The 138,405-nt window shown below is 35.8% G+C and overlaps 2 protein-coding genes and 1 long non-coding RNA gene across 12 annotated transcripts; 2 read left to right on the top strand and 1 right to left on the bottom strand.

Moving 5' to 3' along the window:
- The first annotated feature begins 21,961 nt into the window (after positions 1–21,961).
- Positions 21,962–77,097, top strand: LOC121416794. Of its 2 annotated transcripts, XM_041610279.1 has the most exons (12): positions 21,962–22,300; positions 41,839–41,894; positions 42,964–43,250; positions 44,411–44,486; positions 47,368–47,645; positions 50,477–52,227; positions 55,886–56,056; positions 66,318–66,485; positions 67,435–67,599; positions 69,349–69,513; positions 73,029–73,126; positions 76,032–77,097. In XM_041610279.1, exons 2-12 carry the CDS (start codon positions 41,863–41,865, stop codon positions 76,039–76,041), a joined length of 3,201 nt encoding a protein of 1,066 aa, XP_041466213.1. In that variant the 5' UTR covers positions 21,962–22,300; positions 41,839–41,862; the 3' UTR covers positions 76,042–77,097. The 2 variants fall into 2 exon arrangements, with proteins under 2 accessions (XP_041466213.1, XP_041466214.1); XM_041610280.1 differs by lacking the exon at positions 69,349–69,513 and having other exon boundaries at positions 21,963–22,300.
- Positions 77,098–81,207: 4,110 nt separating this feature from the next.
- LOC121416793 lies at positions 81,208–83,481 on the bottom strand. 4 transcript variants are annotated; one of them, XR_005970255.1, is made up of 3 exons: positions 82,269–83,281; positions 81,945–82,044; positions 81,208–81,717 (listed from the first exon to the last, which is right to left on the bottom strand). It is a non-coding gene; the product is annotated as an uncharacterized LOC121416793 (long non-coding RNA). The 4 variants fall into 4 exon arrangements; XR_005970253.1 differs by lacking the exon at positions 81,208–81,717 and having other exon boundaries at positions 81,786–82,044; positions 82,269–83,481; XR_005970254.1 differs by lacking the exon at positions 81,208–81,717 and having other exon boundaries at positions 81,786–82,044; positions 82,369–83,481.
- Positions 83,482–95,471: 11,990 nt separating this feature from the next.
- LOC121416792 lies at positions 95,472–133,370 on the top strand. 6 transcript variants are annotated; one of them, XM_041610273.1, is made up of 14 exons: positions 95,472–95,589; positions 107,777–107,832; positions 108,735–109,021; positions 110,295–110,370; positions 111,220–111,509; positions 112,088–113,781; positions 117,230–117,391; positions 121,741–121,908; positions 123,508–123,687; positions 124,655–124,819; positions 125,760–125,927; positions 126,869–127,036; positions 132,009–132,106; positions 132,865–133,370. In XM_041610273.1, the coding sequence occupies exons 2-14, from the start codon at positions 107,801–107,803 to the stop codon at positions 132,908–132,910; spliced, it is 3,534 nt and encodes a 1,177-aa protein (XP_041466207.1). In that variant the 5' UTR covers positions 95,472–95,589; positions 107,777–107,800; the 3' UTR covers positions 132,911–133,370. The 6 variants fall into 6 exon arrangements, with proteins under 6 accessions (XP_041466207.1, XP_041466206.1, XP_041466208.1 ...); XM_041610272.1 differs by lacking the exon at positions 95,472–95,589 and having other exon boundaries at positions 107,671–107,832; XM_041610274.1 differs by lacking the exons at positions 95,472–95,589; positions 123,508–123,687 and having other exon boundaries at positions 107,671–107,832.
- Positions 133,371–138,405: the final 5,035 nt, after the last annotated feature.

Raw genomic sequence — 138,405 nt, 5'->3', positions numbered from 1 at the left:
AGGGAGAGGTATGAGGGTGGGGTATGTAATAAGATAGAGATGAAGATGTGGAATGGAGGAGAGGTATGAGGGTGGGGTATGTAATAAGATAGAGATGAAGATGTGGAATGAAGGGAGAGGTATGAGGGTGGGGTATGTAATAAGATAGAGATGAAGATGTAGAATGAAGGAGAGGTATGAGGGTGGGGTATGTAATAAGATAGAGATGAAGATGTGGAATGGAGGGAGAGGTATGAGGGTGGGGTATGTAATAAGATAGAGATGAAGATGTGGAATGGAGGGAGAGGTATGAGGGTGGGGTATGTAATAAGATAGAGATGAAGATGTGGAATGGAGGAGAGGTACGAGGGTGGGATATGTAATAAGATAGAGATGAAGATGTGGAATGAAGGGAGAGGTATGAGGGTGGGGTATGTAATAAGATAGAGATGTTGTGTGGAATGGAGGGAGAGGAATGAGGGTGGGGTATGTAATAAGATAGAGATGAAGATGTGGAATGGAGGGAGAGGTATGAGGGTGGGGTATGTAATAAGATAGAGATGAAGATGTGGAATGGAGGAGAGGTATGAGGGTGGGGTATGTAATAAGATAGAGATGAAGATGTGGAATGGAGGGAGAGGTATGAGGGTGGGTATGTAATAAGATAGAGATGAAGATGTGGAATGGAGGAGAGGTATGAGGGTGGGGTATGTAATAAGATAGAGATGAAGATGTGGAATGGAGGGAGAGGTATGAGGGTGGGGTATGTCAAAAGATTGAGATGAAGATGTAGAATGAAGGAGAGGTATGAGGGTGGGGTATGTAATAAGATAGAGATGAAGATGTGGAATGGAGGGAGAGGTATGAGGGTGGGTATGTAATAAGATAGAGATGAAGATGTGGAATGGAGGAGAGGTATGAGGGTGGGGTATGTAATAAGATAGAGATGAAGATGTGGAATGGAGGGAGAGGTATGAGGGTGGGGTATGTCAAAAGATTGAGATGAAGATGTAGAATGAAGGAGAGGTATGAGGGTGGGGTATGTAATAAGATAGAGATGAAGATGTGGAATGGAGGAGAGGTACGAGGGTGGGGTATGTAATAAGATAGAGATGAAGATGTGGAATGGAGGGAGAGGTATGAGGGTGGGGTATGTAATAAGATAGAGATGAAGATGTGGAATGGAGGGAGAGGTATGAGGGTGGGTATGTAATAAGATAGAGATGAAGATGTGGAATGGAGGAGAGGTATGAGGGTGGGGTATGTAATAAGATAGAGATGAAGATGTGGAATGGAGGGAGAGGTATGAGGGTGGGGTATGTCAAAAGATAGAGATGAAGATGTGGAATGGAGGAGAGGTATGAGGGTGGGGTATGTAATAAGATAGAGATGAAGATGTGGAATGGAGGGAGAGGTATGAGGGTGGGGTATGTCAAAAGATTGAGATGAAGATGTAGAATGAAGGAGAGGTATGAGGGTGGGGTATGTCAAAAGATAGAGATGAAGATGTGGAATGGAGGGAGAGGTATGAGGGTGGGGTATGTCAAAAGATAGAGATGAAGATGTGGAATGGAGGGAGAGGTATGAGGGTGGGGTATGTAATAAGATAGAGATGAAGATGTAGAATGAAGGAGAGGTATGAGGGTGGGGTATGTAATAAGATAGAGATGAAGATGTGGAATGGAGGAGAGGTATGAGGGTGGGGTATGTAATAAGATAGAGATGAAGATGTGGAATGGAGGGAGAGGTATGAGGGTGGGGTATGTAATAAGATAGAGATGAAGATGTGGAATGGAGGGAGAGGTATGAGGGTGGGGTATGTAATAAGATAGAGATGAAGATGTGGAATGGAGGAGAGGTATGAGGGTGGGGTATGTAATAAGATAGAGATGAAGATGTGGAATGGAGGAGAGGTACGAGGGTGGGGTATGTAATAAGATAGAGATGAAGATGTGGAATGAAGGGAGAGGTATGAGGGTGGGGTATGTAATAAGATAGAGATGAAGATGTGGAATGAAGGGAGAGGTATGAGGGTGGGGTATGTAATAAGATAGAGATGAAGATGTGGAATGGAGGGAGAGGTATGAGGGTGGGGTATGTAATAAGATAGAGATGAAGATGTGGAATGAAGGGAGAGGTACGAGGGTGGGGTATGTAATAAGATAGAGATGAAGATGTGGAATGGAGGAGAGGTACGAGGGTGGGGTATGTAATAAGATAGAGATGAAGATGTGGAATGGAGGAGAGGTATGAGGGTGGGGTATGTAATAAGATAGAGATGAAGATGTGGAATGGAGGGAGAGGTATGAGGGTGGGGTATGTCAAAAGATTGAGATGAAGATGTAGAATGAAGGAGAGGTATGAGGGTGGGGTATGTAATAAGATAGAGATGAAGATGTGGAATGGAGGGAGAGGTATGAGGGTGGGGTATGTCAAAAGATAGAGATGAAGATGTGGAATGGAGGGAGAGGTATGAGGGTGGGGTATGTAATAAGATAGAGATGAAGATGTGGAATGGAGGGAGAGGTATGAGGGTGGGGTATGTAATAAGATAGAGATGAAGATGTGGAATGGAGGGAGAGGTATGAGGGTGGGGTATGTCAAAAGATAGAGATGAAGATGTGGAATGGAGGGAGAGGTATGAGGGTGGGGTATGTAATAAGATAGAGATGAAGATGTAGAATGAAGGAGAGGTATGAGGGTGGGGTATGTAATAAGATAGAGATGAAGATGTGGAATTTAGGAGAGGTATGAGGGTGGGGTATGTAATAAGATAGAGATGAAGATGTGGAATGAAGGGAGAGGTATGAGGGTGGGGTATGTAATAAGATAGAGATGAAGATGTAGAATGAAGGAGAGGTATGAGGGTGGGGTATGTAATAAGATAGAGATGAAGATGTGGAATGGAGGAGAGGTATGAGGGTGGGGTATGTAATAAGATAGAGATGAAGATGTGGAATGGAGGAGAGGTATGAGGGTGGGGTATGTAATAAGATAGAGATGAAGATGTGGAATGGAGGGAGAGGTATGAGGGTGGGGTATGTAACAAGATAGAGATGAAGATGTGGAATGCAGGAGAGGTATGAGGGTGGGGTATGTAATAAGATAGAGATGAAGATGTGGAATAAAGGGAGGTATGAGGGTGGGGTATGTAATAAGATAGAGATGAAGATGTGGAATGGAGGAGAGGTATGAGGGTGGGGTATGAAATAAGATAGAGATGAAGATGTGGAATAGAGGGAGAGGTATGAGGGTGGGGTATGTAATAAGATAGAGATGAAGATGTGGAATGAAGGGAGAGGTATGAGGGTGGGGTATGTAATAAGATAGAGATGAAGATGTGGAATGAATGAGAGGTATGAGGGTGGGGTATGTAATAAGATAGAGAAGATGTGGAATGGAGGAGAGGTATGAGGGTGGGGTATGTAATAAGATAGAGATGAAGATGTGGAATAAAGGAGAGGTATGAGGGTGGGGTATGTAATAAGATAGAGATGAAGATGTGGAATGGAGGGAGAGGTGTGAGGGTGGGGTATGTCAAAAGATAGAGATGAAGATGTGGAATGGAGGAGAGGTATGAGGGTGGGGTATGTAATAAGATAGAGATGAAGATGTGGAATAGAGGGAGAGGTATGAGGGTGGGGTATGTAATAAGATAGAGATGAAGATGTGGAATGAAGGGAGAGGTATGAGGGTGGGGTATGTAATAAGATAGAGATGAAGATGTGGAATGAATGAGAGGTATGAGGGTGGGGTATGTAATAAGATAGAGATGAAGATGTGGAATGGAGGAGAGGTATGAGGGTGGGGTATGTAATAAGATAGAGATGAAAATGTGGAATGGAGGGAGAGGTATGAGGGTGGGGTATGTCAAAAGATAGAGATGAAGATGTGGAATGGAGGGAGAGGTATGAGGGTGGGGTATGTAATAAGATAGAGATGAAGATGTAGAATGAAGGAAGAGGTATGAGGGTGGGGTATGTAATAAGATAGAGATGAAGATGTGGAATGGAGGAGAGGTATGAGGGTGGGGTATGTAATAAGATAGAGATGAAGATGTGGAATGGAGGGAGAGGTATGAGGGTGGGGTATGTAATAAGATAGAGATGAAGATGTGGAATGGAGGGAGAGGTATGAGGGTGGGGTATGTAATAAGATAGAGATGAAGATGTGGAATGGAGGAGAGGTATGAGGGTGGGGTATGTAATAAGATAGAGATGAAGATGTGGAATGGAGGAGAGGTACGAGGGTGGGGTATGTAATAAGATAGAGATGAAGATGTGGAATGAAGGGAGAGGTATGAGGGTGGGGTATGTAATAAGATAGAGATGAAGATGTGGAATGAAGGGAGAGGTATGAGGGTGGGGTATGTAATAAGATAGAGATGAAGATGTGGAATGGAGGGAGAGGTATGAGGGTGGGGTATGTAATAAGATAGAGATGAAGATGTGGAATGAAGGGAGAGGTACGAGGGTGGGGTATGTAATAAGATAGAGATGAAGATGTGGAATGGAGGAGAGGTACGAGGGTGGGGTATGTAATAAGATAGAGATGAAGATGTGGAATGGAGGAGAGGTATGAGGGTGGGGTATGTAATAAGATAGAGATGAAGATGTGGAATGGAGGGAGAGGTATGAGGGTGGGGTATGTCAAAAGATTGAGATGAAGATGTAGAATGAAGGAGAGGTATGAGGGTGGGGTATGTAATAAGATAGAGATGAAGATGTGGAATGGAGGGAGAGGTATGAGGGTGGGGTATGTCAAAAGATAGAGATGAAGATGTGGAATGGAGGGAGAGGTATGAGGGTGGGGTATGTAATAAGATAGAGATGAAGATGTGGAATGGAGGGAGAGGTATGAGGGTGGGGTATGTAATAAGATAGAGATGAAGATGTGGAATGGAGGGAGAGGTATGAGGGTGGGGTATGTCAAAAGATAGAGATGAAGATGTGGAATGGAGGGAGAGGTATGAGGGTGGGGTATGTAATAAGATAGAGATGAAGATGTAGAATGAAGGAGAGGTATGAGGGTGGGGTATGTAATAAGATAGAGATGAAGATGTGGAATTTAGGAGAGGTATGAGGGTGGGGTATGTAATAAGATAGAGATGAAGATGTGGAATGAAGGGAGAGGTATGAGGGTGGGGTATGTAATAAGATAGAGATGAAGATGTAGAATGAAGGAGAGGTATGAGGGTGGGGTATGTAATAAGATAGAGATGAAGATGTGGAATGGAGGAGAGGTATGAGGGTGGGGTATGTAATAAGATAGAGATGAAGATGTGGAATGGAGGAGAGGTATGAGGGTGGGGTATGTAATAAGATAGAGATGAAGATGTGGAATGGAGGGAGAGGTATGAGGGTGGGGTATGTAACAAGATAGAGATGAAGATGTGGAATGCAGGAGAGGTATGAGGGTGGGGTATGTAATAAGATAGAGATGAAGATGTGGAATAAAGGGAGGTATGAGGGTGGGGTATGTAATAAGATAGAGATGAAGATGTGGAATGGAGGAGAGGTATGAGGGTGGGGTATGAAATAAGATAGAGATGAAGATGTGGAATAGAGGGAGAGGTATGAGGGTGGGGTATGTAATAAGATAGAGATGAAGATGTGGAATGAAGGGAGAGGTATGAGGGTGGGGTATGTAATAAGATAGAGATGAAGATGTGGAATGAATGAGAGGTATGAGGGTGGGGTATGTAATAAGATAGAGAAGATGTGGAATGGAGGAGAGGTATGAGGGTGGGGTATGTAATAAGATAGAGATGAAGATGTGGAATGGAGGGAGAGGTATGAGGGTGGGGTATGTAATAAGATAGAGATGAAGATGTGGAATGGAGGGAGAGGTGTGAGGGTGGGGTATGTAATAAGATAGAGATGAAGATGTAGAATGGAGGAGAGGTATGAGGGTGGGTATGTAATAAGATAGAGATGAAGATGTGGAATGGAGGAGAGGTATGAGGGTGGGGTATGTAATAAGATAGAGATGAAGATGTGGAATGGAGGGAGGTATGAGGGTGGGGTATGTAATAAGATAGAGATGAAGATGTGGAATAAAGGAGAGGTATGAGGGTGGGGTATGTAATAAGATAGAGATGAAGATGTGGAATGGAGGGAGAGGTATGAGGGTGGGGTATGTAATAAGATAGAGATGAAGATGTGGAATGAAGGAGAGGTATGAGGGTGGGGTATGTAATAAGATAGAGATGTTGATGTGGAATGGAGGGAGAGGTATGAGGGTGGGGTATGTAATAAGATAGAGATGAAGATGTGGAATGGAGGGAGAGGTATGAGGGTGGGGTATGTAATAAGATAGAGATGAAGATGTGGAATGGAGGAGAGGTATGAGGGTGGGGTATGTAATAAGATAGAGATGAAGATGTGGAATGGAGGGAGAGGTATGAGGGTGGGGTATGTAATAAGATAGAGATGAAGATGTGGAATGGAGGGAGAGGTATGAGGGTGGGGTATGTAATAAGATAGAGATGAAGATGTGGAATGAAGGGAGAGGTATGAGGGTGGGGTATGTAATAAGATAGAGATGAAGATGTGGAATGGAGGAGAGGTATGAGGGTGGGGTATGTAATAAGATAGAGATGAAGATTTGGAATGGAGGGAGAGGTATGAGGGTGGGGTATGTAATAAGATAGAGATGAAGATGTGGAATGGAGGGAGAGGTATGAGGGTGGGGTATGTAATAAGATAGAGATGAAGATGTGGAATGGAGGAGAGGTATGAGGGTGGGGTATGTAATAAGATAGAGATGAAGATGTGGAATGGAGGGAGAGGTATGAGGGTGGGGTATGTAATAAGATAGAGATGAAGATGTGGAATGGAGGGAGAGGTATGAGGGTGGGGTATGTAATAAGATAGAGATGAAGATGTGGAATGGAGGAGAGTTATGAGGGTGGGGTATGTAATAAGATAGAGATGAAGATGTGGAATGGAGGAGAGGTATGAGGGTGGGGTATGTAATAAGATAGAGATGAAGATGTGGAATGAAGGAGAGGTATGAGGGTGGGGTATGTAATAAGATAGAGATGAAGATGTGGAATGGAGGAGAGTTATGAGGGTGGGGTATGTAATAAGATAGAGATGAAGATGTGGAATGAAGGAGAGGTATGAGGGTGGGGTATGTAATAAGATAGAGATGAAGATGTGGAATGGAGGAGAGGTATGAGGGTGGGGTATGTAATAAGATAGAGATGAAGATGTGGAATGGAGGAGAGGTATGAGGGTGGGGTATGTAATAAGATAGAGATGAAGATGTGGAATGAAGGGAGAGGTATGAGGGTGGGGTATGTAATAAGATAGAGATGAAGATGTGGAATGGAGGAGAGTTATGAGGGTGGGGTATGTAATAAGATAGAGATGAAGATGTGGAATGGAGGAGAGGTATGAGGGTGGGGTATGTAATAAGATAGAGATGAAGATGTGGAATGGAGGGAGAGGTATGAGGGTGGGGTATGTAATAAGATAGAGATGAAGATGTGGAATGGAGGGAGAGGTATGAGGGTGGGGTATGTAATAAGATAGAGATGAAGATGTGGAATGGAGGGAGAGGTATGAGGGTGGGGTATGTAATAAGATAGAGATGAAGATGTGGAATGGAGGAGAGTTATGAGGGTGGGGTATGTAATAAGATAGAGATGAAGATGTGGAATGAAGGAGAGGTATGAGGGTGGGGTATGTAATAAGATAGAGATGAAGATGTGGAATGGAGGGAGAGGTATGAGGGTGGGGTATGTAATAAGATAGAGATGAAGATGTGGAATGGAGGAGAGGTATGAGGGTGGGGTATGTAATAAGATAGAGATTAAGATGTGGAATGGAGGGAGAGGTATGAGGGTGGGGTATGTAATAAGATAGAGATGAAGATGTGGAATGAAGGAGAGGTATGAGGGTGGGGTATGTAATAAGATAGAGATGAAGATGTGGAATGGAGGAGAGGTATGAGGGTGGGGTATGTAATAAGATAGAGATGAAGATGTGGAATGGAGGGAGAGGTATGAGGGTGGGGTATGTAATAAGATAGAGATGAAGATGTGGAATGGAGGGAGAGGTATGAGGGTGGGGTATGTAATAAGATAGAGATGAAGATGTGGAATGAAGGGAGAGGTATGAGGGTGGGGTATGTAATAAGATAGAGATGAAGATGTGGAATGGAGGGAGAGGTATGAGGGTGGGGTATGTAATAAGATAGAGATGAAGATGTGGAATGGAGGGAGAGGTATGAGGGTGGGGTATGTAATAAGATAGAGATGAAGATGTGGAATGGAGGAGAGGTATGAGGGTGGGGTATGTAATAAGATAGAGATGAAGATGTGGAATGGAGGGAGAGGTATGAGGGTGGGGTATGTAATAAGATAGAGATGAAGATGTGGAATGGAGGAGAGGTATGAGGGTGGGGTATGTAATAAGATAGAGATGAAGATGTGGAATGGAGGAGAGGTATGAGGGTGGGGTATGTAATAAGATAGAGATGAAGATGTGGAATGAAGGAGAGGTATGAGGGTGGGGTATGTAATAAGATAGAGATGAAGATGTGGAATGAAGGAGAGGTATGAGGGTGGGGTATATAATAAGATAGAGATGAAGATGTGGAATGGAGGAGAGGTATGAGGGTGGGGTATGTAATAAGATAGAGATGAAGATGTGGAATGAAGGGAGAGGTATGAGGGTGGGGTATGTAATAAGATAGAGATGAAGATGTGGAATGGAGGGAGAGGTATGAGGGTGGGGTATGTAATAAGATAGAGATGAAGATGTGGAATGGAGGGAGGTATGAGGGTGGGGTATGTAATAAGATAGAGATGAAGATGTGGAATGAAGGAGAGGTATGAGGGTGGGGTATGTAATAAGATAGAGATGAAGATGTGGAATGAAGGGAGAGGTATGAGGGTAGGGTATGTAATAAGATAGAGATGAAGATGTGGAATGAAGGGAGGTGTGAGGGTGGGGGATCAAGACAACTACCCCCGGACAATTACCCCTCCCCCCACGGAGGACATCTACCCTCCCGGACAACTACCCCGGACAATTACCCCCTGAGTACAATTACCCCCGAGGACAATTACCCCACGGACAATTACCCCCCCCCGGACAATTACCCCTCCTGGACAATTACCCCCCCCCCGGACAATTACCCCACACACAAACAAACATACACATGCTCCCACACCTGTATACAGAAAGTAATATACTTCAAGGTATATTACACATGCCCAATATAAAACACATTGATGTTGAATTGCTGATCCTATAATCATGAGTTTAGAAGTTGGAAAACCTGTAATAATGCTGATATTATATTTTGAAATAGATATAGTAACTTGTTTTATATACTCTTTATAATTAGATCTAATAATCAATTAAACGTATGAATTATGCAGTGTACATGTAGTTTATCAATCAGATTTAAGTATCAGTACATTGTTAACATCCTTGTAGCAAAAGAGAGAGAGAATCTGCTGGTCAGACAGCAGATTCTCTCTCTCTCTCTATTTTCTCTGTGTCCTCAGATCTTCCTCCTGTTCTCTTTCTCATCACTATTTAACAATTCACGTCGGTTGAATTTTCTCCTAGAGACGCAAGAGACATCTTCTGTTAATTTGAATTTGAGGAGAGATCAAAAAATGTGTGCTCCGCACACGAGGGGGGAAACTCCCCCTCCTTGCATCCTCCCCCCTAGGGAGCACGCTTCACACTCTCTGAAAGTGTTGGCAACCTTCGCGTGCATTAATCAGCCCCCTGTAAAAGTCCAACTCTGGATCCACGCCTGATATGACTATGAATAAAATAAGAAAGGTATATTATATGCATGATACAATTTTGAGCATTATGAAAATGAGAATAAAGAAACGATTTGGTAAATTACTATTTCCAATGATGCTTCTATTTCAGGGTTCTTTCCCTCAGATCAAAGGAAATTTCATATTCAATTTCATGCCTCAGAAAGATCTTCAATCATTCTTACAAGCAGTCAGTGACGAGATACGGTAGGTGAACTAATAAACTTATTAAGGTAAAGGTGACCTCTTCACTCAGACTGATACAACCTAGATATGATCAATGTATAGACAGTTCTTATACTGCTCATTAATATGATCATTACAATGGGCCAACTCATTTATAAATGTATGACAAATGTAATAATTGTACCTAAATGGTCATGAAATGGCTTTTGTAGAAATATGCTCCAGGCAAACGATAATTTTACCTACACTGGTCATGTAAATGAAATAACTATTTACAGTACTAATTTATAATTATGAGGAACATAATGATTGTACTTAAACTCATCGCGTTGTGGTCTAGTGGTTCTGACTCTCGCCTTTCAAACAGGGTCGTGGGTTCAAATTCTAGCCATGGCGTGTTTTCCTTCAGCAAGAAATTTATCCATACTGTGCTGCACTCGACCCAGGTGAGGTAAATGGGTACTGGCAGGAAGAAATTCATCAAAATGCTGTGTGCACCATAATCGGTAGACTAGCTTAGCCGGGGTAATATAGGAGTGCCATAAGCACCTAGCAAGGTGGATACGTGCGCTATACAAATCCTATATTATTTTTATTTTATCATGAAACTTCTTCTTCCAATAGTAACTAATTCATATAAGGTATACAATAAATGTACTTGAAAAGGTCTTGAACAGCTTGTTTATAATACTTAATTCATATGAGGAATGCAATAGTTGTACCTAAATTGTTCATAAATAGCTTTTTAAGATACTAGTTTAAATGTACAAGGAATACAATAGATGTGTTTAAATTGCTCATGAAACAGCTTTTTGTCCAATTTTAACTTATATGTAAGTAGAATACAGTAATTGTACCTAAATTGGTTGTGAAACTGCTTTGTACAATACTATACAAATTATACAATGATGGTCAAAGATTTGGCTTAAACTATTCACATCGAAGGAACATCATTAGTACCCTTCCCCCGATGGCCATCGGCCTAAAGACCCCCTCACACTGAATATGCCTTGCCATGGCTGGCGAAAGGCATTTTTTAAGAAATCTCTTTCAATGGTAACTGGTAGTAAATCATATTTACCCTTCGTGTTTGGGTTCGTACAGCTTCTGAACTAACAGCTGCAATTATTCAAATTCGCATGGAATCTTGAACATATTTAAGATTTCCCGTCGAATTGTTGGTCATCTGCTTGAATTCGCATCTCTTATTTATTCTGCGGTAATCGTTTGTTTATCATGTTTATCGTTCGTTTGTTATTGTCGCGCACAGTCCCTCATCCCGCTTTTGCCAAAGTGGACCGATCTTGAAAGAAGCCTTAACAAAGCAACACGATGACACAAACGTACAAGATTGCCCGATCTATTCCCTCGTCTTCGTTTTCAATCGCACGCCATATCAAAACATTGCTCACTGTTCGTTCGTCTTATTGGGTTATATAAACCCTTCGCTTGCCATCGGCTGCCATTTACTCAAAGAGGTGAACCGAAAAGTCGATATCCTTCACATGTCATATTTATCCTTCGCTTTTAAACCATTCGATAAAATTTGACAATAGTTACTGATCACATGATTTTATGTAAATTTTATTTGAATTTGTTAAATTTGCGAGCATTTTGTGCATTTTTCCCATTCGTCCACCTAGATTCGGTCAGGTGTGAGGGGGCTTTAAGGGAAAGTGGTACTATTGATGTTTCTGAATGTGAATAGATTTAGCCTGTTCAGAGAATGAGTCTTTGTATCTATGTTGTATATCTGTTCCAGCTATATCATTCCTCATCATATGTAAAAAAAAAATAAAGAAAAAAGTTGATAACTTTCCTTGGGGGAAAAATGGACTATGCGTGACATTGACAAGGAAAATGAACTTTTCGCTGCAAACGTTTTTCTTAGTAAAATTATACGTCTTCTCCTTTTGTAAACTCTCAATTTAATGATCTCAAGCAAGGGATTTGATAATTTATATGTATGAGAAATAAAATTGGTAATGACACAGCTTTTTCCAAGGCTAATTGTATTCAAACTGGCCATGAAACGGTAATATCTGTAAAGCTCATAGACACGTTGTTCTGATGAGCGCTATTTAAAAGTTGATTATTATTATTTACATTACTAATTTTATATGTTTGAGGAATACAATAATTACACCTATTGGTCATTCACAGGTTTGTACAACAATTATTTTATGTACGAGGAATACAATAAATTGTTTATGAATCGGCTCTTACAATCGTAATATGTTAAACGTATAGTCCGCGCTGAAAATATTTATATCTAAATAAACAAAATAAAATTAACGAAGCAAAATTTGATCAAAATCGGATAACAAATAATGTTATAACAAAGTTATTGAATTCTAAAGTTCATCAATATTTTGTGAAAGCAGTTACATGAACATCGCAATGAATATACATTAGGTGGGCTTATGATGTCACAATCCCACTTTCCATTTTTTATGTTATCACATGAAATCATGATAGTTTAATTCTTTTCATACATGTGTAAATGATGTCTCCATTATGATGAAGTACATGTAAGATGCGGCAATGAATAACTAATACACTTAATCAGTTATCAGTTCTTGGTAGAAAATTTTGATTTTCGTATAATACAATACAAAAGAACAAGTTGGTATATGACATCACCCCACCTAATATTCATAAAGACATGCCTTAAACTGTTTCACGGGAATAATGCAAATCTTTAAAATTCAATAACTTTTTATAAGTTCTTTGTTATCCGATTTTGATCAATTTTACTATATTCATTCCCTTTGAAGTATTCAGGGCTAATAACCTATCAAATAAACCTATATTTTGTCACCTTTTCTAAATATTTTATAGCGAAATGGAAACTTCTTCTAAGTCTTCCTCAGACGAAATTGAAACTTCTTCTGAGTCTTCCTCAGACGAATATTTTGATGCATGATGTGACTCTGCAACAATTACAGTCAGGATCTGTTCAATGGCAATCCACAACCATCTAATTGATCTCCATGACGCGGTCATATCCTACAATGGTTTGTTTTAGAGCTGTGATTTGTATGAACCTATTTCATTTTTAATTCTTTGAATATTATTATGATGTGAAACCAATTGTCACCAGAGGCAAATATGAATCATGATTTTAATCCTAAAATGACTGATGAGCTCTTTCCATCTGACTTGCAAAGTGATATTTAAGCATCAGATATAGGCCTGGGACGAATGTCATTGTTACCATTTGGTTATATCCTGAAAAAAAAAACCAATTGAATCATTCAATCAATCGATGTTTACTCCCAGGCCTATTCATAAGTATAACTAATGATTTCATACAATACGGGTCAAGAGAATTCAATATACGCCTATACATGTAGATTGTGCCATTGTCACCGGGTGGTGCTAACCTGAATTTACCCTTTTTATGATTTCATAAATATCAATTTAAAGTATTTTGTCCATGGTATTCCATATTTTCACATTATTTTGAACCAAAATCAATGTTTAATCTGTCAATGCATTATCACGGTAAACTCTTCTAACAATGCTTTATACAACCTGGAATTCTGTTATTACCTTCAATTCTTTTATCTTTATCATACAGAAGAAAGTCACTCCTTTAATTCTATTTTTTGTAACCACAGTGAAAATCGTAGGAATTACAATTCATAATGATTTAAAGTGAAATGCTTGTGTAACCGAAATAATGAAAAAAGCAATAAAAAGTTATTCGTGTTAAGAAGACTGAAAGCTTACAATGAACCTGAATGTGATTTGTTAACAGTGTAATTAGGGTATGTAAGACCAGTCCTAGAGTATTGTGTACCTATATTCGCTGCTTCTCTTACTTTGAAACAGATAAAAGTTACTGAAACTGTCCAGAAAAGATCATGCAAGATAATATTGGGAACCAAGTATCTATCATATTGTTTCAAATACCTCACATTTGACATCACTTGAAAGTCAAAGAGTAAAACTTACCACAGATTTCGCTTTAAAGTTAGAAATGAATCAATTGTACAAAAACTGGTTACCTCCACTGAAAACAAACACTTTCAATTTATGACATATGAATAAATATAAGGAGATTCCATGTAAAACAAAAAGATTTCAGAACATTGCTCTTCCAAGCCTGACAAGATTATCAAATAAGTACTACATGTGGTAAATAAGTTTGCTATTTGTGTAATGAATGTGCAATATTGTATTATCTATAATTGTATTTTTATCCATTTTAACTCCATTTTTAAGTGCACATACATATTGTTAATCTTAGTAATTGTGGTTATTTTTATATATTTGCATTGTGTAAATATTTACAATTCAGAATGTGACTGCCAATCATGTATTTTGCAATAAACCTGAACTGAAATAAATTCATCATGAAGGAGAAAGTCACTCCTTCAATTCTATTATGTTTATCAAAAAGGAGAAAGTCACTGCTTCAATTCTAGTATGTTTATCATAAAGGAGAAAGTCACTCCTTCAATTCTATTATGTTTATCATAAAGGAGAAAGTCACTCCTTCAATTCTATTATGTTTATCATAAAGGAGAAAGTCACTCCTTCAATTCTATTATGTTTATCATAAAGGAGAAAGTCACTCCTTCAATTCCATTATGTTTATCATAAAGGAGAAAGTCACTCCTTCAATTCTATTATGTTTATCATAAAGGAGAAAGTCACTCTTTCAATTCTATTATGTTTATCATAAAGGAGAAAGTCACTCCTTCAATTCTATTATGTTTATCATAAAGGAGAAAGTCTCTTTCAATTCTATTATGTTTATCATAAAGAAGAAAATCACTCCTTCAATTCTAGTATGTTTATCATAGAGGAGAAAGTCACTCCTTCAATTCTATTATGTTTATCATAAAGAAGAAAGTCACTCCTTCAATTCTATTATGTTTATCATAAAGGAGAAAGTCACTCTTTCAATTCTATTATGTTTATCATAAAGGAGAAAGTCTCTTTCAATTCTATTATGTTTATCATAAAGGAGAAAGTCACTCCTTCAATTCTATTATGTTTATCATAAAGGAGAAAGTCACTCCTTCAATTCTATTATGTTTATCATAAAGGAGAAAGTCACTCTTTCAATTCTATTATGTTTATCATAAAGGAGAAAGTCACTCCTTCAATTCTATTATGTTTATCATAAAGGAGAAAGTCTCTTTCAATTCTATTATGTTTATCATAAAGGAGAAAGTCACTCCTTCAATTCTAGTATGTTTATCATAAAGGAGAAAGTCACTCCTTCAATTCTAGTATGTTTATCATAAAGGAGAAAGTCACTCCTTCAATTCTATTATGTTTATCATAAAGGAGAAAGTCACTCCTTCAATTCTATTATGTTTATCATAAAGGAGAAAGTCACTCCTTCAATTCTAGTATGTTTATCATAAAGGAGAAAGTCACTCCTTCAATTCTAGTATGTTTATCATAAAGGAGAAAGTCACTCCTTCAATTCTATTATGTTTATCATAAAGGAGAAAGTCACTCCTTCAATTCTATTATGTTTATCATAAAGAAGAAAGTCACTCCTTCAATTCTAGTATGTTTATCATAAAGGAGAAAGTCACTCCTTCAATTCTATTATGTTAATCATAAAGGAGTCTTTCTTTGAAATGGAGGGAATGATTTGCTTACATAAATGTTGTATTCTTATCATCTGGTTTAACAAATCTTGCCTATTCTTTCAAAATTTAAGCCGTCGTTTATGTTATTTTTTAAACGAAATTGTATAAATATATATTCATGATATTTATGTTGTGATGATCATACATGTACATTTTCATGTTGAAACTGAATGAGCAATATCTGGGTTATGATTATTCACGGCTTTCAAACCACTTTTTTTGTTTAATGATTTTAGAGAAATGAAATCAATTTAATATGAACTTTGAAACCAAGTTGCGATCTTTCAGAATGAAAGGCAGTTCTTTTCACACAAATATATGACCTCCCAATATAATATTTGATTCTCTTCATAATAATATGCACATTCAATGATAACATACAATAGATTACTTGTTTTCTGATGCGTACATACACTGAGTTACTCATCCATTCTCAATGCAATGTTTATATGTAACTTGTAATAATGATAAAGCAAAATGAAAAGATACCAATTGATTATGATAAAGGTAATAATTCTTTACCTTTTAGAAGTGATCCAAATCAAACTACAAGAAGAGAGGGGCGGGGCAATTTCAGATTCATACAAAATTGATTATACAATATAGATACACAAGCTCACAATAGATTACATTGAGTATGATTACTCCTTGGATGAAAATAATCTTCATGTCATTTTTCATCTGTAGCCATGGTATCAGAATGATTTATCTTTCAAACAGAGACCAATAATCAGCTTCAAGTGTTTTGTCATATTTCATCTTATTCTTTGCATTGTTATAAAAAGCAGTATGGATACCCACAGTGTATGTGAAGATCAAATGTATTAATGTGTAGAGTAATAAATGATATACATGTATATATATAATGTTTATTAGTAGTGTAAAGTTTTAAAAGAAAGTATTGTCTAAAGTAAACCGATGTCAGCTGATTTTTGATAACTTCAAGAATTTTGTCAGATACATTGTCTTTTGTTATCTGTTTATATCTCACTATTATCCATTTGTACAGTGTGTATCTAAAAAAGGTTTACACTTTGAAAAGCCCTGGGAATTAAAAAATATCCAACATGTGGGTTAGTTTTTCACATACAATCTTGGGTTTGGGTCTCATCTATCCAAAGAAAGTAAAAGTTTTGACAGAATGTTATCCTTGAGTGAGCACTCTCCATTTTTGTAAAGCTCGCAGAAATCTGTTTGCACAGAAATGCAAGGGGAAAGGGCGAAATCAAACTTTCCCTGCGAAACATTTCTCATACCTTTCCCTTGCACTTTATAGTCAATTGAAATAAAATGGATACATTCAAGCATTTTGTAACAATTTTGGCACCCAAATTGAAATTTAAATCCTTAGTAAGCACAACCTTTACCCTTTTTGTGCCAGCTGGATCTGAGGACAACTGAATAGTCTCAAAATATCAGACATCTCCAGCATTTTTTCACAAATTTGTTATCATTTAAAGTGGATTTGCTTTTCATATAATACTTATTTATCTACGTGGGGGAGTGGGTGGGGCGCAATGCACTCTTCAAAGTGTTTTGGGCAAGGAAACAAGTTTTAAAAAAGGTAAAAGATATCTTCAAATCCATTCTACTAGGTAAATTCCACGTGTTCTTCGTAATTAAGGTGTACTTAACTTTTATTTCGCATAAATATTTCAAAGTTTTGCGCAAATAATTTTTCAAAAGTAAGTGGTGGTCACTCTAGCCGAAATATATTTCGACAGTTATATCGTACCAATGTTAAAATGTGGAAAAATCTTTAAGAAATTAGAAATTGTATAGGATTTTTTCTGAGTGTAAACTTTTTTTTGTTACACACTGCATATATATTTTATTATTTCATTCTTTTTGTTTCTTCCATAGATATTGTGTGTCTTTAATCATCTTTGTGATCGCCTTATTATTTACATATTGACTTTATTTAGGTCAATTTAATCCGGGAATTAGAGGGGGACAAATTCTCCTATTGGCCGACATTAATAATTGTGATTAAGGTTAGGGTTGGAGTTGGGTTAGGGTTAGTGGTAGGACTAGGGTTAGAGCAGGGCCGTCGCTAAAGTGGGGGATGCGACACCACCCCACCTCCTGATTTGAACATTGTCGGTAAATCATCGCTGCCGTCGGGAATTTTTTTTTTTTAAGAAAACGGAGTGAGAAGGAAAAAAAAGGGAAAGAAGAGAAGGAAAGGACGGAAGGAAGAAAGAAATAAAAAGAAAGAAAGAGAGGAAGACAGAAAGAAAGGAAGAGAGAAAGGAAGGAAGAGAGAGAGAAAGAAAGTAGCAAAGAGGAATAGGAAAACAAAAGGAAGGAGAACAATCAAAGAGAGAGAGAATGAGTTAGACAAGGTTTTGATATAAGGTAAATATGTGTGTCGAGATTATGGCCCGTATTCTGAAGTCATGTTTATTTCAAACCCTGGTTTAAAGTTGTGGTTTAAGTATGGTAAGCCAAAAGTATCAAATCTTGTTATTAAGTTGAACGTTTCTTATGTTTACTGTGCTCTCTCCTGATTCATCGATGGTGAAGACAATCTATTTATACTTCCAAGACAATTATGAATGATTTGAGAGCCAAATGAGCTCGCTGAAATATGATTTCTCTACAGTGATTTATGTAACAATTGGCTATCCATACTTAAACCACAACGTTGAACGCGAGTTTAAATCAAACCTGCTATCAGAATACGGGCCGTGGAGTCAGATGTTGAAAAAAAAATTATAAATTGTCTGTTAGGCAAACTCAGGGCTGCTCCATGTACCTTGTTCTTACTTGGTCTTTGAGTTCCATTATAATTGTCAGTAAAATAATGGTAAATGGCATACTATTATCATAAAAAGACGACCTTTTTTATCCAACTTCTCCATGTAAAAAAAATAAGATCGCGCTCGCATCATATATTTAATAAACATTTTGCTTAAAAAAGTGCTTACAATGTCCAGTTTTCCGATCGGACATCAATTTCAGCTCACGTCAATTGGTTGATATATCCACCATATTCATCATATTCATGGTTACAATCGAGTTTTCAGGTCGAAATATAAAGTTTTTTAGATAGCGCTTCGCGCTGGCATCTTGTGATTGGAGAGAAATGTACTATATCATGGATCCCTATACGAACAGTCTTTAACAGGTCTTTTTGCTGGCCAGTATATTAAAATTTTTAGCTCGCGCTTTGCGCTCGCATTGATCGTTTAGATACCCCCATGATGATTACAAAAGCTGCTCACAATGTTCAGTTTTCAGGCCTAAATATCTAAAATATACCAAAATTTGTGCTCGCGTGGTAATTTATATTCAAGCCACATGAATGACCTTATTCGCTCGCATCAATTATTTGGTCATTTACCAACACCATTAATGATTACAATAAGTGCTGAGAATGTAATTTGATTAGGTCGGATTAATGTCAAAAATTTTCAGCTCGCATTATTTGATAGTTAAAATGTGCATCGTCGTAATGGCTAACTGTAAAACGTCCTTAACAGGTCCCTTTTCAAGGCAGAACCCATATTAACAATTTCTGATCGCGCTCACATGCAGTTATCATCTAGTTACATACGCATCTTGTTTAGTTTTGTCAACATTGCCCAGAATGTTCAATTTTCAGGACAAAATACATAAAACTCCAAAAATTTTTAGCTCGCGCTCACCGTATGGCTATTGAGATTATTACACTTTTATGTTGTTTTAGAAGAATAAAGCTTAGAAATGACTGTTAGGGCGTAGGCGTCCCCCCAAAAAAAACACGACCAAGAAAAAAGGAAGGGAATAAGAAAGAAATATATCGCTATTTTTCCAAACTTTAATTTTGGTATGGGACAACCCCTTCAAGAAACTAACAAAATCAACTTTGAGTGGTTGATCGAGGAAAATATGGGTGAAAAAATTCGCCACCCCCCCCCATAGGCGGAAGCTGGATCCGCCCCTGCTTCCATATGTGCTTCTCGTTGTTACTCTGCAGTAACATTATACGATTAATATTGTGAAATTGACAGTAATTCACGATATTGAATGCAACTTATTTTCGTTTCATTATTTTTGGTTTTCCTTCCTTAATCTTTTCTTTGTTTTCTCTCTTTCATTCTTCTCTGATCTATCAACTCTACTGTATCGTTTCTTTGTGAAGCATCCATTTTTATCTCATCTTCTTACACTTTGTGTATTTCTTCCTGTTTCTTCATCCTATTAATTCATTCAAACCATCTCACTTTCCCACCTCTCCAACACACGGTTCATAACATTCTCTCAGTCTCGCAATCTCCCAGCCTCTGTCATTTCTCTTTTTCTTTCTTTCTTGCTCTCTTTCTTAATGTTACTCTCCCAAACCTTAATTTTTTAAGTTCTACTTGTTTTAACTCTTATTAAAGTGTTACACCTCGTAATGAGCAAGATGGTGATAAGAATCATCAATAAAAAGCCCAGAGGGGGGGGGGCACTTAAAAAGGACGAGTCGATACCATGCGCTACCAAAAACACGTAAAAAGGGAGTTTTTTCAAGATTGGGCACGTTACGTACATAACGTAATAAGGGTGTAAAAACACTAAAATACTGGAAAAATGGTATACATTTTTACAAGCAAAGCTACGTGTTTACGGTCCAATTTCCGAGGATACACTCACTGAAATGGTATACAGGATGTTTTTTAAGTAAAACTGTATAAGTACATGGGGTCCGATTTGAGCGAGGTATGTTTAAAGGGCGGTACTGATATGTAATTAAAAGGTAAAGCCAATTGCCGACGTCCATGACAGAACAATTAAAATATTGTACTTGTTAAGGGTGTCAAATTAAAGGGATGGTCTTGGCTGGAAATATTTATATCTCAATAAATAGAGTAAAATTCACAAAGCAAAGTGATGAAAACTTGATCAAAATCGGATGACAAATAACAAAGTTATTGAATTTTAAAGATTTCCATTAGTCCGGTGAAACAGTTTTGGGCATGTCTCATGAATATTCATTAGGTGGGCTGATGATGTCATATTCCCACTTGTTCTTTTGTACTTTATTATATGAAATTAGGTTTATTTATTTGTTTATGGCAAGAACTAGAACAATTGAATTGACAACTGATTAAGTGCATTAGTTATTAATATCCACAACTTATTTGATCATAATTGAGACACATCATTTACACATGTGAAGAGCTCACTTGCAAAAGAAGTTAGGTCTAGTTTTCATCAAATTGGATTATGTCTGAATTATATAGATTTTTAGTATCTCTATAGGATGATACCAAAGAAAAGTTGAAATTCCCATTAAAAAGTGAACTAAAATGGCAAAGAAAGATCACTTTTTTCAAAAGGGGTTAGGTCGACACAGATTTCTTTTTAAAGAATACTTAAAAAATATTAAGACAGGTAGATTTCTTTTATACTCAATTTTATGTTCTCATGGTAGGGTATCATGAAAATTCAGTTTTCGCATATGAATATTGCAATATGGGAGAACTAAAAAAAATGCTTTTCATAGAATGGACCTAATCCCTTTTGCAACCAAACTCTTAACTCATTTTTCAAAATGGGGTTAGGTCCATTTTCCATAAATTTTATTGCTTTCTGTCTCTAAACCTCTAAATTTTTAGTCGCTCTGATGATACCAAAAAAAAGTTTGAAATTCAAACAAAAACGAGAATGAAAGTGGCAAAGAAAAATCACTTTTTTAATTAAAAGAGATTGGATTCATTTCAGTTTGCTTGCAAAAGGGGCTAGGTCCACAATGATAATTTGAAAAAAAAATATAGGAAAAAATTGAAGACAGGTATATTTCTTTATACCTAGTTCCATGTTCAAATGATAGGGTAGTGCATCATTGTACATCAATATTGCATTCTCGGAATGGTCCGAAGTGGACCTAACCCCTTTTGCAACTAAAACTCTTCATGTATGAAAAAATAAATTAGATTCCATGTAATAAAATAAGACAGTGGGGATATGACATCATCATCCATCTTCATGAATATTCATGGCGGTGTGCATATAAATGTTTTCACAAAAATATTGATAAAATCTAAAATTCAATAATTTTGTTGTTATCTGATTTTGGTGAAATTTTCAGCCCTGACCATACCCGTAAAGGAATGCTTGTCAAGGGTACCGTTTATTTTCATTATTTTTTTAATACTTGTTATAAGGGTAGGGTTTCACACACCAATACTTGTTAAGGGGTGCATTTTCAGAACATGGAAAATATATGTTTAGGGGTGCTTTTTGAAACCAAATGTGCATGCATGGTATCCACTGGTGAATGGAAGTCAAGTGCCCCCCTCCCCCGGATAAAAAAAGTTAACTAACTTATAACATGCCCGAAAAAATGGGATTTGATCTTCCATAGATTTTAAATAGCGCCATCTGTATGGCGATTAGGAAACAGTTTTTTTTTCGGGGATTCCCCGTGACGCAGCGCTGATCGCTCTTCGCCATTTTGGTAATTGGCCGCGTACTCTACAAACTCTTCTTTCTAATCTATTCCAAACTCTGACAGTTCACTGGTGGTCATTGTTATCATCATCATGGAGACATCCAAATGCTGAGATGTTGATCAAGTGTTCAGAATCAGTCGTTAACTTAAACAACAAGATCTACTGGCATGACTGGTAATCTAATCGAGTTCTGAATTGGACATCTTTCGCCAAGTTCATCACGAATCACGTCAGGTTGATGTTGGCCTACGACTGGGCCTGGGAAGAATGATCAGATAATACTGCAGCTGCAGGTCATGCAGGTGAGATGATCGACATTTTCTTTTTTCCATTAATTGCTATGTAGTAATTGCCAACCTTTATTTTGTAGCCTTAGTTAGGGGGTCTTACGTCTTCCCACGAGGCTGATCGCTGAGGCCTTGGTCAATTGTCAACGGCCACAATCCCACATGACCAATTTTTCTCAAAATCGTATTTCTCAGGAGTAACGTTACTAAGTAACACTGATAGAAGTGCTGCTCCAAAAATTTGGATTGTTCCAGAAACAAAGGATATCCTCATAAACCAGGACAAATCATGTCTTGAGAAACTGAGATTGTCAGTGTATAGAGGGACAGTTTTTGTCTCACCTGCGAAGCAGAGTGAGACTATAGGCGCCGCTTTTCTGACGGCGGCGGCGTCAACATCAAATCTTAACCTGAGGTTAAGTTTTTGAAATGACGTCATAACTTAGAAAGTGTATGGACCTAGTTAATAAAACTTGGCCATAAGGTGTGTGTGTGTGTGTGTGAGTTTTGTCAGACGTGTATCAATCAGATATGATTATTTACGTCTGGGACCGACCTTTAACGTCACCATCCGAAAGACGTGACCAGGGCTCGAACCTCGACCCTCTGCATCAATTTGTAACTTCCCCTTGGCCATAAGGTTAATCAGGTATTACTGAAGATCCTATTAGAGTTTCATGTCACATGACCAAGGTCAAAGGTCATTTAGGGTCAATGAACTGAAGTAAAACTGATAGAATGAGTGAGGGATGGGTTACTGCGATGGCACGAGACAGACAGTACAATTACGTATGTACGGAACGAACGAGTGGTTAATGACTGGTACAACACTGACGAGGATTATTACTCACGAATCACGAATGGGTTACTTCGACGGTACAAGACAGTGACAACAATCAATACTCACCTGACACTTGCACTGACGATGCCACACGGTAGATAACAGACAACAGGAACAGATATTCTAGACTTCTAATATTCTATCAACAACAGACCACGGCGCCGAGTGGGGAGCTTCTTCTGGGATGCAGGTCCTCACTCGATGGCGTCTCGGGCTCTTCACCCTGACACTTGCACTGACGATGCCACACGGTAGATAACAGACAACAGGTTCAATTCTCAGACTTCTAATATTAACAGACCACGGCGCCGAGTGGGGAGCTTCTGGGATGTCCTCACTCATTGACGTCTCGGGGTCTTCTCTCTACTATGTCTCCACGGTGTCTACTATCTTTTGTGTCTTTGGTGTCTAGGCTGGATCTCTTCTCAGCACCAGCTTGTGTACGTGCTGTGCAACGCACACACGTACGTAGCAGGCGTAGGAGCATATAAAGGCTCCTCCAATCAGGAGTGCTCCTCGCCTACACACAGCACACACACGGACTTAATACATACATTGTACATAGCAGGCGTAGGAGCATATAAAGGCTTCTCCAATCAGGAGTGCTCCTCGCCTACACACTGCACACACGGACTTAATACATACATGAGCATAGATCAATACATAGACTTATAGTTATACACATATTAATACATATAGGGTACTGCATGTACATGGCCCAATTACTACATTCCTCCCGGTTCCATCAGATTGCGACATATATTGTGCAATCTCAATAGATATAAACAGATATGAAGGAACCTGACAGAAGAATGTAATATATGCCTATATGATTAAAACTGATTAAATACATGACACCAATAGAATACCTCATATACCGTACATAAAAAGTGTGATCTGAGCTCAACATAGTAGTATTCAATAAGAATAACAATTGATCATTTTGGAAAAAGATTACTGGTCCAGCAAAAATAAATCTCATTACTGGAGACCAGCAAATATATACTTGCATGGAGGAAAATCTGGTCTATGTATTGATATAAAGAATATCTTCTTATTTCGTGTAAGTCTGAAAGACTGAAAGAATATATATATATATGTTCAGCCTTGCCAGCAATTTACATTGAGATTCTTTAAGCCAAGCTATTAGTCTGTTCTTTATATTAAGGCGTACATTGTACAAGTGAATAGACTAACAATGAAATAAAGCCAATTGGCTGGAGCTCTGTCACCAATTAATATAGGCCTGTACAATGTGACCTTTACAAATATGATATATGATTGGTATTATGTTTGAGCTCTTAAAGACATATGTAATGTAATGATATTTCAACCAAATCTGGTGCAAATAAATATAACAACCTGGATTTGACATACATATATAGTATTTTCCGTTGATAAAAAACTACTACTATTTCAACATCCTGTATGACAATATTTCCAGGGTTGTTTATAAAGACTTTGCAAACAAGGTAAAGGATCTATGGTTGAAATATCTACCGGTATATCTTTATGTAGTATAAAATATATACAAATGTGATAAAATAACTATTGCATTTATAACCAGTGTTTACACATATTACTTCATATGTCACCTGAAGAGGTAAAAACTATTGAAAAATAAGTGTGCCTTTACCTTCAGTGACCATTTAAAGGAAATACAAAACAATGCATAACAGAAATTTCAATTGCAGGACTTTCAGCAACTGATCAAGGAGATGCTACTCCATTCCAGGGGTGGTGGCCAGGGAGGAAGGAGCCAAGGACAAGATATGTGGAATTGGCCATCACTTACACTACAGACATATCTCTGGTTCCACCAGATGAGAGAACTGAGGAATTCAAGGATGGACAGCTTAGGAGGGGTACTTCCCCAAAGCAATTGCACTAGATAACTCTGCCCATGCTTGGTATCCTCAGTAGAGGCCCGACTGTCCTCTGACATAGTTACAAAGCTTACATTATCTACACCTACATGTACGGTATTTACAGTATCATCACTTACACATGTAGTATGTACAGTTACATCATCTACACATGTGGTATTTACAGTTACTTCTTCTACACTAAAGGTATCTACATGTTTTACTGCTAAACGTTCAGGACAGTTTCTCTTAAAGTGTCCAGACTTGTTACATGCAAAACAAACATCACGACAAGACAACTGGGATTCAGTGTCTTCTGTCGAAGGAGAATGTGTATGCCTATTCAGCTCTGGGACAGCAGTTACCGATCCCTGGACTGAGGACTGGAAGGACTTCATCTGTGCCCCTAGAGCAGATTGAATATTATCAACCTTCTTCTCCAGATTGGGCACTCGGTCCTCCAGACTGTCCTGACAGGACTGCTGAGCAATAAAGGCATGCCCGGAAATGCCCATACAGCTATTTCTGAGATCCTCCTCGACAGTATCGTAAGACCTTTGTCTTGCATATTTTAGCCGATGCTGAAACCACCGAACTAAATCAATGGCATGATCAAGATTTCGAGGACGTGATTGGATAGCGCATTTCCCCGCTTCTTGATCTAATGAACCCTGACAAAACTTGTGCACTATTTGCCTCTCAACAATCTCCTCAGGCAATCCGTCAAAGACGCGTGAAGCGTAGGATAGGACACGATCGGCCCATTCCCCCTTTGTTTCGGTTGTTGCCTGCTGCGCAAAATCGAATTGCAATTGTGCGACAGGAAATTCTTTAGAAGCAAATCTTTGCTCAAGCTTCTTGACAATGTCTGTATGAGAAATGTTTACTTTGGAATAAACAATAATTGATGCAAAATATTTGATTGCATCTTCGTCAAGACAAAAGCAAAGTTCATTGAGCTGTTGGGCTTGATCCCAACCGCGATCTTCTGAATATAGCTGGAAATTACGTATAAAAGTGTGCCAACACCCTCTTCCATCGAAGGTCACGGACTTGGGCAACGAGGACACTCGCGCACCAGGAGTATACCCATGAGAATAAGATCTCAGAGCATCGCAACCTCGATCAAAGGGCGGAAGCCTTGAATCCAAAGCAGATGAATGCCGAGATGATTTCAGTTCTTCTGACAATGATTTCGTTTCAACAGCCATACAGTGCATCATCATTGCCATATAACTATCATCAGCTTTGGAATGATCATTAGAAGTATGAGAAGATTGTGGATAAGAATCATGTTTATTTGTATTCTGAACCCTGCTGTTTGATCTGGGTTCACATTGAGTATAAGGTGAATGCAGATGCCAATTATCAGCCTGAGGCTGTCTACCAGTATTGGGTTCAGCATATCTATATTGGCATTTATCAGCACATTCATATACAAGATCTGTTAAATCAAGATCAGATAAATAATGTATCCTTGAACAATCAAACTTCTCATAAACAAATTCCTCTACAAAATTTCTTGGATAACCAAGCTTGTACAGATTATCTGCCAGTGAATACTCGTATAAGTATCCCCTGCTAGTATTCCGACTGTCTATAATGTCTTCAACTAATCTTTGTTTTACTCTGGCAATGTCACTTTGCATCATTATGAATTCCAAATAAATTCAGGAAAAGTATTATTGATGATCACCCTGGTGATTCAAAGGCATATTCTTAAACATATTTTAAATAATACTTTCATAAATTCAAGTTCAATGATCTACAGTGTAAGTTATCCGAATATGGCTTGCAGATCAGTGAAAGAACTTAACTAAGTTTATAATCAATCTTGTGTCACTAAATACACTTAATGCCAAGGAAAGAGTGAAGTATGGTAATACTTGTACTGCAAGAACAATAATAATATAAGTATGTACACACTCCTGCAGCAATGGATGTATTCAGTGAAAGTAGATTCACAAGTTACAGTGCAGCTTCGAATTCAAGTTTCAGAAACTACACTTGTAGAATAGAATATGTCAGAACCTGTACTACCCTGAGTAATCGCAGAAGTGTCAATAAATTTTACTTAATCTACGACTATTAACAGAACCTAACAAGAATTCAACTTATTGAAACCTCAACAATCACAGGAGTAGCATTCAATGACAATTGTCTATTTCTGATGAATGCAATATATAAATGTCAAACACACATTTATCCTACATCCGATTTTCTTTATTTTTCTTTTGTCTTTTTTTTTTTTTAGAATGTGGATAAGTTACCAAATCCAAAAAAAATGAAAGTGAATGGCAACAAGCCTAAAAATGGCTCTACTATTTAGAGATCAACTTGCGTAAAATAACAGCAGTGAATTTTGTATTTCACTGATGAATTCTTGAGCCCGAATAGAAATTTGGAAATCTTCAGCGCAAGAATGATGCTCCAAAAGTACAACAGAGCAAACCGTATGAACAAAAGTTTTTTTTTTTTTCAAAGAAAATTGATATCAAACATTGATTCTGATATCAAAGATCGATAGTATCTGTACCTTTCACTTAAAATCAGAGTAAAGAGTTGGTTTAATTAAATTAAGTATCTTAAAGAGCTTATTAAAATTTAATTCAGTACTTCTTGTACCTTCAGTTGAGATCTAATTAAATTTACAAGAATTATTCCAAAGAAAAATTCCTGATCCAACAATGCTTGTTAAAATTAATCAACTAAGAAAACCTGAATTTCAAACACAGAAAGACAATCCAGGATAACCTCCAAGAAAAATTTCCTACAATTTAAGAACTAAGGGCCCGAAATTAAATTCCAAGTCCTCGTTCAAACAAGTGTACACCAAGTCAAAAGGCAAAGCAAAACAATTGCACTTGTTGGCTCCAGGTATACACTGTCAGGAAATTACAAACACCTGAGAGATTAACAAGATTATCTAAGGAAAAATCCCTAAACTATTTATATGAAGATACTAGATTTATTTGGGATCAATTAAATTCTCACGATGGATTTTACTGATATATGAGCTTAAAAAATCAGAAAAGACAGAAGTGTCAAAAAATCTGAAATATATTTTAGGCAAGAAAACCAATTCACAGCTCTAACGCAGCTGATAAGCTAAACTTCAAGAAGTTAAATGAATTTAAATAAATTCTTTTAATTTCCAGTAAGAGTCAAATTGATCTCAAAGACAAAAATGCAAAGTGCTACTGCACAGACACTCAACGCAGGTACGGTACCGGTATACGGCTACGTAAAGGTCGTTGGTTGGTGACTACTCGACACCAGACAAAGTTGGGGTGATAAATTTAATTAATTAAATCTAAGATCTATGAACAAGAAACATCAATATGGGAACAAGGAATTTAGCTCCGTTCGCGTAAATATTGTGTCAAGAGACAATTGGCGGCTAAATCCAGCAAATTGTCAGTAAAAACTGACGAAAAGTAAACTCGTTCAAAATTTGCCTTCACGAAGACGATAGCCGGCTCGTGAACGTTATCCCTGCCTGGAGTTACGGGCCAGACAGAGAGGTGCGTTGCGCTGGGGTTGGTTGAAAACCGCGCGACGTTAAACCTAAGAAAAGATTAACTAATAAAGAATGTTCTAAATCAACCTCTACGAGTTCCTACTTAGGCCTAATCGGCATTATCGTGATATTGGGAACCACCGTTCACTTCATACAGCAGCGCTTTATTCAGTCACACGCACGGTTCCCTATTTCCACCTCCATTCACTTTGTACACAAGTGCGCGTACACAAATCTACGAGTGGTTCCCAAAACCACGATTTGGCCAACTAATCTTCAAAATAAATCAACAGTCAATCACTACAATAGTATGAAATCAGAGTTCAGCAAATTCTAACTCTGATCGACTGTGACTGTGTTCACGACTCTATCTCGATCAAGTGAACAATGTAGCAGTCACGTGATTTGCTCGGCAGTGATGACGACTCGAGCCAAGCGCAAGCGAGGCGATCGAGGGTAGATTTTTTGGTCAAAAACAATCTCGAAAGATATTTCAATGATATTTGTTAATTAAGACAAATCTTTATTATAATCTAACTTTTGACCTGCTGATTTCTTGATCTCCAAGCAATATGGAAATCAAAATCAGCACATAGATCTATAAATAGTGTTGATTCGATTTTAGTTCGAATCAAAACGACACATAAACATGTAACATGAATAACATAGAGAACAATATATCTAAGTTATCAAGAAATTAATAGCCTACCGGTTTCTCTGCAAAACTACACAATTTCAAAAATTATGGAGCCTACACACAACCAGCCCAAACTACTAATTATTCGATATGGAAGATAAAATTATTCAGACTTCTCTTTCCCAGTCCCAACGGGTCTGACACTGGTATTGACAGAAGTCTATTCACATAGAAATATTTCAGACTTCTCTTTTTCCAGTCCCAACGGGTCTGACACTGGAATTATTTATAGAAGTCTATTCAAACAAATAATTCAGACGTCTATTATTTCCAGTCCCAACGGGTCTGACACTGGAATTATTTATAGAAGTCTATATATTCACACACAATTCTACCGAGTGGGTGAACAATTAGCAACAATGAATGACAATTGTAATTAGTACAAGAAACAATCACAATATCGGATGTGATGAATGAAATGCTTTAAAGAAAATTCACAAGATGTGTATTAATTAAAACAATAATCAAGAGTATATATTTCAAGTTACAGGTAAGATCCGAAGCTCAGAGAACCCACCTATTTTTCTAGTAACAGGTAAGCTCTGAAGTTCAGAAAAACCCACCTATAACCACCGACACAAATGTAATTTCGAGTTGGGTAAAAGTTTGAAGTAAATTCAGATTATTACTAAACTCAGCAACCAGGAGTATTAAAACTTCTAACACTCTTTCCGCCACTCAATGTGCACAGAACTGGTTGTAAAAAACACTTGCTGAATGTCGATAGAAAATATATACTGGAAAATGTATAAAAATATATGAACAGCAACTCTACGCCCTCAAAATATTGGTATACACTGCCCGATATGCAAGACTATGAAATTCTAGGAAACGTACATCTGGATTAATTACCGCGGATCGAGGGAAAATTTTATGTTCAAATTAACTTCCAATCCAGTAAATCCACCAAATACTCACACCCGACTTTTTTCTTTTTGAAAGTGGTGTAGTGTGAAAGTTCCGAATTCGGAAGAAACGTTAAAGACAATGGCGGACTAAAGATATTCAACCCAGAGGCAGACTTCAAAGAATTCACAAACAAAAGCAACGAGATAGTAAGCTACGCAAAAATATGCAAGGAACGAAATTCTTGACCGCGAGCCAAACAATAGAAGAGACTCGCGAAGAATGCGATCAGAAATGCAAGTATAACCAAACAATGAATTGAAGGGCGTGTGCACCTTCGGTGTACTGTGCACAGAGCATACCACGTGCGTTGCAATAAAAATGCAACGTAGTGGATATGAAATAACTTCCTAAATATGGCAAATATATATCAAAATCCACTTGTAACAAACAAGAAATGATAAAACTAAAACTAAATGTGTGCGAGATGCATGAATATCCACGCAACCTCGGCACGAAAATTAAGACTCGTTAGAGAGTGGAAAACTTCTCACTCACTCCCCGGTTCGTTATGAACTTCAAAATCCCTCACAAATCAATGTCGTGAGCAGATATGAAATACGAACGTGCATGAACTGATAAAAATAAAATTGACAGGCGCACAGACGACCCGAAATCTCGCAATCGCCAATGAAGTAAAACTGATAGAATGAGTTACTGCGATGGCACGAGACAGACAGTACAATTACGTATGTACGGAACGAACGAGTGGTTAATGACTGGTACAACACTGACGAGGATTGTTACTCACTAATCACGAATGGGTTACTTCGACGGTACAAGACAGTGACAACAATCAATACTCACCTGACACTTGCACTGACGATGCCACACGGTAGATAACAGACAACAGATATTGCAGACTTCTATACACTAACTAACAGACCACGGCGCCGAGTGGGGAGCTTCTTCTGGGATGCAGGTCCTCACTCGATGGCGTCTCGGGGTCTTCACCCTGACACTTGCACTGACGATGCCACACGGTAGATAACAGACAACAGGTTCAATTCTCAGACTTCTAATATTAACAGATTGACCACGGCGCCGAGTGGGGAGCTTCTGGGATGTCCTCACTCATTGGCGTCTCGGGGTCTTCTCTCTACTATGTCTCCACGGTGTCTACTATCTTTTGTGTCTTTGGTGTGTAGGCTGGATCTCTTCTCAGCACCAGCTTGTGTACGTGCTGTGCAACGCACACACGTACGTAGCAGGCGTAGGAGCATATAACGGCTCCTCCAATGAGGAGTGCTCCTCGCCTACACACAGCACACACATGGACTTAATACATACATTGTACCAAAGACCTTATAATATATTACTAGACCGAAAGCTGCGCGCGCGTTCAGCACAAAACAAATGAGATTAGACTCCGCCTACCGCGATCATTTGAAGACAAAAATAAGCCCCCATTGACATTCATGAGCGTAAATATATTCATATTCCGGCCTTGTCATTGGCTAAGAGCGTCATTAATACGCGATTTCCCCGATTCTTTGTCATCGATACTAGTGGTATCGTGTTACAGAAGTAATTATTCATTTGACCTCATTACGTCATCTAATTTATTCATTCTGAAACTTTTCTTTCCACACAAAAATGGACCTACGAACACTCCGGTGAGTACGTATAAATTGATATAACCACATGAATTCAGTGGACTATTTACAAATTTCACACTGTATTTTGTGATCTTAGGTTATTTCTCTACCAAATTAGAGAGTTTACTATCATTCTTCTGTTAAAGGAAAGCAGAATTTGGTCTTTGAAATTGAAGTTAGATTGTCATCGTCGCCCAGTGCAGCCTGTATGTTGCTTGCAGTGTTGCGGTTATGCCGCTGTGTTAACCACATGTATTTTGTACGGGCTCCTAGCCGATTGGGCATCGAGAGAATTTCGGGCCGGTTTGGTTCACCTCCAATTAACAAGGACCAACCCACGATTGATTAAAGCAAGAAGAATGAAGCTTCTTTTTGTACACTGTAACGTTAGATCTAGAGGGAGATCTGCATCTATCTTCAGTAGATCGAAACCCAGTCAGGAATAAACTGTGAAGTGGAGTGTGGATGAAGATATATTGCCTGTCATTGTGTCAATCCTCACTTTCAGTTTCAGATATCAAATTTATTTTGCATAACTTCAGGCTTCTTCATTTAGCCCCCACCCATTTTAACTTATTGTTATTTATAAATAGGGTCTATAGTTAGACTCCTAGACCAAAAGCTTCAGTCTCTCTGTTTTGGTTGTTCCGCTGAACTGTGTTGGCTCACTCACGAATAGTAAAAAAAAATGTCAGAAATTGTTGAATAAATCCCCAGAAACGACGGTTATTCCTGTAGGACCTATACGAAATAATATGCTGCTCTGCATGCATGTTTGTCTTATTATCAATAGGCTAGATCTAGGACCTAGATCTAGATAGGCCTAACGTTAGAACTAATTTCTAACTTGGTTAACAGAGGATCTAGGCCTAGTGTTACTGTTGCTTCTTATTAGGCCTAGGCCTAATATTATTTTAGACTTGGATCTAGGCCTACAGTACTTCACTTTTATTCATCGATGCTTTCTAATTCTAGGCCAACCTAATTTAAATCGAGTCATCTAAATTATACTTTCCCAACCCGCGACACTTAGCCCAGGCCCAGGGCTTATGATCTAGGTCTGTAATTTAGGCCTAGATCTAGGTCTGGGCCTAAACGACTCCATTTACATGTACGAGTATGCCTGTCAGTGTCAGTGGACCAAAGACTAGATCTAATCTTGGTCAATAATGGCAATGAAGTTTAAACTTTTAGCCAGGAATAAAAGACATCAAATCCATATAGGCCTAGATCTCAGTTTAGAACCAAAGCTTTACTTTCTAGGTCTAGATAGATCGAGAGTCCATCGTTACTATCTAGATCTAGACCTACGAGTAATTTAGATACGCGAATGCTGTTGCACAGCTCTGAGACTTGGACTAGATCTATACGTTCTTACAAATGGATCTAGACCTAGTGCATGAGATGAAATTATGTTAAAGTCAAATGAAATAAGATTCGGAAATAAAAAGATGCAGATGTTTCTTTTTGGGGGGAGGGCAGACATTTGAAAAAATTTTGAGAAACCTAAAATTCAGAAAGCGAGGGCCAGAAGTAACCAATATTACCTATGGCCGTTTTGTGCATTTTCTAAAATAAAATTGAAGGATGTCATGCAATTCTTTTTTTGATGAAGGTTTTCACATTTCATCTCTTACCCAAATCCCTCCCCTATACATACGGCCATGAAAAATATCACTTCTTATTATTGTACTCTCTTTTCTTTCACAAACAGGTTGAGTTTGAAGAAAAAGAAAAACAGGTCGAGTTTGAAGAAAAAGAAAAACAGGTTGAGTTTGAAGGACAAGAAAAACAGTATAGAGGTCTACCTATATGGTTCAAGATGATGATCATAAGTGCATGCATCATTTTGCAGATTCTCATCCAGGTATAAAAGTTAAACTAACCCATTCAAAATTACAGATACATTACATGCATTGAATGTTAACCATGTTTACATTAAATAAAAATAACCTGAGCCACAAAGAGGTAGGATCTGTACGGAACATACACTTCTTAAATATACAGGCTCTCGAGTCTAAAATAGAACCAATGTCAAAAGTTATGTACTTTGGGCAAATTTATAAAATTAGGACATGTCCTTGATCTACTAGTAATTAAATTGCCTTTTTATTTCCTATTTGTTTATAAACAAAGCAATATTTATTTTTCATGAGTTATATTTTATAAAATTCATTTTATTCATTCTTTAGTGTGATATTCATATTTCATATTTGTAGATTTACGATTTTTTTTGGTTTTACATTTTGTCTAATAGGATGATGCAATTTGACAATTTCCATGGAGGTGATTGATGATGATAAATAATTGGTGAAGTAGGCCTAATAGAACAGTGCCTGGACCACAGAGAGAAATACAAACTACAGCAGTTATATGAGTGAGTGAGTTAGTTAGTGATTATTTTTGATAATGGAGGTTGTTCACATTTTTTTGGCAACAAATAGACCTGCCTTTGAAAAACCCATTTCAATTTTGTTTCTAGATTATAGTTAGTGTCGTTTTTAATTACAGATCAAAATATTCTGTGCAACAAAACACATCAACTTTAATTCTGACTATTCATATAATTTACATATGTTAATTTATATATTCATATTTACAAGAAATCTCTGTCATTTTTTTCGAAGAGTACATGTAGTTAGAATGGAGAGTGGTATGTAAACTGCAGAGAACATGTTTAAGTGATATGCTTTATAGAAGTACAACTTTATAATTAGAAGAAAGATTTCCTATGGTATGTGTTGAAACATATATACCTATGCATAGTCTCACTTTTCTTAAAACATTTGTTTTATAAATCATGACAATTTAATTGATTTTCTTTCTCTATTTTTTTCAATCTGCAGGACTGGTGTAACAGATGTTTTCATTCAAGAAATCCAACTATTCAACATTGAAGACTTAGGAACCACGTGATGAAGATGGAAAAGGTTTTTTTTTTCAAAGTCCAATTAAAAAAAAAAAAATTATTATCACAACCCAAATTAATGACGTATGAAATTTCTTATTGATTTTCATTAAAATTGGTTGCAAAAAGAGAAGCTATAAACATACAAATAGGAGCAGCGGATTGAAGTTGCTTGAAAGTGGGGGGGGGCACAGGGAAAATGCTGTTTTATGTGAAATTTTTAAAAAGTTGCGAGCAAGCAAAATTTTGACATTTTAAAAACAAATATCCAATTTTGTGATAGATTTCGACAAAAAATTCAAAATGATATATTTCACCCTTTGCTTTCCTTTTTCTTTTTTTCCCCTTGGTCGTGATTTTTTTTTTGGGGGGGGGGCAAGAGCATTGGCGGCGGAAGGCAAAAAATTTAGGGGGGTCCACCTGAATTTATCCACCTAAATCTTAGAAGGGACCACAAAAATTTCCAGCAAAAAAAAGGTTGTCAACCACAATTTTAGGGGGGGCACAACAATTTTAAGGGGGGGGGGTCTACCTGAATTTAGGGGGGATGCAGGAAACGAGCAAAAAAAAAAGATTCTCAACAAAAAATTTAGGAGGGGGGACTGTCCCCCACCTCAAATTTAGGGGGGACAGGTCCCCCTATCCCACCGCCTATGGGCAAGAGTCCTTCAAGCCCCCCCCCCCTCCATCTGTACGAACCTGCTTATATACCCCACTCACATGAATTATTAAACTTAATGCACACAGGATTTCCTTCAGAAGTATATTATAGAAATGAAAATATTGTTTTCTTGTTTCAAAGGGCACTCGTCATGGTGACCATAAAACAGATCCTTCTCAAGTGAAAGGGGCACAGAACAAATTCTTTAGAAGCGCTCTTCTTGGGTAAAAAGGGGCAGTGATTCAAGAAAGGGCACTTTCAAGAAGGCGAGGGGGTACTTTGTATTACATGAAACGGGCTCTCAGATGGAAGGGCACAGAACACGTGGGGGGCATTTTTGGGTGAAAAATTGCATATAAGGAAGAGCACCAATTGGTATTACCTAAAACAGGTTCTCACCAGGTGAAAGGGACACAGTACACGTTCGTGAGGGGGCATTTTCTTGCATAAAAAGGCACTTTTCAGTGCTTCAAAAAGTAGGGGGAATTGTGCCCCCCCCCCAGAATACAAAAACATATTTATTTTGGTTCAAACTATTAACATACGCTTAAGAAAAAGGTAAAGCTTAATCCTCTGATAATGTGATTTTTTTTTCTGGATAATTAATAAAATTCACCACTAACCAGAAAATTCCTTCATGTCTTTCATTTGTGTTCATATAGTATTTGTACCGAGCTAAAATGAAAGGGATTTGGAATTGGCAAAATTCAAAGTGAGACGGAGATCGAGAGAGGGAAAGAGTGATGAGAAGTGGGTTGAAAAGAGATGAGAAAGAAATGGAGGGGCACATAATTATGAAGAGATAATTTAGAGGGGGTGGTGAGAGAGCTGGTGTTGGAAGTAGGAACAAAAGGGGTGGAAGAGAAATAAGACGAGATTTTTGGAAACCAGGAGACAGATAACAAGTGGGAAAATAAGGAAATATATGAAAAGTTAAGTTGCAAAAGGGGCTAGGGCCACTCCAAGAAAATCATTTTTTTTTATTCTCCCATATTGCAATATTCTTATGCGAAAATGAATTTTCATGATACCCTACCATTAGAAATTCAAAATTGGGTATAAAAGAAATCTACTTATCTTCATATTTTTTTAAGATATTATTTTCCAGAAAAATTATGAATGGACCTAACCCCTTTTGAAAAAAAGTGAATTTTCTTTTTTTAGTTCACTTTTTTAATGGGAATTTCAACTTTTCTATGGTATCATCTTATAGAGCTACTAAAAATCAATTAAGACATAAAAATCAAATTTGATTAAAAATGGACCTAACCCCTTTTAAAAGTGAGCTCTTCATATGTAGGAGAAGGGCGGCACAAAAGAACATGAGTGGGAAAATGATTAAATGGAAAAAAAAAACAGAGTAAGAAATGCTGGAGAATAAAGGGGACAGGAAACATATTGAGCATGATAAACTGGGGCCCGTTTCATCATGAGTTACAAGTATGGTAACTACGAATACCAATCATAATCAAGGTTCCCACGGTTATCACAATAATAGCGATGTTTAAATAGCTCAGTGTAATTCATTATGAAACGGACGCCAGAAGAAAGCAGGCACGGGGATCATGAAGATTTTTTTTTTTACTTCTCCAAATTAAATTTGTAACAAGAAATGACTCTTTTAGTGGTGAAAGTTATTTTTTTCAGTATTCATACTCAACCAGTGAAAATGAATACCATCATTGTGATTTGCCCCACCCCACCTCCACCTTTTTACCTAATCGCGACTTGATCTACTCTTTTCATCTTCCCTTTTAGAATTAGCATAGGCCTATAAGACGCAATACAAACATTGTTTTGTTTTTAAGTGATATCGCTTGTGATATCGATACTTTATAAAGCGCAACGTATCGTCTCAGATTTGCGCTTGCTTGATTCGCTGAATCCTTCGCGTCACGAGCGCGTAACAAAATGAATACATTAATAAATTTGCCAAGTTGACCTTTGTCATTGCGCTGGTGTGCGTATTGTCTAATACACGTACAAAACCACAGTTGACGAGGGAGCATCGTACGAAATTAATATTAATGGGGGCTTATTTTAGCTTCTAATGGATTAAACAAAATGGCGGTAGCTTCGGGGGCCTGCATTGTACATAGCAGGCGTAGGAGCATATAAAGGCTTCTCCAATCAGGAGTGCTCCTCGCCTACACACTGCACACACAGACTTAATACATACATGAGCATAGATCAATACATAGACTTATACATATTAATACATATAGGGTACTGCATGTACATGGCCCAATTACTACAGAGCTTAGAACATGTTGGAGGGATCAACATCGAAATCTTAACCTGAGGTTAAGTTTTTGAAATGTCATCATAACTTAGAAAATATATGGACCTAGCTCATGAAACTTGGACATAAGGTTAATCAAGTATCACTGAACATCCTGCATGAGTTTCACGTCACATGACCAAGGTCAAAGGTCATTTAGGGTCAATGAACTTTGGCCGAATTGGGGATATCTGTTGAATTCCCATCATAACTTTGAAAGTTTATGGATCTGATTAATGAAACTTGGACATAATAGTAATCAAGCATCACTGAACATTTTGTGCAAGTTTCAGGTCTCATGATTAAGGTCAAAGGTCATTTAGGGTCAATGAACTTTGGCCGAATCGGGGGTATCTGTTGAATTACCATCATAACTTTGAAAGTTTATTGGTCTAGTATGTAGTATTTTCCAAATTTCATCCCACTTCATTTCTCAACTTTGCCTTCTATTACTCATCACCTTTGAGAGGACATTACCCTTCGATACCAGTTACTTCCACTCCCTGTTTAATAAACATGTCAACAAGCGGTCAAGAATGACCCTCAGCAGAGCACATTCATCTGTGACTCACCATAAATTCTCCGAATTGGTACCTCTCTCTCCCCTCTCTCTTTGTTCATTGTTTTTGCATCCTGCATCTCATTTGGAATGCAAATGGCTCGGTGTAAAAATGGCAGAGGTAAAAATGGCAGAGGTAAAAATGGCAGAGGTAAAAATGGCAAAGGTAAAAATGGCAGAGGTAAAAATGGCAAAGGTAAAAATGGCAGAGGTAAAAATGGCAGAGGTAAAAATGGCAGAGGAATAAATAGCAGCTGTAATAATGGCAGAGGTAAAATTGGCTGAGGTTAAAAATGATAACACTTGAGGTTATATTTCTTTTTTTTTCCTGGACTTACATGCACGACATTCACATGTCATATCGCTCTTCTAATATTCAAATTTGAAGAACACTAGTTCCCAAATATCGTACTGAATTCATTACTGGGGAAATTCACTCTGACATAAAGTTTATTAAAATGATATTGGTGAGGGTTTAGGGAATCCATCAAAAAGCTACTGAAATTTTACATGTTGATGGGGACGTCATTTGCGAGCAGTTTTCCCTATATATGGTGTGATAAGAAAATATAATGAAATTTCATTAAAAAAATGAAAATGGTTTTAACTGTACCTCAAGTATATTAACTTAGCAACCATGAACCACTGAAAAGTAGACATTTTGGTGCATAAAATACTGGGTAGTTACTAATACGACGTCACAGATCAAAAACTCAAACTTCTGATAACTTTCTTAATCATTGATGAATTTTTCCCAAAACCACCAATATATTTTTTCAGCTATTTATACAGTAAACCTTTCGTCAGGTTGAAATAATGGTACCTGTAATAAGAAACAATCCCTGATTTGCTACACATTTCAAAATTCATGCGGTATCCGTCACCATATATAGAAACTAGTTAGAGAACATGATATCCACTTGGACTAGGTGCAATGAGATATTATTACTTCTGCCATTTTTACTTCTGCCATTTTGACCTCTGCCATTTTTACCTCTGCAATTTTTACCTCTGCCATTTTTACCTTTGCCATTTTTACCTCTGCCATTTTTACCTCTGCCATTTTTACCTCTGCCATTTTTACCTCTGCCATTATTACCTTTGCCATTTTTACCTTTTCCATTATTACCTCTGCCATTTTTACCCGGAACCATGCAAACTACCACTTCCTTTTCAGACTTCTCAAAGTTTTCTCATCCAGTAAACACGCGTTTTTGAGAAAGTAATCAAATCACTATATACTTGTGTGGATCTCCTTCATTTCACTTGGAGAAAATTCAAGCATTTCATCTTCCATCGCACCATTTTCAAATTTGTGTACTACCCTTATTTCTCCGTCATTTACACAAAGAGAAATCCAAATACGCTTGTGCTAGCCAAGTTATTTTTGTGATATAATCTTGTGGTGATTTTGTGTCATTGGGACCGTGCAATATTTGGAGCAATTCGTTATATTGGATTGTCTGTCGGACCTCAACACGCCTAAAGTCGGTAAGTGGAGAATTTATTATACACATTGCATCCTATAAACCAGCCCCCGCTTCAAGTACATTAGACTTGGACATTAGAGTAATCAAGTATCTCTGATCATCCTGTGCGCGTTTCAGGTCACATGACCAAGGTCAAAGGTCAATTAAATTTGGCCGAATTGGGTGTATCTGTTGAATTACCATCATAACTTTGAAAGTTTATGGATCTGATTCATGAAACTTGTACATAAGAGTAATCAAGTATCACTGAACATTCTGTGCGAGTTTCAGGTCACATGATCAAGGTCAAAGGTCATGTAAGGTCAATGAACTTTGGCCATGTTGGGTTTCTTTGTTGAATAACCATCATATCTCTGTAAGTTTATTGGTCTAGTTCATAAAAAGTGGACATAAGAACATCTTGTGCGAGTTAGAGTAGAATTCAAAGTCAGCACTGCTGCTATATTGAACCACGTGATGCAGGTGAGACGGCCAGAGGCACTCCACTTGTTTCACTTTAGAATACCCCCTTTGGCCCTGAGGGGGACATAGATCTACATACATGATCTAGATCATATAGATGGCAATTACGGTGTTCAGAATCTTGTTATGAATCCTGACATTTTTTTTGACTAGTGCATTCAATTGATGTCGGCACTTGACAGATGAATGTACTTTCATAGATTTCTTGTGTTGAGAACTCTTTAAAAACTGAGACAGCCCCTGTAGACTGGGACGATCCCAATTTTCTGATCAGATCCTACTGGTCTCAGCTAATAGTACTTCTCACTACTGAACTTTCTGAAGTTACCAGTAGGCAAGGGCTGTAGACTGTGAATCACCAGCGTGCTGCTTTCATGTGGGTCAGAGTGCTGCTCTGAAACTTTCTACAGATAGTTTGTTCTTTAGAGTAGGATCCAATAAATTCCAAGCTCTGGTTGTTTTTACAATTTTTTTCTTCTAATTTTCTAATAACATACATGTAGGCAATAGTGTGTTGAATAAGTTGCTGGTTTACTACATGATGTATGAAGAAATTTTTAGTTAAAAGTTCATTAGTGAAAGAAAGCCAAACTCAGACTGGTTTGCAGTAGTTCAGGTATTTTATTCTACGAAAAACAACCTCGCGCCCACTACTCTCAATATCTCTGGTACCTCTGGTAATTAGGCCTACAGTGTAGAAGCAAAAATCCTCTATAGCGATGTTGAGTTGTACTTTGACTCAAACTGACACGGGGGAAGACAACCTTCTTCTTCAAAAGCTCAATCTCTTCTGCCCTCTTCCCGCCAAATTTGTGCTCTAGCTGGCTTGAAAAGAAAGCCTCCTATACCTATTGGGGGGACATTATTGTACCCCCAACTGACTCTTGATTGGTCAAGAGATCAACCCAGCCAAGTATATCCATGGATGCTTCAATGCATACCTGAATACACTTTGAACAATAGCCATTGTTCACCAAACTACAGCAAATTTAAATAGCCTGATGCAACCCAATAGGGGTAGCCAATTTCACATTAAAACATTAGTTTTAATGACGAATCCAGATCAAAACACTTGAATTGTTTTTAAATCTTTTTCATATCAACAATGTTTGTAAAACTGTTGCAAGAAATATCGGTGTCATCAAGAAACTTAAAAAGGTTCTTCCAGCACAGGCGCTATCCATGTTGTATTGTGCATTAATTTTACCGTATCTTAATTATCAGGTTCTTGCATGGGGAAATGCCTCTCAAACAAGACTCAACAAAGTATTTCTACTTCAGAAAAAAGTACTAAGGATAATATGTAATGTGCCCTTTAGATATCTGGATTGTTTCGTCAGAAACGTATCCTCAATTATTGATTGACCGTTTACAGTTATTCCAATTCATTTATCAGCTAGATAGAAATAGTGTACCTAATGTACTACAAAATAAATTTATGAGAAATAATACCTTGCATTCATATTTACCAGACGGTCAAATGACTTAGTAATTTTGAGCAAAACTATATTTTTCACAAGACCCAAATTCTGGAATTCTCTTAACAAAATAATAAAAGAGGCATCTACCTTGAATTACTCATCAAAAAATTCTTCTGAATTCTTAATGATTTAAGGAAATATCTACAGTAGTGTTGATTATCTTTAAGTTAGTATGTAATTTGTGTTAGCAAAAATGTGTCTGTAGGTGTACTGCTCAGTCTTGTGTAATACACATATATTGACAGCACTATTATTTCAATACACTCTCCTCTTATTTCTTCCAGAATTTGTGTGGGTAGACCTATTGAATGAGAATGGAAATGGAAAAGAAAGATAGAAGGTAAGGATGAGTTGAGGTAAAAAGAACGCAGAGAGCTAGAGCGTAAGAAGAAGGCACATCACCATATTCTTACACTATAATGTAATATTATAATAATACCCATTAATTCCAAACTGCATGGATCCAGATTTAACTTACCAGATCGACCGTGGCGTGGTCAGGGACCAACCAAACTCTGGACCTACTTTCAAATCAAAACCCAAAAAAAGATTCGAAGAGAAAGAAAAAAAAACTCCTAATGAATCCCAAACTTGGAACAATTTTACCAGAGACAACGTCATGGAACCATATGAACATCAAGGTCTACATGTGGGACTAGCATTGTAAATGCTATATTCTGGGAAAGGAAAGTACAGTTTTATTGTCATAGTCTTAGAGAATACATATTTCTCTTATGTGAAGCATCATGGCCCAGTGGATTAGTCTCCAGACTTTGAAACAGAGGGTCGTGGGTTCAAATCCCAGCCATGGCGTAATTTCCTGCACTCGACCCAGGTGAGGTAAATGGATACATGTAGGAATTAATTCCTCAGAAAGCTGTGTGCACCTGAATAGGTAGCCTAGCTTAGCCGGGTAATAATAATAGCAGTGCCCACTGGGAGAACAGTTTTCGGAACTGAAGTGACTATCATCAGAGCTACCAAGTCTCACGCATTATGCGTGAGACTCATGCATTTTGGACTCTTGTTCATCTCCTCAAATCTCTGTCTCACGCAACTATCACAGCCTATCTCCATATACATTGTACACAATGTCTGTGATCTCACTCAGATTCACAGAAAATCTCACGCATAGCTGGTCTTTGAACTTGGCATCTCTGTATCATGGGTAAATATACCGTTATTATCATCATCATATTATTTTTATGTTGTAGTGAATGCCAGTATTTGTTTTCATTGTTGACTATATTTACATGACCATTCTGATGACAAACTTGGGGCATGGATTTAATGGGCTGTTTTTTTTTGTCTCATCGACTAGAGGTGAAGGCGAGACTATAAAGGGATACGAATTGCGTCTGCATGTTGTCTGTCTGTCATTCGTCTCTTGCAACATATTTTTTTTTCAGTTCTGTCACCGAAGAAGAATTTTTGAGATTGGCCCAGCTCATCCCACCGAGGTACTATTCAGATTTAGGGATACATTTGGGAATCTCATCTGCTGAACTTGATCATATCATTGTCCAACATTCATCGAATTACAAGGATGCATTGATGACAATGTTCACACGGTGGAGAGATGAACAACATCCAGATGAAGATATCAGAGCTCTTCTTGCAGAAGGATTAGAAAAGAGTGACTTAGGGGGATTGTCCAAAGAACTTCTAGCTGGGAATCTAATCCAGAAAACAACAGGTAAGATAATGATAATATCTAATAGACAACATGAATATACATTGGTTAATTACATTTGTTCATGTCTTTAGTTTTAAAAATGAAAACTATTTTAATTATCAGGGATCAGTATGATAATTGGTTTGCTTGCAAAATGTGCATAAAATGCCTTTATGAATGAAGGACATTCAAAAGGATTTCCAATACTAGTCATTTTCAAACGTGAGTGACCCAACAATCATACAGGGCTAAGGTTCATATCTTTAAACTTAAAGGTTATGAATCAATTATGAATACTATATTATATACAATGTAGGACTGGCATGGGCCACTCCAAGTTTACTTTGAATTTTACAATTCGTTGAGTAGATATGATGAAAAAAGTGGTGCGTAAGTGACATGACAAATTTTGGACATGGGTTTCTGACCATTATCACTTATGATTGGATTCATGCCCAAGTAGTTGTCCAGGAGTACTGTGAGTACCCATACATGTATGTAAATAGTGTACCTATGTAACACATATATAGTCAAAATCAATCAAACCTCTATGGAAAATGGTACCCTCCTATATACCATGAGTGACACAACATCCAAAACGTGAGTGACATGACAAGTGCAAAAATACAACATTTTTCTCAACAACGAAAGTATTTTTGGCATGATGTTCAAGAGTAAAATACCATCAACCAAAAAACAAGATTAATTTCATAACAACTGTCCTCTTCAAAGTTGATAAATGTCATCCTGAATTCTTGATTTATGGTCATATTTGCCTCTCAACTCATATTCCCTATACCATACTGCATCATTGTCACACTCGGGCTTCCACCACTCTCCTCTTTGAAGGAGGAGGAGGCACTTGAAGGAGGTGTTATGTGATCTTGGTATTGATTGACATCAACTTTCACATTCTTTTTGTGGCTTGATGTAATTCATAACTCTCCCTTTCTGTGTATGACAGTTTAAAGGTTTGTAACTCAACATCCACAATTGATGAAATAATTTTTTCTTGTAAGAAAGGGGTATTCTTCATAGTCACATCATCTGGCATGGTCTGTTTTGGGGGCTTTTTGCTTGTCCAATATTCATCTGGAAAGTGTATTGTAAAATACTGGCCCAGTCCCTTTTTGATATATTGCCATCTTTATGTCTTGTATTTCTTTCTTTGAATGTTAAAGATGTCAGACAAACAACTGCAACAACTTCAAGAGCATCAACTTCAACAGGAGCAGTAGACATGTCAGCATTACCACAGTATGTAAACAAATCAATACTTAGTTTGTTTACAAATTGGGGATGTGACCAGATTGTTTATATCTTTAAAGATCTCTCTGTCTTTAGTCTGCCAGAAAATAATGGATTAAGAAAATATAAACCTATATTGATCATCGGACATCATACTCTTGAATATTAAAATAAAGAAATTAGGGTTTTGTGTATTTTTGATAGAAAAAATCAGTGGTTTTCTCTGGAAAAGGTCATTTACTAAAACAATCAAAGACACACTCTATAAAGTATTGTAGAATATAAGTTTTCAGATGTGCTGTTACTTTGGTTAACAGTTTATGCAGCACCGTAACAAAAATTCTCTTCCACATGTTCTAGTCCAGCCATTCTCAATTACTTTTTTTGAAGCGCCACATTTCTTGTTGAGAATCTGTAATGCTCCACTATCCATTACGCAAACCAGCAATGTACCAGCGGAGGGTTCCAGAGGCTCTTGGTGGGGGTCGAGGGGGCAGAGCCCCCAGAAGTTTTGCAATATGAGGCCTTTTAAATTGCCCAGAGGGGCTCTACTATAATATCAACAGAAGATACAAATGCCAACAAACTACACAATATTAATATTAAAAGAAAAATTACCAGTTAATTTTTCACAACATACCAATGATAGTTCAGATGATTTGCACCAGATCTATTGGCTGAAGCAAGTGGCGTAATGAGTAAAAAATAAATAAAACGAGGGGGCTAGATATGGCAGCTAAAGCAAACTTTTCAATACAAAAATCTATAGCTATGTATCAGTGGAGGGTTCCAGAGGCCCTTGGTGGGGGTCGAGGGGGCAGAGCCCCCAGAAGTTTTGGAATATGAGGCCTTCTAAATTGCCCAGAGGAGCTCTACTTAATATCAACAGAAGAAATACAAATGCCAACAAACTACACAATATTAATATTAAAAAAAAATTACCAGTGACTTTTTCACAACATTTCAATGATACCACTAGTTCAGATGGTTTTGCACCAGATCTATTGGCTGAAGCAAGTTGCGTAATGAGTAAAAAAAAAAAAAAACGAGGGGGCTAGATATGGCAGCTAAAGCAAACTTTTCAATTCAAAAATCTATATTTTGACATTATATTAAGAAAATAGTGTTCCACTCTTTCCCTTTCCTTTTCTCCTTTTTTTCTTGGCCATGAAACACTTGGGGGCCCCCAATCCCCACCCCACCTGTACGCCAGTGACTGAAGTTACGTTCCCCGATTTTGCAAGGGCTGATAATTAGGCGTTACACTGTACTAACGCCCGAAACTGCCCCCTCTCTCTCTACAACTCAAGTGCGGTACCATACACTCAGTTCGTGTTTAGCAAGAGTGCATGCAGGCAATACATCTGAGCATACATGTATTTCACTTTTACAACTTCGGATTTTAATCGGCTCCGGAAACAAAGTAACCAAAACGTATATTCTGGAAATGCAAAATTTCTCGCCGTTGAAAGAGAAATCCTACAAACAGAGTTTTCAAATCACTTGTGTGGCACATAAAATTGATAAAGCATATAACAAATAAAAAGGAGAACACCATCGATCATCCCGGGGGGGCCACTTACATTGACGAGTGCATACCATGCGCGACCAAAAAAACACGTAAAAAGGATGTCTTTTTCACGATAGGGCACGTTACGTACGTAACGTGATAAAGGTGTCAAAAACACAAAAATAATGAAAAAAGGGTATCTATTTCGCTAGGAAAATTACGTGTTTAGGGTCGAATTCACGGGGATAATAAAACAAAATTAAAATGTTTTATAAAGGATGTCCTTTTTGCCCCAACAATTCGTGTTTAGAGTCCGATTTGCGTGAGGTGTAGAAGGTGGGGTCGCACTTAACCAAATAAAAAATAAAGCTGACGACCGAAGGACCCCTAACAATAAAACATTCCTGTACTTGTTTAGGGGTTCATTTCAGGGAATATTTGCCAAGAGTATCGTTTTGTTTCCAATACTTGTTAAGGATAGGGTTTCACACGCCAATACTTGTTAAGGGGTGCATTTTCAGAATATGGAAATTACGTGTTTAGGGTGCTTTTCGAGACCCCATGGTCGCGCATGGTATCCACTCGAGAATGGAAGTGGCCCCCCGGGTCGATCATCCATAATAGGGCTTATCAAATGCTAAATTTGACAAAATTTGAGGAAATCAATTAGCAATTAAGTGTCAAGTAAAGAGTTTTTGTTTTCTTTTTGTATTAAAATGATCACAAAATCTTTCCAGGTTACTGGTAGATCAATTTTCTCTCACCAATTTTTCCTCATTTTTACTTTGTTTTAATACCTGCTCCCAAGCGCCACTCCGCAAGGCTCGGTGCGCCACAAGTGGCGCGCGCGCCACCATTTGAGAATCCCTGTTCTAGTCTTTTAATCCTGCCATGTAGGCCCTCTTCGTTCCCCATTTGTTTTGATAAACGGTGAAGATAGTGATGAACGATGAATGTCATGAATGAAAAATGTTTTTCTGACCTTTGGTCAGGTGCTGTATGCAAACATGTATTGTCAGTAGTTAAACTAATGTGATTATTATAAACATTTTTAGAAGGGATTTTGTTAGACGTTGTATCACTTTAGAGGGGATGAAACGTTTTCTTCCATAAAGTTGATAAATAATAATGAGAAAATTGAGGGATGGGGACTCGTCCCCCTGCCCAAGGTATCAACACCCAGAAGAAGAAAAAACTACATTTCAACTGTTTTTGTATGATTGACTAAAGAGTCTTTGCAAATTCTGCCTGACAGTTTACCTCCAAGTGAAGTAAACTGGACAGTATTTGGAATACCTGTAGGCGATCATTTTCATACTTGGTGCTGAATAATGCTGTACAATAATATAAGCCTCTTGCTAATTTTCGTTCATTTTACAGTACCGTCAGTGAGAAAGAACTTTTGATGTTGTCAATGGAAATTGGACCTACTTACTACAAGAGGATTGGCGTTAACCTGAATATCTCGTTTGTGACTCTTGATAAAATAAAGAAAGACACACAAGATACTACTGATGCATTGATGACAGTATTCACAAGATGGAGGGATAAACAGCTTCCAGACACAAACATCAGGGCTCATCTTGCAGAGGCTTTACAAGAGAGTGGTCTAGTGTCGCTGTCTCAGAAACTGATTCCTATAGATCTATTAGGGACAGGTGAGAATGAAAAACCAAACTTATTTTAAATTCCTGCAAGGAATCACTCCTTCATGTCATTATTTTTCTTGGGAATAATTATAGAAAAGTCTTGTTCAGATAGTTTGTTGTTTGTAGAGCTACTAATATAAAAAGAAGGGTCTTCTTAAATGTGAGCTGTTGTTGATATGACTTTGTATGTAATGGCATCTATGGTGATCATCTTGGTAAAAACCTATTAGATTATAGTGTTCAGCATTTCAAACAGGTTTTTTTGTCTCACCTGCATAGCAGAGTGAGGCTACAGTGCGTATGCCATATCAAAATAAAATTACACATATAAAATAATTTTGAGAGTCAAAAGGGGCCTAAGCTTTCGATCCAAGCAGAATCTTCGTCAGAGGCAAAATGACCTTTAATTGCTAAAGACCTTTAATTTCATTAAATTTATATTTGTTATGTCCTGAAGCTTTTTCCACATTTAAACATTGGTTCAGATATCTTTAAGCAAGTGATGATATAGCTGTAAAAAATTGTTCTGGTTGAGTGAACACCACTTGCTTGGTGAAAAGTTGGTGAAAAATGATCTGCGCAGGACTTGGAAATAGTTACATGTACATGAATAAAAGTAGACAATAATCATGAAGAACACAGGAACTTTAGCAAGGAACAAGGATTTGGAGATATCTTTTGCCTTGTAACTTGTTTTCTTGCCCAAAACATTTCACAGTGCACCATTTCGCCCCCCCCCCCCACACATCGAGGCCATCGTGATGATATCTGCTTTACACGGAGCTCATGAAATGGCGAAAGCATGCTTTTCTTTCTCATAATCATTGTCAAGCTTGGGGAAAATGTGGAGAAACAAGAATTAAATGAAATATGAAATTAAATTTAAATCCACTGAAAATTATAAAAACTTAGTGAAAACATGTTGGAGACGGTCTGAAATAAACTTTTGTTTACATTCAGTTATGTCCTCAGATCCTGCTGGCACAAAAAAAAGGCTTACCTAGGGTGGAATTTCATATTTGGGTGGCAAATGTGTTACAAAATATTTATATGTATCTGCTTTATTTAAATTGGCTAAAAATGAAAAAAAAATGTACAAGAAATGCATGGTCAGTTGGTTTTTGCCTTTTTTCCTTGACCCAGCATGAAAATGAGCTTTTCTGCGCAAACCAATTTCTGCGATGTTCTATATTTTTCAATTCCAAGTGTAAGTAACATATTTTATTGTATTTTTTGTATTTCTTGTAAAATATTGTTGTGTGATATGTGAATTTTGTTAATGTAAAAACCTGTATCTTTTGATATTTTATGAATAATAAAGTACCTCAATTGAGGATAAATAGAAAAAAAAAATATTTTTCAATTCCCAGGACTTTTTCGAAGAGTAAACTTTTTTTGATAAAGACTGTATAGGCTCTGCTTTTCCAACGGCGGTGACAACATCAAATCTTAACTAAAGATTAAGTTTTTTAAATAACAGCATAACTTAGAAAGTATATAGACCTTGTTCATGAACCTTGGACATAAGAGTAATCAGTATTACTGAACATCCTCTGTGAGTTTCAGGTCACATGACCAAGATCAAAGGTCATTTAAGGTCAATGAACTTTGGCCATATTATGGTTACATGTAATTGTTGATTTGCCATGATAACTCTGAAAGTGTGTGGATCTAGTTTGTAATACTTTTACATAAGAATAATCAAGTATCACTGGGGACAAGACTAATTTACCGTTCAGCCAATTAGCGATCGCTATTTCACGCCAGTCTGCCTACGTGCCCTTATATTCTTTTGTTGTGTTCGCTTCCATTTATTTAGGCGTCATACTCTGAAGAGTGCAAAATGAAAATCTTAAGTATAATGGCTCATTTTGGCGCTCTATTTAACTTTATACCAGATTCTGACTGAAGCATAATGATTTGAAAATTCAATATATAAAAATAAATGACTGTTGTCAATAAAAACAAAAATAGTCACTCATTAACAAGAATACATTTTCGCTCGAAGCATGATAATATTTTGTACAGACTATGAAATTATGTTTAAGAGCAACTTCGGGTGTTACATCCACTGACGCAATATTGGGCAATATCATCACCGTGTACCCACACGTCATAAATTCCTCTCAAAAGTAGTTCATATTTGAAAGAAAATAGTCATGAAATGACTCCCCATCACCCTCAAATGTTACATATTTATCAAAAAAAATATGGAGGCCCCCCCATGGACTATTTTGGAATTATCATGGTGCAGAGTTTCTGACACTGTCATTGTGGTTTATTATCCTGTGACCCCTTCGTTCAACATCAGCAACAATCTTTTGGCAATCTCGCCGAAGAGGAATGTCAGTCAAATTTACCTAATTTCTTAGACTAATATTTTGTTTGCTTGATTATTTTTTTGCAATTTGTTCTACCTGAAAACCAGAGTATTCCCCTTATTTGAACTCCAATATATTAAAAACTAGAATAAATATTTCTTTAATAAACAGGATGTACCTAATTAGTGTCACAAATTTGGATCTAATTTGATGATTCCTTGTAGAATGATTTTATTGAGTTTTTATCCTCTTTTTGTCACCTTTCATAATTGTGTGAGAGGAAGTGTGTTTCAATACAATTGTCAACTTTAATCCTCATTTTCTCAAAAGTAATGTTTTGTGATATTGAATGCTCTTCTCTTTGTAATGAGGGATTGGTTCACCCAATTAAAGCTGAGTCTCCTCTCTCAGTAGGAATAAGTACCTGACAATTAATCGACCAGGAATGATCAACAGTAGTAAAGTTACTGTGTTCATGTAAATATACGCTTCTTATAACCCTCCTTAATTCATCCATAGGTGCATCAATGCCAGCATCACAGACCCAACCACTCACTCCTGACCTGGTTGAAAGATGTAGAAAGGAGCTTCAATCCCATTACAGAAGATATTTCTGTAAGATTAGAGCTGATAGTCTTAATCCACGTTCCCTTTTGCCATGTGAAGACATATATACACACCTTGTTTTGGAAGAAAAAGATTATCGCAATAAGAAGCGATCACTCGAATATAAGGACCTCTTCAAACTTGAAATTAATGGAGAGTTTCCAAATCGGATCATCATTCAGGGAGATGCAGGGGCTGGAAAGACGACACTCTGCGCAAAGATTGCATGGGACTGGATAAACGATAGTCCTGATGTTCCTAAGTTTGTATGGGTACTTGTAATCCCTCTTCGTGAAGTCAAGCGATACACAATTGGTCAGATAGTCAAGTCTTATCTCTCAAAGGATAACCCAGCAACAGCCTGTCAGATCACCGAGTACATCCGTTCAAATCCAGAAAAGGTATTCATTGCCTGTGATGGTTTAGATGAGTTTAGTGGCAAGGTTGTACAGCACTCTGAAACCAAACAAGAATTAGCAGGTGCTCAGCCAGAATCTAATGATCAACCAGATTCAAGACCAAAATCAAAGCGACGAAAGTTAATGGGGCATATGTCCTCAGGTACACCAATTGCCCCATTGATGCCAAGAGGCAGCATCTCAGATGCAAGTGAAAGCACTACTGAAGAAGATGATATCTCTCTAGTACATATCCTTCGTTCAGATGAACTTAGCAATTGCCCAGTGATGGTGACCAGTCGTCCATGGAAGGCCAATGAGATAAAGTGGGATCTCAATCTAATGAAACTGTATGCTTTCATTCATGTGGAAGGCTTTAGTAAGAAGAATGTGGAGGTTTACATTCACAAGTACTTTAAAGACAATACAGTCACAGCAGATCAGCTTATTCAAATGATCAAAGAGAATGATATCATATCAGAGTATATGGCACCCTATCCTATCTATATATCTATGCTCTGTCTTATGTGGAGAGGACTTGATGACAAAAAGAAAGAATTGTTTAAAACCATTCGAACATTCTCTCAATTATTTCATGAGATGTTTGAATTCTTAAACGTGCATTATGTCCAAAAAGAGATCCAAGATCTAAGGAGTCCATCATTTAATGACCATCGCTCTAAAATTGAAAAACTCATGGAACCCGTTGCCAAATTGGCATTTGCTGGACTGCAATCGAACAACCTTATTTTCAATGAAGAAGATCTTGAACAGTACTCAGACTCTGTGGAAACAGCATGCAAAGTAGGGGTGTTGTCACAGGAGAATAAGCTCTCATCCATTCATGATAAGAGCAGACCGTTCCTGCAGTCAACATTCTTCTTTCCTCATAAACTATTCCAGGAGTACATGGCTGCAGTCTATCTTGCTTCTCTCTATGATTCAGATCGCAATGAATTTAAGAGGCTGATTGAGGAAGTAGTGATCCCTAGGAAGGAAGAGTTTAGGTATCTCCTGTACTTCACTGTGTCTCAGAACAAAAACATTGCCAAGTATACCACAAAATGTCTGTTACAAGAGTACACCCAAAGCCAAGAAGATGATGAGAAGGAGAAGAAGATGAATTTCTTGGTTGATGTAGCTTTTGAGAGTCAGGATGAAGATACCAACGCCATGCTTCGGAATTCAGTATCATCTCTGTCTATTAGTGTTGAAGACACACACACTATAGCTGGTTATGCATTCACTGAGATATATTCAAAGGCGGTAAGTTGGATACAAAGGAAAAGTACCCTGATATCATGCATGTTTCTATTTTTTCAATACAGTAGCACTCCTTCAGGAGTGTAGCTGAAACTCATCAGAAAAATCTTATTAGTCTTGAAATGGACTTACATAAAAACAAAATTCCTAAACCATTCCAACATCCATCTTTCAGTTTGTTTTACATTTATTGATATCAGTAATACATGAAGATATTGGAATCTTGAATGGGACTGAAATATTGTCCATCTTAGCATGTTATATTATTATTATACTGGGTGAGTTCAATAAAAACTTAACATCTCGAATCCCCAATTTACGGAAAAATACATCACGAACACGTAATTATTAAAAATGGCATTAAAGAGTATGTTCTTCCAAATAATTTGATACCATATCAATGGGGTATGTGTTAATGCTTGGATGATCAGTAGGTATTCTTTGCAGTGATGTAAATTTTTATTTGTGCCAAAGTAAAGCATGACTGCAATGAATGAATCCAGATGTCAATGATGTCATAATCCTACAAGGGTTGCATTAAATTCAAATTCAAATAATTTACATTATAATTGTTCATCTTTTAAACACTGTTTATTATTAGTTCTCAATTTAACTGTATTGACAAGGGATGTACAAATATGTTTACTAACTCATGTAGGATTATGGCATCATAAAAATCTGGATTCATTCATTGCAGTCATGCCTTTTGGTGCAAATCAAAATTTACATCACTGCAAAGAATTATCTTCATGTGAAGACATACCACATAAATGTGCTATCAAATTATTTGTAGGAAGATACTCTTTCCAGCCGTATATAATGATTATGCCTCCATGCACGGCTGTACGCAGGAGGGTGGCAGTTACCCCCCCCCCCCCCACAAATTTTTAAAACTTACATTTTTTACTGAAAATGTTCACAAAATTTACCAAAAGTATGCACAAAATCCTTCAATTTCACTTGACAAAATGTAAAACGCCCCAATGCAAGCTCGGTCGTTTTACTCCCTAGCTTTTGATTGTTTTTGTTTAAAGTTTACACATGCTGGCCCCCCCTAGTGAAAAATCTCTGCATTCGGCCATGTGTTCATGACATATTTTTACCTTAAATTGGAGTTGTCAAGTTTTTTTTCTATTCACATGGTATATTCGTTGAAATATTCTTTGACTAAATAGGTTCATTATTGCGGATTGAAATAATCGCTAGAGGGTATTCATTTGTCTTGCAATCTACTATGGTCAACAAGGAAATTCGTGATCACTCTCGCAAAAAGTGTTCACTGGCTTTCTAGGAAATTCGTGATCACTCTCGCAAAAAGTGTTCACTAGCTTACAAGTTCACGAGCTTTCGAGTGCCGCTGCAATTTTGGTCTCATTTGCATATTGCCAACCCACGGCGTATTTGCATATAATTTGCATAACTCCTGACCAATCACACAACGGATCAGTGCCCACCTATTGTTCTCGCGCTTGTGCTTGGAGATTAGTATAAATAGAATACGATATCGGACAATCCTTGTCACTTGATAAAGAGTTGCAGCGGCACTCGAAAGCTCGTGAACTTGTAAGCTAGTGAACACTTTTTGCGAGAGTGATCACGAATTTCCTAGAAAGCCAGCGAACACTTTTTGCGAGAGTGATCACGAATTTCCTTGTTGACCATAGTAGATTGCGAGACAAATGAATACCCTCTAGCAATTATTCTTTGACTGTTTGAAAACAAGCTTTTCAATACTTAAAGCATTGATACTTTGTAAGCATTATTATGTAAGGGTGGTCCTTTTCAGCCCATTCCAAGTTTGCATACAGGCAGCACTACTACCACTTCTTATATTCTTCACTGCCTAGCATATCAACCCATTTGATCATTCTCCAAGATATAACCAAGTTCATCAAATCATAACATCGCGCATGTTCGGAAGGGCAAAAACAGTATTTGAGAATAACAATTCATTTCAATTTTGATAAAGGAATATACACAATGATAGAGACAAGTTATGTTTAATTGATGCTCAATTTTAACTATATTGCATTCTTGATGTCATTCCTTTTTATTAACTTAATGGGCTAAAGTTAATTCACCGGACCTATTTGAATGAAAAAATAAAAATATTTCTACAAGTAATGTTTGCTTTTGCAAAGTATGATACACTCGTGGTTTGCCCTTCTATCAAGTTGATGCACTGATCATGAAAATAAAAACAAAAAACTTCATTTTTGATGGTTTTTACCCTTCTGATCATGACCAGGTTAAATAATGAGTCTTGATAGATCACGTAAATTTCCCTGCTCAGATCCTGGATGGTAAAATGAGGGTTATCATGCTAATGCAGAAATACAGCAGTCTTGCAAACTTGGAATGGGCTGAAATGCACCACTTTTATGTAACAGGATGTGTATTCAAAACCGCTGAAGTGAGACCAGTGAAATTTTCATAGAAGTTAGATTATGAAATAAGCTTTCTACTCCTCTACAATTGATTGAGAATACTACCACATTTTAAAATTCAATTCAGCCCTTTGTCAGAGAGACATTTTTGGGGAGATGCGCTCTATATTTATATTTTTCCCATTTTTGTCTCACCTTCATAGCAGAGGGAGACTATAGCCATAAACATTGTACATACACATGTAGGCACGGCGGCAGCGTCGTCAACATTGAAATCTTAACCAAGGTTAAGTATTTGAAATATCATCATAACTTAGAAAGTGTTTGGACCTAGTTCATGAAACTTATAGACATAAGGGTAATAGTATAAACCTGAAGAACCTGTCTGAGTTTCAGGTCACATGATTTAGGTCAAAGGTCACATAGGGTCAACATACTGTGGCCATGTTGGGTTTTTGTGAGGAATTGTCATCATAACTTTAAAAGTTTATGGATCTAGTTCATGAAACTTGGACATAAGAGCAACAATGTATCCTTGAATACCCTGTGGGCATTTCAGGAACATGGCCAAGATTAAAGGTCATTTAAAGGTGAATGACTTCTGGCCGTGTTGGAAGTATAATTGCATGGCATCATAACTTAGAATGTTTTTGGATCTAGCTCATGAAACATCCGGTAATCAAGTATGAATGATTGTTTTTGCACATGTCTTCGGTCACATGATAATGGTCAAAGGTCATTTTGAGTCAATGGACATAATATTTTATCATATTTTCACTGCTGCTATATCGATTTTGCGTAATGCAGGCGAGACTGCCAGAGGCGTTCCACATGTTTAAAAATTAACATTGAAATTGAAAATGAAAGATAATTTTTCATTTCGAATGAAAGCAATAATTCTGACACTAATGGCAGTCAATTTATTAAAACAAAAGAGAGACATGAGAGCATTGTCTGCTGAGTTTACCATCTCTAATAGGCCTACTATCAACTTGACTCTAATAATGTTTTAATTTGTCATTAATCGTGCTTATATTTGAGTACAAGTCTTTGAAATTATTTTTTTCATTTGAGATGAATACAGGATAGACATATTGAAATAGGCTTCTTTAATAAACTACACAAAAAAAATTGTAGATACCACTATACTATTTACATTTATACTCTTGCAGAATACACAATTTTAAATTATTCAATGGGGCAATCTCAATATCAAATAATGCAATCCAATAGGAAATATAATTGTGATGTATGGCTTTACAATGTACTTTCAGATCAATATGAGTGTTGGTGTTATTGGACCTCCATGTAGCTACGGACCAGGTATATCAAATGAGGTTGCAGTGATGATATGCTCAGCACCATCACTAAGGGATGTTAAACTGAAGGCAAGCTTTCACCCTACCTTCTATGAAACTCTTGCCAGAGAAGGAAGGACAGCCAGAGTAAGTAGAATTCATCTTAAAGAATAAGATGGTCATGTTGATGTTAGAATTTATTAGGAGGAAGAAGATGAAAAGTCTTCTACAAAAGAAATTAATGTAGGTGTCCCTCAGGGCTCAATTCTTGCCCCGGTTCTGTTCTCACTATTTATCAATGACTTGCCGAATCATGTTACTAGTGCCTCAGTGTATATGTACGCAGATGACACTACTATTTCAGTATCTGGTAAGACTAAAACAGAGGTCGAAACCAATCTAACCCAGGCACTATACGAGACCTATTCATGGATAAGAAATAACAAACTGATCTTAAACTATAATAAAACAAAAGTAATGCTTTTAGGCTCAAAACAAAAACTAAGTACTACTCATAATCAGCAAATATCAATAAATATACATGGCTGTACTCTAGAATGTAAAAATGAAGTGAAGTGTTTGGGCATAACAATCGATAATTGCCTTGACTTTAAGCAACATACCTATTCAATTTCAAATCTTATCAAACGTAAGCTTGGAATTATTCGCAGGAATAAACATTATTTTAATCAATCTCAACTTTCCAAACTTTATTGGGTATATGTCATTCCCCATATCCTTTATTGTTCTAATGTTTGGTTTGGAAGATCAGAAGGAAATTATGACACGCTTAACAGGTTACATAAAAGGGCAGCGTATCTGATATCAAATCGCACATGGATGACACGTTCTGAAATCGTGTTTAAAGAACTAAATTTGCCCTCTCTATACAAAGTTCTCCATAGAGCCGCATGTGTTCTTATGTATAAGTGTGTCAATAAATTATCGCCCGCCATTTTATACGATAGACTTTCATTTGTCGATGATGTCTCTTCTAGAACCACACGTAGTTCTGACAAATTGCTCTTGAGATTGTCAAAATGTCGTACGACCTTCTACCAAAATTCTTTCCTATTTTCAGGCTCTCTCACTTGGAATAAACTGCCTGAACATATAAGATTTTCAAGATCTGTTCATTCCTTTAAATTCCAACTTAAACACATATAGACAAATCATATCGTTCATTTTAATCATTATACAATACACTTATCATACACTATTCTATTGTCCGTGCCGTTCCTATAGTACATTTGGTATCGATTGCTGCTCATTTCTTGTCTTTCTGTTATTACCACTTATTATCTAGACATTGAAACGTGTTGTGTTTTATTTGTTTTGTTTTTTTATCTTTTTATCTTGATGTATATAAGTGATAAAATTATCAAATGATGCAATATGTCTTCTGCTTGGTTTTTTTTGTTTTTTAATTCCAAAAGTAAATTTATTAGTACTGTATAATACATTGCCTTGTGTTTTAACGATCTTTCATCTTTTAAATGCTTATATATAATCACAGAGCCCTGAGGTAGACCAGCTTTTAATGTTAATATTTTGCATATTTTTATCATGTATCTTGCCATCTGTAACTCGTAACACATTTTCGTATTTTTACCTTGTATTTATTCCCTTTTTTTGTATCTCATAATGTCTTGTTACTATGTTTTTCGTGCATTGTATGTATTTTAATGCTGATCAGGCCACTCTGTATAAATATTCGAGAATAAATAAATAAAAATAAATGAGTGATGATAGTAATAATGAGAATGACAGTGCTAAAACAATACTAATAGTAATTTATAATTCTAGAATATGTAACACTGTAATCGTAATCATGATATAATGCTAACACCCAATTTGGAAAAAAACATTATTTTCTTTAAATATAAATCACCTTTTATTGATAGAAAGGGAAACAATTAAAATAAGCCCAGGTTATCTGTTTTAGACAAACAGTGGAATAATATTCCATCTACAGTAAGAAGGGCGGAAACCTTGCAATCATTTGTTTCATCTTATTGGAGAAACCGAAGATCTTATTCCAGGTTTTAAGACACAATTCGCTAAACTTTATTCTGTTTGTATCATTCTAATTTGTTGTCCTTCGTTTTTTCCTTTTGTATGTGTTTAAATGTAGCAGGGCCCTCTGGGAGAACAGTGTACGTCACTGATGAGGCTACCCTGGATAAATAAGACTATAATAATAATAATAATAATAGTATACAGGGCAACGTAGAATGAATATACATGTACATAAACAAACATAAAGCAAACGATAATATGCACATGGATTATAACAAGTCATTTCAATTCATAACAAATTTCATAGTGAAGTAATGAAAAGGGTGAGGAGGAGATGCTATTTGGTTTAACTTATTTTGTTCTGATTTTTTTTTACATGAATTCATAATTGTACGAACATATTGATATGCCAAAAATATATAAATAATGCAAATACAAGTATATGAAAAAAGCAAGAATGGTTAGAATTGAGTATTCATATCTTAAAGAAGAAACTTGGGGGCAAATGGGAGCTTGAAAAGAGATCAAGAGAATAAGGAACAATGACTGATGGGAAGAAAGGGTATCGAACATAGTATGATAGAAAAAAGGTTGAGGGGAATAAAGATAAATAAGAGAGAGAGAAACAAAGGGAGAAAGAGAGGGGAGAGAGCAAAGAGAAGGGAAAAGAAATCAGTCCTTAAGCCATAATAACAGCGTAATAATGCTAGGAATATTAAAGGACAAGTCCACTCCAACAAATACTTAATCTGAATAAAAAGAGAAAAATTCAACAAGCATAACACTGAAAATTTCATCAAAATCGGATGTAAAATAAGAAAGTTATGACATTTTAAAGTTTTGCTTCATTTCACAAAACAGTTATCTGCACATCTCGGTCGGTATGCAAATGAGGGAACTGATGACATCACTCAGTCACTATTTCTTTTGTATTTTATTATATGAAATATGAAATATTTTTATTTTCTCGTCATTGTCATGTGAAATGAAGTTTCATTCCTCCCTGAACACGTGGAATTCCATTATTTTAACATTTTGTGCTTCAGGCAAGGAGGTCCTAATCATCAAATTCGTAAAAATTGAAATATTGTATAATTCAAACAATAAAAAACAAAAGAAATAGTGAGTGAGTGACATCATAGACTCTCTCATTTGGATGTAACTGGCTCGTTCATATAACTATTTTGTTAAAAATAAGCGAAACTTTGAATTGTTATAAATTTATAACTTATTTTACATCCGATTTTGATGAAATTTTCAGCATTGTGCTTGTCTGATTTTTCTCTATTGATTCAAATCAACATTTTTCTGAGGTGGACTTGACCTTTAACAATCTACTAAATAGGAAGCTTAAACCAAACAAATGTAGCATATAATCACATTGATGGTTTGTGATGGGGCTTTGCTCAGACCAGACATATCAAATGAGGTACAGTGTAGTAGTACTAATTAGCACCAATCTCTAAGTAATGTTTATTAAAAAATGGGGCCTATCTTTCAACCCAGCTGCTTTTATGAGGCTCTTGGTATTAAAAAGAGACAGAAAGAAACGTTTAAATAGATTACAATGGATAGTTGATGGACGAAGACATTGTACATGTACATTTAAAGGGGAAGTTCACCCTGATAAAAACTTTGTTTGAAAAATAGCAGAAAAAATAGTAAAAATTATTGGTGAAGGTTTGAGGAAAATCCGTTAAAGAAGAAGAAAGTTATTAGAGTTCAAAGTTTTGGATTTGTGACGTCATAAACGAGCAGCTGCCCCATGTGTTATGTAATATAAAATGCATTAATTTTAAATTTTTTATGGTTCCTGATGACTTAATTATGTTTTCTATTCATGATCGGGTGTGAAATGATTTGTCTATTGATATACAAAAGGTACAGTGAAAACAATTTTGAATTTTCTGAGAAAATGACATTTCATTGATTTTTTACCATTCGCTATGTAGGAATGCTGCTCGCATATGACGTCACAAATCAAATAATTGAAATTCTTATAACTTTTTAATTATTTGATGAATTTTTCTCAAACCTTCGTCAATATTTTTTATTATTTTTTCTGCTATTTTTACAATAAACTTTTTGTCAGGGTGAACTTCCCCTTTAAGCGCAGTAGTGTAGCGGTTCTGACCTTCGCCTTGTAATCAGAGCGCCTTGTGTTCGAATACCACTATGGCCTCGCGTCCTTTGGCAAGGCGTCAATCCACAATTTCCCACTCTCCACCCAGGCATTAAATGGGTACCCGGTGTCACGTTGAAAATGCAATATCTTTGAATCAAAGTCAGAGAGAGAGAGAGAGAATCTATTGAGTGTGCCATTGATGGTGAGGAGTTATTCAGCTGTGCAAGACATACCTGTCTTGGTTTAGCATTTTGTCTTTTGAATAGGAGACATAGCAATGCACTTAATTGGGTTTTATACATTGTATGTGGCTTGCTAGTGTACAGAGAGTGGACACACCTCAACTTGAACGCCATGAGGAAGGGAGAGTCGAATTTGGCTGCTCTGAAAAACACAGTTGAAGATAATTTGTTTTACTTTTCTTCCTGAACTTGCTAAGATTATGCAAGAGCTACCTATTTTTATAATCCAAAGGCAGAAGAGTTAGCCTGTTACATCAGTGTAACTTAACACTTTTTTCAAGCCTGTGAAACTCAAGCCATCGGTAAGCGAATGAAACTTTTGTAATTCAGCTACTATAATTAAGTTATTTTCAAATGCTTTAAAGACATGGCTGAACTTGTGCTAGACCATGGTAGAATATTGTATTTGATTTGTAACAATTCGAACTTGAAATGTACTAAAATCAGCAAATAATGCTTCATATAATGTTAAAGACAAGGCATGTCAGTAATTGCTAAATTTTATTCTGCACGTTTATAAAATAAATGAATGCATACTAGAGAATATGTTATGTGCATTCTCAAAATGTAGATGGCACGTGATCTTGGGACTTAGGACGAAATACACAATCTGGATGACTGAGTTGGCGGTTTGAACTATATCGAAGTACATGTAAAGTCACCCGCACAGCAGTTCCAAACCTTCGATTTGCAGGCCGACTGTCATCAATCGTTGAACTGGTGAGCTGTATCAAAGCGAGATAATGCTTGAAATGAAACTGTTATACAGAGAAAGGATGTCAATCTTATGAAGAAAACCTAAACTGATTTTCAGATAAGACATGTGTTTTTGTCGATGTTTTCATTGTTGAAGGGCGAGTAGCCCAGTAGGCCTATGTATTGAGTTCGTGCACTGAACAAATTGTAGAAGTTGATTGTAGAAGCTGATTGTAGAAGTTGTTTGTAGGAGTTCAAACTCGACACAGTTCTGGGGGGCGTTTCATCAATATTTTCGTCCAACAAGTTGTCAGATCTGACAACTTTCCTAGTTTCTGATTGGTTGAGAAGCACTGTTACTATAGTAACTGTCGGATAAAACAGGACTTGTCGGATAAAACGTCTGACAAGTCCTTTCATGAAACGCTCCCCAGGTGTCCGTCACAATTCACTATGATTAGTAACTGGTGTAGAGAGCTTATGATATTCGAATTGAAAGTTGACTAACAGTGCAGGATGGTATGAGAAATATTATGTACTCAAGTGATATCTAAACATTACTACAGGTACTAGAGTTATATTCCAAATGGTGAAGGATAGATAGGCTAATTCAGGGCCTAATCCCATCATTGAGGTATATAATGTATGGATAGTGAGACAATATATTCACTTAATGGTAATTGTGCTAAATAAACCCTGATGACTGTTCATTATGGTAAAAGGCATGTGTTGAATCTTGATTATTTGAGTCTCTCTAGGTGGTTTCAGACCGCCTCGAAGTTCGCCAGTTCCAGGTATTCTCTGATCGGGAAATTTACCCCGATCAGAAAATACCAGGTATTTTGGTAATGTGAAAGCAAACTACGCGTAATTTCCCCGAAAGAAAATACCCGCTAAATAGTAGGTACTTGGCGAAAATACGAGAACTTTCGTGGGATTTTTCCAAGGTAGCAGGTATTTTGGCGATGTGAAAGCAAATTACGGGAACTTTTTTATCCCAGCGTGTCGTTGGGTGCGGTGGCGTGGGTGGCTGCTGGGCAAGCGATTTTGAATCTCCCGCCTTGCCTGCTTATCAGACCACACTGCGCATGCTCGTAACTTCGGGAACTTATCCTGAAGGATGTGTTTCGGGGCGGTGTGAATGCAGGAATAATTAACAGGTATTTTTTAGCCTTAAAAAGTTCTCGTAATTTAACGGGGATTCTTGTGATCGAGGCGGTTTGAAACCGCCTCATGTGACACCAGGTAGGATGCAAAAGCCTATAAATAGTATGCCTAGCAATTGAGTCTTAGAACTCTTGTTGGAGTGCTTTTCAGGGAGTGGAAATGTGTATACATTGTATGCGGGCCTGCAAGGATCCTTTGACCGGGGTAATAATATTTCTGTAAAGCTCTTAGTGACATTGTTCCGTTGTGTTAAGCGCTGTATAAATGCAAAATATTATTATTATCAAATATGTATTATAACATACCCTCTAGATTGTTTTAAATAAACAAAAGGTGAATTAATATCCTGGATATTTTTTTGCTCTACATGTACTGCACAGGTTTAGTGTCCAGCTAATTCTGTTATGAAGTTCTGGTTATAATCGCTACACAGGCTTACATAATTATGGTAGGCCTATATATTAAGTAACTGACCAATGCCGATTCATGATTCTTTTCATACATCTTCGATGATGTATGTACAAGGAAGAACAAAACAAATATGTATTTAAAGGGGAAGTTCACCCTGACAAAAAAAATGATTAGAATAAGAGAAAATATTAAAAAAATATTGAAGGTTCAAGAAAATCCATCATAACGAATAAAAAAAGTTATTATTAAATATTTGATTGATGTTATATGCGAGCAAATTCCTTTCATAATGTTTGGTGAAAATAAATCATCACAAACCATTAAGATACTATTTATGCATTTTATATTATGTATTATTTTGGGCAGCTGCCCTTTTTATCGAAAAATGTAATCGTGGATAAATACATTTAAGAACAAATTTTTGTACTACATGTATGTAGACAATATTATCTGAGAGTGCTTATAAATAAAGGAGACTAAATGAGAGATTTTTAAAAATCTGGTTAATGCACAGGTATGCTGTCATTTAAAATGTGTTATACTTTCAAGTGTTTTGACGCAAAAACATCTAATTGATGCAAAAACATGGAATCGTTTTCAACTTTATAAAATCCATATCTTCCTAGACATCTTTTAATTAATAATACTTCATAATCATGGAAGTTAAAAAGGGAAATATTAGCTTTAAAAGTTACATGTAGGAGAGAAAGTAGATCATTGAATTTGTGCATGTGGTATTTGTATGAGAGTGATATTGAATGACAATGTCCATGATACAGTATAGGGAATATACATAGAGTGAAGGTAATGAAAAATGACCAGGTGGGTTGGATTGAGATGGTTTGCAGGGTGAAGGCTTCTGAAAATGGAATACATCTATGTAGACATGCAGTAGCAGCACATGTTGTACTTGAAAGAATGTTTGAAATTATTAAGTTCTTTGCATTGAAAAGTAATTATAGGTCACATCAATTACAGGCTTTTGTAAACTTGTAAATCATCCAATTTTGTTTTGAGAATAATAATAATTGGCATATAGCGCTTTATCAGTCTACGACTTCTCAAAGCGCTTCACAATTATTGTTACCCATTCACTTAATTAAGCTTTAAGCAGCCTGTTTTTATAGGTGCACACCTGCTAAACCAACCACAATGATGGTTGTTTCCTACCGGTACTCAATTAGTACCTGGGTAAGAGTGGCAAAGTGTTGATTTATGCCTTGCCAAAGGATGCTAGGCCATGGTGGGATTCGAAAACATGACCCTCTGATTACAAGGTGAGAGTCAGAACCGCTACACCACTGCGCTTCCACAAGAATAAGGCAGTTTATATTATATAATGCCAACAGTACACAACCGAGATAATTGATTTTGAAAAATTTAATTCTTTCAATATTCAGAGCTTTTAGTATTAACTGGATCCTATTTAATTGGATCCTATACAGGTCTGCTAAGTTACTAAAGGATTGTTCATCCACGTTCGCTCCTATTCTTTCTTACCTTGTTAACTTAACTTTAGAGCAGTCGCATGTCCCGTCCTCTCTGAAATGCGCTCATGTTTAATACACCACTGTTAAAGAAACCCTCTCTTGATCCCGATTCTCTCCAAAATTACCGACCGGTTTCTAACTTACCCTTCCTCTTCAAAGTCCTTGAAAGGGTTGCTTTCTCTCGTCTTGCTGAATACTTTCACGACAATAATCTGTTCGACCCATTTCAATCTGCCTACAGACCCCACCACAGAGTGGAAAACCTTCTTGTAAGCACCTCAAATCATATCCTCCAAGAGATGGACCGAGGGCGTGTGACTGCTTTACTCTTACTCGATCTATCCTCCGCATTCGACACAGTAAACCATACTATTATGCTGAATACTTTAAGTTCGTTTGGTGTTAGAGGTGAAGCATTCAAGTGGTTTGAATCCTATCTTTCTTCCCATTCACAGATTGTATGTATAAATGGCTGTCAATCAGCTGCTTCACCTCTGACCCATGGCGTACCGCAGGGCTCTGTGGGCGGACCGACCCTTTTCTCAATTTACATGATTAGATTGCGGCAAGTGATGCTCCGTCACGGAATTGACTACCATATTTACGCTGACGACATTCAACTTATCATTTCTTTTGACTCAACTCAGCAAGCAGCTGATGTTATTCGTCGTCCTTTATGTATGATTGATGTTCATGACTGGATGCAAACCCATTCCTTGAAACTAAACTTAGATAAGTGTGAATTTCTTTTGTTTGGCTCTAAAGTGCAGCTCAACAAAATTGATGTCAATTCCTTTTCATTTTCTGGCCACACAATTCATTTGTCTCAAACTTGCCGCAATCTTGGAGTAAATTTTGATTCACACATGACGATGTCTTCCCAAATTTCAAATATCTGCAAATCAGTTCGGTATCATCTTCGCAATCTAGGATTTATCCGGAAATATTTATCTAAGTCTGCGACCGAAAAGATAGTACATGCCTTGATTTCCTCCCGCCTTGATTTTTGTAATGCCCTTTTGTTTAATTTACCGCAGGCTCAGTTACATAAGCTTCAGAAGCTCCAGAATGCAGCCGCTCGCATTGTCACTTTGTCAAGTAAACGCTCACATATCACCCCTATCTTATATTCGCTGCACTGGCTCCTTATAAAAAACCGGATTATCTTTAAGATTTTGTTACTTGCCTTTCATAGTATTCGTGGATCAGCACCACAATACAGTCTTTCATTTACCAATCACTACAGACCAGGCAGATCTTTGCGCTCATCCACCTCTTGTTTACTTGTCATTCCGAAAGTTTCAAAAACTTGGGGGAAAGATCATTTGCTTTTGCATGCCCCACTTTGTGGATGGCCTTCCTGAAGACATAAAAGTCTTATAAAAACTTTGCTATTTAACTCTTAGCTCTTTATGCACCTTGAGCACTCTACAGAGTGGATTTGGCGCTTTACAAGTCTCATTATTTATATTATTATTATTAACATAATACATGCACTTAAACAGAAAAGCTATATAATGAAAATAAAGTGTTTGGATATGGTTGATGTAGAAACATGGAATCTTTTTAACTTTATCCATATGTGATTCTTCCTAGTCATCTCTAATATGATAATACACATAGAAGATATAAAGAGAAATATCAGTTTTCGAAAAGGTGGGAGAGAAAGTAGATCATTGAATATCAGAGGTGCATGTGGTATGTGTATGAGAGTGATATTGACCATGATACATACAATGTATACAGTACAGTGAGAGCTACATTGAGTGTATACATGGAACATAATAATAGGATGAAATGAACAATGACCAGGTGGTTTAGATTGAGATGGTATGCAGGGTAAAAGGTTACTGAAAATAGAATACAAATTGGAGTAACAAACATATCACAGAGTATCTGAGATTATTATGGTCTTCACATGTAAGATTTTAAATTGATAATTTTTGTGATATCTCCGAAATTGTTGAAAGTGATGCTATAATGTTGAATACGGGTACAGACATAACCTGTAATAATTTCTTCTTTCAAAATTAATAGGTATTGAAATGTCTTTTATAAACAAAATGCACATCAACAGAAAAGCTATAAAGCCTAATCAGGTATGGATGCTAAAATGTTATGATGTGAAATACATCGCTCTATGCAAACATTAGCCTTATCAACACATTTTGAACCAGTTTAACTTGAAGCATTACAGCATGATCATACCATCTGATATGTACATGTATGTTTAATGATCAATGTTTGTACACATGTAGGTCCATACTCTTGAGATTGGGAATTATAAGCCTCTATCATCAGCCTCTTCACATCACCTTGTAGAAGGTTTATGCTCCCTACCTAACCTGACTAACCTGAAACTAAATAGAGTTTGTGACCAGGAGGAGTTCTGTTCTCATCTGAATGAGAAGGCTTCAAACTTGAAGGTATGTCTGCCTCTACTTTATTCTCACACCATGTTTGAAAAACATGAAATAATGAAAACATGTCTATCTAATTTTATTGTGTTAAATACATTAAAGAACATATTTTTTCATGCTATTTAGGGGTGTTCATTAATAAAGGAGGCTAGATGAGTAAATGTTTTGGAAATTTGCTCTAATGCACAGGTATGCTGTAATTGAAAAATTGTCATATCATCAAGTGTTTGGTTATGATTGATGTAGAAATAAGGAATTGTTTACAACTTTGTCCGTCTGTGAGTTTTACAAGACATCTGATAAAATTGGTATACATGGAAGATTAAAAGAGAAATATCAGCTTTTAAAAGTTAGGAGAGAAATTAGATCATTGAATATCAGAGGTGCATGTGGTATGTGTATGAGAGTGATATTGACCATGATACATACAATGTATACAGTACAGTGAGAGCTACATTGAGTGTATACATGGAACATAATAATAGGATGAAATGAACAATGACCAGGTGGTTTAGATTGAGATGGTATGCAGGGTAAAAGGTTACTGAAAATAGAATACAAATATGAAGTAACAAACATATCACAGAGTATCTGAGATTATTATGGTCTTCATATTATGTATGATCTTAAATTAATCCTTTTCGTGATATATCTAAGAAATTGTTGAAAGTGATGCTGTAATGTAGAATAAGGGTACAGAGATTACCTGTAATAATTCCTTCTTTAAAAATTCATAGGTATTAAAATGTCTTTTGTAAACAAAATACACATCAACAGAAAAGCTGTAAAGCCTAATCAGGTATGGATGCTAAAATGTTATGTTGTGAAATACATCTATGCAAACATTAGCCTTATCAACACATTTTTGAACCAGTTTAACTTGAAGCATTACAGCATGATCATACCATCTGATATGTACATGTATGTTTAATGATCAATGTTTGTACACATGTAGGTCCATACTCTTCAGATTGTGAATAATAAGCCTCTATCATCAGCCTCTTCACATCACCTAGCACAAGCGTTATGCTCCCTACCTAACCTGACTAACCTGGAACTATATGGAGTTTTTGACCAGGAGTTCTATTCTCATCTGAATGAGAAGGCTTCAACCTTGAAGGTATGTCTGCCTCTACTTTATTCTCACATCATGTTTGGAAAACTTGGAATAGTGAAAAAGTGTTTATCTACTTTTATTGTGTTAAATACATTAAAGAATATATTTCATGCTACTTGGAAATATTGTTTGAGAGTGTTTATAGTGTTCATAATTATTTTCAGTATACATCAATAGATTTATCATACTTGTTTTTGGTCATACATGTATATTAGGGGGGGGGGGGGCGGGGAGTAATCTCTTGTCTCAATCATAGTGTTTGCTTCTCTGCCTCCATGTTTAGGGTTTAAGAAAACTTAATTTATGTTAATCATTATGCACACATGCTAAATTATTTTATTGCACAGCGCCCTCTTCATTCACACTGTGTCAATCTGGGCACGTGCTCAAATTTAAGTATTATTTTTTTTTTATTGTTATGAGCTTTACTCTACCTAGGTTGACACTTTTTCTTGATTTTGTATTGATTTTAATTTAATTTGTTATTATCTTCAACAGCTGTGGGGGGACCGGGGTTGGTTGGGGCTTGGGGTGGAATGGAGCATTGTGGTTTTCTTTGGCGCCTTTGAAATAGATTTTTGCGGTGCTGCCCTCAGTTTGTTGCAATGATAATTCAACACTTGTATTGTTAATAGGGATAGATTGGGGGCGGTGTTGAATGAATTAGTTTTGGAAGGGGTTGCAGTGTTTCGGCTTGCCCCGTGTTCCGGCTGGCCCCGGTCTCCCCTACAGTTGTATTTTACAATTCTTGTGTTACATGCATGTTTATCTTTGTAAAGTCACATGGATTGGAAAGGAAGACCTTCGGGTTATAGTTATTTAGTTAATCTTTTTCCTTTCCCGGCATCCATGTGACTCTCCTTATCCTATTGTTTGTATATGTTGTATTATGTTTCATTATGCCGAATAAATAATAATAATAATAATAATAAGAATAAATAAAGGAGACTAGATGAGATTTCTTTTGAAATTTGGTTCTAATGCACAAGTATGTTGTAATTGACAAATTTGTCATATCTTCAGGTGTTTGGTTATGATTGATGTCGAAACATGGAAACCTTTTTAAGTTTATCCATATGTGATTCTTCCTAGTCATCTCTTATGATAATACACATGTAAGATATAAAGAGAAATATCAGATTCAAATAGGTGAGAGAGAAAGTAGATCATTGAATATCAGAGGTGCATGTGGTATGTGTATGAGAGTGATATTGACCATGATACATACAATGTATACAGTACAGTGAGAGCTACATTGAGTGTATACATGGAACATAATAATAGGATGAAATGAACAATGACCAGGTGGTTTAGATTGAGATGGTATGCAGGGTAAAAGCTGGAATGGAAAATGGATATGAATATGACGTAACAAATATATCATAGAGTATCTGGGATTATTATGGTCTTCACATATGCCTTTTAAATTAATCATTTTCATGATATCTCCGAAATTGTTGAAAGTGATGTTATAATGTTGAATAAGGGTACAGAGATAACCTGTAATAATTCCTTCTTTCATGACTTAGAGGTATTAAAAAATGTTTAGTCCTTTAACAAAATACACCTCAACAGACAAGCTGTAAAACCTAAATGGGTATGGATGCTAAAATGTTATGTTGTGAAATGCATCTATGAATATTTTAGCATTATCAACACATTTTGAACCAGTTTAACTTGAAGCATGACAGCATGATCATACCATCTGATATGTACATGTATGTTTAATGATCAATGTTTGTACACATGTAGGTCCATACTCTTGAGATTGAGAATAATAAGCCTCTATCATCAGCCTCTTCACATCACCTAGTAGGAGCTTTATGCTCCCTACCTAACCTGACTAACCTGATACTACGAGGAGTTTGTGACCAGGAGTTCTATTCTCATCTGAATGAGAAGGCTTCAACCTTGAAGGTATGCTTGCTTCTACTTTATACTCATAACATGTTTTGAAAATATGGAACAATACAGTGTTTTTTTATCGTGTTAAACACATTTAGAGAACATATCTTTTTATACTATTTAGTTGTATTGTTTGAGAGTTTATAAATATAGGAGACTAGATGATTTTTTTTTAATTGGGTTCTGATGCACAGGTATGCTGTAATTGAGAAATTGTCATATCTTCAAGTGTTTGGTTATGATTGATGTCGAAACATGGAATCCTTTTTAACTTTATCCATATGTGATTCTTCCTAGTCATCTCTAATATGATAATACACATGTAAGATATAAAGAGAAATATCAGCTTCAAAAAGGTGGGAGAGAAAGTAGATCATTGAATATCAGAGGTGCATGTGGTATGTGTATGAGAGTGATATTGACCATGATACATACAATGTATACAGTACAGTGAGAGCTACATTGAGTGTATACATGGAACATAATAATAGGATGAAATGAACAATGACCAGGTGGTTTAGATTGAGATGGTATGCAGGGTAAAAGGTTACTGAAAATAGAATACAAATATGAAGTAACAAACATATCATAGAGTATCTGAGATTATTATGGTCTTATGTATGATCTTAAATTGATCATTTTTGTGATATCTCAGAAATTGTTGAAAGTGATGCTGTAATGTAGAATAAGGGTACAGAGATTAGCTGTAATAATTCCTTTCACGATTTATAGGTATTAAAAATGTTTAGTCCTTTAACAAAATACACCTCTGCAGAAAAGCTGTAAAACCTACACAGGTATGGATGCTAAAATGTTATGTTGTGAAATACATCTATGCAAACATTAGCCTTATCAACACATTTTGAACCAGTTAAACTTGAAGCATTACAGCATGATCATACCATCTGATATGTACATGTATGTTTAATGATCAATGTTTGTACACATGTAGGTACATACTCTTAAGATTGAGAATTATGAGCCTCTATCATCAGCCTCTTCACATCACCTAGCAGAAGCTTTATGCTCCCTACCTAACCTGACTAACCTGAAACTACATAGAGTTTGTGACCAGGAGGAGTTCTATTCTCATCTGAATGAGAAGGCTTCAAACTTGAAGGTATGTCTGCCTCTACTTTATTCTCACACCATGTTTGGAAAACATGAAATAATGAAAACATGTCTATCTAATTTTATTGTGTTAAATACATTAAAGAACATATTTTTTAATACTATTTAGGGGTGTACAATAAAGGAGACTAGATGAGTAAATGTTTTGGAAATTTTGCTCTAATGCACAGGTATACTGTAATTGAAAAATTGTCATATCATCAAGTGTTTGGTTATGATTGATGTAGAAATAAAGAATTGTTTACAACTTTGTCCGTCAGTCAGTTTTACAAGATATTTCTTCATAAAATAGGTATACATGGAAGATAAAAAGAGAAATATCAGCTTTAACAAGTTAAGAGAGAAATTAGATCATTGAATATCAGAGGTGCATGTGGTATATGTGTATGCATTACGAAAATTTCCTGTTTGATTCTCGACCTCACTTCGGACTGCAAACTGCGGTCGCATACCCCGTTTTGTGTTTGGGAAATCTCAAACAACTTTTCCAACCCCGATAAACCCATCTTGGCCAGGTAATCCCCTTGTCTCGATTTCACCACCACGAGCGTAGAGCCAAGGACGAAATGATAAACAACAGCTGTGCTATTACGTAAGACTTGTCTGCCTGTAGAAGGATCTTCGGAATGAAATTATTGTATTCGATATTAATCATGTTTTCAAAGGCATATTACATTCAGACATCCAATACTAGTCCATTTTCAATTTCGAACGAAGAAAATCGACCTCGAAATAAGGAAAGTATGCGGAATAAAAATTACGGTATGCTTAGCATGCAAGGACCGCGATGCATCCCATCTAGTTTCTGTCCGTACAGCAAGAAAATATGGGATGCATGCCGTTCACTCGCGCAACGATACAGTCTTAACGAAAGGAAGGAAGAGAGAGGGAAAGAAAGAAAGAATAAGAAAGAAAGAAAGGAAGAAAAAAATTTCTATCAACGCGTGTATACCTGGAACTCCATCCACTCACCAGAACACACATTGCAATCCATCGTGTGTGGCCCCCTGCTGTTTAATACCGTTGATGCTGGGATGTATTATCTTTGGACCGAGGTCAAGAAACAGGTGTTTCTATACTTAAATTTCATGCTTGAGGGCAATAGGGTTTTGAGAAGAGATTTGATGATAAGGGAAACTTGTGGTATACTGCTCTTAAACACAAGATTTTCGTCATGGAGAGTGATATTGACCATAATACATACAATGTATTCAGTACAATGAGAGCTACATTGAGTGTATACATGGAACATAATAATAGGATGAAATGAACAATGACCAGGTGGTTTAGATTGAGATGGTATGCAGGGTAAAAGCTGGAATGGAAAATGGATATGAATATGAACATACTGTTTTCTTGCTGACTCACATATTGTAGAAGATAAATACCTGCCTTACAACTTGACATCAGTTTCAAATTAATGTTTTTCAATCAAAATTGCTGGTACATATATCTGTTGGCAAGACAATAAATATGTCTTTGTCCTACTCAACCTATGTTTAGTTAGTTGATGTCTGATGACATATCTGTAGAATATACATCTCAATGGCCTTATAGTGTTAAAAATGAATAGTTGTAATGTTGTTTTGATTTTAAATCTTATGTGTGTGTGTGTTATGAAAGACATATTTTTGTGTGTTCATTGCCATAGGTCAGAAAGCTTACTATGGATGCATTGCACTTGTCAACAATGTCATTCAGTGACCTAGCAGAAGCACTGTGTATTGTGCCAAATCTTACTGACTTACCATTGAGTTCTTTGGAAAGAGAGTTATGCATGTACCCTACATTGAAAACAAAAGCGTCAGCTATACAAATATGTTACAAAGAGGTTTTTTGTGGGTCATCATTATATCAGATTTTCATTTTAAAAAATTTGATTTATATTTGTAATTATTTTTTTCAGTTAATTTATCATCGTAACATTGATTTTACGATTATGAACTCAATGTGAAGCCTTGATATTGAGTAATTTTATTTTGATAATTACTATATTTATGTGGCAGTGTCTCTCTCTCTCTGTCTCTATTTTCTCTGTGTCCTCAGATCTTCCTCCTGTTCTCTTTCTCATCACTATTTAAAAATTTGTGTCGTTCGAATTTTCTCCTAGAGACGCAAGAGACATCTTCTGTTACTTTGAATTTGAGGAGATATCAAAACTTTGTGCTCCGCACATTGGGAAAACTAACCCTCCTTGCATCCTCCCCTCTCGTGTGCAGTAATCAGCCCCCAGTAAAAGTCCAACTCTGGATCCACGCCTGATATGACTTGTATAAAATATGAATAAAATAAGAAAGGTATATTCTATACATAATACAATTTTGAGCATTATGATAATGAGAATAAAGAAACGATTTGGTGAATTACTATTTCCAATGATGCTTCTATTCTTTTAGGGTTCATTCCCTCAGATCAGCAAAGGAAATTTCATGTTCAATGAAAAGCCTCAGAAGGATCTTCAATCATTCTTACAAGCAGTCAGTGACTTGATAAGGTAGGTGAACTAATAAACTTATTAAGCTAAAGGTGACCTCTTCACTCAGGCTGATACAACCTACATATGATCAATGTATAAACAGTTCTTATACTGCTCATTAATTAGATCATTACAGTGGGCCAGCTCAATTATAAATGTATGACAAATAATATAATTGTACCTGAATGGTCATGAAATGGCTTTTGTAGAAATATGCTCCAGGCATACGATAATTTTACCTACACTGGTCATGTAAATGAAATAACTATTTAGAGTACTAATTTATAATTATGAGGAACATAATGATTGCAATTAAACTGATCGCGTTGTGGTCTAGTGGTTCTGACTCTCGCCTTTCAAACAGGGTCGTGGGTTCGTATCCTAGACATGGCGTGTTTTCCTTCAGCAAGAAATTTATCCACACTGTGCTGCACTCGACCCAGGTGAGGTAAATGGGTAATGGTAGGAAGAAATTCATCAAAAAGCTCTGCGCACCATAATTGGTAGACTTGCTTAGCAGGGCTAATATAGGAGTGCCATAAGCACCTAGCAAGGTGGATACGTGCGCTATACAAATCCTATATTATTTTTATTTTATGATGAAACTTGCATCATCCAATAGTAATTGATTCATATAAAGTATACAATAAATGTACTTGAAAAGGTCTTGAACAGCTTTTTTACAATACTAAATTCATATGAGGAATGCAATAGTTGTACCTAAATTGTTCATAAAACAGCTTTTTAAGATACTAGTTTAAATGTACAAGGAATACAATAGTTGTGTTTAAATTGGTCATGAAACAAGCTTTTTGTCCAATTTTAACTTATATGTAAGTAGAATACAGTAATTGTACCTAAATTGGTTGTGAAACTGCTTTGTACAATACTATACAAATTATACAATGATGTTCAAAGATTTGGCTTAAACTATTCACATCGAAGGAACATCAATAGTACCCTTCCCCTGATGGCCATCGGCCTAAAGACCCCCTCACACTGAATATGCCTTGCAATGGCTGGCGAAAGGCATTTTTTAAGAAATCTCTTTCAATGGTAACTGGTAGTAAATCATATTTACCCTTCGTGTTTGGGTTCGTACAGCTTCTGAACTAACAGCTGCAATTATTCAAATTCGCACGGAATCTTGAACATATTTAAGATTTCCCGTCGAATTGTTGGTCATCTGTTTGAATTCGCATCTCTTATTAAGTCTGCGGTAATCGTTTGTTATTGTCGCGCATAGTCCCTCATCGCGCTTTTGCCAAAGTGAACCGATCTCGAAAGAAGCCTTAACGAAGCAACATGATGACACAAACGTACAAGATTGCCCGATCTTTTCCCTCGTCTTCGTTTCCAATCGCACGCCATATCAAAACATTGCTCACTGTTCGTTCGTCTTATTGGGTTATATAAACCCTTCGCTACCCTTCGCTTGCCTTTGGCTGCCATTTACTCAAAGAGGTGAACCGAAAAATCGATATCCTTCACATGTCATATTTATCCTTCTCTTCGATAAAATTTGACAATAGTTACTGATCACATGATTTGATGTAAATTTTATTTGAATTTGTTAAATTTGCGAGCATTTCGTGCATTTTTCCCATTCGTCACCTTTCGTCCGCCTACATCCGGTCAGGTGTGAGGGGGCTTTAAGGGAAAGTGGTACTATTGATGTTTCTGAATGTGAATAGATTTAGCCTGTTCAGAGAATGAGTCTTTGTATATATGTTGTATATCCCTTCCAGCTATATCATTCCTCATCATATGTAAAATAAATAAAGAAAAAAGTTGATAACTTTCCTTGGGGGAAAAATGGACTATGCGTGACATTGACAAGGAAAATGAACTATTTCACGGCAAACGTTTTTCCTAGTAAAATTATACGTCTTCTCCTTTTGTAAACTCTCAATTTAACGATCTCAAGCAAGGGATTTGATAATTTATATGTATGAGGAATAAAATTGGTAATGACACAGCTTTTTCCAAGGCTAATTTATATACCTGTACGAGGAATACAATAAATGTATTCAAACTGGCCATGAAACGGTAATATCTGTAGAGCGCTTAGACACGTTGTTCTGATGAGCGCTATTTAAAAGCGGATTATTATTATTTACTTTACTAATTTTATATGTTTGAGGAATACAATAATTACACCTATTGGTCATTAACAGATTTGTACAACAATAATTTTATGTACAAGGAATGCAATAAATTGTTCATGAATCAGCTCTTACAATGGTAATGTATATGTTAAAGGGATAGTCCGCGCTGAAAATATTTATATCTAAATAAACAAAATAAAATTAACGAAGCAAAATTCTGAAAATTTCATCAAAATCGGATAACAAATAATGTTATAACAAGGTTATTGAATTCTAAAGTTCATCAATATTTTGTGAAAACAGTTACATGCACATCGCCATGAATGTACATTAGGTGGGCTGATGATGTCACAATCCCACTTTCATTTTTTTATGTTATCACATGAAATCATGATAGTTTGATTTTTTTCATACATGTGTAAATGATGTCTCCATTATGATGAAGTACATGTAAGATGTGGCAATGAATAACTAATACACTTAATCAGTTATCAGTTCTTGGTAGAAAAATTTTGATTTTCATATAATAAAATACACAAAAAAAAAACAAGTTGGTATATGACATCAGCCCACCTAATATTCATGAAGACATGTCTTAAACTGTTTTACAGGAATAATGCAAATCTTTAAAATTCAATAACTTTTTGTAAGTTTTTTGTTATTCGATTTTGATCGAATTTACTCTATTAATTGAGATATCAATATCTCCAGCCTGGACCATCCCTTTGAAGTATTCAGGGCTAATAACCTATCAAATAAACCTATATTTTGTCACCTTTTCTTATTATTTTATAGTGAAATGGAAACTTCCTCAGACGAAATTGAAACTTCTTCTGAGTCTTCCTCAGACGAATATTTTGATGCATGATGTGACTCTGCAACAATTACAGTCAGGATCTATACAATGGCAATCCACAACCATCTAATTGATCTCCATGACGCGGTCATATCCTACAATGGTTTGTTTCAGAGCTGTGATATGTATGAACCTATTTCATTTTTAATTCTTTGAATATTATTATGATGTGAAACCAATTTTCACCAGAGGCAAATATGAATCATAATTTTAATCCAAAAATGACTGATGAGCTCTTTTCATCTGACTTTTAAAGTGATATTTAAGCATCAGAAATAGGCCTGGGACGAATGTCAATTTTACCATTTGATTAGTTCCTAAAAAAACAATTGAATCATTCAATCAATCGATGTTTACTCCCAGGCCTATTTAGAAGTATCACAACTAATGATTTCGTGCAATTCAGGTTAAGAGAATTAAATATACATGTAGGCCTAAAGATTATGCCAGCGTCACTTGGGTGATTTTAACATGAATTTACCCTTTTTATGATTTCATAAATATCAATTTAAAGTATTTTGACCATGGTATTCCATATTTTCACATTATTCTGAACCAAAATCAATGTTTAATCTGTCAATGCATTATCACGGTAAACTCTTCTAACAATGCTTTATACAACCTGGAATTCTGTTATTACCTTCAATTCTTTTATCTTTATCATACAGAAGAAAGTCACTCCTTTAATTCTATTTTTTAACCACAGTGAAAATCGTAGGAATTACAATTCATAATGATTTAAAGTGAAATGCTCGTTTAACCGAACTAATGAAAAAAAGCAATAAAAAGTTATTCATGTTAAGAAGATTGAAAGCTTACAATGAACCTGAATGTGATTTGTTAACAGTATATATAGGGTATGTAAGACCAGTCCTAGAGTATTGTGTACCTATATTCGCTGCTTCTCTTACTTTGAAACAGATAAAAGTTACTGAAACTGTCCAGAAAAGATCATGCAAGATAATATTGGGAACCAAGTATCTATCATATATATGACATTGTTTCAAATACCTCACATTTGACATCACTTGAAAGTCAAAGAGTAAAACTTACCACAGATTTCGCTTTAAAGTTAGAAATGAATCAATTGTACAAAAACTGGTTACCTCCACTGAAAACAAACACTTTCAATTTATGACATATGAATAAATATAAGGAGATTCCATGTAAAACAAAAAGATTTCAGAACATTGCTCTTCCAAGTCTGACAAGATTATCAAATAAGTACTACATGTGGTAAATAAGTTTGCTATTTGTGTAATGAATGTGCAATATTGTATTATTCATAATTTTATTTTTATCCATTTTAACTCCATTTTTATATGCACATACATGTACATGTATATAATTTTGATTTGTATTGATAATCTTAGTAATTTTGATTATTTTGATATATTGGTATTGTGTAAATATTAACAGTTCAGACTGTGACTGCCAATCATGTATTTTGCAATTAACCTGAATTGAAATAAATTCATCATGAAGGAGAAATTCACTGCTTCATTTCTATTATGTTTATCATAAAGGGGAAAGTCACTCCTTCAATTCTATTATGTTTATCATAAAGGAGAAAGTCACTCCTTCAATTCTATTATGTTTATCATAAAGGAGAAAGTCACTCCTTCAATTCTATTATGTTTATCATAAAGGAGAAAGTCACTCCTTCAATTCTATTATGTTTATCATAAAGAAGAAAGTCGCTCCTTCAATTCTATTATGTTTATCATAAAGGAGAAAGTCACTCCTTCAATTCTATTATGTTTATCATAAAGGAGAAAGTCACTCCTTTAATTCTATTATGTTTATCATAAAGGAGAAAGTCACTCCTTCAATTATATTATGTTTATCATAAAGGAGAAAGTCACACTTTCCATTCTATTATGTTTATCATAAAGAAGAATGTCGGTCCTTCAATTCTATTATGTTTAACATAAAGGAGAAAGCCACTCCTTCAATTCTATTATGTTTATCATAAAGGAGAAAGCCACTCCTTCAATTCTATTATGTTTAACATAAAGGAGAAAGTCACTCCTTCAATTCTATTATGTTTATCATAAAGGAGAAAGTCACTCCTTCAATTCTATTATGTTTATCATAAAGGAGAAAGTCACTCCTTCAATTCTATTATGTTTATCATAAAGGAGAAAGTCACTCCTTCAATTCTATTATGTTTATCATAAATGAGAAAGCCACTCCTTCAATTCTATTATGTTTAACATAAAGGAGAAAGTCACTCCTTCAATTCTATGTTTATCATAAAGAAGAAAGTCACTCCTTCAATTCTATTATGTTTATCATAAAGAAGAAAGTCGCTCCTTCAATTCTATTATGTTTATCATAAAGGAGAAAGTCACACTTTCCATTCTATTATGTTTATCATAAAGAAGAAAGTCACTCCTTTAATTCTATTATGTTTATCATAAAGAAGAAAGTCGCTCCTTCAATTCTATTATTATTAACATAAAGGAGAAAGTCGCTCTTTGAAATTAAGGGAATTATTTGCTCTTATAAATGTTATGTTCTTATCTAGTTTTAACAAATCTTACCCATTCTTTCAAAATTAGAAGTGAAACCTTCGTTTGTTATTTTCACGAAATTGTGTAAATATATATTTATGTTTTAATGATCAAACATGTACATTTTCATGTTGAAACTGAATGAGGAATATTTGGGTTATGATTAATCACAGTTTTCAATTCACTTTGTGTGATGTTATCATTTTAGAGACATGAAGTCAATTCAATAGGAACTTCGAAACCAAGTTGCAATTATTCAGAATGAAAGGCAGTTCTTTTCACACAAATATATGACCTACCAATATAATATTTGATTCTTTTCATAATAATATGCACATTGAATGATAACATACAATAGATTACTTGTTTTCTGATGCGTACATACACTGAGTTACTCATCCATTCTCAATGCAATGTTTATATGTAACTTGTAATAATGATAAAGCAAAATGAAAAGATACCAATTGATTATGATAAAGGTAATAATTCTTTACCTTTTAGAAGTGATCCAAATGAAACTACAAGAAGAGAGGGGCGGGGCAATTTCAGAATCATACAAAATTCATAATACAAAATAGATACACAAGCTCACAATGGATTGCATTGAGTATGATTACTCCTTGGATGCAAATAATCTTCATGTCATTTTTCATCTGTAGCCATGGTATCAGAATGATTTATCTTTTAAACAGAGACCAATAATCAGCTTCAAGTGTTTCATTATATTTCATCTTATTCTTTCCATTGTAAGAAAAAGCAATGTGGAATTATTTTTAGCTACAAGTTCATGTCCACAGTGTATGTGAAGTCCTCCAATTTTAATAATGTATAGAGTCATAAATGATACATGTTTATATACAATGTAAATTAGTAGTGTAAAGTTTAGAAGACAGTATTGTCTATAGTAAACCAATGGCAGCTGAATTTTTGATTAACTTCAGGAATTTTCTTGGGTACATTGTTAACTGTTTATATCTAATATTTTTCCATTCCTGTATGTCATTTGCTTTAAAAGTTAAATGCCTTTTAATGTTCATTTATTATCACATCTCTCATGAATTACTCATTCTTCAGATGTAAGATAATTTATTGTATCCATCCTTGGTTAAGGAGGATTTTAATGGTAATTTGATGTTGTGTATCAAATGACTAGTTATTGACTTTTGTCAAATTTGTGATTCAGAAAATCCCCAATATGTTACGTCTTGAATATGAATCAAAATTAAAACTGTTTTGTCTTAGGGTAATTGAGTAAAAGGATGGCTCCTTTCAGATTATTGTGATGTGGTACGCCTGTATTTTGGACACAGTGGTATTACTAATTATGTGTTAATACATGTAGTAGAATTTGTATATCAAATTAGTAGTTATTGACTTTTGTCAAATTGGTGTATCAAAAATGCCCAAATCCCATTTAATTGAGAAGTTGATTAATGAGTAGAAAGGATTACTTCTGTCAGATTATTGTGAAGTGGTACGCCTGTATTTTGGACACAGTGGTATTACTAATTATGTGTTAATACATGTAGTAGAATTTGTAGTTATTGACTTTTGTCAAATTGGTGTATCAAAAATGCCAAAATCCCATTTTACTTGAGTAGTTGATTAATGAGTAGAAAGGATTACTTCTGTCAGATTATTGTGAAGTGGTACGTAATGGCGCTCTATGAAGGTATTTGGGCAAGGAAACAAGCTAAAAATGTAAGAGATATCTCCAAATCGATCTTCCTAGCTAAAGTATGTGTGTTTTTCATGATTGAAGTCGACGTTTTATTCTATATCCAAATCTGCGCAAATAATTTTTCACCAATTTTTCAAAAGTGAGTGGTGCTCACTCAAGTGGAACAATTGTTTGACAGTTATATCGTCATTTGCTCTTTACCAATGTTTAAATGTGGAAAAAGCCTCAGAATATTACAAATTTTACAGCATTATTTTTAAGTGTAAACTTGTTTTGATTTTCACTGTAGAAGTTGATTAATGAGTAGAAAGGACTACTTCTATCAGATTATTGTGAAGTAGTACACCTGTACTTTTCACATGATGGAGTTACTTATAATGCATTCTAAATGCAAATAGAAGAGTTAATGGTTTTAATTGCATGAATCATTAAAACCTTAAAACATGTAATATGTCATTCATATTGCTAATGATATAAATTAATATTATACACAGTATCATGGTACAGTAAAACCTGTATATAGATATCAAACAATAGAGAGAAGTAGTCTTTATAATGGGATAGTCTTTATATGAACAGGGTCTTGTAATACATGTTTCAATGATATACAGTATCATGGTACAGTAAAACCTGTAATAGATATCAAACAATAGAGAGAAGTAGTCTTTATAATAGGATAGTCTTTATATGATCAGGGTCTTGTAATACATGTTTCAATGACATACAGTATCATGGTACAGTAAAACCTGTATATAGATATCAAACAATAGAGAGAAGTAGTCTTTATAATAGGATAGTCTTTATATGAACAGGGTCTTGTAATACATGTTTCAATGATATACAGTATCATGGTACAGTAAAACCTGTATATAGATATCAAACAATAGAGAGAAGTAGTCTTTGTAATGGGATAGTCTTTATATGAACAGGGTCTTGTAATACATGTTTCAATGATATACAGTATCATGGTACAGTAAAACCTGTATATAGATATCAAACAATAGAGAGAAGTAGTCTTTATAATAGGATAGTCTTTATATGAACAGGGTCTTGTAATACATGTTTCAATGATACACAGTATCATGGTACAGTAAAACCTGTATATAGATATCAAACAATAGAGAGAAGTAGTCTTTATAATAGGATAGTCTTTATATGAACAGGGTCTTGTAATACATGTTTCAATGATATACAGTATCATGGTACAGTAAAACCTGTATATAGATATCAAACAATAGAGAGAAGTAGTCTTTGTAATAGGATAGTCTTTATATGAACAGGGTCTTGTAATACATGTTTCAATGATATACAGTATCATGGTACAGTAAAACCTGTATATAGATATCAAACAATAGAGAGAAGTAGTCTTTGTAATAGGATAGTCTTTATATGAACAGGGTCTTGTAATACATGTTTCAATGATATACAGTATCATGGTACAGTAAAACCTGATATCAAACAATAGAGAGAAGTAGTCTTTGTAATGGGATAGTCTTTATATGAACAGGGTCTTGTAATACATGTTTCAATGATATACAGTATCATGGTACAGTAAAACCTGTATATAGATATCAAACAATAGAGAGAAGTAGTCTTTATAATAGGATAGTCTTTATATGAACAGGGTCTTGTAATACATGTTTCAATGATATACAGTATCATGGTACAGTAAAACCTGTATATAGATATCAAACAATAGAGAGAAGTAGTCTTTATATGAACAGGGTCTTGTAATACATGTTTCAATGATATACAGTATCATGGTACAGTAAAACCTGATATCAAACAATAGAGAGTAGTCTTTGTAATAGGATAGTCTTTATATGAACAGGGTCTTGTAATACATGTTTCAATGATATACAGTATCATGGTACAGTAAAACCTGTATATAGATATCAAACAATAGAGAGAAGTAGTCTTTATAATAGGATAGTCTTTATATGAACAGGGTCTTGTAATACATGTTTCAATGATATACAGTATCATGGTACAGTAAAACCTGTATATAGATATCAAACAATAGAGAGAAGTAGTCTTTATATGAACAGGGTCTTGTAATACATGTTTCAATGATATACAGTATCATGGTATAGTAAAACCTGTATATAGATATCAAACAATAGAGAGAAGTAGTCTTTGTAATAGGATAGTCTTTATATGAACAGGGTCTTGTAATACATGTTTCAATGATATACAGTATCATGGTACAGTAAAACCTGTATATAGATATCAAACAATATAGAGAAGTAGTCTTTGTAATGGGATAGTCTTTATATGAACAGGGTCTTGTAATACATGTTTCAATGATATACAGTATCATGGTACAGTAAAACCTGTATATAGATATCAAACAATAGAGAGAAGTAGTCTTTGTAATAGGATAGTCTTTATATGAACAGGGTCTTGTAATACATGTTTCAATGATATACAAGGATACACACTTATTATCAAGGACGGTGCTTCAAAGGGTAGCTCCCCTGTATTTTTTCAAGCACTAGTAAACCAAAATGGAGAAAGGGATATAGTAAAAAAGAATAAAAGAAATAAGTGTATCACCAGCAGGGGTTTCAGCTGTGTAGCTCAATAATAAACCATAAAATACAAATGATAAAAATATGTCGTCTTTCAGTTTGTATGTTCATATTGTTACCTTTGGTGTAAATTTTTTTACACGTATTGATTTGATATTTATTATGGATTCAATTTATAGAAGCAGTTATGCTGAATTTGACCCCTCCACAAGTATAATTCCTATTTTTGTAAATTATTTTGTATATTTGTATATTTTTAAATTGTAGTAATGAAGTTGAATTTGAATTTCAATCTTATAGAGTCAATAAGATATTGTAGACAGATGATCTCTAAAGCAGCTTTGATTGTAAATACAAATGTTCCAATAATAATGACTTGTGAATACTGAATGTAATTATTGTGGAACTTTTATACACATGGGAATGAATTTTAGAATAAATATTACTTTATTTTTTCATGTATATTGTGTCTGCTCTGAGTTTGTCATGGGATAAGTTTGTGTGAGTTTGTGTGTGCACGTCATGGTCTAGTGGTTCTGACTCGCCTTTCAAACAGAGGGTCGTGGGTTCGAATCCTAGCCATGGCATGTTTTCCTTCAGCAAGAAATTTATCAACACTGCTGCACTCAACCGAGATGAGGAAAATGCCCCGGGGGCACTTACATTGACGAGTGGATACCATGCGCGACCAAAAAAACACGTAAAAAGGATGTCTTTTTCACGATAGGGCACGTTACGTAAAAAAAAATGTGTCCAAACTTAGGCGGATTTATCTGAATATCCCATTAAAATCGTGTCCTAAAGCAGTAAATCTGCAGCGTGCTACTCTTGGCATCATTGTTTAACTACAACCAGTCAAAATGAATAATACATCAACAAAATACACACAAAATAATTAAAAATCTTGGTCCATAGAAGTCTTGATGACCACACCATTTATTCGAGGACGAGTATATTGTTGAATCATATTGCCTATCAAGATAAGAGACATGTAGGCCTGGATTTAAATTCAATTTAATTCCATGTTATTGTCCACATGAAAAATCGTTTTGCTCACATAATGAACATTAATTTGGAATAAAACATACCTATTACATATATCACACAAATATATAAACATACAAACTTACATGAGAAAATATCATGTACAAGGGATATTCTCAATGATAATGTAAAAATAAAGATGATAGGTAAAAATATTCCACCAATAGAAGAGATCAGAAAACAAAACGTCATGTTTTTCGCTTTACAGTCATTCGTATAAATAATGAATAGAGGTGCCGATAATAAGCACCCCTCTGGCGATCCGGTATTTATTGTGATTTTCTATCATTGCATGATATCCAAAGAACTAAAGAGGGCCTGGCATTCAGTAGTCTTAGCTTATCACGCAAAATATGACAATGAATCATACAGAAAATGGCAAAGAAATCTTTGAACAGGGGCGTAGATAGCGGGGGGGGGGGATGCATCCCCCCCCAGAATTTTAGGTGGGGGGGATGGTGTGTACAATCATCCCCCCCCCCAGGTTTCTGTGGGGGAAGAAGCAAAACTATACAGTAATAAAGCAATGAATGCTAGTTAAAATCAATCAATAATAATAGCAGTAATAATCATAACGTACAGCAATGACAAACATGATCAAAATTGGACTTTTATTCAGAGTCAATCATCTTATATGCATTTACAACTTGCAAGTTTTAAGTAATAACAACTGTCTTGCGTCGTCATATACATTTAAGGATCGTTAGGCTGTTTTTCCTTCATGTTGGGCATTATAATCCTTTACTGTTAAGGACTGTTTTGCATAACTATATTGGGTGAAAATAAACGTCTTCCAGTTTCAAGAAGAAGTAAGTCGAGGCGCAATGTATTTTGGAATTACTTATACCAGTGATTTCTGTACGTGCGCAGTCTTCTAGGTTTGAAGGTTATAAACTGTTACATTTCCTTACCTATGTTTTTATCATAATCATCATAACAAGGTACATAATAAGAAATGAATCGAAATTATAACAAGTTACTATCTATACAGTTTACTTCCGACAACCCGGTGAGGTTTATTTCATTTCCATACTTAATTCAATCAAACCTTTGTAATCATGGTAATTTTAAACAGAGTGTGCTTATCATTTTAGTGTCCGCATATCTGCACGTGGATAAGAAATATAATGTTGAGCTTTTTTTATTTTACCCCTATTACTATAATTGTAATTGATATTCTTTTTAGTTATTTGGCTGTTTATTTGTTTATTCCTTTAGTTGTTGATTCATTCGTTTGATCATTAACAATATCGCTACTTTTAAGATTATACTACTATACTAGTAAAATAAGGAATACTAGTTATTCTAGATCATGTTTAGCAGGACTGTCATGACCAAGATGATAACTATAGACATCCGACAAATGACATTTCTCTTATGATCATCTTTACTCATTGTCATTAATCAAACAAAAGATTACTGCCATGAAAAATGTGCAAGGAAGTTTATTACTGGATGCCCTGTTTATTGCTGAAAGCAAAGTGATTAAAAGACACACGAGATAATCCATGAGGCAGATCGTGTTATTTTGTTATCTTTAACTCGTCTGCTTTGGCCCATGATATTTTGTTTTTATCGAGTACGTTATCTCCTTCATTCTTTATATATTATATATATATATATATATATATAAAGTATGACCCAGCTAGGAATCATCCCCCCCAGGTCTAAGGACCTGTCTACGCCACTGTCTTTGAACGAGACTTCAAAATAGGGACTCTTCCTAATTCTCTCAAATTCTTTCATCCCTATAATTTTGCAGCCTATCATCATATATATTATACAAAAAGACTCTCACGCCTAACCATCAAAAATTTCACAAATAGGTGATCTTTGAATTAGATGACATTATGTACTACTAAAATAAACAAATAAAAATTAATATATCTAACAAAGTTCATTTAGCAAGTTCTGTCAATTTTTTCACAAAGTCATGGATGCGTCTTTGAGATTAGATGAAAATCGGAAGAAGCTACAACAACTAAACACTCGTTAAAGTTTACGTTTTATCATTTAATTTACATAAAGGGGGCGAGGTGTGGGAAGGTAATAGTCACATTTCGCAAACCTCTACAACGCGACATTAGAGTCTGGTAACACAAAAGTTAACGATTAATCATAGACTCGATTTTTTAGATTGATTGTACATTACAATCAATATAATCGAACGTAGAAAACTGTTCTAGAATAAATCCATGAATATTATGATTCATCCAGTAATCTTGAAATAACAGTCAAAAATTGAATCATCTACTGGAATTTGTTGAAAATTGAAAGTATTAACTTACAATTCTCTGTCGTCGCGACGTTTCACCAACCGCTGTTGGCTTCATCAGGCGAATGAACGCCAATCACGTCTTTCCAAGTGACTTCGCGCCAGAGTCAGCCGACCGTAGCGTCACTTGGTTCCCCAGGGGCGGAAGTTAATCCCGTGAGAGACAGCCCAACCTCGCCGGAATAGGACCCTTGTTACTATTCCCTACGTTGCGGGTCTATCAGAAAGGATCAGTCGCACGTTTGGTAGGTTCGGAATCTCCACCTCACATAAGCCGCATAGAACACTGAGACAGCTGCTTGTGCACGTGAAAGACCAACCGGTCAAGGATAAGAAGCGAAACGTGGTGTATGGTATTAGATGTGAACAAAGGGAATGTCAGGATTCCTACATCGGTGAAACTCAACAATCACTGAGAGCACGGATGTACCAACACCGTAAATCTACTGGTCTCGCAGCCATTCCTGAATCGGCGGTTTTCACCCACTTGAACGCGACGGGACACACCTTCAACAACAAGGACGTGGTGATCCTGGACAAAGAAAGCAGGTGGTTCGAGAGAGGAGTAAAAGAAGCTATTTGGGAAAGAGTGGAGAAGCCAACATTGAATCGGAGAGGTGGTTTGCGGTTCCAGCTGTCACACGCCTGGGACCGAATCCTACGGGAAGTTCAAAGCCGTCTCTCACGGGATTAACTTCCGCCCCTGGGGAACCAAGTGACGCTACGGTCGGCTGACTCTGGCGCGAAGTCACTTGGAAAGACGTGATTGGCGTTCATTCGCCTGATGAAGCCAACAGCGGTTGGTGAAACGTCGCGACGACAGAGAATTGTAAGTTAATACTTTCAATTTTCAACAAATTCCAGTAGATGATTCAATTTTTGACTGTTCTACAATCATTGCTAAGCTTTTAGTCCAGTCAATCTAGCCAGAATAGAGGGATAACCTACCACTAATTTCAACACGAGATATTCCACTGAAATGCTTTCCAGGAAGGTCTCATAAATAACATACTAAAAGTCTCATGGTCTTATACAGCGTCCCGTTTGAATTTCTCCTAATTATTAAATTTCTATTTAATTTACAAAGTCATGCAATAATTCATTTTCCAGCAAGTGTCCGGTTTTGATTTACGAACGTATTATCATATCTCTAATATACAGTTAATATACCGCGGTATCAGTTTAAAAATCGTTATTACCAATGATAAAAAAAGTTATACATGCAAAGGTTTATATCGTTACATATACTGGAGTAATAGGGACATGTAGATTTATTATAGGAAAAAGACCACACGGGAATATCGGACTCGATTATCGATTAAAAAATATTCCCGTTCTGTTTCTATAGTGATATACCATAGATACAAAGTGGGCGGAAATTCAACTCAATTTCGGTCATAAACAACATGAAATAACTTGATTTCAATCTTTACAATAAAAACAGGAAGTGTCATAGCAAATTCTGTTCGCGATTTTGACTTTTTTGTCACACGAAGCGTTCATGGATTTAAGAAAAGGGGATGAGGGATGGGTCAGGGGGCGCCACCCTAATAAGGATTAAAGTCCCAGAGATGAAAAAACATGAATAAGCAATATACGAAGAATGTTTGAAACGTTGGAATGTCCATATCATGCAATCAGATTTTGGAGTGGACGATGTCGCATACAACAGTTTTAGCCTCCACATTTTGGCTTGACTTTCTTGTTCTCCAGAATCACGCAGGCACTGCCTCAAGTTACTTTCATGAATAATTATTAATAATCATGAAACTGATTATATAGAGCACAAATTTATGTCCAAGTTCCTTTGATGTTAAGGTAAACAAGATTACTGAAAATGCTTTAAATGTTTCACACACTGTTAGAAAATTTATCCTTGAAATAAAAGAAGTTCCTGCAGCAGAGTCTCGAGAACACCTGTAATCTTAACATATCGTGTAATCTTACAGGAAATTGGTATTTGGTGTATGGCATCTTACAAATTTCCTTGAATAAAACAGTTATTTCACCTTTTTAAACAGACCTGTTCTGTTAAATTGCAGGAAAAAAAAATCATGTTTTATGAATTTACAAAATGATTCTGTAATTGCTTTCTGCAAAATCTTCTTTTATTTCTCTGTAAAATCACGGTTTTTTTAACAGTGCATGCATGTAAACACAAGATCCTAACACAAAATATTGATAGTTTACGATTACTATATGAATGCTCGTTACGAACAAAATTTCATGTGATTGGGTTATCTGAAGTTTGGAATGTATCTTTTCCACATGTTAAGTTTTATCAAAGTTTACAAGGATATTCACTAGAAGTTCAGTGTCATGAAGCGCCTCAAAGAGGGGGAGGTGTTGGCGCATTCATACATCTGTACCATACAAAGTATTAAGTCACAGCTTTGAAGTAAAACATACTGAATCCCTTTGGATTGAAGCATCATTTGAAAAGCAAACTTATCATAGCAGACGAATAGAAATGAATAGGATCATCTCGACTTACTGGTTTGAAACGGAGAGAACAGTTTCACATCCGATCCGGGACACTTCTTCAGCTCGTCTAAACTGTTCTCTCCGTTCCAAAACTAAGTCCAGGGGAGCGTTTCATCAATATTTTCATCCGACAAGTTGTCAGATCTGACATCTTTCCTCTTCCTCCTTTTTCTTCGTTTCTTACCTTCTCCCTCTTCTTTTTTTCTCCTCCATTTTTTACTCTTCTTCTTCATCTTCTTTTTCTTATTTTTTTATCCTTCTTATTCATCTTCTTGTTTCTTCTTCTTCTCCTTCTTCTTCTTGTTTTCTTCTTTTTCTTCTTCTTTTCCTTCTTATTCATTTCCCTCTTCACCTTCTTCTTTTCTTATTCTCATCATCTTTTTGTTTTTTTTTCTTGTTATTCTTCTTTTTGTTATTCTTATTCTTCTTCCTCCTCTTTTTATCATCTTCTTTTTCTTTGTTTACTTCTTATTTTTCTTCTTTTTCATCTTTTTAACCTCCTTCTTATTCATCATTTTTTTTCTTCTTATCTTTTTCACCTTCTACCTATTCGGGATCAGGACAACTTCCCCCGGACAATTACCCCCCACCCGGACAACTAACCCCGGAAATTTACCCCCCCCCCCTCCGAGGACAATTACCCCCGGACAATTAACCCCCAGATATTACCCCCCGTACAACTACCCCCCGGACAATTAACCTCAAGGACAAGTACCACCGGGAACAATTACCCCCCCCCCCTCGGATAATAACCCCCTAGTCAAAGGGAGTGCACAGAGTCATACGTCGGCTGTACGTTTGACGTAGGAAATACTCAAGGCATTCTCGAGTATCTTGAAATCAAACGAACACCGTAAGAAAGCTGTAAAAATAAGCTCTATTCATAGGCGGATCCAGGGAGGGCCCCCCCCCCTTTGGCGGAGCAAAAAAAAAGGGGGAAAAAGAAAAAAACAAGAAAAGGAAGAAGGTGAAATAAAAGGAGGGAGACGAGTGAAAAAAGGGTCAGGGGAAGACTTAGATAATGATTATAAAATATATTTTATGTCACTATATTAAATTTTTCGCTTGCGCTTGCATAGCCTGTTCGATGAGAACCATATTTTGCTAAACAGGCTGATATGTAGCTTAAAGTATCACGTTTTGAAATCGATATACAAAGCATATTTCAGCTCGGACATTATTCATTATTTTGTTTGATTCACAAACTGATTTTTCTTCTTCTTTTCCTTATTAATTTTCTTCTTCATATTTCAGCTCGGACATTATTCATTATTTTTTTTATTTACAAACTGATTTTTTAAGTGCTCTGTTTAATGTCCGTTTTATGGTGTGAATATAACCTGCAGCTTGTGCTATGCGCTCGCATTATTTGATTTGCCAAATTATGTAACAAACCACTTAACCTCCCCCCCCCCCCTTTGAGAGTTTACCAAAAAATCCGTCTCACGATATGCGCTCGCATTGTTGTTAAAAATATACCAACTCACAAATCCTATTCATGATTACAAAAGTGCATAAAATCAGTTTTCAGGCCTCAGTGTCAACACATTTCACTCACTCATTAGCCTTATTACATTATAATAAAATTTTCATTAATTCTTAATGACTAAATTGTCCCTTTTCAGAAATGAATATCGACAGTATAAAAAAAAGGTCTTGAAGCTCGTCAGGGGGGGGGGGGGGCAAAAAAGGTCTTTCAAGCTCGTCAGGGGGGCAGTAAAGTTCTTCAACCGTGTCAGGGGGGCAAAAAAGGTCTTTCAAGCTCGTCGGGGGAGGGGACAGGTATACGTCCTTTGCATGGGTTGTGGCTCGTAGGTACGCTAGTGTTCAAGAGGTACTAAAATTGTCTAGTTTCAGATCAGGGGAGCCTTTTTATGAAAGGACTTGTCGGACGTTTTATCCGACAAGTCCTATTTTATCCGACAGTTACTATAGTAACAGTGCCTCTCAGCCAATCAGAATCAAGGAAAGATCTCAGATCTGACAACTTGTCAGACAAAAATGTTGATGAAACGGTCACCTGATCGCGCTTTGCGCTCGCATAATTTATGTAAGAAGTAACCAAATTACCCATCCTTTTTCATGATTTACAAAACATGATTAGAGCGTCCAATTTTTAGGTCTGAAATCTCAATTTTTTTTTCCGTTCGCGCTCGCATCAATTGTTTGATTTTATACCTATACCGTTAATGATTACAAAAGGTGTTCAGAATGTCATTTTTTAGCTCAGAATGTCACCAGAAATTCAGCTCGCGCTTCGCGCTCGCACTATTTAATAGTTGAAATATGTATCGTTTTAATGGCTAATTGCAAAACCTCCTTAACAGGTCCCTTTTCGATCAAGCAAGAAACCATATCAACAATTTCTTCTCGCGCTTCACGTTCGCAGTAATTATCTAGTTACATACGCATCTTGTTCAAGTTCACAAACATTGCCCAGAATAATCAATTTTCTGGTTAAAATATAAACATGAAATTCCAAAAAAAAATCTGTTTGCGCTTCGCGCTCACACTATTTAAATAAGGCTTATAAGATAATTACACTTTTTATGTTGCTTTATAAGAATAAAGCATAGAAATGACTGTTAGGACATCGGCGTTTGCCCCCCCCCCCCCTTATTTCTCACGACCAAGAAAAAAAGAGAAAAGGAAAGGGATAAGGGTGAAATATAGGACTATTATTTTCGAAAAATGTTATGTAGAAATGTATGAAAAACTATGATTTTTGTAACAAAAATGTTGAAATTTTTGCTCGCTCGCTTCGCTCGCTTGCACCTTATTAATTTTTACGTGATATGCTGTATTTAGCCTCATTTTTGGCTTATTATTCCACTGGGACAACCCCTTCAAAGAAACAAACAAAAATCAACTTGCTGATCGGGGAAAATATGGGTAAAAATATCGCCCCCTCCCCGTCCCTATTGGCGGAAGCTGGATCCGCCCCTGCTTCCATATGTGCTTCTCGTTGTTACTCTGCAGTAACATTATACGATTAATATTGTGAAATTGACAGTAATTCACGATATTGAATGCAACTTATTTTCGTTTCATTATTTTTGGTTTTCCTTCCTTAATCTTTTCTTTGTTTTCTCTCTTTCATTCTTCTCTGATCTATCAACTCTACTGTATCCTTTCTTTGTGAAGCATCCATTTTTATCTCATCTTCTTACACTTTGTGTATTTCTTCCTGTTTCTTCATCCTATTAATTCATTCAAACCATCTCACTTTCCCACCTCTCCAACACACGGTTCATAACATTCTCTCAATCTCCCAGCCTCTGTCATTTCTCTTTTTCTTTCTTTCTTGCTCTCTTTCTTAATGTTACTCTCCCAAACCTTACTTTTTAAGTTCTACTTGTCTTAACTCTTATTAAACTGTGGTACACCTCGTAATGAGCAAGATGGTTATAGGATTCATCAATAAAAAGCCCAGGGGGGGGGCATTTAAAATGGACGAGTCGATACCATGCGCGACCAAAAAACACGTAAAAAGGGATTTTTTTTCAAGATTGGGCACGTTACGTACATTACGTAATAAGAGTGTAAAACACTAAAATACTGGAAAAATGGTATACATTTTTACAAGCAAAGCTACCTGTTTACGGTCCAATTTCCGAGGGTATAAATACACTCACTGAAATGGTATATACAGGATGTTTTTAATGTAAAACTGTATAAGTACATGGGGTCCGATTTGAGCGAGGTATGTCAGAAGGGCGGTACTGATATGTATAAAAAGGTAAAGCCAATTGCCGACGTCCATGACAGAACAATTAAAATATTGTACTTTTTTAGGGGGTCAAATTAAAGGGGTGGTCTTGGCTGGAAATATTTATACCTCAATAAATAGAGTAAAATTCACAAAGCAAAGTGATGAAAACTTGATCAAAATCGGATGACAAATAACAAAGTTATTGAATTTTAAAGATTTCCATTAGTCCGGTGAAACAGTTTTGGGCATGTCTTCATGAATATTCATTAGGTGGGCTGATGATGTCATATTCCCACTTGTTCTTTTGTACTTTATTATATGAAATTAGGTTTATTTATTTGTTTATGGCAAGAACTAGAACAATTGAATTGACAACTGATAAGTGCATTAGTTATTAATATCCACAACTTATTTGATCATAATTGAGACACATCATTTACACATGTGAAGAGCTCACTTGCAAAAGGAGTTAGGTCTAGTTTTCATCAAATTGGATTATGTCTGAATTATATAGATTTTTAGTATCTCTATAGGATGATACCAAAGAAAAGTTGAAATTCCCATTAAAAAGTGAACTAAAATGGCAAAGAAAGATCCTTTTTTCAAAAGGGGTTAGGTCCACACAAATTTCTTTTTAAAGAATAGCTTAAAAATATTAAGACAGGTAGATTTCTTTTATACTCAATTTTATGTTCTCATAGTAGGGTATCATGAAAATTCAGTTTTCGCCTAAGAATATTGCAATATGGGAGAACTAAAAATAATGCTCTTCATAGAATGGACCTAATCCCTTTTGCAACCAAACTCTTAACTCATTTTTCAAAATGGGGTTAGGTCCATTTTCCATAAATTTTATTTCTTTCTTTCTCTAAACCTCTAAATTTTTAGTCGCTCTGATGATACCCCCAAAAAAGTTTGAAATTCAAACAAAAACGAGAATGAAAGTTGCAAAGAAAGATCACTTTTTTAATCAAAAGAGATTGGATTCATTTCAGTTTGCTTGCAAAAGGGCAAGGTCCACAATGATAATTTGAAAAAAAATATATATAGGAAAAAATTGAAGACAGGTAGATTTCTTTATACCTAGTTCCATGTTCAAATGAAAGGGTAGTGCATCATTGTACATCAATATTGCATTCTCGGAATGGTCCAAAGTGGACCTAACCCCTTTTGCAACTAAAACTCTTCATGTATGAAAAAATGAAACAGATTCCATGTAATAAAATAAGACAGTGGGGATATGACATCATCAGCCATCCTCATGAATATTCATGGCGGTGTGCATATAAATGTTTTCACAAAGATATTGATAAAATCTAAAATTCAATAATTTTGTTATCTGATTTTGGTGAAATTTTCAGCCCTAACCATACCCGTAAAAGAATGCTTGTCAAGGGTACCGTTTATTTTTATTATTATTTTTTTAATACTTGTTATAGGGGTAGGGTTTCACACGCCAATACTTGTTTAGGGGTGCATTTTCAGAACATGGAATATATATGTTTAGGGTGCTTCAACCCAATGTTCACGCATGGTATCCACTGGTGAATGGAAGTGCCCCCCTCCCCCCGGATAAAAAAGTTAACTGACTTATAACATGCCCGAAAAAATGGGATTTTTTTTTTTTTTTTTTTAACAAGTGCACACCTAGTTAGCAATAATGCATATAGCATTTCCATTTATTTGAAAGCAGGATAAAAGAGCGTTGCAGATTAAATGCCTTGCTCATGGTCATAGGTGCCACGGCCGGGGATCGAACCCCTGACTTTTCCATGTATAGCCAGGCGCCTTAGACCACTCGGCCACGGCACCTCGGATTTGATCTTCCATAGATTTTAAATAGCGCCATCTGTATGGCGATTAGGAAACAGTTTTTTTCGGGGATTCCCCGTGACGCAGCGCAGCTAGTGACGACATCGCTCTTCGCCATTTTGGTAATTGGCCGCGTACTCTACAAACTCTTCTTCCTCATCTATTCCGAACTCTGACAGTTCACTGGTGGTCATTGTTATCATCATCATGGAGACATCCAAATGCTGAGATGTTGATCAAGTGTTCAGAATCAGTCGTTAACTTAAACAACAAGATCTACTGGCATGACTGACTGGATACCAGCTAATCGAGTTCTGAATCTGAATTGGACTCACTCACACATTGTACGAGGTTAGTATATGTACTAACCTCGTACAATAGATACTAACCTCGTACAATAGACCGTGTTTGACCCTGGATTTCAAAGTAGTCGGCAAACATCGCTTCATTGCTGAAGTAATATTTGCCGAAACTCCTTCTCGCTACGCACCGGGGCTCTTGCCGGTAAGTAGCAATAGATTAAAGAAATATGAAAATAATAATAAAATAATAATCATTAAAAAAAAACAAATTTCGCTTACCTCGGCCTCGAAAGTGACTTCGCTTGTCTCTTCCACGGAAATACAAGGAAGCCCGTTGGTGGCGCTAATAATTTCACAAACTTGATTCAGCTCCTCGGTAATTTTATAACTGTATCTAAATTCTTTGAATGCGCAATCCTTATGATTAATTTACTAATTATGGGCACCAATGAATGAAATACCTTCAAAAACATAATTAAAGATTATTATTGGTGATGATAACACTTATTTGCAATGAATTTAAAAAGATGACTAATAAAAAAAAATGAAAATAATATACATGCCTGGAAAGAAACCAGCAGTACAGGATTTAACGAACGTCAATAATACGTATACGGTATCCCAAAGTCTATACAATGAAAAGATTGGACACTTCACGGACTTCGCGTAATGCCTTGCGTCGATTTGCGTGTAGAAGTAGTGTAGGTGCCTAGTCTTTCCCTTGTCGTGTCTTTGATATGAATATAAATCGCGCGCCCTCTTTAGGCGAAAATTGATATCCGCGCTGAGCAGTTTTCATCTCCGTAAAATCTTCACTAAAGATCAAGAAAATATACATGTTTTTTAAAAGAAACTTCAAGGAGAAGTCACAGAAGGATCTAAATGATTCGGTAAGTGTCATAGCAGAATGTGATATATAAAATTTTAAGTAATATTTTATGTGGGCAAAAGCCCAGAAAAGTTTAACTGTGTCGTGTGTGTCGCGTTGCATTCGACTGATATTCCTTCGCACGCGAGATGCTTTGAACCCATGGGTGAATTGGACTCGGAGTCGTCGACGGTCAAGTTCATCACGAATCACGTCAGGCATGTCAGGTTGTTGGCCAACGACTGGGCCTGGAAAGAATGATCAGATAATACTGCAGCTGCAGGTCATGCAGGTGAGATGATCGACATGTTCTTTTTTCCATTAATTGCTTTGTAGTAATTGCCAACCTTTGTTTTGTAGCCTTAGTTAGGGGGTCTTCCCACGAGGCTGAGGCCTGGGCCGGGTCAACATCACTCATGGTTTCAAATCGTCTCGTGTGTGAAGTGTTCATATGCACCTGGTGCACGTGAATCTTTCACACCCTTTTTACGAAAATAACTATGACTTTACATCATAGCTAAGATTTCTACTTGTTCTATAACACTTACCGAACCATATGGATCGTTCGTTGAATTCTCTTTGCTGTTTTTTTTAATAAAATAAGAGCATTTTTCGTGATCTTCACGTAGATAACTTCTGCTCAGTGTGGATATCAATTTTTGCCTAAAGAGGGCGCGCGATATTATTCACCAAGCCGGTAGGCACTTAAGAACCAAGTTTGAAAGGATACTCGTAAAATTATGTCACTCTCGCCGATGAATATTCATTAGATCGTGGCCGTGCGTGTTCAATACACACTGAGTGCATGCATGCAGAGAGTTTGTATTGAACACGCACGACCACGATCTAATGAATATTCATCGCGACAGTGACGTAATTTTACGAGGGTCCTTTCAAACTTGGTTCTTAAGTGCCTACCGTACCTTTGTTTACGGTCTTGCAAGCTAGCTGCATTCTAGGCGATCAGCATTATTTTCTTGCTCGTTCAATCCACTTTCAGCATCATCTTGTCAAAAGATGGCGTACTTTACCAATAAGTATATACATGAGATGCAACCTGTTGATTTTAGGTACAATTTCCTATTATGCGCTGACGACTTGAATTGAGAATGTTCGATACGAAAAATTGCTTTTCGCTTGTTGTTTGCGTACTTTCCACCGCAGTATTAAGGACGGATCGAACGGAGTATCCTGGTTGAGACTCGGAGGTAAGCGATAAAAACACTTTTATAAACAATTTCCAATTCATTTTTAAGACAAATTTAATTATTAAAATAATAATACGATAGTGGATAAATACTGAAACGTTTGGCGTTTTTCATTCCCTCACATTCGTGTGATGAATGAAAACGTCAAAGTCCACTATGAAACCACAAGCGTTGTGCGAGGTTATTATTACTAACCTCGCATGTTGTGTGAGTGGGTCAACATGGTCAACGGCCACAATCCCACATGACCAATTTTTTCTCAAAATCGTATTTCTCAGGAGTAACGTAAAGTAACACTGATAGAAGCGCTGCTCCAAAAATTTGGATTGTTCCAGAAAAAAAGGATATCCTCATAAACCAGGACAAATCATGTCTTGAGAAACTGAGATTGTCCGTGTATAGAGCCTTAGAGGGACAGTTTTTGTCTCACCTGCGAAGCAGAGTGAGACTATAGGCGCCGCTTTTCCGACGGCGGCGGCGTCAGCATCAAATCTTAACCTGAGGTTAAGTTTTTGAAATGACGTCATAACTTAGAAAGTATATGGACCTAGTTAATAAAACTTGGCCATAAGGTTAATCAAGTATTACTGAACATCCTATTAGAGTTTCATGTCACATGACCAAGGTCAAAGGTCATTTAGGGTCAATGAACTTAGAACATGTTGGGTTTCTTTGTTGAATAACCATCATATCTCTGTAAGTTTATTGGTCTAGTTCATAAAAAGTGGACATAAGAGTAACCATGTATCACTGAACATCTTGTGCGTGTAGGGTCGTTTACAGCTCACGAAATAAACTTCCTACACGGAGGGAAACTATAACGTTCTAACGCACACGAACTTGAAAGTCACCACGACGCTTAAATAATCACCACGAAGACCTTGTCTTAAAGTTCCAACCAATAAAGCCTTGTTGCATTTATTCAATGGATAAAGATCGACGAGCAATACCAAATGTCGAAGTGTCACTTTATTCCTAACATAAACTTGCGTGTGAACACGACTTGAACGTAATGTGTGAACACTGCTTGAGCTTATATGACTTAGGTGTAGGTGTGTGTGTACCACCTTGTGCGTGTGAGTGTGGCACTGTGTGTGTGTGTGGTTAGCTGAAACAAATAAACATAAACATAAATTAATAAGTAAATTGTATAAGTTAAATTAAATTGTCTTACATACATGAATACTGTATGTATGATATTATACTTGTTTAACTTCATAGTAAACACCAAATGTAATATAAACCAAAGTAAATTATTTGTGGACTTATCTTTCAAATGTGAATTGGGCTCTAAATAGTGATTAGATGCGTTAATGATGCACTGATCATAACTTGTTATTCATGATCTATTCTATAAATTAGACAAAGAGATTAAACATCAACCATAAACATTAACTAAATACATGTATACTTCACACATGAATTATTCCTTTAACTTTTCCGTAGTACAACAGCTAATAAGAACTTCTAAACTTTCATTTCTGTCTCTAAATGACATTCCTATAAACCCCATTCACACTGACTTGAATCAGTGAGAATTAAGTTTGTGTAGGAACAGATCCTCAAACAGTGGTTTTCTCTGAAACTCTGCTCTGGAGTCTGATTCATCACCAGCCAGAGAGTGGCCTGCATCCCCTCACACACACTGGTATTGGTGTATTGCATGCATTGAATGCACAGTGTAGGGCTTCCCTTTGTGAGGAGATGCGAGCACTGTCCAGAGTATGATGATGAGTCATAAACTCCTTCTCGCTCTAAACTTACTTTCACTTCTTTCCCTAACTTGACTATATACACAATATGTGATATATAAAATGATGCTACTAATGAATACATAATCTATAACTGAAACAACTTATCCCAGATAATATACAAGGATTGAATGAATCTTAAACTAAAATGAATCTATCATACATATAATAGAACATACATTAAATGTAAATTATATCTTGCTGGGTGTGCCCATTATGCTGCACACATAATTATCTCGCATCACAGAAACATATATATACTCCATGAGAGAGTTGGTAGAATTACTGACCAACTTGCAATATGTATCTTCTAAGTGAAATCTTGCAATTAATACATTAATATCTAATTACAACATTATGCAATATAATAAATGAGAATAATTAAACTCACCAACTGTTATATACCCCAAAATGATGAATTTCTTGTCAACTTGCTGTGAGCTTCTTCAATAGCAACTGCATCCAACTTTCCTTTTCTAAGCAATGAGCTCTTTGTGCAAGAATGATGCCCACTCCTTGGGCTTGACCACAGATATGCAAATTAGGGGTTACACTCCTAACATGCCTAATAGGGGTGTTACTCATATATTCTTAAAGGTAAATTTTGGGAACTAATTTTGACTGGTAGCCGCCGTAACAGTGCGAGTTAGAGTAGAATTCAAAGTCAGCACTGCTGCTATATTGAACCATGTGATGCAGGTGAGACGGCCAGAGGCATTCCACTTGTTTCACTTTAGAATACCCCCTTGGCCCTGAGGACATAGATCTACATACATGATCTAGATCATACAGATGGCAATTACGGTATTCAGAATCTTGTTATGAATCCTGATATGTTTTTTTTGACTAGCGCACTCAATTGATGTCGGCACTTGACAGATGAATGTACTTTCATAGATTTCTTGTGTTGAGAAATCTTTAAAAACTGAGACAGCCCCTGTAAACTGGGACGATCCCAATTTTCTGATCAGATCCTACTGGTCTCAGCTAATAGTTCTTCTCACTACTGAACTTTCTGAAGTTACCGGTAGGGCTGTAGACTGTGAATCGCCAGCGTGCTGCTTTCATGTGGGTCAGAGTGCTGCTCTGAAACTTTCTACAGATATTTTGTTCTTTAAATTAGAGTAGGATCCAATAAATTCCAAGCTCTGGTTGTTCTTAGAATTTTTTTCTTCTAATTTTCTAATAACATACATGTAGGCAATAGTGTGTTGAATAAGTTGCTGGCTTACTACATGTATGAAGAATTTTTAAGTTAAAAGTTCATTAGTTTTAATGACAAATCCAGATCAAAACATTCAAATTGTTTTTAAATCTTTTTCATATCAACAATGTTTGTAAAACTGTTGCAAGAAATATCGGTGTCATCAAGAAACTTAAAAAGGTTCTTCCAGCACAGGCGCTATCCATGTTGTATTGTGCATTAATTTTACCCAGGGACCTGAGGGTGCTGCGTGTATTATTTTCCAGAGGCAGCACTTCCGCGAAATCAGGTTCCCCCTGTATTTTTTTTAATATGTTGTAATAATGTACATAATTATCACATCCAAAACTTGCAAATCATTTACATAGTCTTTCACATATTTCAATAACATTACGAAAATTTCCCGTTTGATTCTCGACCTCACTTCGGACTGCAAACTGCGGTTTCATACCCCGATTTGTGTTTGGAATATCTCAAACAACTTTTCCAACCCCGATAAACCCATCTTGGCCAGGTAATCCCCTTGTCTCGATTTCACCATCACGGGCCAGCTAAATGAGCGTGAGCCAAGGACGAAATGATAAACAACAGCTGTGCTATTACGTAAGACTTGTCTGCCTGTAGAAGGATCTTCGGAATGAAATTATTGTATTCGATATTAATCACGTTTTCAAAGGCATATTACATTCAGACATCCAATACTAGTCCATTTTCAATTTCGAACGAAGAAAATCGACCTTGAAATAAGGAAAGTAAGCGAATAAAAATTACGATATGCTTAGCATGCAAGGACCGCGATGCATGCATAGTTTCTGTCCGTCCAGCAAGAAAATGGGTTCACTCGCGCAATGATACAGTCTTAACGTTCGAAAAATAGAAGTAATGGCATACCAACATACAAAGTATAATAATCATGCTGCTGATATGCACAAAAATATGAAATCATTTTTTTTACCCCAAAGTCTTATTCATAATTTAAATACAAACTATGCCTGTAACTATTTTTTTAATCGCAAACGTATTATCTATGTATAGGCCTACACCTCAACTTTGAGAAAAGGACATTTATAGGCCTCACTACAGATATGATTGGCAAATGCACGTTCTTTAGAGGTGTAGAAAGGGGTGGATGAAGAAAAATAAGTCTAGAAAGAAAAAAATTAGACAGCCAGACAGAGAGAAAGAAGGAAAGAAAGAAAGGAAGGAAGAAAGAAAGAAAGAAAGGAAGGAAGAGAGAGAAAGAAAGAAAGAAAGAAAGGAAGAAAAACTTTCTATCAACGCGTGTATACATGGAACTCCATGCGCTCGCCGGAACACATTGCAATCCATCGTGTGTGGCCCCCTGCTGTGACCGTAGATGCTGGGGTGAATTATCTTCGGACCGAGGTCAAGAAACAGGTGTTTCTATACTTAAATTTCATGCTTGAGGGCAATAGGATTTGTATTACTGGGAGAAGAGATTTGATGATAAGGAAAAATGGGGTATACAGCTCTCAAACGCGAGATTTTCGTCATGAACTTCGCTCCTATTACGCGACTCAATCAAGCTCGGCACTCGGATACAGACGTGGTCGCTTGCGATACGTATAACCATAGTTTACACACTACTCGATAGCAGGGAGGAACACATGGGTGTGGCTGGACTTCAAACTTTCAGGTTTTATGTCGAATCAAGTGTGCGCGCGCCCGACCGCCCGTGTTTTGTATAAAATAGTTACAAGTCAGACAATTGAAATCAAATTTGGCCCATTTGGGGGTGCTGCATGTGTTATTTGGAAAGCTAGTGGTAGGTATGATAAATGACAGAAATGTAATGAAAATAAACGACGTTTTGTAGACCCCCCTTCAGAATTTTCCGACACAGTACTTAAAATAGTGTTTAAATTCATCCTTTTTTAGATCGGAATATCAAATATTTTCTACTCGCGCTTCGCGCTCGCATTGTTGATTGTTATAATAAAAAAAATATATTTAGAATGCCCAGATGCTAGGTCTATCTCTAACACGCGCACGCATGTTTATTCAGATACGCAGCTTGTTTAGGAGGTACTCCGGGCTGAAAATATTTAATCAAAGACATTTTATAAAAATAAATAAATTTTATGAAAATCTGATAACAAATAGTTCAGTTATTTAATTCTAAATTTCAGCAATATTTTATGAAAATGGCGATATGCATGTCGTCATGAATATTTAATAGGTGAGTTGACATGGACGGTAATCAGTCCCCAAAGGTAGGGGAGACCAGGGCCCGGAAAATTTGACAAGCCAAAAAAAAATTTTATCACCCTAAACGTTAGGTCATTGTAACCCTAACAAAATTAAGGTCATTTAGTCAAAAATACATGTATTATTTTGATTGTCAAGTGATGTATTTTTCTCCATAATGAAAGGCCAAAAAATAGGAGGGGGACATATGATATTGTGCCCCCTTGTCCGCTCTGGGATTTCCGCCCATGTGGGTTAAAGATGCTACATTCCCACTATCTTGTATGGAATCAAATTGTTTCATTTTTTTCAAACAAGTGTAAATGATATGTCTCCTTTATAATGAAATAAGTTGCAAATGTTTTTGGTTCTTCAAGGGAAAATATTGAATAAACCTAATTCTATATAATGAAATACAAAAGAACAAGTGGGGATATGACATCATCAGTTTGCTCATTGAATATTAATGAAGACATGCTTAAAACTCACCGGAATAATGCTGATCTTTAAAATGCTATAACTTTGATTTCTTTGTCAGATTTTGATCAAATCTTTATTCTTATGTTCGTCTGATTTTTTTTTATCTGTTCAAACCATATTACATTTAGAGCGGAGTATCAGATCAGAATATCAGAAAATTTCTGCTCGCGCATTGCGCTCACATTATTATTATAAAAATATATCAAATTACCCATCACATTCTTGATTAACAAGACATGAATAGAATGTCCCGTTTATAGGTCTGAAATCTCAATTTTGTTTCCCCTCGCATCAATCGTATAATTGTATACCCATCCTGTTCATGATTAGAAAAGTGCTTAAGATGTCCCATTTATAGGTCTGAAATCTCATTTTTATTTATGCTCACGCTTCACGCTTGCATCCATTGTATAGTTATATACTACCAATCCTCTTCATAATTAGAAAAGTGCTTAGAATCTCTCGGTTTTTTGGTGGGGTTTGAAATCTCAATTTTGTTTCTGCTTGCGCTTCGCGCTCGCATCAAATGTATATACCTATCCAAAGCATAATTACAAAAAGTGCCTAGATTGTCCAGTATTTAAGTCGGAATTGGAATCACACACACACACACATATTTATATATATATATACATGTATATATATATATATATATATATGTGTGTGTGTGTTTGGGGGGGTGTTTGTGTGTGTGGTGCCCTTAGATGGGTGTGTGTGTGTGTAATTATGGAAAACTCAATTGTGCCCCCTCCCCCCACCTTTGAGGAGAGCTTTCAGCACCCCCACTGAAAAAATCGTTCCCAGGTCCCTGATTTTACCATATCTTTAATAATTATCAGATTCTTGCATGGGGAAATGCCTCTCAAACGAGACTCAACAGAGTATTTCTACTTCCGAAAAAAGTAATAGGATAATATGTAATGTGCCCTTTAGATATATGGATTGTTTCGTCAAAACGTATCCTTAATGGGTTCTAGGACAGTTACCCCCTGGACAATCACCCCCCCGGACAACTACCCCCCAGACAATTACCCCCCGAGGACAATTACCCCCCGAGGACAATTACCCCCCGGACAACTACCCCCGGACAACTACCCCCGAGGACAACTACCCCCCGAGGACGACTACCCCCCCCCCCCGGACAATTACCCCCGGACAACTACCCCTGGGGCCTGTTGCAGAAAGAGTTGCGTTTAAACGCAAGTCAAAAAATCAAACGCAAGTCCCAAATGCGCGCTGTTGATTGGTTGAAAATCAAGTTGCGCATGATTTTTAGAGTTGCAATCGATTGCAACTCTTTCTGCAACGGGCCCCCGGACAATTACCCCCCGGACAACTACCCCCCAGGCAACTACCCCCCGGACAACTACCCCCGGACAATTACCCCCCGGACAACTACCCCCCGGACAACTACCCCCGGGATAATTACCACCCGAGGACAATTACCCCCCGATGACAATAATCCATCCCCCTCCTCCTCTCCAGCATCGATGTTAGAATCAAGCGGGACCTATTGTAAGTCTTGGCCAGTGGCACAGGTTTTCGAAATATTTTGTACTTCGTCTTATCTTAATAACGTTCTCTTTCCTTTTCTCTCTCTTTCTCTCTATTTACTCTCTCATTTTGTTTCTTTTTCCTTTTTTACTTCAGTGCTTGCGCCTCCAAACCTCCCATTCAGTTGCGCACATATGCATTAGATAATAAAGCATCCCTCATAATACCTTTTATTTTTAAGTTTTCATGAAACAATCGAACATTCATGAAAGGACACGGTTACACATAATAATCACAAATGCTAAACATCTCTGATTCAAACTGATCTTATTTTTTTTATTGATGTTGGGTTTACTTTCATGAAAAAAAATCAGGAAAATAGATAAAATATTAAAAAGACACCTTCATAGGTAGAAATAATGAAAGTCGATATTGCAACCATGAACACTAACAATGACAAGTATAAAACTGCTATTTAAAACAATTCAAAAAACAAGAAGCTAAGAATTATGAAACAATTGGTGCACATTCCAGATTAAAACGTGACTTTATTAACGTAATATAATCAGTTTAACAACTTTAAAGTAAAGATAATAGACGCAAAGGATCACCATGTAGCTTTACCATTAAGGGTGAAAGTAATTAGAAGGAAACTAAGTACTAAATTGCAAACGTTATGACATAATCAAATACAGTGGTTTACATACAAATGAACAATCATGACAGTGTTAAGCATATACAATTTGTTTATAGTATCGAACACTTATTAACAAAAAATACAGCTCTTATCAATTTGAAGAATAAAGGATTATCTTAATTTCCCCGAACAACTACTCTCATGAATGGGTTAACAAAGAAACTATATTTAAAAAAAAATACAAACACCAAACATACAACAAGCTAGACAGATTCAACTGCGTCCATTGCATCTGTGACTTTTGACCAACGTCGTCCAGATTTTGAATTGTGTAAACAATGGTTCAATATGATAGGCAATATAATATGATACGAGGTCAGCATAAATAGGTTTTCGTATGATATCTGCAATTATTGATCTTTGAACTAATGTACTTCGATCTCTCATTTATTTAAGGTGACGTATACCATCCTTAACATTTAAGTTTACGTTACAAATTATTCTTGACGCTTGAAATTTACCCTATAAGAGTAGACGATTGTGAGGAAGTTCAAGAAATATGATAAAGAAATCAGAATCTCGAATTACATGTATAAGCTACTTGACCTGGGCATTTTGGCGTTAGACTTGTGTACGTAAAATACATTCAGACATTCTTCTTTTTGCGAATAGGCCTATATAATTTCGCAAAATATCACTTTAAAATTTTGTTCTAAACTTGATATATAACAAATAAGCAGAACTTCAAGAAAATTTCAAGGAAATTTCACAATCGGACACTGCGTCCCTGAAGGCTGACCATGTACTTTATATATTTCATCAGCTTGTCTTTCTATTTGAATAGGATCTGTTGTATATTACTTCAACCTAGCAAGGTGTCTATCTATATGAATGTATAAAAGAATATGTATCTGTTTTTTAGATATTTATGTTAAAATGTAAATTGGAAATAAAACTCATAAAAAAAAAACATTGTGAATAGAAAATACTTCGACACTACATCGAATTAATTAAGTGAAGGACAAATTGAGTATCACTATTAAGAAAGTTTTAAATTATTTTGATCGTTCATGGAAAAATGTATTTAGAGATAGATAAGTGTTCCGCCATGGTATAGTAAAATGAGAATGAAAGCTTTAGAACAAGATAGCTTGTGTGAAAACAGAAAAAATCAAAGAAACAGATCAACGAAAGTTTGATAAAAATCGGACAAATAATGAGAAAGTTATGAGCATTTGAATATTGCGATCACTAATGCTATAGAGATTCTCAAATTGGCAATGCGACAAAGATGCGTGAAGTCACTTGTAAACAACTCTCCCCATTACTTTCGTTTTTGTTCACTTAAAATGCCTCTTTTATCACATCTATCAGTAGATCATGTGTTCTTTCTATAGGAGGACATGTAATACAGATTTTATAAAATGCATCATGGATAATAAGTTTGTATCACCACAAGAGAAAGCAAAAAGAGACATTTTGAGGGTATTTGATAGTCCATCAAAGGGAAAGCTGTTCACATGTGGCATCACACATCCTTGTCGCATTGCCAGTGGGATGATCTATATAGCATTAGTGATTGCAATATTCAAAATTTCAAATGCTCAGAACTTACTCATTATTTTCCATTTTTTCTCAAATTTTCTTTGTTCTTCTCCGATTTTTCTATTTCGACACAAGCCTACTTATTAAGATTTGCAGATGAAGCCGACTTTTTACGGCTTCTGTCAGCTGTGATCGTTTGATTCGAAGATACTCGAGAATAAAATAATTGTCCTGGGGGGGTAATTGTCCTTGGGGATAGTTGTCCTCGGGGGGTAGTTGTCCTCGGGGGGTAATTGTCCGGGGGTAATTGTCCTCGAGGGGTAGTTGTCCTGGGGGTAATTGTCCGGGGGGGTAATTGTCCAGGGGGTAGTTGTCCGGGGGGGGGTAATTGTCCGGGGGTAGTTGTCCGGGGGGTTGTTGTCCAGGGGGTAATTGTCCGGGGGTAGTTGTTCCCGGGGGTAGTTGTCCGGGGGTAGTTGTCCTCGGGGGGTAATTGTCCAGGGGGTAGTTGTCCGGGGGGGTAGTTGTCCGGGGGGTAGTTGTCCGGGGGGTAGTTGTCCGGGGGGTTGTTGTCCAGGGGGTAATTGTCCGGGGGGTAGTTGTCCGGGGGGGTAATTGTTCTCGGGGGGTAATTGTCCAGGGGGTAGTTGTCCTGATACGTCCTTAATGTCATTGATTTTGACCGTTTACAGTTATTCCAAATTCATTTATCAGCTAGATAGAAATAGTGTACCTTGTGTCCTACAAAAGAAATTTATGAGAAATGATGCCTTGCATTCATATAATACTAGACACTCATAATGACTATCACTTAGTAATTTTTTAATTAAATTTTCTTAATTTCTTATGTTTAAATCCTTGGACCCCGTGGAAGAACAGTACTGTCTATGGGCAGAGCTGAACCGGGTGTCCTTCCGATTTCACATGTCTATTTGTTATTGTTGTTTGTTTGTATATATCTATTCTTACTTGATATTTTTTTTTATATATATCTTGCTTTTATATGTTCCTTTGTACACTTATGTTTTTATTGTGAATTTCGGTAAATAAATAAATACAAAAATACAAATACAAATTTCAAGCAAAACTATATTTTTCACAGGACCCAAATTCTGGAATTCTCTGAACAGAATAATAAAAAAGGCATCTACCTTGAATGGATTTAAATTACTCATTAAAAATTCTTCTGAATTCTTAATGATTTAAAGGTCAAGTCCACCTCAGAAAAATGTTGATAATTTGAATCTATAGAGAAAAATCAGACAAGCACAATGCTGAAAATTTCATCAAAATCGGATGTAAAATAAGGAAGTTATGACATTTCAAAGTTTCGCTTATTTTCAACAAAATAGTTATATGAACGAGCCAGTTACATCCAAATGAGAGAGTCTATGATGTCACTCACTATTTCTTTTGTTTTTTATTGTTTGAATTATACAATATTTCAATTTCTACGAATTTGGCAATTAGGACCTCCTTGCCTGAAGCACAAAATGTTAAAATAATGGAATTCCACGTGTTTAGGGAGGAATGAAACTTCATTTACATGACAATGACGAGAAAATCAAACTATTTCATATTTAATATAAGAAAATGCATAAGAAATAGTGAGTGAGTGATGTCATCAACTCTCTCATTTGGATGTAACTGGCTCATTCATATAACTATTTTGTTGAAAATAAGCGAAACTTTAAAATGCCATAACTTTCTTATTTTACATCCGATTTTGATGAAATTTTCAGTGTTATGCTTGTTGAATTTTTCTCTTTTTATTCAAATCAAGTTTTTGTTGGGGTGGACTTGTCATTTAAGGAAATATCTACAGTAGTGTTGATTAAAGTTAGTATGTAATTCGTGTTAGCAAAAATGTGTCTGTAGGTGTACTGCTCGGTCTTGTGTAATATACATAACAGCACAAGTATTTTAATACACTCTCCTCTTATTTCTTCCAGAATTTGTGTGGGTAGACCTATTGAATGAGAATGGAAATGGAAAAGAATAATAGAAGGTAAGGATGAGTTGAGGTAAAAAGAACGCAGAGAGCTAGAGCGTAAGAAGAAGGCACATCACCATATTCTTACACTATAATGTAATATTATAATAATACACATTAATTCCAACTGCATGGATCCAGATTTAACTTACCAGATCGACAGTGGTCAGGGACCGACCAAACTCTGGACCTACTTTCAAATCAAAACCCCAAAAGATTCAAATTGAAGAGAAAAAAATGAAAACTCCTACTGAATCCCCAAATGAATCCCAAACTGGGAACAATTTTCACCAGAGACAATGTCATGGAACCTTATGAACATCAACGTTTCCATGTGGAACCGGCATTGGAAACTATGCTATATTCTGGCAAAGGAAATTACAGTTTAATTATCATAATCTTAGAAAATACATTATTTCTCTTACTTGGGGCGTCATGGCCCAGCGTGGATTAGTCTCCAGACTTTGAAACAGAGGGTCGTGGGTTCAAATCCCAGCCGTGGCATAATTTCCTTCAGCAAGGAATTCATCCACAGTGTGCTGCACTCGACCCAGGTAAGGTAAATGGATACATTAAGAATTAATTCCTCAAAAAGCTGTGTGCACCTGAATAGGTAGCTTAGCTCAGCTGGGTAATAATGATATTGGCCGCTGGGAGAACAGTTTTCGGAACTGAAGTGACTACCATGGGTAAATATACTGTTATTATTATTATGTTGTTGTAAATGCCAGTAATTGTTTTTATTGTTGACTATATTTACATGAATGTACTACTCTGTTGACAAACATGGGGTGTGGATTTAATGGGCTGTTTTTTGTCTCATCGACTAGAGGTGAAAGCGAGACTAGAAAGGGATACGAATGGCGTCTGCGTGTTGTCTGTCTGTCATTCGTCTCTTGCAATATATTTTTATTCAGTTCTGTCACCGAAGAAGAATTTTTGAGATTGGCCCAGCTCATCCCACCGAGGTACTATTCAGATTTAGGGATACATTTGGGAATCTCATCTGCTGAACTTGATCATATCATTGTCCAACATTCATCAGATTACAAGGATGCATTGATGACAATGTTCACACGGTGGAGAGATGAACAACGTCCAGATGAAGATATCAGAGCTCTTCTTGCAGAAGGATTAGAAAAGAGTGACTTAGGGGGATTGTCCAAAGAACTTCTAGCTGGGAATCTAATCCAGAAAACAACAGGTAAGATAATGATAATATCTAATAGACAACATGAATATACATTGGTTAATTACATTTGTTCATGTCTTTAGTTTTAAAAATGAAAAATATTTTAATTATCAGGGATCAGTATGATAATTGGTTTGCTTGCAAAATGTGCATAACATGCCTTCTTGAATGAAGGACATTCATAAAGATTTCTAATACTATTACAATTGGTCATTTTCAAACGTGAGTGACACAGCAATCAGAGAGGGTTAAGGGCTCATATCTTTAAACTTAAAGGTTATGAATCAATCATGACTACTATATTTTATACAATGTAGGACTGGCATGGGCCACTACCAGTTTGATTTGAATTATACAGTTTAGTAGATATGATAAAAAATGGTGTGTGAGTGACATGACAAATTTTGGACATGGGTTTCTGACCATTATCACTTATGATTGGATTCATGCCCAAGTAGTTGTCCAGGAGTACTGTGAGTACCCATACATGTATGTAAATAGTGTGCCTATGTAACACATATAGTCAAAATCAATCAAACCTCTATGGAAAATGGTACCCTCCTATATCAAAACGTGAGTGGCACATGACAAGTGCAAAAAGACAACATTTATCTCAACTACATGTATGAAAGTATTTTTGGCATGATGTTCAAGAGTAAAATACCATCAACCAAAAAAACAAGATTAATTTCATAACAACTGTCCTCTTCAAAGTTGATAATGTGTCATCCTGAATTCTTGCTTTATGGTCATATTTGCCTCTCAACTCACATTCTCTATACCATACTGCATCATTGTCACACTCGGGCTTCTACCACTCTCCTCTTTGAAGGAGGAGGAGGCACTTGAAAGACGTGTTATGTGATCTTGATATTGATTGACATCAACTTCAACATTCTTTTTGTGGCTTGTTGTCATTTATAACTTTCTCCCTTTCTGGGTATGACAGTTTAAAGGTTTGTAAAGGTTTGTAACTCAACATCCACAATTGATGAAATATTTTTTTCTTGTAAGAAAGGGGTATTCTCCATAGTCACATAATCTGGCATGGTCTGGTAGCCAATGATGTCATGTATAACATGTCAAAATTTTAATGTAAATAATTATGCATTTTTTACCCAAGGTGTGCCTCTCCTCCATTTTGAAAGTGAGGACCTTTTTTCTTGTTTTTTGCTTGTCCAATATCCATCCGGAAAGTGTATTGCAATGTAAAATCCTGGCCCAGTCCCTTTTTTGATATATTGCCATCTTTATGTCTTATATTTCTTTCTTTTAAATGCTAAAGATGTCAGACAAACAACTGCAACAACTTCAAGAGCATCAACTTCAACAGGAGCAGTAGACATGTCAGCATTACCACAGTATGTAAACAAATCAATACAAATTATTGGGGATGTGACCAGATTGCTTGTATCTTTGAAGATCTCTCTGTCTTTACTCTGTTAGAATATAATGGGTTAAGAAAATATAAACCTATATTGATCATTGGATATCATACTCTTGAATATTAAGATAAAGAAATTAGGGTTTTATGTATTTTTTGATAGAAAAAAATCAGTGTTTTTCTCTGGAAAAGGTCATTTACTATAAAACAATCAAAGACACACTCTATAAGTATTATAGAATATAAGTTTTCAGATGTGCTGCTACTTTGGTTAACAGTTTATGCAGCACCATACCAAAAATTGTCTTCCACATGTTCTAGTCTATTAATCCTGCCATGTAGGCCCTCTTCGTTCCCCATTTGTTTTGATAAACTGTGAAGATAGTGATGAACGATGCATGTCATGCATGAAAATGTTTTTCTGACCTTTGGTCAGGTGCTATGTGCATACATGTATTGCCAGTAGTTAAAGTAATGTGATTATTATAAACATTTTTAGAAGGGATTTTGTTAGACTTTGTGTCACTTTAGAGGGGATGAAACGATTTCTTCTATAAAGTTGATAAATAATAATTAGAAAATTGAGGGATGGGGACTCGTCCCCCTGCCCATGGTATCACCACCCAGAGGAAGAAAAAAAAACTACATTTCAACTGTTTTTGTATATTTGACTAAAGAGTCTTTGCAAATGCTGCCTGACAGTTTACCTCCAAGTGAAGTAAACTGGACAGTATTTGGAATACCTGTAGGTGATCATTTTCATACTTGGTGCTGAATAATGGTTCACAATAATATTAGCTCTTGATATTTATCATTCATTTTACAGTACCGTCAGTGAGGAAGAACTTTTGATGTTGTCAATGGAAATTGGACCTACTTACTACAAGAGGATTGGCGTTAACCTGAAGATCTCGTTTGTGACTCTTGATAAAATAAAGAAAGACACACAAGATACTACTGATGCTTTGATGACAGTATTCACAAGATGGAGGGATAAACAGCTTCCAGACACAAACATCAGGGCTCATCTTGCAGCGGCTTTACAAAAGAGTGGTCTAGTTTTGCTGTCTCGGAAACTGATTACTGGGAATCTATTAACAGAGCCGACAGTTGAGGGTAAGAAAAAAAATCAGGATGGACGTTTTTAAGAAATCAATTTAAAAACAAAATACCCGTACACCAAGTTGAATAGGCAGGATGACAATATGTTTTCTATTTGCAATGGCAAAAGAAAATACTTGGTATTGCAAATTGGCAGGTGGAAGGTTATGAATCAGAAGAAATTAGAAGAAGAAATTAGTGTGCAAACTTGTTTTATCGGGTGTCTGAATTGGGTTCAGGATCTTAATCAATGCCGCCATTGATGATCCATTACCCTTTTCTACCATGTATTTATCATGATTTCACTCATACATCATGTAAACACTATGAGATATTTAGTTGGATTTACTTGAGGTCATTTTGTGATTGTGACAAGAAATTGAAATTGAAATATCAGCACTAAAATAGAAAAAAAGGCTAAGATTGTCATTGAATTTTCATGTACTTCAATTTATGCTAGAAAGCAGATATTTTGATTGAAAAGTTTAAAAGAAGGCTATACAAATCAGATGATAGCTAGGAGCCTGTGCTCATTTGTCTATGACTGTTTATATGATTTTGAAATTAAAAGATGTGTGTCACTTTTTTTCTAGGTACACCTGTGAAAATTCCAGTATCAGAGACCAAACCACTTACCCCTGACCTGATCACGAGATGTAAAGATGAGCTCCAAGACAAGTATAGGACTGATTTCTGTATGATAAGAGCTGATCCACTAGATCCTGATTCTATTGTGCCATTCGAAGATATGTACACAAGCCTTTTCTTGGAAGAAGAAAAACGAAAGGAAAGGAGTCAACTTGAGTATAAGGATCTCTTTAATCTCAGAATCAATGGAGTGTTCCCCAAACGGATCATGATCCAAGGAGAGGCAGGGGCTGGAAAGACCACATTCTTGGCTAAGATTGCATGGGACTGGATAAACGATAGTCCAGATCTGTCAAAGTTTGTGTGGGTACTCATTATCCCTCTGCGTGAAGCCAAGCGATACACAATTGGTCAGATAGTTAAGTCATATCTCTCAAAGGACAATCCAGCAACAGCCTGTCAGATCACAGAGTACATCCGTTCAAATCCAGAAAAGGTATTCATTGCCTGTGATGGATTAGATGAGTTTAGTGGCAAGGTTGTACAGCACACTGAAACCAAGCAAGGTTCGGAAGGTGCTCAGTCCGAGTTCAAAGTTGGATCAGAAACAAGTCCAGCAAGTGTATCTATGCACACAAGAACTAACACCAAACTAAATGTACGTTCTTTGGAGAGAGGTGATATCACAGTTGAAGATATTCTTTGTTCAGATGAACTTCGTACTTGCCCTGTAATGGTGACAAGCCGTCCATGGAAGGCCAATGAAATAAGATGGAATGATAGTTTAAGAAGACTATACACATTCATCCACGTGGAAGGCTTTAGCAGGGAGAATGCAATGGTTTACATTCGCAATTACTTCAAAGACACTGAGGCTACAGCAGATGAATTCATTCAATTGTTTGAAAACAATGATATCATATCAGAGAATATGGCGCCATATCCTATCTACATATCTATGCTCTGTCACATGTGGAGAGAACTTGATGACAAAAAGAAAGAAGAGTTGAAGGCTTTTCAAACATTCTCTGAAATATTCCGTGAAGTGTTTGAATTCCTAAAGGTGCGTTATGTCCAGAAAGAGATCCCAGATTTAAGTAGCCCATTATTCAATACATATCGCTCTGAAATTGAGAAACCCCTGGAACCAATTGCCAAGGTTGCTTTTACTGGACTGCAATCAAACAACCTTATTTTCAATGAGGAAGATTTTAAACAGTACTCAGACTCTGTGGAAACAGCATGCAAAGTAGGAGTGTTGTCACAGGAGAAAAAGCTCTCATCCATTCATGATAAGAGCAGTCGCTACCTGCAGTCAACATTCTTCTTTCCTCATAAACTATTCCAGGAGTACATGGCTGCAGTCTATCTTGCTTCTCTCTATGATTCAGATCGCAATGAATTTAAGAGGCTGATTGAGGAAGTAGTGATCCCTAGGAAGGAAGAGTTTAGGTATCTCCTGTACTTCACTGTGTCTCAGAACAAAAACATTGCCAAGTATACCACAAAATGTCTGTTACAACAGTACACCCAAAGCCAAGGAAAGACGGAGATGAATTTCTTGGTTGATGTAGCTTTTGAGAGTCAAGATGAAGATACCAACGCCATGCTCCAGAATTCAGTATCATCTCTGTCCATTGATGTTAAAGACACACACACTATAGCTGGTTATGCATCCACTGGGATATATTCAAAGGCGGTAAGTTGGATACAAAGGAAAAGTACCCTGATATCATGCATGTTTCTATTTTTTCAATACAGGAGCACTCCTTCAGGAGTTATAGCTAAAACTCATCAGAAAAATCTTATTAGTCTTGAAATGGACTTACATAAAAACAAAATTCCTAAACCATTCCAACATCCATCTTTCAGTTTGTTTTACATTTATTGATATCAGTATGAAGATATTGGAATCTTGAATGGGACTGAAATATTGTCCATCTTAGCATGTTATATTATTATTATACTGGGTGAGTTCAATAAAAACTTAACATCTCGAATCCCCAATTTACGGAAAAATACATCACGAACACGTAATTATTAAAAATGGCATTAAAGAGTATGTTCTTCCAAATAATTTGATACCATATCAATGGGGTATGTGTTAATGCTGGGATGATCAGTAGGTATTCTTTGCACTGATGTAAATTTTTATTTGTGCCAAAGTAAAGCATGACACTGCAATGAATGAATCCAGATGTCAATGATGTCATAATCCTACAAGGGTTGCATTAAATTCAAATTCAAATAACTTACATTATAATTGTTTAATCTTTTAAACACTGTTTATTATTAGTTCTCAATTTAACTGTATTGACAAGGGATGTACAAATATGTTTACTAACTCATGTAGGATTATGGCATCATAAAAATCTGGATTCATTCATTGCAGTCATGCCTTACTTTGGTGCAAATCAAAATTTACATCACTGCAACGAATTATCTTCGTGTGAAGACATACCACATAAATGTGCTATCAAATTATTTGTAGGAAGATACTCTTTCCAGCCGTATATAATGATTATGCCTCCATGCACGGCTGTACGCAGGAGGGTGGCAGTTACCCCCCCCCCACAAATTTTTAAAACTTACATTTTTTACTGAAAATGTTCACAAAATTTACCAAAAGTATGCACAAAATCCTTCAATTTCACTTGACAAAATGTAAAACGCCCCAATGCAAGCTCGGTCGTTTTACTCCCTAGCTTTTGATTGTTTTTTTTTAAAGTTTACACATGCTGCCCCCCCCCCCTAGTGAAAAATCTCTGCATTCGGCCATGTGTTCATGACATATTTTTACCTTAAATTGGAGGTGTAAAGTTTTTTTTCTATTCACATGGTATATTCGTTGAAATATTCTTTGACTGTTTGAAAACAAGCTTTTCAATACTTAGGCATTGATACTTTGTAAGCATTATTATGTAAGGGTGGTCCTTTTCAGCCCATTCCAAGTTTGCATACATGCAGCACTGCTACCACTTCTTATATTCTTCACTGCCTAGCATATCAACCCATTTGATCATTCTCCAAGATATAACCAAGCTCATCAAATCATAACATCGCGCATGTTCGGAAGGGCAAAAACAGTATTTGACAGTAACAATTCATTTCAATTTTGATAAAGGAATATGCACAATGATAGAGACAAGTTATGTATGTTTAATTGATGCTCAATTTTAACTATATTGCATTCTTGATGTCATTCCTTTTTATTAACTTAATGGGCTAAAGTTAATTCACCGGACCTTTTTGAATGAAAAAATAAAAATATTTCGACAAGTAATGTTTGCTTTTGCAAAGTATGATACACTCGTGGTTTGCCCTTCTATCAAGTTGATGCACTGATCATGAAAATAAAAACAAAAAAACTTCATTTTTGATGGTTTTTACCCTTCTGATCATGACCAGGTTAAATAATGAGTCCTGATAGATCACGTAAATTTCCCTGCTCAGATCCTGGATGGTAAAATGAGGGTTATCATGCTATTAAAATGCAGAAATACAGCAGTCTTGTAAACTTTGAATGGGGTGAAATGCACCACTTTTATGTAACAGGGTGTGTATTCAAAACTGCTGAAGTGAGACCAGTGAAATTTTCATAGAAGTTACATGTAGATTATGAAATAAGCTTTCTACTCCTCTACAATTGATTGAGAATACTACCACATTTTAAAATTCAATTCAGCCCTTTGTCAGAGAGACATTTTTGGGGAGATGCGCTCTGTATTTATATTTTTCCCATTTTTGTCTCACCTTCATAGCAGAGGGAGACTATAGCCATAAACATTGTACATGTAGGCTCCGCTTTTCCGACGGCGGCGGCGGCGTCGTCAACATTGAAATCTTAACCAAGGTTAAGTATTTGAAATATCATCATAACTTAGAAAGTATATGGACCTAGTTCATGAAACTTAGACATAAGGGTAATAGTATAAACCTGAAGAACCTGTCTGAGTTCCAGGTCACATGATTTAGGTCAAAGGTCACATAGGGTCAACATACTGTGGCCATGTTGGGTTTTTGTGAGGAATTGTCATCATAACTTTAAAAGTTTATGGATCTAGTTCATGAAACTTGGACATAAGGGCAACAATGTATCCTGAATACCCTGTGGGCATTTCAGAAACATGACCAAGGTCAAAGGTCACTTAGGGTCAAAGAACTTTACTCATGTAGGGGGTATTTGAGGAATTGTTGAAACTTTGAAATTTTATGGATATAGTTCATGAAACTTGGACATAAGAGCAATCACGTATCCTTGAACATCCTGTGTGAGTTTCAGGTCACATGACCAAGGTGCAAAGATCATTTAGGGTCAACAAACTTTGGTAATGTTGGGGGTATTTGTGGAATTGTCATCATAACTTTAAAAGTTTTTGGATCCATGAAATTTGGACATAAGAGCAGCAATGTATCCCTGAATACCCTGTGGGCATATCAGGAACATGGCCAAGATTAGAGGTCATTTAAAGGTGAATGACTTCTGGCCGTGTTGGAAGTATAATTGCATGGCATCATAACTTAGAATGTTTTTGGATCTAGCTCATGAAACATCCGGTAATCAAGTATGAATGATTGTTTTTGCACATGTCTTCGGTCACATGATAATGGTCAAAGGTCATTTTGAGTCAATGGACATAATATTTTATCATATTTTCACTGCTGCTGTATCGATTTTGCGTATAATGCAGGCGAGACTGCCAGAGGCGTTCCACGTGTTTAAAAATTAACATTGAAATTGAAAATGAAAGATAATTTTTCATTTTGAATGAAAAAAACAATTCTGACACTAATGGCAGTCAATTTATTAAAACAAGAGAGAGACATGAGAGCATTGTTTGCTGAGTTTACCATCTCTAATAGGCCTACTATCAACTTGGTTCTAACAATGTTTTAATTTGTCATTAATATGTAACAGATCATGCTTATATTTGAGTGCAGGTCTTTGAAAATTAATTTTTCAATTGAGGTAAATACAGGATAGACATATTGAAATAGGCTTATTTAACTACACACAAAAATTGTAGATACATACTATTTACATTACTCTTGCAGAATACACAATTTTAAATTATTCAGTGGGGCAATCTAAATATCAAATAATGCATTCAAATTAATGTAATTGTGATGTATTGCTCTACTTTCAGATCACAATGCGTATTGGTAAATATAATTCCTATGGACCAGGTATATCAAATGAGGTTGCAGTGATGATATGCTCAGCACCATCACTAAGGGATGTTAGACTGAATGCAAGCTTTCACCCTACCTTCTATGAAACTCTTGCCAGAGAAGGAAGGAAAGCCACAGTAAGTAGAAATTCATCTTAAAGAATAAGATGGTCATGTTGATGTTAGAATTAAGGAGGAAGAAGATGATGAGTGATGATAGTAATAATGAGAATGACAGTGCTAAAACAATACTAATAATAATTTATAATTCTAGATTATGTAACACTGTAATTGTAATCATGATATAATGCTGATGACTTTATATGATTGCAATTTAAGTTGCCTACATTATAGTGATTTATTATGCCAGTCTTGTGCAGTGACATTCCTAGATACATGTAAGACAAATTAATGATTAAACAACCAATTTGGAAAAAAAACATGATTTTTTTTATATAAATCACCTTTTATTGATAAAAAGGGAAACAATTACAATAAGCCCAGGTTATCTGTTTTAGATGAACAGTATACAGGGCAACATAAAATGAATATAAATGTACATGATAATGCAAGCGATAATATGCACATGGATTATAACGAGACAATTCAATTCATAACAAATTTCATAGTAAAGTAATGAGAAGGGGGAGGAGGAGAAGCTAATACGTGGTTTAACTTATTTTGTTCTGATTTTTGCTACATGAATTCATAATTGTACTAACATGTAGGTATGTCAAAAATATATTTTATGGAAATACAAGTATATGAAAAAAGCAAGAATGGTTGGAATTGAGTATTCATATCTTAAAGAAGAAACTTGGGGGCAAATGGAAGCTTGAAAAGAGATCAAGATGGGGAGAATGAGGAACAATGACTGATGGGAAGAAAGGATATTGAACATAGTAAGATAGAACAAATGAAAAATGTTGAAGGGAATAAAGATGAAGAAGAGGGAGAGAGAGACAAAGGGAGAAAGAGAGGGAAGAGGGCAAAGAGAAGGGAAAAAGAAATCAGTCCTTATGCCGTAATTACTTTAACAGCCCTTTTATGACGTTACCAATATGGAAAAATGTAATCGTATAGGGATAAATACATTTGAGAACAAATTTTTGTACTTCATGTATGTAGACAATGTTATCTGAGAGTGCTTATAAATAAAGAAGATTAAATGAGATTTAAAAAAAAAAATCTGGTTCTAATGCACAGGTATGCTGTCATTTAATATATGTTATACTTTCGAGTGTTTTGATGCAAAAACATCTAATTGATGCAAAAACATGGAATCGCTTTTAACTTTATAAAATCCATATCTTCCTAGACATCTTTCAATTAATAATACTTCATAATCATGGAAGTTAAAAAGGGAAATATTAGCTTGAAAAGATACATGTACATGTATGAGAGAAAGTAGATCATTGAATTTGTGCATGTGGTATTTGTATGAGAATGATATTGAATGACAATGTCCATGATACATGTGTGTATTACAGTATAGGGAATGTACATAGAGTGAAGGTAATGAAAAATGACCAGGTTGGGTTGGATTGAGATGGTTTGCAGGGTGAAGGCTTCTGAAAATAAAATACATCTATGGCTGCGTTTATGCGACCTCAACCCAGAATCATGATTTGAATCACGATTTGAATCATGATTCAAAACAGCAACATGAATCACAATCCGACAGAATCAGCGTTTACGACCATCTTTCTAACGCTGATTCTCCCTGAATTTGGGCCGATCCAGTGCGCATCACAGTGGGCAGTTTGACCCAGGAAGCATAGGTCAACATTTTCGCGCGTGTTTCTAAATTCATGTCGGCTGCTAGATTTTTGCTGCCGCCGGAGCTAACGCGCGATCGTTTTTGCAAGTGCAACGTTTACCTGGCTTCCGAAAAATAAATCTTTTACTTCCAGAATTCTGTGTATTGTACCTCGTATAGTTTTTGTTTACTTGTTCTCAATTTCTGTGAATCCCGGTAAGGGATGCTTGTGCTATCAGGCTGAGCCCAAAGCACAAGCAGAGCCCTGAGTTCGTCGTTAGTCCAAATGGAACTTGAAGACATGAATGATGAAAACAATGAACTATACAAATGACGCTACAGTACAACCCCGGGGGTACAATACACAGAATGATAAATGCACGTGACAATTGGCATATACCGTAACTTCTAGTACACTGGCAGTACTACTACACGAAAATTTGACCTGCACGAAACACAGCACGCGCCTTTGAGTCAAACCCGGAAGAAGCACACACAATGACGTCATAGAATTCAAATCACGATATCGTTTATACGACCTTTTTCGTTCGTGATTCTACAGAAACGTCTTTCCAAACGCCCCTTTTTCCGTGTTTCATGTTTGTGATTTGAAAGACGTTTATTTCCACTTTTGACTAAACGCAATTGTGATTCTGCAGAATCGTGATTTGAATCATGATTCTAGGGTAAAATAGTGCCCTTTGTATGAGAGTGATATTGAATGACAATGTCCATGATACATGTGTGTATTACAGTATAGGGAATATACATAGAGTGAAGGTAACGAAAAATGACCAGGTGGGTTGGATTGAGATGGTTTGCAGGGTGAAGGCTTCTGAAAATGGAATACATCTATGTAGACATGCAGTAGCAGCACATGTTGTTCTTGAAAGAATGTTTGAAATTATTAAGTTCTTTGCATTGAAAAGTAATTATAGGTCACATCAATTACAGGCTTTTGTAAACTTGTAAATCATCCAAATTTGTTTTGAGAATAATAATAATTGGCATATAGCGCTTTATCAATCTACGACTTCTCAAAGCGCTTTACAATTATTGTTACCCATTCACTTAATTAAGCTTTAAACAGCCTGTTAAACCAACCACAATGACGGTTGTTTTCTACCGGTACTCGATCAACTAGTATACCTGGGTAAGAGTAACAAAGTGTTGATTTATGCCTTGCCAAAGGATGCTAGGCCATGGTGGGATTCAAAAACATGACCCTCTGATTACAAGGTGAGAGTCAGAACCGCTACACCACTACGCTTCCACAAGAATAAGGCAGTTTATATTATATAATGCCAACAGTACATAACCAAGATAATTGATTTTGAAAAATTTAATTCTTTCAATATTCAGAGGTTTAAGTATTAACATAATACATGCACTTAAACAGAAAAGCTATATAATGAAAATAAAGTGTTTGGATATGGTTGATGTAGAAACATGGAATCTTTTTAACTTTATCCATATGTGATTCTTCCTAGTCATCTCTTATGATAATACACATGGAAGATATAAAGAGAAATATCAGCTTCAAAAAGGTGGGAGAGAAAGTAGATCATTGAATATCAGAGTTGTATGTGGTATGTGTATGAGAGTGATATTGACCATGATACATACAATGTATACAGTACAGTGAGAGCTACATTGAGTGTATACATGGAACATAATAATAGGATGAAATGAACAATGACCAGGTGGTTTAGATTGAGATGGTATGCAAGGTAAAAGATTACTGAAAATAGAATACAAATATAGAGTAACAAATATATCATAGAGTATATCTGAGATCATTTTGGTCTTCACTTGAAAATATGGAATAATGAAAAAGTGTTTAATCGATTCTATGTGTTAAATATGTTAGAGAACATAAATTTCTTGTAATATTTAGATGTATTGTTTTTGGAGTGTTAAGTAATAAAGGAGACTAGATGAGTAAATGTTTTGGAAATTTGGCTCTAATGCACAGATATGCTGTAATTGATAAATTGTCAATTCATTACTTCAAGTGTTTGGTTATGATGTCGAAACATGGAATCCTTTTTAACTTTATCCATATGTGATTCTTCCTAGTCATCTCTAATATGATAATACACATGTAAGATATAAAGAGAAATATCAGCTTCAAAAAGGTGGGAGAGAAAGTAGATCATTGAATATCAGAGGTGTATGTGGTATGTGTATGAGAGTGATATTGACCATGATACATACAATGTATACAGTACAGTGAGAGCTACATTGAGTGTATACATGGAACATAATAATAGGATGAAATGAACAATGACCAGGTGGTTTAGATTGAGATGGTATGCAGGGTAAAAGGTTACTGAAAATAGAATACAAATATGAAGTAACAAACATATCACAGAGTATCTGGGGTTATTATGGTCTTATGTATGATCTTAAATCGATCATTTTCATGAAATCTCAGAAATTGTTGAAAGTGATACTATAATGTACAATGTAGAATAAGGGTACAGAGATTACCAGTAATAATTCCTTTCGAAATTCATAGGTATTAAAATGTGTTGTCTTAAACAAAATACACCTGAACAGAAAAGCTGTGAAGCTTAAACAGGTATGGATGCTAAAATGTTATGTTGTGATGCAAACATTAGCCTTATCAACACATTTTTGAACCAGTAACTTGAAGCATTACAGCATGATCATACCATCTGATATGTACATGTATGTTTAATGATCAATGTTTGTACACATGTAGGTCCATACTCTTGTGATTGGGAATTATAAGCCTCTATCATCAGCCTCTTCACATCACCTAGCAGAAGCTGTATGCTCCCTACCTAACCTGACTAACCTGACACTGAGTGGAGTTTGTGACCAGGAGGAGTTCTATTCTCATCTGAATGAGAAGGCTTCAACCTTGAAGGTATGTCTGCCTCTACTTTATTCTCACATCATGTTTGGAAAACTTGGAATAGTGATAAAGTGTTTATCTACTTTTATTGTGTTAAATGCATTAAAGAACATATTTCATGCTACTTAGAAATATTGTTTCAGAGTGTTTATTAATAAAGGAGACTAGATGAGTAAATGTTTTGGAAAGTTTGCTCTAATGCACAGGTATACTGTATTTGAAAAATTGTCATATCATCAAGTGTTTTGTTATGAATGATGCAGAAATAAGGAATTGTTTACAACTTTGTCCATCAGTCAGTTTTACAAGACATATCCTGATAAAATTGGTATACATGGAAGATAAAAAGAGAAATATCAGCTTCAAAAAGGTGGGAGAGAAAGTAGATCATTGAATATCAGAGGTGCATGTGGTATGTGTATGAGAGTGATATTGACCATGATACATACAATGTATACAGTACAGTGAGAGCTACATTGAGTGTATACATGGAACATAATAATAGGATGAAATGAACAATGACCAGGTGGTTTAGATTGAGATGGTATGCAGGGTAAAAGGTTACTGAAAATAGAATAATAATAATAATAACATTTGTAGGGGCTTTATACTGGTGTTTCAAGAATACAAATATGAAGTAACAAACATATCACAGAGTATCTGTTATTATTATGGTCTTCACATGAAAATAATGAATAATGAAAAAGTATTTATTCGATTGTATTTGTTAAATATGTTAGAGAACATAAATTTCTTGTAATATTTAGATGTATTGTTTTGGAGTGTTTAATAATAAAGGAGACTAGATGAGTAAATGTTTTGGAAATTTGGCTCTTATGCACAGATTTGCTATAATTGAGAAATTGTCCATTCATTATTTTCAAGTGTTTGGTTATGATGTCAAAACATGGAATCCTTTTTAAATTTATCCATATGTGATTCTTCCTAGTCATCTCTAATATGATAATACACATGGAAGATATAAAGAGAAATATCAGCTTCAAAAAGGTGGGAGAGAAAGTAGATCATTGAATATCAGAGGTGCATGTGGTATGTGTATGAGAGTGATATTGACCATGATACATACAATGTATACAGTACAGTGAGAGCTACATTGAGTGTATACATGGAACATAATAATAGGATGAAATGAACAATGACCAGGTGGTTTAGATTGAGATGGTATGCAGGGTAAAAGGTTACTGAAAATAGAATACAAATATGAAGTAACAAATATATCATAGAGTATATCTGAGATTATTATGGTCTTAATATGTATGATCTTTATTTGATCATTTTCATGAAATCTCAGAAATTGTTGAAAGTGATGCTGTAATGTAGAATAAGGGTACAGAGATTACCTGTAATAATTCCTTCTTTCAAAATTCATAGGTATTAAAATGTCTTTTATAAACAAAATAAACATCAACAAAAAAGTTGTGAAGCCTAAACAGGTATGGATGCTACAATGTTATGTTGTGAATACATGTAGATCTATGCAAACATTAGCCTTAACACATTTTGAACCAGTTTAACTTGAAGCATTACAGCATGATCATGCCATCTGATATGTACATGTATGTTTAATGATCAATGTTTGTACACATGTAGGTCCATACTCTTGGGATTATGAATGATGGGATTTTCAATATTAAGCCTCTATCATCAGCCTCTTCACATCACCTTGTAGAAGCTTTATGCTCTCTACCTAACCTGACTAACCTGACACTGAGTGGAGTTTGTAACCAGGAGTTCTATTCTCATCTGAATGAGAAGGCTTCAACCTTGAAGGTATGCTTGCTTCTAGTTTATACTCATACTATGTTTGAAAACATGGAATAATGAAAAAGTGTTTGTTCGATTTTATGGTGTAAATATGTTAGAGAACATAATTTTTTATACTATTTAGATGTATTGTTTGGGAGTGTTTATTAGTAAAGGAGACTAGATAAGTAAATGTTTTGGAAATTTGGCTCTTATGCACAGATATGCTATAATTGAGAAATTGTCAATTCATTATTTTCAAGTGTTTGGTTATGATGTCAAAACATGGAATCCTTTTTAACTTTATCCATATGTGATTCTTCCTAGTCATCTCTAATATGATAATACACATGGAAGATATAAAGAGAAATATCAGCTTCAAAAAGGTGGGAGAGAAAGTAGATCATTGAATATCAGAGGTGCATGTGATATGTGTATGAGAGTGATATTGACCATGATACATACAATGTATACAGTACAGTGAGAGCTACATTGAGTGTATACATGGAACATAATAATAGGATGAAATGAACAATGACCAGGTGGTTTAGATTGAGATGGTATGCAGGGTAAAAGGTTACTGAAAATAGAATACAAATATGAAGTACACAAACATACAGATCACAGAGTGTCTGAGATTATTGTCTTCATATGTATGATCTTTTAAATCAATCTATTTCTTGATATCTCAGAAATTGTTGAAAGTGATGTTATAATGTAGAATAAGTGTACAGAGTTTACCTGTAATAATTAATTCTTTCAAAATTCATCTATATTAAAACGTGTTGTCCTTTAACAAAATACACCTCAACAGAAAAGCTGTGAAGCTTAAACAGGTATGGATGCTAAAATATTATGTTGTGAAATACATCTATGAAATAAAATTAGCCTTATCAACAAATTTTTGAACCATTTTAACTTGAAGCATTACAGCATGATCATACCATCTGATATGTACATGTATGTTTAATGATCAATGTTTGTACACATGTAGGTCCATACTCTTGTGATTTGGAATGATAAGCCTCTATCATCAGCCTCTTCACATCACCTAGCAGACGCTTTATGCTCCCTACCTAACCTGACTAACCTGACACTGAGTGGAGTTTGTGACCAGGAGTTCTATTCTCATCTGAATGAGAATGCTTCGACCTTGAAGGTATGCTTGCTTGTACTTTATTCTCACACCATGTTTGAAAACATGTCTATCTAATTTTATCGTGTTAAATACAATAAATAACATATTTTTTAATACTATTTAGGGGTGTTCATTAATAAAGGAGGCTAGATGAGTAAATGTTTTGGAAAATCGGCTCTAATGCACAGGTATGCTGTAATTGAAACAATTTGCATGTCATCAAGTGTATTTGGTTATGATTGATGCAGAAGTAAGAAATTGTTTACATCTTTGTCCGTCTGTGAGTTTAACAAGACATCTCCTGATGAAATTGGTATACATGGAAGATATAAAGAGAAATATCAGCTTAAAAAAGGTGGGAGAGAAAGTAGATCATTGAATATCAGAGGTGCATGTGGTATGTGTATGAGAGTGATATTGACCATGATACATACAATGTATACAGTACAGTGAGAGCTACATTGAGTGTATACATGGAACATAATAATAGGATGAAATGAACAATGACCAGGTGGTTTAGATTGAGATGGTATGCAGGGTAAAAGGTTACTGAAAATAGAATACAAATATGAAGTACACAAACATACAGATCACAGAGTGTCTGAGATTATTGTCTTCATATGTATGATCTTTTAAATCAATCTGTTTCTTGATATCTCAGAAATTGTTGAAAGTGATGTTATATTGTAGAATAAGTGTACAGAGTTTACCTGTAATAATTAATTCTTTCAAAATTCATCTATATTAAAATGTGTTGTCCTTTAACAAAATACACCTCAACAGAAAAGCTGTAAAACCTAAACAGGTATGGATGCTAAAATATTATGTTGTGAAATACATCTATGCATAAATTAGCCTTATCAACACATTTTTGAACCAGTTTAACTTGAAGCATTACAGCATGATCATACCATCTGATATGTACATGTATGTTTAATGATCAATGTTTGTACACATGTAGGTCCATACTCTTGTGATTTGGAATGATAAGCCTCTATCATCAGCCTCTTCACATCACCTAGCAGGAGCTTTATGCTCCCTACCTAACCTGACTAACCTGACACTGAGAGGAGTTTGTGACCAGGAGGAGTTCTGTTCTCATCTGAATGAGAAGGCTTCAACCTTGAAGGTATGTCTGCCTCTACTTTATTCTCACACCATGTTTGAAAAACATGTCTATCTAATTTTAGTTTGTTAAATACATTAAAGAACATATTTTTTTATACTATTTAGGGGTGTACATTAATAAAGGAGACTAGATGAGTAAATGTTTTGGAAATTTTGCTCTAATGCACAGGTATACTGTAATTGAAAAATTGTCATATCATCAAGTGTTTGGTTATGATTGATGTAGAAATAAAGAATTGTTTACAACTTTGTCAGTCAGTCAGTTTTACAAGATATTTCTTCATTAAATAGGTATACATGGAAGATAAAAAGAGAAATATCAGCTTTAACAAGTTGAGAGAGAAATTAGATCATTGAATATCAGAGGTGCATGTGGTATGTGTATGAGAGTGATATTGACCATGATACATACAATGTATACAGTACAGTGAGAGCTACATTGAGTGTATACATGGAACATAATAATAGGATGAAATGAACAATGACCAGGTGGTTTAGATTGAGATGGTATGCAGGGTAAAAGATTACTGAAAATAGAATACAAATATGAAGTAACAAACATATCATAGAGTATCTGAGATTATCATAGTCTTCACATTTATGATCTTAAATTGATCATTTTCATGAAATCTCAGAAATTGTTGAAAGTGATGCTACATGTATAATGTAGAATAAGGGTACAGATATACATGTAATAATTCCTTCTTTCAAGATTCATATACTTATAAAATGGTTTAGTTCTCAAACATAATAAACTTCAACAGAAAGCTGTAAAGCCTATTCCAGGTATGGATGCAAAAATATTATGTTGTGAAATACATCTATGCATACATTAGCTTTATCAACACATTTTTGAACCAGTTTAACTTGAAGCATTACAGCATGATCATACCATCTGATATGTACATGTATGTTTAATGATCAATGTTTGTACACATGTAGGTCCATACTCTTGAGATTGATAATGATGAGCCTCTATCATCAGCCTCTTCACATCACCTAGTAGGAGCTTTATGCTCCCTACCTAACCTGACTAACCTGACACTGAGAGGAGATTGTGACCAGGAGGAGTTCTGTTCTCATCTGAATGAGAAGGCTTCAACCTTGAAGGTATGTCTGCCTCTACTTTATTCTCACACCATGTTTGAAAACATGGAATAATGACAGTGTTTATTTGATTTCATAGTGTTAGATATGTTAGAGAACATAATTTTTTTATAATATTTAGATGTATTGTTTGGGAGTGTTTATTAGTAAAGGAGACTAGATGAGTAAATGTTTAAGAAATTTGGCTCTACATGTAATTGAGAAATTGTCAATTCATTATCTTCAGGTGTTTGGTTTATGATGTCGAAACATGGAATCGTTTTTAACTTTATCCATAAGTGATTCTTCCTAGTCATCTCTAATATGATAATACACATGTAAGATATAAAGAGAAATATCAGCTTCGAAAAGGTGAGAGAGAAATTAGATCATTGAATATCAGAGGTGCATGTGGTATGTGTATGAGAGTGATATTGACCATGATACATACAATGTATACAGTACAGTGAGAGCTACATTGAGTGTATACATGGAACATAATAATAGGATGAAATGAACAATGACCAGGTGGTTTAGATTGAGATGGTATGCAGGGTAAAAGCTGGAATGGAAAATGGATATGAATATGGACATACTGTTTTCTTGCTGACTCACATATTGTAGAAGATAAATACCTGCCTTTAAACTTGACATCAGTTTCAAATTAATGTTTTTCAATCAACAAATATCTGTTGGCAAGACAATAAATATGTTTTTGTCCTGCTCAAACTATTTTTTGTGAGTTGGTGTCTGATATATCTGTAGAATATACATCTCAATGGCTTTATAGCACTCATAATTTATATTGAAAATGAATAGTTTAATGTTGTTTTACCTTTAAATTTTATGTGTGTAATGAAAGATATAAACCCCTCAAAAAAAATTTCCAATTGTTTCGAGGATGGACCGAGTGCATTCACTGTCACCTGCATGGTGGAAATTCTATAGAAATGGAGACTCTTGTTAGAAATAAATGCATTTTCCAACATTTCACTTCTGACTTTTCTCAAAGTTCAGGGTGATTGCATATTCCATGATTACATAATCACAGCAAATGGCATGTCATAGTATTAAGAGGAATAATTCAGCTTTCCAATGATACCAGTTTCATCTTTTATACTTCATTAACCAAAAAGATATCATCCCCCAAATCTGAGTCGCAAAACTTTTTTTGAGGGGTTTATGTTTGTGTGTTGAATGCATGAGACTTGTCAACAATCTCATCCATTGACCTAGAAGAAGCACTGTGTATTAAGCCCAATCTTACTGACTTCGAGTTATTATACTACGTTAATTCATTGGGTTATGGGTGTTTGTGTGTTTTGCTTGTTTGCTTTATTTATTTTGCTTTATAGGATATAATTTATGAATGGTTTTTCAATAAATTCTGTTTGAAATAGAATAGTGGATATTGACAGGCTGCAAATTGGATTGAAGTGTTAGTACAGGATAGTTTACTACCCTGGTATTTGAATATCAATTTCAAATTTATTAATTCTGTTTGGTAACTACTAGGAGCAAAATTTGTAGGTCTAGCAAAGAAATGGAAATTTACCCCAATATCAAATGTTGCAATGAACAGTCTGCAAAATTACATGTAGTGCTTGTCTCTGATGGTTATATTAATGTTAACCATGATTGAATATTGTATTCTAGATTAATTTAGTGCCCTAAATGAATCACAGTCCTACTTCCTGGATGTTATACACCATCGACTTCAATTAATAATGCTGAATAGAAATTAGAATAAAATCCAATATTTTTTAGAGAAAGGAACTATTTGTAGAATTGTCAAAATTGTGAACTTTGTAAAAGAAAAATATTCATGATTTTTCTACAAAGACAATCACTATACATGCACATGATCTTTATTAATACATGGAGCTATTCATGTTGAACTAACTTTGAAATCCATTATGCTGTACCAACCAGTAAACTCCAGTAACTAATTTACATTCCATTTGTCTAGATGTTTACAATTATTGTGTACTTGACCTTGTAGTCAACCAAAGTCAGAAATAGTCAAATGAAGGGGAGCATGTACATGAATGTAATTAACATGATAACAATTGTTAATGACTTGTACACATTTTAGGGAATCTCCCTGACACTATTACATAGTGTCAGAGAAAGTAAGTGAGACTCTATCCTGTGGATAATGACATGTGAACTCGGAATTTCATACATGTACATCCCTGTCAAATATAAGGAATTACTGTGTACATTTACTTGTTTATTTCAATATTAAAGACAAATTTGACATTCTATCAAATAAACCATCTAACCTTACGAGAACAGTATGAGCTCTTTTTACATTGCTTCAAGATATCAGGAATGTTTACCGGTATTATTAATTGCTATTGCCCTCACAAACATCTAGGTGGCTAATTCAGATATTAATGCTTATTCTTTACATAATGAACATAATTTAACTCTTCATGCGTTCACCTGTAAACCCCCTGTGTGTTGCATTATTTTAGGGTCTCATTCACATTCGTGCCATGAGTCACAGACTCCTAACAATAAACTTGGCCATGGTATTGTTTGTGAGGAGGGTTTTATTGATTTTATCCTCTCCTTTTTCAATGAACTTCCTGGCTGTGATCAGGATGTATTGATTTTTGGGGAAAACTTAACGTTTCTGTAATTTGTAAACTGCGATAATCCGTTGAACGCTAAACTAATGTCGCACTTGCTCTGGGACGTGCAATTGTTCGAAAAACAATGGGACAGGGGACGTCTATGGGAAATGTGTGGTTGTGCAAAAATGCGAACGAAACACGCCTACGGATGTGTAATAATGCGAACGTAATGCATGAAGAGTTAATCAAAGGGATATTCTTCTTAAAGTGCATTTTGGGTCATTAGTTATTTAGTGAGTCTCAGAAAGGAAAACATTTCTTAAAGAGACCCATATCACTGTCAACTTTAAATTTAGATTTTATAACAGTTTACCATGGAAAAAGGATTGATGATGCAAAGTTTGTCTAACAATGTAGAATGATAGATGCATAGAGCTATTGTAATAGCTATTGTAATAGCTCTATGATAGATGTAAAGATAGAGAGGAGGCATAATATAATTTTTGGGGAGACTATTAGATATTGAGAAAAAGAAAGATGTAGGAGTAAGGATAGGAAAGAGTGGTAGAATTTTTAAATTAATAATAGTAATAATATTCCGCATATATAGTGCTTAATACATCAGAACGACGTCTCTAAACCGCGTGGAGTGTTGTGGCCTAGTGGATTAGTCTTCGGACTTTGAAACAGAGGGTCGTGGGTTCGAATCCCAGCAATGGCGTAATTTCCTTTGGCAAGAAATTCATCCACATTGTGCTGCACTCGACCCAGGTGAGGTAAATGGGTACCTGGCACTTATTCCTTGAAATGCTATCGCACTGTAAAAGGCTGCGAGGCTAAAGCTAGGGTAATAATATCCAATTAAGCGCATAGGGACGCATTTGGCAGTGATATGCGCTATATAAGCATGTTGGTATTATTATTATTATCCCGGTCATCGATCCTTTCATGCCCGCATACAATGTATGCACCTTCTCTACTCCCTGGGGAGCATTCCAACAAGAGTTCCAAGACTCAATTGCTAGGCATACTACATAATATAGGCTTTCACATCCTACCGGGTACCCATTTAACACCTGGGTGGAGAGTGGCAAAGTGTGGATTAATGCCTTGCCGAAGGACGCTAGGCCATAGTGGGATTCGAACACACAACCCTCTGATTACAAAGCAAGAGTCAGAACCGCTACACCGCGACACTTCCGTCATGTGTCCTGTTTGATGAAATGATGAGAACCTGGCGGGAGGGGGGGTAGGGGACTTCCATTGGCGAGTGGATATCCCCCCCCCCCCCTCTCCATTTGTGAATTTGCTTCAGGCAAAATCCATGTAGAAGCATTGGTATGTTTAATTTATTGAGAAACAGAAAGTTCAATTTTATTGTAATTGCTGAATGTTGGAAACAACTTGCAAAACTTGCAAAAGCTGTTTTTTCCATCAGAACAATGGAGTATTAAAGGGAGAAATTCAGTAAAAAAACAATAGAAGGTCAATTGTTTTAATGAGACAGGATGTGAAAATAAATAAAAATAGAAAAAATAGATACATGTATATATTTATCGATTTCAAAATGATTGTAACTTACAAAAGCTGATACATGTAATTCCATCAGAACAATTGAGTATTTAAGCAAGAAAATGATTGATACAGTAAAAATAATGTGTGTCAAATAACACAGAAAGTCAATTATTTTAATGATAAAAGATGTGAAGTGTCATGGCAAGTTGAGTTCTTGAAAGTAGGCCATAGGTTATACATGTAAATTGTATTTGTTTTCTACATGTACAATGTAAGCAAAGGTTATTTGTGTTGAAAACTCAAAATAATGCAAGGAAATATTTTTAAGTCCTTTGATATGGTTTTCCATGAATTTCAGATGGTTAATTTTTAGACAATAACAATCGAGAATTTTAAGAGGATACATAACAGTATAAAGAGGACACAAAACACAAGATAATCAATTGAGTAATTTTATTGTGATAAACACTATATTTATGTTGCATTGTCTGTCTCTCTCTCTATTTTCTCTGTGTCCTCAGATCTTCCTCCTGTTCTATTTCTCATCACTATTTAAAAATTTGTGTCGGTTGAATTTTCTCCTAGAGACGCAAGAGACATCTTCTGTTAATTTGAATTTGAGGAGATATCAAAAACTTTGTGCTCCGCACACGAGGGGGGAAACTCCCCCCTCCCTGCATCCTCCCCCCCAGGGAGCACGCTTCACACTCTCTGTAAGTGTTGGCAACCTTCGCGTGCATTAATCAGCCCCCAGTAAAAGTCCAACTCTGGATCCATGCCTGATATGACTTGTATGAAATATGAATAAAATAAAGAAAGGTATATTCTCTGCATAGAAAATGAGAATAAAGAAATGATTTAGTGAATTACTATTTCCAATGATGCTTCTATTCTTTCAGGGTTCTTTCCCTCAGATCAGCAAAGGAAATTTCATGTTCAATGAAGAGCCTCAGAAGGATCTTCAATCATTCTTACAAGCAGTCAGTGACGAGATACGGTAGGTGAACTAATAAACTTATTAAGCTAAAGGTGACCTCTTCACTCAGGCTGATACAACCTAGATATGATCAATGTATAAACAGTTCTTATACTGCTCATTAATTTGATCATTACAATGGGCCAACTCATTTATAAATGTATGACATAAAATAATTGTACCTAAACTGGTCATGTTAATGAAATGATTATTTACAATATTAATTTGTAAGTATGAGGAACATAATGATTGTACTTAAATTGATCATGAAACTGCTTTGTCCACTAGTACTTGATTCATATGAGGAACACAGCAATTGTACCTAAAAAGGTCATAAAACAGTTTCATGTGCAATATTAATATGTATGTATGAGGAAAACAGTAATTGTAATTTTTATTGGTCATGAAAATTCTTACTTAGTTGGATGTTTGAGGAAGACAAATATTGTAGCTAAAATTAGTACTGTAAAAAACCAAACTGATGTATATGTACGAGGAATACACATTTATATGTAGGCCTACGGGGAGTGCAATAATTGTACCTAAACTGGCCATGAAACAGTAGCATTTTTGTACAAGACTAATTTATTTGTAAGAAGAATGAAATAATTTTTCCTAAACTGGTCATAAAAACATGTCTTAACATTATTAATTTACATGTATCAGGAATACCTTACCTGGCCATGAAACCACTTTTAGTAATTTATATGAACAAGGATTCTGGGCCCACATCCCTTAGAATTAATCCTGTATTTTTGCCTTTTTCTAAATATCCATAGATTTTTTCGGGGAAGATCGCTTAAGATGAAAGCTAAATATCCCTAGGCAAGAGGAACTTTTTCGGGCAAGATTTCTTAAGATGAGAGCTCCACGATGGGACCCTTTTTCTTAACATGGGTACTCTGCTGCTGGCGCCTCTTCCTCAGACAAATATTTTGATGAATGACATTTCTCTGCCATGGACTGTGTCATTATCATTAGCAATAATACATGTGAGCGCATTGATGTAAAAATCACTATGATGTCACTGATGTCTGCACAATACGCTGCCGTAGTAACCGGTGATGCTGAATGAAAGCCTTGGAATTTTTTAATAAAAATAGACCACCTTGGACTTGATTATTTAGTGTATGTATTGGTGACATAGTGCCAAGTAATTCATACAAACATATAACAGAGTATCCCAACCATCTAGATGGTATAACCAGTTTCATTCTACTCTAATGAATAGAACCATCTTATTAGTCTACATGACAGTCACTAGATCCTACAATGGTGTGTACATGAACCCATTTCAGTTTTATCCCTGGAACATTATTTTAATCGTAAAATGACTGTGGAGCTCGTTCTATCCCAGAATGTTTTGCAATGAATTTATAATGTGAAATGCTTTCAAATTGATATTCAGGTCTTTTTGGTTAAAGCACCATTATATGACAGCTAATGATATCATGCAATTCATTTTTAATAGACTCAACAACTTTTCAGCATAGAAGATTATGCAGTCACCACCTGTCCATGCTAATTTTCATTTATTTACCAAGTACATGACGTTAACAACATGAAATCACCTTGCTATGCAAATATGAAGTATTTTTGAAAGCTATTCCAACTATTTTCACATTATTCTTAACCAAAAGCCATGTTTCATCTGTCAAATTACATCAGTTTGATGTGTTATCAAGCCAAGACACTTTCCAGAAAATACTGTTTTATTATGCTGTTATCTGAGGCAGAAGATCTAAAAACTATGCTGTAGAAAATGAGAATGTCCTTGTATTATGTTTATCATTAAGGAGAAATTCACTCCTTCAATTCTATTATGTTTATCATAAAGGAGAAAGTCACTCCTTCAATTCTATTGTGTTTATCATAAAGAAGAAAGTCACTCCTTCAATTCTATTATGTTTATCATAAAGGAGAAAGTCACTCCTTCAATTCTATTATGTTTGTCATAAAGAAGAAAGTCACTCCTTCAATTCTATTATGTTTATCATAAAGGAGAAAGTCACTCCTTCAATTCTATTATGTTCATCATAAAGGAGAAAGTCACTCCTTCAATTCTAGTATGTTTATCATAAAGGAGAAAGTCACTCCTTCAATTCTATTATGTTCATCATAAAGGAGAAAGTCACTCCTTCAATTCTATTATGTTTATCATAAAGGAGAAAGTCACTCCTTCAATTCTATTATGTTTATCATAAAGGAGAAAGTCACTCCTTCAATTCTATTATGTTTATCATAAAGGAGAAAGTCACTCCTTCAATTCTATTATGTTTATCATAAAGGAGAAAGTCACTCCTTCAATTCTATTATGTTTATCATAAAGGAGAAAGTCACTCCTTCAATTCTAGTATGTTTATCATAAAGGAGAAAGTCACTCCTTCAATTCTATTATGTTTATCATAAAGGAGAAAGTCACTCCTTCAATTCTATTATGTTTATCATAAAGGAGAAAGTCACTCCTTCAATTCTATTATGTTTATCATAAAGGAGAAAGTCACTCCTTTAATTCTAGTATGTGTATTATAAAGGAGAAAGTCACTCCTTTAATTTTTAATGTTTAAAATAAAGGAGAAAGTTGTTTTTTGAATTTGAGGGAATTATTTGCTCTTATAAATGTTATGTTCTTATCTAGTTTTAACATCTTACCCATTCTTTCAAAATTAGAAGTGAAGCCTTCGTTTATGTTATTTTCACAAAATTGTATAAATATATATTTATGTTGTAATGATCATACATGTATATTTTCATGTTGAAACTGAATGAGGAATATTAGGGTTATGATTAATCACAGTTTTCAAACCACTTTTTTGTTTGATGTAATCAATTTTAGAGACATGAAATCAATTTAATATGAACTTTGAAACCAAGTTGCAATCATTCAGAATGAAAGGCAGAAATAAAGAAATAAATAAAGAAGTTCTTTTCACACAAATATATGACCTACCAATATAATATTTGATTCTCTTCATAATAATATGCACATTGAATGATAACATACAATAGATTACTTGTTTTCTGATGCGTACATACACTGAGTTACTCATCCATTCTCAATGCAATGTTTATATGTAACTTGTAATAATGATAAAGCAAAATGAAAAGATACCAATTGATTATGATAAAGGTAATAATTCTTTACCTTTTAGAAGTGATCCAAATGAAACTACAAGAAGAGAGGGGCGGGTTAATTTCAGATTCATACAAAATTGATTATACAATATAGATACACAAGCTCACAATAGATTACATTGAGTATGATTACTCCTTGGATGAAAATAATCTTCATGTCATTTTTCATCTGTAGCCATGGTATCAGAATGATTTATCTTTTAAACAGAGACCAATAATCAGCTTCAAGTGTTTTGTCATATTTCATCTTATTCTTTGCATTGTTATAAAAAGCAGTATGGATACCCACAGTGTATGTGAAGATCAAATGTATTAATGTGTAGAGTAATAAATGATATACATGTATATATATAATGTAAATTAGTAGTGTAAAGTTTTAAAAGAAAGTATTGTCTATAGTAAACCGATGTCAGCTGATTTTTGATAACTTCAAGAATTTTGTCAGATACATTGTCTTTTGTTAACTGTTTATATCTCACTATTATCCATTTGTACAGTGTGTATCAAAAAAAGGTTTACACTTTGAAAAGCCCTGGGAATTAAAAAATATCCAACATGTGGGTATTTTTTTCACATACAATCTTGGGTTTGGGTCTCATCTATCCAAAGAAAGTAAAAGTTTTGACAGAATATTACACTTGAGTGTGCACTCTCCATTTTTGTAAAGCTCGCAGAAATCTGTTTGCACAGAAATGCAAAGGGAAAGGGCGAAATCAAACTTTCCCTGCGAAACATTTCTCATACATTTCCCTTGCACTTTTAGTCCATAGAAATTAAATGGAAACATTCATTTCAAGCATTTTCTAACTATTTTGCCACCCAAATTGAAATTTAAATACTCAGTAAGCACAACCTTTACCCTTTTTGTGCCAGCCGGATCTGAGGACAACTGAATAGTCTCAAAATATCAGACATCTCCAGCATTTTTTCACAAAGTTTGTATCATTTAAAGTGCATTTTTGTCTCACCTGCGAAGCAAAGTGAGACTATAGGCGCCGCTTTTCCGACGGCGACGGCGGCGGCGGCGGTGTCAACATCAAATCTTAACCTGAGGTTAAGTTTTTGAAATGACATCATAACTTAGAAAGTATATGGACCTAGTTAATAAAACTTGACCATAAGGTTAATCAAGTATTACTGAACATCCTATTAGAGTTTCATGTCACATGACCAAGGTCAAAGGTCATTTAGGGTCAATGAACTTAGACCATGTTGGAGGAATCAACATCGAAATCTTAACCTGAGGTTAAGTTTTTGAAATGTCATCATAACTTAGAAAATATATGGACCTAGTTCATGAAACTTGGACATAAGGTTAATCAAGTATCACTGAACATCCTGCATGAGTTTCACGTCACATGACCAAGGTCAAAGGTCATTTAGGGTCAATGAACTTTGGCCGAATTGGGGATATCTGTTGAATTCCCATCATAACTTTGAAAGTTTATGGATCTGATTCATGAAACTTGTACATAAGAGTAATCAAGTATCACTGAACATCCTGTTCCAGTTTCAGGTCACATGATCAAGGTCAAAGGTCATGTAAGGTCAATGAACTTTGGCCATGTTGGGGTTTTTTGTTGAATAACCATCATATCTCTGTAAGTTTATTGGTCTAGTTCATAAAAAGAGGACATAAGAGTAACCATGTATCACTGAACATCTTGTGCGAGTTAGAGTAGTATGCAAAGTCAGCACTGCTGCTATATTGAACCGCGTGATGCAGGTGAGACGGCCAGAGGCATTCCACTTGTTATCATTTAAAGTGGATTTGCTTTTCATTTAATACTTATTTCTCTACATAGGGGAGTGGGGTGGGGCGTAATGCACTCTATAAAGTGTTTTGGGCAGGGAAACAAGTTTTAAAAAAGGTAAAAGATATCTCCAAAACCATTTTACTAGTTAAATTCAACGTGTTCTTCATGATTAAGGTCTACTTAACTTTTATTTCGCATAAATATTTCAAAGTTCTGCGCAAATAATTTTTCAAAAGTAAGTGATGGTCACTCTAGCCGAAATATATTTCGACAGTTATATCGTTCCAATGTTAAAATGAGGAAAAATCTTTAAGAAATAAGAAATTGTATAGGATTTTTTCCGAGTGTAATTTTTTTTTTGTTACGCACTGCATATTTATATTTTATTATTTCATTCTTTTTGTTTCTTCCATAGATATTGTGTGTGTTTAATCATCTTTGTGATCACCTTATTATTTACATGTTGACTTTATTTAGGTCAATTTAATCCGGGAATTAGAGGGGGGGGGGGGTCAAATTCTCCCCTTGGCCGACATTAATAATTGGAGTTGGGTTAGTGGTTAGGGTTGGAGTTGGGTTAGCGGTTAGGGCTAGTGGTAGGACTAGGGTTAGAGCAGGGCCGTCGCTAAAGTGGGGGATGCGACACCACCCCACCTCCTGATTTGAACATTGTCGGTAAATCATCGCTGCCGTCGGGAATTTTTTTTTTTTTAAGAAAACGGAGTGAGAAGGAAAAAAAAAGGGAGAAAGAGGAAAGAAAAAGGGAAAGAAGAGAAGGAAAGGACGGAAGGAAGAAAGAAAAAGAAAGAAAGAAAGAAAGAGAGGAAGACAGAAAGAAAGGAAGAGAGAAAGGAAGGAAGAGAGAAAGAAAGAGAGAAAGAAAGTAGCAAAGAAGAATAGGAAAACAAAAGGAAGGAGAACAATCAAAGAGAGAAAGAATGAGGTAGACAAGGTTTTGATATAAGGTAAATATGTGTGTTGTGTGTGTTTAAAGATTATGGCCCGTTTTCTGAAGTCATGTTTATTTCAAACCCAGGTTTAAAGTTGTGGTTTAAGTATGGTAAGCCGAAAGTATCAAATTTTGTTATTAAGTTGAACGTTTCTTATGTTTACTGTGCTCTCTCCTGATTCATCGATGGTGAAGACAATCTATTTATACTTCCAAGACAATTATGAATGATTTGAGAGCCAAATGAGCTCGCTGAAATATGATTTCTCTACAGTGATTTATGTAACAATTGGCTATCCATACTTAAACCACAACGTTGAACGCGAGTTTAAATCAAACCTGCTATCAGAATACGGGCCGTGGAGTCAGATGTTGAAAAAAAGTTATAAATTGTTAGGCAAACTCAGGGCTGCTCCATGTACCTTGTTCTTACTTGGTCTTTGAGTTCCATTATAATTGTCAGTAAAATAATGGTAAAT

The sequence above is a fragment of the Lytechinus variegatus genome, chromosome 6 (genome assembly GCF_018143015.1).
Source record: "Lytechinus variegatus isolate NC3 chromosome 6, Lvar_3.0, whole genome shotgun sequence".
NCBI classification, from domain to species: Eukaryota; Metazoa; Echinodermata; class Echinoidea; order Temnopleuroida; family Toxopneustidae; genus Lytechinus; species Lytechinus variegatus.
Note: the sequence above shows the minus strand (reverse complement) of the source record. Positions and strands in the feature narration are given on the sequence as shown.

What these genes read in the sequence shown, in the direction of transcription:
- LOC121416794 (XM_041610279.1), top strand. Translation starts at nt 41,863, where the DNA reads ATGAGAATGGAAATGGAAAAGAAAGATAGAAG. An exon ending in CTGAGATATATTCAAAGGCG is followed by an intron (nt 52,228 to 55,885) that starts GTAAGTTGGATA and finishes ATGTACTTTCAG; the next exon opens with ATCAATATGAGTGTTGGTGT. An exon ending in AGAAGGCTTCAACCTTGAAG is followed by an intron (nt 67,600 to 69,348) that starts GTATGTCTGCCT and finishes GTACACATGTAG; the next exon opens with GTCCATACTCTTGAGATTGA.
- LOC121416792 (XM_041610273.1), top strand. Translation starts at nt 107,801, where the DNA reads ATGAGAATGGAAATGGAAAAGAATAATAGAAG. An exon ending in AGAATGCTTCGACCTTGAAG is followed by an intron (nt 124,820 to 125,759) that starts GTATGCTTGCTT and finishes GTACACATGTAG; the next exon opens with GTCCATACTCTTGTGATTTG. An exon ending in AGAAGGCTTCAACCTTGAAG is followed by an intron (nt 125,928 to 126,868) that starts GTATGTCTGCCT and finishes GTACACATGTAG; the next exon opens with GTCCATACTCTTGAGATTGA.